Source organism: Zingiber officinale, chromosome 6B (assembly GCF_018446385.1).
Source record: "Zingiber officinale cultivar Zhangliang chromosome 6B, Zo_v1.1, whole genome shotgun sequence".
Taxonomy (NCBI): Eukaryota; Viridiplantae; Streptophyta; class Magnoliopsida; order Zingiberales; family Zingiberaceae; genus Zingiber; species Zingiber officinale.
The window spans coordinates 82,344,360-82,488,538 of NC_055996.1; the positions used below are offsets into that span (position 1 = coordinate 82,344,360).

At 38.8% G+C, this 144,179-nt stretch overlaps 2 protein-coding genes across 3 annotated transcripts; one reads left to right on the forward strand and one right to left on the reverse strand.

Annotated features, from left to right (window-relative positions):
- Positions 1 to 2,640: 2,640 nt before the first annotated feature.
- Positions 2,641 to 41,369, forward strand: LOC121992867. Of its 2 annotated transcripts, XM_042547474.1 has the most exons (18): positions 2,645 to 3,079; positions 3,149 to 3,207; positions 3,821 to 3,902; positions 20,044 to 20,111; positions 21,186 to 21,255; positions 22,529 to 22,610; positions 22,720 to 22,784; positions 26,500 to 27,537; positions 27,667 to 27,729; positions 27,839 to 27,885; positions 28,436 to 28,481; positions 28,589 to 28,668; positions 31,068 to 31,181; positions 31,708 to 31,789; positions 32,501 to 32,623; positions 33,611 to 33,691; positions 40,061 to 40,186; positions 40,998 to 41,369. In XM_042547474.1, exons 1-18 carry the CDS (start codon positions 2,780 to 2,782, stop codon positions 41,058 to 41,060), a joined length of 2,589 nt encoding a protein of 862 aa, XP_042403408.1. In that variant the 5' UTR covers positions 2,645 to 2,779; the 3' UTR covers positions 41,061 to 41,369. The 2 variants fall into 2 exon arrangements, with proteins under 2 accessions (XP_042403409.1, XP_042403408.1); XM_042547475.1 differs by lacking the exons at positions 33,611 to 33,691; positions 40,061 to 40,186; positions 40,998 to 41,369 and having other exon boundaries at positions 2,641 to 3,079; positions 31,068 to 31,185.
- An 815-nt stretch (positions 41,370 to 42,184) lies between these two features.
- On the reverse strand, positions 42,185 to 45,939 carry LOC121992868 (protein unc-13 homolog). The gene is made up of 5 exons (XM_042547476.1): positions 45,373 to 45,939; positions 44,272 to 45,159; positions 43,732 to 44,187; positions 43,462 to 43,648; positions 42,185 to 43,389 (listed from the first exon to the last, which is right to left on the reverse strand). Exons 1-5 carry the CDS (start codon positions 45,868 to 45,870, stop codon positions 42,416 to 42,418), a joined length of 3,003 nt encoding a protein of 1,000 aa, XP_042403410.1. The 5' UTR covers positions 45,871 to 45,939; the 3' UTR covers positions 42,185 to 42,415.
- Between the last annotated feature and the right edge of the window lie 98,240 nt (positions 45,940 to 144,179).

Sequence of the window (144,179 nt, forward strand, 5' to 3'; positions counted from 1 at the left end):
AAAATTCTATCATATTATTTTGAATTATTTTCTAGTGATTGAACTAGCAATGATTTCTTGGTTCGGAATTCAGATTATTTATAAATTTACAAGTTTCAAGTTGATTATCAATTATATCTTGTTTTGGTTATAAGTGAAATGATTTTCATAAATTATTAGGAGGTGCTTGATAGGCGGGTTTAGGATGCTGGAATGTGAATGAAATCTGTTTCATTCCCATTCTTGATGCTTGGTAGATGAGAATTGGAATCAAAATATGGATTTGATATCCCTAATTTCATAACCCACCCACCCGTAGGTTATCGTTAAACCCATTCTTCCCTATTCATTTGTTTTTTTTTTACGACCCAACCCCCCTCCTCCGAACATTTTCTTCTTCTTCTTTTTTTCTCTTTTGCTTTTCGCGTTTCATCTGAGCGCCTTTCTTCCTCGTTCGCCGCTACGTCTCTGCTTCCCCACTCGCCGACCCACCCGTGACTGCGTCGCCGGCTGCCCGACCGGTTACCGGTGTTTCTTCTTCCCTGACCCCACCCGTGATTCTTCTTCCCCGACCTCGCCGGTGGCTCTACTTCCCCGCCCGCCTGCCCACCCGAGCTTCTTCTTCGTCGACCCCCTCTCTTCTCCTCCTCCTCCCTGCTCGGCCGCCAACGCCTCTTCCTCTCAGCCATCCCTGGTAAGTTGTGGCAGGCGATTTCTTTATGTGTACACATCAATAAAATTAATTGTGTAACTTATCGTATGTAAAATGTGAATGCATTTTAATTCTATATGCATCAGTAAAATGTGAACACAATCAAATGTAACTTGTCATAGTAAATTGATTAACATGACATTAATTAACTGCTAAAGCATACACATTTTCTTTAATCATGTAAAAAATTAAAATGGAGAGGCTATGCGAAGTCTATTCATCAGGTTTTGTTTAGATCAAGAGTTTGCTACTACTACTACGACGATAAATCAATGTTTCACAGTACTTGCTTATTCCTAATGAACCAATGGGTAAGAAGGTCTCTTCTCTTTATTTGATTTCTAATTACCTTTGTGAAATAGATCATTCCAACTGAATTTCTAAGGCCCGATATTTAGGACAGTGGTGAACAAATTTAGACCAAGAATTATGAATACATAATCTAGTAATGGTTAAGCCCGGATCTGTAGTGCCCGAGAGAATAAGGGAGAGCACAAGATTTTTTCCTTACCTTAAAATAACTAAAGAAATTATTCTATTATTTTTATTACTACTATTGCTACTATTATTATTGTTATTATTTTATCATTGTTACAAGATTGCATTGAAGTTATTGATGACAGTTATTTTCAGCAACGATGTCTGGACATGATACTAATAGTTATCGTAATCATTATGGAATGATTTTTCAAAATATTTTGACAGCTTGTAACTTTGATTTAAAATTCATATACGTGCTCAATGGGTGGGAGGAATCTGTCCATGATTCAGATGTTTTGACAGATGTTTTATCAAGAAATAATAGACTTAAAGTTCCACAAGGTATATATATTTTATTTTATATGCTACTTGTTTATTTTATTTTGTAATTTTTTAAAATTACATATGTTATTTATATTTAGTCGTTTGATTCCACAAACATGGTTTGATAGGTAAATATTTTTTAGTGGATGGTGGATATCCGAATCACTATCACATTTTGGCTCCATTTCGAGGTGTGCTTTATCATCTCCATGAATTCACTAGCCAAGGTAGTCACCCAGAAAATGAAAAAAGAGTTGCCAATCTTCGTCATGCCTCCTTGAGGAACATCATTGAGAGGGTATTTGGAATATTTAAATCACAGTTTAAAATATTTAAAACAACTCATCCATTTTCATATATAACACAAGTCGAGTTTGTGCCAAATTGCATAATTTTCTTCGTAAGGAATGTTGTTCTAATGAATTTCCTATTAAACCAGATAATGAAACTTCATCATCCTTGTCAGAACAAGTTTATGATATTGATTGCTTTGATCAACTATTTGCTATTCAAAAATAACAACGAGCAAATGCCAATGCATGGAGAGATACAATAGCAAATCAAATATGGAGCGATGTTCATCATATTGACAATAACGAACCTTAGATTTTTTCTTTCTCATAAATCCATAAATTTTTATGAAAAAATTTATAAATGTATACAAAAGTCTTATAAAAAAATCTATAAAACTATAAAGAATTCTTTTCATAACTAATGGAATTAAATAAAAATCAATAAAAATCTATTAACTCTATAACAATCTATCATTAAAAAACAGTCAACAAAGTCATAAAATCTCTTAATTAAATACACCTCTTTATTATACTTTTTAATCACTAATATAAGGTTTGTATGATAATAATAAAATGTTAAGATAAAATTAAAGATTATAGAAAAAATAGTAATTTTTTTAAAATTATTCAGATTATTTAAATTATTCGGATGTTTAGAATTTTTGAATTATGTTCGAACGGATCCGATCGAATTGGATATTTTTTTTTATAAATCTCTACTCAATCCCTAAACTCATTTAATTCATTTGAATTGACATCCTAGATTTTGGTGCCGGAATCGATTGAATTTTGGACGATTTTTTTAACCATAATTAATTAATGTGGTTCAAGAAATACTAAGAAAATGATCACTCCGTGGTTGCTTCAGGAACATTCTCCGCTACGTCTCATTACCCATCCTCATCTCTCCCGCCTGCATCCTCCAGTATATTCTACTGTTTCCCTCAGGGGCTCAGGGTGCCTCGACGCCGTGCTGCATTCTTCCTAGCCGATGGGTTCTTTCAAGAGCTCGCAGGCCTCTCTTCTTCGCCTCTCCCCCGTCCACTTCGTCGCTTCCTTTCGCTCCCTAAGTCCTCGTCTCAAGAAACCTCAACTTTCTACCGTCTCTTGGTTCTTCCTCAAGAAAGCGAGGCTCGTTAGGTCAACCCGCAGACTGGATCGAAGTCACGTGGTTTCCGTCGACGAGAAAAACTCTGGGAACTTCATAATGGAAGAGGAGCGACCTTCTTTCGATCTCAATCTCGCCGTTATTCTTGCTGGGTTTGCTTTTGAGTCCTATAGAAACCCTCCGGTGTGTTCTTTAGTTTTATTCTTGTTGCTGCCTGATTTTTCTCTTTACTGTTGATTTCTTGGTGAATAGGATGATGTCGGATGGCGCGAGGTTGATGCTACTGATTGTCAAACGGTGTTCCTTTCTGAGTACGTATTCTATTCTCGCGATGTCCTTGATCGCGTGAATCTTTATTGATTTACCGTTTCTCCTTTCTATATACTTAAAGCTTACTCTATTGGTTTTTATCGTTTTCTCCTTTTGTTTCTCTTTTCTGTATACTCGAAGCTTCGTGACACCTGAGAGAATTTTACAAAGAAGCCATGCATTTTCCCCTTATTTTGTTTTCTTTAGCACTGATCCTTAGCTTATCCTTTTATTGCAATGGGCTTGCCCGTGTGAATCTTTGCTGGTTTAGTGTCTCTCCTCTTCATACTTCATCGATCATGAAAGCGGATGTAGCAACACTTGCCATCAAGTCGTTCTCATCTTGTTTAGTGTAGCCCTGATTCCTTTTTTTTTTTTAAAAAAATTTCGGAAATAAATGTCCATTGCTTCTTTAAATCGTTTGTGTTGGTAATCATGCCGTTTGGAAATGCTTTCATGGGTGTGATTTTGATATCACATCCATGGGCTTGTGTTGCTACTGGGTAAAAGGTTTCAAAGAATCTTTTCCTTGATGTAAGAACCTAATCAGTGTGTCATTTACTTGGTGTTGTCTCTTCTGAGTTGTATTACTATTGTTGTTATCGTATTTGGTAGGAAATTTGTTCGTGAAATATATGACGGGCAGCTTCAAGTTAAGTTAAAGAAAGGTGTAAACTTTCCCGCGATGGACCCATGGGTATGACACTTTCCTCATTCTTATGCAAAGGACTTTTGAATCGGTATTCAGCTTTTGTTGTGCAATACTTAATTTATATTAACCAGGTGATCACTGTATATCCATCTATAAAAGTTTGATTTTGGTGGGGTAAGTTATCTAGAGGACCATAGTTTTCTGAATTTACCCAGGTTTGTAGACAGGTCTCTCTTGGCTGATGTCCAAGAACTAGGACTTTGGTCTTATTCAGTTCTTTTCTTTTCTTTTTGAATGCTTTATTCTAATTAAACTCCTTTTATCTCTTTTGTACTCAAACAAACATTATATTCTCTGCACCTTAGGTAGGGAAATAGATTATGCATAGGATAATTTAAATTACCTAATAGAAGATTGAGAAAAGAACACTTAATTTTGCTAAACAACAACTAGATATTACTCAAACCTGGACAAAGGCATGAAGACAAAAGTTGTTGGGATCACAATTGCATCTGGATCCACTTGAAGTTGGAGATGGCTCTATTGTTGCTTGCTCGAAAATGCTATCTCAATCATAGCTAAATGACCATGATCGATTGAAAAATCAGAAGGGAAAAAGCCACATGATCATGCTCAAATGAGTTTTTCCATGAAAGATGTCAGTAGGTCTGCTTTGAGGATGCCCTAGAACTTGGTAGAAATTTTATGAAAAATTGTGTGGTCTAGGGTACTTGAGATTGAGTATGGTAAGGAAGTGTATAATCTCTTGGTAGTGACAAACTGATGCTGGGGAGGAGGGATATGATGATCATAGTTAATTTGAATGAAAAGGAAGTGAATAATCTCTTGGTGGTGACGAACTGATGGCATAGGATATTGGAATGACATTGGAGTAGGAAGAGTTGGTGTCTCCAAGTTTAAAGCATTTGAAATTGCAATGCTGTTTCCAGTTTGCACAATTTGAAATATGATGCATGCTGGGTCACAAAGACTTTGAGTTGCTTGACAATGGGAGGGATGGAACCAGATTATTCAAGGAATGAAAGAGGTAATAATTTGATGGAGATATTATGGTTGGTTGTCGGAAGATGTTTAATGACGGCTCAAAGAGAGGAGGTTACCATCCATTGATGCTCTTTTTATGACCATCTGACACTAGGAAAGGGAGAAAGGGAGAACTGGCACAATCATGCTTTTTCATAGCATGAACCATCCCTGAAGTTGGTAAATTTGTTTGAATGGAGCTTGAGGCAATTTTACAACTACAATGTATATGCGTGTGACATAGGGGTGAGAGCGATGATGGGAATAAGACCCTACTTGGTCGAGCTTGTTCTACTATACACAATGAAAATTTGTTGGAGATGATAATGAAAATTATAATTGTCTTGGTTTAACATGGAATATGGGTAACCATGAACTGATCGAGTATATTGGTAAGATGGTGAAAGGAGGAGCATACTTAATGTTCGAATTTAGTGATCTAGTTTTTTTGCAACAACAAAGTCTAGTTGCATCTAGGAGAGGGATAGAGGTGACAAATGAAATTAGTCTTTGCATAGGAGGGATTTTCTTGAATATGTCACTACATATATAGAATGCTACAAGAAGCAATGCTTGTATATGATGTATGACATTTATTTTTTATTAATGTGGTATGATAATAGTTGAGATTTTTTTTTATACAACTTATTTCATTATTTTTTTGTAACAAACAATAACAACAACAATTAAGCCTTATCTCACTAGCTGAGGTTGACTATATGGATCATTTTACCTATTCCCTATTATATCATCATCTATATGGATCCTTTTACGTCATTGAGTTATATCCCCTACTATATCATTATCTAAATTTAAATAAATTTTATTTTATTTTATTATTGCTAATCAAGTCTTTTTTTTTGTCTTCCTCTTTCTCATTTGATGTGTATATTTGTCATAATTTTACATCGCCTAACTAGAGCATTTATTGGTCATCTAAATACATGTCCATACCTTCTTAAACGTGTCTCTCGGAGTTTTCCATCTGATCTTGTCCAAAAGTCGATGAGATGGAAAGCTGGGGATGTGGAGGTCCCGCTGACCGCTCGTGGACCCCGCTTTGCCTTGTAAAACAGATGATGTCAGTGCTGAACCAGGGAAGAGGTCCCAACGTTGGCCCTCCGGCGCTCAAGTCAGTCACCGACGATGATGTAGAAGGCGGAGCAACAAGAATGAACACTGTAGCGCAAATAGTGTATATCGTATTCCTCTGCCGATGCTTGGACCTTCCTTTATATAGAGTTCTTGTAGCGCGCGTGCACGCTTCCCCAGGCGAGCACGCTTCTTGAAGTTTTTCCTGAAAAGACTCTGACACAATGCCTTAACAAGCCTAGCATTATGTGGAAACTTCCGTCGTACGATTTTCTTATTCACCATACCTGGAGTCAGCGGTACTAACTCCCAAAAGGATGCCGAGATATAACACAGTGGGTTCGTTGCTAGGCCGAGCAGAACTTCTGCTCCGCTGCGCCTGTGCCGTGTCTACTCGTCCGGAACTCCACTGCGCCTGTGCCGAGTCCTATTGCCGGGCCGAGCGGGGTAGCTGCTAGGCCAGAATTTCACTGCGCTCGTGCTGAGTCCTGTTGCCGGGCCAAGCGGGGTAGCTGCTCGGCCAGGATTCTGCATATCGTCCAACCGACCAATACAATTATCATCCATTTGGCTATATGATATCTGAACGTTGACCGCCCTAACTTTGACCTCCATCGTGGCAACTAGATCCCTCCTTATCGCCGCATCACATGCCTCCCTCACAAGTTTAGTTGAAGGAGGTTGCAAGCCCGACTGACTGGACAAATTGTCAATTACGCTTTTCACCCGATCGACTTATGATAATCCTTAGCTTCTGATCGGACTGACGTAGCTCGACGATCGGCTATGTGACCACTCCCTTGTAACTGAGCGAATGTGTTAGCAAGTTTCTTTTCCGATCGACCTGTTGAAGATTGTCGTTCAGCGATACGTCTACTTATGCCGATCAACACAAGCAAGATCCTTGCGCTTCCTTGGGTGGGCGCGATCTGGGTTTACGTCATCCGTATTTCTTGGAGATCGTACAAATCCCTGCTCATTATAGCTAGGCGCGCCTTCATGCCTCTTAATTATCTTTATTAAAGTGGCGCAACGCCACGTGTCCCTCCTGCTACCGCCACACGCTTGACGTGACAGGCGAATATCTTTTGGCGATGTGACTTTCAGCGCTTTGAATTCAACGACCAGATTTCTGCTTAGATCTCCGCGACCCTAGATTGGACGGTCTCGATCGACCGCCCCTGGGGTTTATAAACTCATGCTCACCGCTTTCTCCTTGTGCATATCTTCATCTTCAAGCTCTTTGGCGATACTCCACCTTTGTTTCTCGGCGATATCCTTCCTCTCTTGCTCCTCCGGCGACATTCCAGTAAGTGTTCCTTCCCTCCAATCATATCTTTTCGCTGCCTTCTTTGCTTTTTGCGATGGCGAGTTCTTCACAGCCTCCCGTCGCCGTTCCTGGGCCTTGGTACACCTCTACTGAGTCTAGGTTTGACGCTAGTGACGGTGAGAGCCTGACAGTCGCTTATGAGTTTTCTTCTGATTACCAGGTTCTTCTTCCTTCTCCTTCCGATCGACCAAATGCTCCACCACCCAGTTGTCTTTGTTTCTTTAGGGATAAGTTTACCGCCGGTTTGCGGTTTCCAATCCACCACTTCTTTCCTGCCGTATGTAAATATTTTCACATCTCTTCACCAACTAGTGTCAAACTCCTTTCGGCTGTTGTGCGGGTGGAGGTTCTGTTTCGCCTGCACGACATTCCTCTCACTTCCTGATTTTTTCATTATTTTTATTATCCCAAATTGTCCGAACCGGGGACTTTTCTTTTCCAAGCTCGAGTGGGCTTAGTTTTCTTCGATAAAATGCTAACCTCCAACAAGCATTGGAGGGAGTACTTCTTTTTTGTGCGCCTTCCCGAGCGGCCAGACTTCCCGACTGACTGGCAGTTCGAAGTGGTGAGTCAGCCTCCACAAAAAAAATACAAGAGCCGATCAGACTACCTCAACCCAACTTCAATGCTGGCCAGTCAGAAATATGACATCCACAAGTTGCTGCTGGAGGGTGTCCCCTACGTTTTCGGCTTGAGTCCGATCCGCACAAGGCTTCTGTCCAGCCTAGGTATGCAACTTCTTCACTTCTTCCTTTTATTCTAACTGATTTCTCTCCTTCTTTTGCAGCTGATATCATGTTGCGCGCGCGTCTGTCCGGAAAGGCCAAGCTTGCGGACGCTGAGATCAATGCGGTGGTTGTGGCCGAGCTGGAGAGCCACGGTCTTCGACTGATCGTCTCACAAGAAGACCCGCATGGCAGAGAGCGAGGGGGCTCTAGCCTTAGTGAGGGAAGGGATAGATAACCGAACGCCCAGTGGTGGAGCGGTTGGTGCATCGAACCCTCCTTCCGAGCAGCTGCCGGTGATTCCGGTTGAGAGGGCGTCGGAGTCGACCTCATCTGGGGAACCACTGATAAGGCGCAAGAGGCACCAGGCGGAGACTCCATCGCGATCCGCTTCCTCGGTGGTGCGGACCCCCACCAAAACTAGCTCGCGCCCTTCGGCCGAGCGGGTTGAAACATCGACCCCAGCTCTAGCTCCAACGGCTGTTCCCCCTACGTCGTCTGATCGGACACCATCCTTATCCGATCTGCCACAGGGAACCATTTGCCCGCCACCAGTTGCTTTCATGCCGCCGCCATCAAAGATTCGAAAGTCTAGCATCCGTTCGACGTCATCCACTCGGCCGTCTGGAAGAGCGACCTCAGCCCAATCAGCCCCGAGCAGTCAGCGCCACATAATGGCGATTCTCCATCGTCGAACTGAGGAATGGCGTGAGTCGGATGACGCTGAATCTTGAGCCCCCGAGCACCAGATAATCATTCAGGGGTCGCTCACACAGATATGGGCTAACGCCCGAGCCCGTGCAGTGGTCATGCCTCCGGGGGCGCTCGTGGGCAGCCATACCCAGATGTCCACTGGGGTAAGTATTGTATTTTCTTAATTTATCTCCGATCGACGCTTATATTCTCCTAGTTACTCGCAATATTGGGTAGAGAGTCTGACCATGTGCCAAAGACTTGCTTTTATGGAGCAAGAGGTTAAGCAACTGAAGGCGCTGAGGGGCCAATCATCTACTTCTCAGGAGCGGCTGGAGCAGATGAATATTGAGATGGCTCAGCTAAGTGCCGATGTGGCTTAAGAGTGCCGAGCTGCTGGAGGCGGAGAAAGGAAAAAACGCCAAGCAAGCCACCTAAATAGCTCGGCTTAATAAGCAGTCCAACACCTTTGAAGCCAAAATCCATTCGGCTAACACTAGGAAACTCCGGGCTATTGAAGATCTGGAGATTAAGAATAAAAAGTTTCGGGTGTTGGCTTAAAACTTGAAGGATGCTGAGGCCGCGCTGAAGGCCGAGAGGGATGGACGGTTGGCCAAGAAGACTTCAAAGAAGACCCAGCTCGACGCCAAGGACGAAGAGTTGGCCCGGTTGAAGGAAGAACTTGAGGCCTCCCGAGTGGCCCTAGAGACATATCAGAGAGCCGAGTTGAGTAGGTTCAAACTCATGAAGCAAGCTTATATTCGCTTGGATGTTTTTAATGACAAGGTCGCCGACCGGGCACTTCATCTGTTTGACCTGGCGATCGAAGGGACGTTCGACCAACTCAGGGAAGTGCTCGGTTGGCGACCTTGTCATTAAAAACATCCAAGCGGATGTAGTCTTGCTTCATGAGTTCGAACCTACTCGACTCGGCTCTCTGATATGTCTCTAGGGCCGCTCGAGAGGCCTCAAGTTCTTCCTTCAACCGGTCCAACTCTTCGTCCTTGGCGTCGAGCTGGGTCTTCGTTGAAGTCTGCTCGGCCAACCGTCCATCCCTCTCGGCCTTCAGCGCGGCCTCAACATCCTTCAAATTTTAAGCCAACACCCGAAACTCTTTATTCTTGATCTCCATATCTTCAATAACCCGGAGTTTCCTGGTGTTGGCTGAATGGATTTTGGCTTCAAAGGTGTTGACCTGCTTATTAAGCCGAGATATTTGGGTGGCCTACTTGGCGTTTTTTCCTTTCTCCACTTCCAGCAGCTCAGCGCTCTTAGTCAGATCGACTCTTAGCTGAGCCATCTCAGTTTTCATCTGCTCTAGCCGCTCCTGAGAAGCAGATGATTGACCGCTCGACGCTTTTAGTTGCTTAACCTCCTGCTCCAAAAAAGCAAGCCTTTGGCACATGACCAGACTCTTTACCTAATACTGCGAGTAACCAGGAGAATATAAGCGTCAATCGGAGATAAATTAAGAAAATACAACACTTATCCCAGTGGACATCTGGGTGTGGCTGCCTGTGAGCGCCCCCGGAGGCATGACCGCTGCACGAGCTCGGGCGTCAACCCATATCTGTGCGTCAACCCATCCGACTCACGCCATTCCTCAGTTGGAAGATGAAGAACCGCCGTTATGTGGCGCTGACTGCTCGGGGTTGATTAGGCCGAGGTCGCTCTTCTGAACGGCCGAGACGATGACGCCGGACGGATGCCAGACTTTCAAATCTTTGATAGCGGCGGCATGAAGGCAACTGGTGGCGCGCAGATGGTTCCCTCTGGCAGATCGGATAAGGATGGTGTCCGATCAGACGATGTAGGGGGAACAGTCGCCGGAGCTGGAGCTGGGGTCGATGTTTCAACTCGCTTGGCCGAAGGGCGCGTGCTAGTTCTGGTGGGGGTTCGCACCACTGAGGAAGCAGATCGCGATGAAGTCTCAGCCTGACGCCTCTTGCGCCTTATCAGTGGTTCCCCAGATGAGGCTGACTCCGACGCCCTCTCAACCGGAATCACCGGCAGTCGCTCAGAAAGAGGATTCGATGCACCAACCGCTCTACCACTGGGCGTTCGGCTGGCTATCCCTTTGCTCACTAAGACTGGAGCCCCCTCGCTCTCGCCATGCGGGTCTTCTTGTGAGACGATCGGCCGAAGATCGCGGCTCTCCAGCTCGGCCACGACCGCCGCATTGATCTCAGCGTCCGCAAGCTTGGCCTTTTCGGACAGACGCGCACGCAGCATGATGTCAACTGCAAAAGAAGGAGAGAAATCAGTTAGAATCAAAAGAAGAAGTGAAGAAGTTGCATACCTAGGCTGGACGGAAGCCTTGTATGGATTGGACTCAAGCCGAAAACGTAGAGGACACCCTTTAGCAGCAACTTGTGGTTGTCATATTTTTGACTGACCAATATTGAATCTGCATTGAGGTAGTCCGATCGGCTCTTGTACTTTTTTAGTGGAGGCTGACTCGCCACTTCGAGTTGCCAGTCGGTCAAGAAGTCTGGCCGTTCGGGAAAGCGCACAAAAAAGTACTTCCTCCAATGCTTGTTAGAGGTCATCATTTTATCAAATAAAACTAAGCCCACTCGGGCTTGGAAAAGAAAAGTCCTTGTCTCGGATAATTTGGGATAATAAAAATAATGAAAAAGCCGGGGAGTGAGAGGAATGCCATGCTGGCGGAATTGAACCATCACCCCGCACAACAATCGAAAGGAGTTCGACACTAGTTGGTGAAGAGAGATGCGAAAATATTTACATACGGCAGGAAAGAAGGAGTGGATTGGAAACCGCAGACCAGTGGTAAACTGATCCCTAAAGAAACAAAGACAGCCGGGCGGCTGAGCATTTGGTCGATCGGAAGGAGAAGGAAGAAAAACTTGGTAATCAGAAGGAAACTCATAGGTGACTGTCAAACTCTCACCGTCGCCGGCGTCAAACCTGAACTCAGTAGAGGTGTACCAAGGTCCGGGGACGGCGACGGGAGGCTGTGAAGAACTTGCCATCGCAAAAAGCAAAGAAGGCAGCGAAAAGATGCGATTGGAGGGAAGGAAAGCTTACTGGAATGTCGCCGGAGGAGCAAGAGAGGGAGGATATCGCAGAGAAACAAAGGTGGAGTATCACCAAAGAGCTCGAAGACGGAGATATACATAAGGAGAAGGCGGTGAACACGGGTTTATAAACCCTAGGGCCGGTTGATCGAGGCCGTCCGATCTAGAGTCGCGGAGACCTAAGCAGAAATCTGGCCGTTGAATTCAAAGCGCTAAAAGTCACATCGCCAGAGGATATCCGCCTGTCACGTCAAGCGTGCGGCGACAGGAGGGACACATGGCGTTGGGCCACGGGATGACATTTAATGAAGGTAATTAAGAGGCATAGAGGCACACTCAGCTATAATGAGCAGGGATTTGCACGATTTCCCAGAAATACAGATGTCGTAAACCTAGATCGCTCCCACCCAAGGAAGCACAAAGATCTTGCCTGTGTTGATCGGCGTAATGAAGCAAATGTATCGCCGAACGACAGTCTTCAATAGGTCGATCGACAAAAAAACTTGCTAACACATTCGCTCAGTTATAAGGGAGCGGTCACATAGCCGATCGTCGGGCTACGTCAATCCGATCAGAAGCTAAGGAGTGTCATAAGTCGATCGGGTGAAAAGCGTCATTGGCAATTTGTCTAGTCGGACTTGTAGCCTCCTGCGACTAGGCTTGAGGGGGAGGCATGTGATATGGTGATAAGGAGGGGCCTACCCTGCAGGGGTTAGTTGCCACGATGGAGGTCAAAGTTAGGGCGGTCAACGCTCAGGTATCATATGGCCAAACGGATGATAACTGTATTGGCCGGTCGGACGATATGTAGAATCTTGGCCGAGCAGCTACCCCGCTCGGCCTGGCAACAGGACTCTGCACAGGTGCAGTGAAGGTCTGGCCGAGCAGCTACCTCACTCAGCTCGGCAACAGGACTCGGCACAGGTGTAGCAGAGTTCCGACCGAGCGGACGCGGCACAGACGCAGCGAAGTTCCAGTCGAGTGGCTAATCCGCTCGGCTTAGCAACAGACTCATTGTGTTATCTCTTGACATCCTTTTGGGAGTTAGTGCCGTTGACACCAGGCATGGTTAACAAGAAAATCGTACGACGGAAGCTTCCACTGTCACATCAGAGATATGCTAGGCTTGTTAAGGTATTGTGTCAGAGACACTTTACTAACAAGTCTTTTCAGGGGAAACTTCGAGAAGAGTGCTCGCCTGGGGAAGCGTGCACGCGCGCTACACGAACTTTATATAAAGGGGGTCCAAGCATCAGTGGAGGGACGCGATATACCCTATTTGCGCTACAGTGCTCATTTTTGTTGCTCTGCCTTCTACATCATCGTCGGTGATTGACTTGAGCGTCGGAGGGCCAATGCCGGGACTCCCTCCCTGGTTCGGCACTGACGTCATCTGTTTTGCAGGGTGGAGCGGAGTCCATGTGTGGCCAGTGGGACCTCCACATCCCAGCTTTTCATCTCATCGACTTTTGGATACGACAATAGGACTCGACACAAGCGCAACGGAGTTCCGGCCTAGCGGACGCAGCACAGGCGCAGTGAAGTTCCGGCCGAGCGACTAATCCGCTCGGCCTAGCAACGGGCCCACTATGTTATCTCTCGACATCCTTTTGGGAGTTAGTGCCGCTGAACCAGACATGGTCAACAAGAAGATCGTACGACTGAAACTTCCACTGTCACATCAGAGATATGTTAGACTTGTTAAGGTATTGTGTCAGAGACACTTTACATGACAAGTCTTTTCAGGGGAAATTTCGAGAAGCGTGCTCGCCTGGGGTTCCCGTGCACGCGAGCTACAGGAACTCTATATAAAGGGAGGTCCAAGCATCGGTGGAGGTACGCGATATACACTATTTGTGCTACAGTGTTCATTCTTGTTGCTTCGCCTTCTACATCATCGCCGGTGACTGACTTGAGCGTCGGAGGGCCAATGCCGGGGACCCCTTCCCTAGCTCGGCACTGACGTCATTTGTTCTACAGGGTGGAGTGGAGTCCACGGGCGGTCAGCGGGACCTCCACATCCCCAGCTTTCCATCTCATCGACTTTTAGATAGGATCACCATCAATAAATGCAACCTTGATTTTCTCTTTAATGTCTTCATTTATTATCTTATCCATCCTCATATGCCCATATATCTACCTTAACATCGTCATCTCTGTAACTCTCATCTTCTGTTCATATGCTCGAGTCATAGCCCAACATTTAGCTTTATATAACCTAGCAGTTTAACCGTCGTTTCATAAAACTTCTCTTTAAGTTTTAAAGATACTTTACAATCACATAGAACACTCGATGTTCTCTATTTCAACCTTGTATTCTATGTAAGACATCTTTCTCAATTCCTCCATCCTTAAGCAAAAAAGATCCTAAATACTTAAAACTCATAACTTATCATCTCCCATCTTAACAATTGTCTTATTATATCTAATATTGCTAAACTTAAATTTTATATATTTTGTCTTTACTCTAAAAAAAAAAGGACAGCCCGTTACACGAAGCTCCCGCCATGCGGGGTCCCGGAAAAGGATCCATTGTACGCAGCCTTACCCTGCTTTTTGCAAGAGACTTTTCCAGGATTCGAACCCGTAACCTTTTGGTCACATGGCAACAACTTTACCGTTGCGCCAATGCTCCCCTTCATATTTTGTCTTTACTCTGCTAAGCCTAAAATCTTCACTCGTGTTTTTCGTCAAGATTCGAGTTTAGTATTTACTCTTTAACATGTGCTCCCTATCTTTATGGGAAATGCTTCGGTTAATTTGCTTGAAGTCTTCACTCTCATCGTTATATTTTTATACATTTCTTTAATTAGTTCAATATAGATTACGTTAATATTTTTTTTTTCTAAAATTTTCTGTATAATTTCTTTTGGAACTCTATTATAAGTTTTTCTAGGTCAATGAATACTGTGTAGATCGTATTTTTGTTCTTGACTTCTATGGTTGACCTTTTAACTTTGAATTCAAATTGATTTTTGGTCACTGTGATCTCCGTTCTTAATATTTTTTCTATTATTCTTTCTCAAAGTTTTATAGTATGACTCATTACTTTAATACTCTTATAGTTTGCATAATTTTGTACGTTCTCCGTTGTTCATATATAAGGGAACTAGAGTATTTACTCTTCATTGATTAGACAATTTTTCATTTTCAATACCAAGTTAAATAACTTTTTAAGTCATTCAATACCTTGTTTCCCTAGACACTTCCATATTTCTATTGGAATGTTGGTCCAATTATTTTTCCATTTTGTATCTCATTTAAAATTTGCTCTACTTCTAAAGTTTGAATTCTATGATAGAAATTTAAATTTCTATACTCATTTGACCTACTTAAGTTAGTAAGTTAAGTTGGTCACTTAAATCTTTATTAAAAAGTTGATGAAAATATCTCTTCCACCGCTCTTTTATTTCCTTATCATTTACTAATACACTATTATATTCATCTTTAATATATCTTATTTGGATAAGATCTCTTGTCTTTCTCTCTTTCGCTTTAACTATTCTATAAATATTCTTTTCCCCTTCTTTTATATCTAATTTTTGATATAAGCGTTTAAAAGTTTCATTTTTTGCTTCATTCACCGCTTTCTTAGCTTATTTTGTAGCTTCTTTCGTAGCTAGTGTATATTTTTTTAAGTTTCCTCATTTTTACAAGTATATAATGTCTTATAAACTATTTATTTTTCTTTCACTTTCTCCTGTATTTTCTCATTCCATCATCAAGATTTTTTACTGTACGTTTCTTGACTCATCGAGTATACTTTTGACTATTATTTTCAACTTTGATACCATCTTATCTCATGTCGTATTTGAGCTATCGTATATTTCTCCTAATAATTGTACTTCTACCCTATCCTTAAATATATTTTGCTTTTTATCCTTTTCTTTAACTTCCATTACTTAATTATGAGAGTCGTGCATATTTTTCTTTTATTGATACTATGTTTGAAGTACATATTCAACACTATTAATCTATGTTAAGTAGTTAAATTTTCTCTAGGGACCTTGCAATCTTTACAAATCTTTCTATCCTTATTCCTAAGTCAATTTATGATTTATTATTTCCACTTTTAAACGTGATTAAATGTTATTCTCTTTTCTTAAAAAATATATTAGCTAGTATAAGGTCATATACTATCGCAAAATCTAATATAATTTTTCCTTTTTCATTTCTTGTTTCAAACCCATAACCCCATGCACCATATCAATTATATAAATAAATTTAATATTAATAAAATAAAATACACTATGAATATATGTAATATGATCCATAATATAAGTAGTATTTATAACTCGACTAGCTAATTATTTTAATTATAAATAGTTTTACAAGTATATTCCTTGATACATTTCTTCAATATCAGCTTCAAAAGAGTTCCAAGTTGTATTTATTTTAGGAGTTTAATGGTTGGGAGTTTTTGGGAGTCTAAATTTGTTTTGCATTTTGCAAATTACTTTAGTTAATTTTCTTGCTATTTTTCATGAAGCAATATTTTTTTTAGGCTTCAAATCTTTCAATTTTATATAAAATACTAATTTCACTCTTAGGTAAATAACCTCCAATTAGCTTAGATATATTTGATCATTTATAACCTAAAATCAATTTACAAACGTTATAGCTCACTTGCATTTTTCCCCACTTATTTTATACATAATTTTAGCCATTTTTTGTTTTTTTTGCTATTTTTCCATATTTATAATACCATTTCTTTGCCCTTTCTCCTTAAGAGAATTTGGGTGTTGATATTGTATTTACTCTAAAAAATTCCCAACCATAAAATCATTTCTATCTTCTCATATTAAAATCATTTTGTTTGACGAAATATTTTGTAATATCTCATCTAGGTCATCACAAAATCTAGATTTGGTGTCTTCATTTAATTCTACTTGAGTGCATATATGCTAATTACATTAATAGTTTTTTTCGCCACTACTATTTTGAGAGTTATAATCCTATCCCTTTTTCTAATTATTCTTATAACTTTATCTTTTAACGAAACATTACCTACTTCATTTGTTGTTTTACTCCTTTGTATGTATCATAACTTAAAGTCCGAGTTTTCTATCATCTTTGTCTTCTCTCCTATCCATTTTATCTCTTGTATGCATAAGTATCTACTACCTCCATTTTACTGGCGAGCGTCCCTATGCTCCATGTTCCAAATCTTACCATTAGTTTTTCTATAATATTTGTTTTTATCCAACTTATGGTGTGAGAACTCTTGTATATTTAACACTACACCTAAGTTTTAAAGGAGATGTCGTGGTCTTTATTGATATGTTACTGCAACACGAACTCTTGCATATTTAACACTACACCCGAGTTCTCATGAAGATGTAGTGGTCCTTGCTGAGATGTTACAATTGGACCCTGCAACACATTCTTTCCGGAGAACAATCTAGCTTAGCACAATAGTTTGGTGGATCCATTCATTGAACCCTACCCCAATTCAACACTGGTTGACAACCTAACTATTAAACAAATAACAATTTTCATACCCTTTATTCAAGAGTGAGACATTTATATACACACTAGAAATCTATCTTAGGAAACTATAATTAGGATAATTGATAATTAGCCTAATTTGACAGATATATTAATCGATATATATAGATAATATGGTAACTAATATATACAGATAATACTCCCCCTCAAATTGGAGCATAGATATTAATCGTATCCAACTTATTACAAAGATAATCAACTTGAACCCCATTTAAAGCTTTTGTGAAAATGTTCCCGAGTTGTTCTTCAGTCTTCACATATCTTGTAGAAATCAAGTTTGTTGAATTTTCTCATGAACAAAATGACAATCAATTTCAATATATTTAGTCTGCTCATGAAACACAGGATTCAATGTAATACGAAGAGTTCTTAGTTATCACACCACAGTTTTTCTAATACTAAAATTTTAAATCTCACTTTAGTCAATAGTTGATATATTCACATTATCTCACACATAGACTTTGTCATAATCCTATATTCTGACTTTGCACTAAACCGTTACACAACATTTTGTTTCTTATTCTTCCATGAGACTAAATTTCCTCCCATAAAGATGCAATAACCTGAAGTAGATCTTCTATCAATTTTGGAACTTGCCCAATCTGCATCTGAAAAACATTCAATATGAGTGTGGCCATGATTTGCATATATGATACCCCGTTCGGGTGCTCCCTTCAAGTAACACAAAATTTGCTCTAACGCCTTCCAATGATGAAAAGTTGGAGATGACAAGAATTGACTGACAACATTAACCGAATATGCAATATTTGGACGAGTCATGGTAAAATAATTCAACTTCCCAACCAATCTTCGATATCTCTCAGGATGTTCAAATAGTTCTTCATCTCTTGTGAGGTGCATGTTCTGAGTCATTGGAGCATTATAAGATTTTGCCCCCAATTTCCCTATCTCATTTAATAGATCGAGGATATTTTTTGTCTGAGATAGAAATATATCTTTTTTACTCGTAACTTTAACACCTAAGAAATACTTTAGCACCCCAAGTCTTTTGTGTGAAACTGAGTCTGAATGCTAGATTTGAGAGATGAGATTCTCGTGGTATCACTACCAGTAATAACAATATCATCTATATATACAACAAATAGAATGATACCAGCTCTTGACTGCTTGTAGAGCACAGAATGATCAGACTTATTTTTCATCATATCGAATTTTTCAATAACCTGACTAAATTTTTCAAACCAAGGACGAGGACTCTGTTTCAAACCATACAAAGATTTTCGATGACGACAAACTTGCCTTGACTCTGTATCCAATAGCTCGTTTTCCTGAAGGTAGATCAACCAAATCCCAAGTGTTATTATCATCTAAAGCATTCATCTCCTCTATCATTGCATCTTTTCAACCAGGATGAGATATGACCTCATGAACAGTTTTAATAATAGAAATAGAGTTAAGTGAAGCAATAAAAGAACAAGAGGAAGACGACAAGCCATTATAAGAAACAAAAGAAGTAGGATAAGTACAAAATTTACCTTTGCATAATGCAGTAGGAAGATCATCACTCAGGACGGGATCGGATGACGAACTAGTAGGCGCATGACATGAATCAAGTGGTTGATGCCTAGAATAGACTTGAATAATAGGTGGTTTGACAAGAGGCAACTCCAAGAGAGATGTAGAGGATGTGATAGAATACACAAACAAATTATCCTCCTCCTTTTGACGAGTCGGAATAGGTGAGGATGAGAAATAAGGTGTGTCTTTTATAAAGGTAACATCAATTGAGACAAGATATTTGTTAATACTAGGACAATAACACCTATAACCTTTCTGAAGACGAGAATAACCAAGGAAGATACACTTCAAAAATTTGGGATCTAATTTAGTGGCATGCGAACGAATATCACGAACAAAACAAGTGCTACCAAAAATCCTAGGGTTAACAGGAAATAATGACTTATTGGGAAAAAGATTTGTAAGGGATCTGAGCGTGAAGAACTGTGGATGACATGCGATTAATGAGAAAAGGCGCGCTTGGACCATTGTTGCGCATGGGCGCATGATGAATGGTCTGCAGCAGAGCATAGCCGTGTGTGTATGGGGTAACTAATAAATACAGATAATATAATGCAACCATCATCCTTTCTCATCTGCACTTGGGACTGACTATGACAGACTTTTTTTTTTGTAACATGATTTATCAAAATTTTAATTCAATTGAATTTTGGGTATATGTTGATATTTGGAGATAAACCAGTTAAATGGAAGACATTATAGTAATAAAACTCATTTGAGGTGGAGCTTAGCACGCTTTAAAGCATGCCTGTTGTCGATTGTTGGCGAAAGATGGTGACAAAATTATATTGTTCTAACCGAAGTTTGAAGCTCCAACATGGAACAATAGTTAAACCTTGTTTTGAACCATTCTCAAGCTGGTTAATTGAGACAATGGTTTTCTCCCACTCATGAAAACAATATTTAGTGGTTGGTCAATTACATATGAATTTCTTTTGTTATGTAGCCATTTCTTTGTGACAAGTACATAGTAATGGTTAATAAATCAAAATTGTAGATAATGACTTGTAAAGTGCTACACAATAGTGTTAAGTATTAACTTATGCTAACTTTGTTGTCCTAACCTTTTTTAATAATTGAACTACAGATTGTTAAACCTTTGAATGGTTGGACATTCATGTGTTATTGTAGAACTCTACAAAATTAAAAGCTTATATTTTTGTTTTTTAGCACTCCAATGTCTCTTTATTATCTGTATGGAGGTTGTAATTTTTCAGGGAACAAGTGATCCTTATGTAGTATTACAACTTGATGGTCAGGTTGTCAAAAGCAAGGTGAAATGGGCGTAAGTACTTTTACACCAAATTAAGCAGTACATTTTCATATGACAATCCTCAGAATTTACATTAATACCAATCTATGAACATGACCTCATTGTTGGTATGATGTAGTTGCTTCAGGTTGGCTGTTTATATGTCCTCATTCTATCCTGTTAGCTTGCTTAGAATCTAAAGAAATTCAATTGAGATTACTGTCTCACAATGATCTCTTAGGATGGTGTTCCATATGTTAAGCATATGCTCCCTCCCTTTGTTTTTAAGCTAGAGATCATTGCAAATGCACAAATAAAACTTGTTACAAAGATTTAGACTTATATATGATTGCTGCCTTGTTCCTCTTCCTCCTCTTATGCTTCTTCCTCTTACCCTTGTTCCTCTTCCTTCTCTTCTTAATCCTTCTTGAAGAGGAGAATGCCAAAGCAGTGGAGGAAGAGTAGGAGGAAGAAGAACTAGAAGAAGAAGTGGAAAGAAAAAGAGAAGGAACATAAGAATCTAAAGGAGGATCTTCCTCCCAGTCTTTATCCTCCTTTTCTTCCTCTTCATATTCATCTTCTTCCTTCTCCTACTCTTCCTTTTTCTCTTCTTCCTCCTTGTACTCTTTCTCTTCCTCTTTGTCGTCTTCTTTTTTCTTCCTCTTTCTCTTCTTCTTTCTTGCCCTTTTTTTCTCTTCTTCATTCTTACCCTCTGTTCTCTTCATCCTCTATCTCTTTGTTGTCTTCTTTGATTACTTCTTTCTCTTCTTCCTATACTTCTTCAGAAAACGATGATGAAGAAGAGATTCTTGTTTTCCCTTCTTCCTCTTTCTCATCTTCCTCTTGGTCTTATTCTTCCTCTTCCTCCTCTTTTGCCTCTTCCTCCTTGGCTACTTCTCTTTGGAAAAAAAATGAAGAAAAGAAAAGGAAGAGGGTGACTTCTTCGGAAAGAGATGAAGAAGAAGAAGAGGCCTCCTCCTCTTCTTCTTTTTCTTTTTCTTCTTCCTCTTCCTCTTTCTTCTTACTCTTTAAATTACAGATAAAATTATTTATTAGCTTTTAACATATTATTTTTATGTGTTTGTTCACTTGTAGCCTTAATTGTAGGTCAAAGGACCCAATATGGAATGAGAACTTAACTTTAAATCTCAAGAAGGTATCAGGAAAAACTTTACAGGTACAAGTCGATTGGTAGCAGCTTTGTCTCATTTCAGGTTTATTTTGTCTTCCAAACTGGTGTTACAAAGTAGATATTCAATTATTCTTGTTGTGGGATGGTTTGATGTTGATGTTGTATAAGGTCATTGCTTTAATAGCTATTCTCAATCCAATAGTTTGATTGATCTCATACTTTATAGGGTGCATTACTAGAGTTATTTGCTTTGGTAGTCTCCTCTATCTATATTATTTCATTATCATTTTACATATACAACTCTGTGATTTGTGTATAGCCTCTAACTATTTACAATTACATACCTAACACTCCCCTTAAAATTGGTTCAAAATGCAATAAATTCTCATCTTGTTACAAATATTTCAATTTTAAGACATCCCAAACTTTAAATATGCTTACTGGTCATTAGAACTAATAAATGATTGCATTTTTATCTCTAAAAAGTAGTAATTGATCTCTGTATGATATGACTGTAAGTTACAATTACATACCTAACTCTCCCCTTAAAATTAGTTCAAAATGCAATAAATTCTCATCTTGTTACAGATATTTCAATTTTTAGACATCCCAAACTTTAAATATGCTTACCGGTCATTAGAACTAATAAATGATTGCATTTTTTTCTCTAAAAAGTTTTAATTGATCTCTGTATGATATGACTGTATCTGTAAGTTACAATTACATACCTAACACCCCCCTTAAAATTGGTTCAAAATGCAATAAATTCTCATCTTGTCACAAATATTTCAATTTTAAGACATCCCAAACTTTAAATATGCTTACTGGTCATTATAACTAATAAATGATTGCATTTTTTTTCTTTAAAAAGTAGTAATTCATCTCTGTACGATATGACTGTAAGTTACAATTGCATACCCAACACTCCCCTTAAAATTGGTTCAAATTATATGAGTGTTCTTGTCTATGTACAATGGCAAAATGCCAACATTAGATTAGATAATTTGTGCTTGAATATTTTACCCCTAATTATTTCATAAGTCAACACCTGTCAACACAATTCAAATTTTACACCTTGAAAAGATACAATTAGTTGAGGTGGTGTAATGGTCATCTGGTTGGTATAATACACCTCATCAGATTAGTGGATCCTTGTTTTGGATTTTGAATAGTATTTCCAAATTCTAATACCAATTTTACTTTATGCTACTACCAAAAAAAAAAAAAAACTTTGCTTGTCCCAGTTCATACATATCGCCTGGTGCTTTAGCCCTTTATGTTTTACCACATCAATTACCATATTACTTAACAATCAAAGGTTATGGCTTGGGATGCAAACCTTGTTGCTCCACACAAACGGATGGGAAATGCAGCAGTTAGCATTGAGTCTTTCTGCGATGGTAAGTCCTACATTTTGAAAGTAAATTATCCTGGCTATAATTGTATGGCTATACACTTAAAACACGATCTTTCTGCAGTAATCTAATGGAATAAACTTTCTTATTCTAGGCAATCTGCATGAGGTGGAAGTGGATTTGGAAGGGATTGGTGGTGGTGGAAAGATATATCTAGAGGCAAGCGCTTTTATTTATCTTCTCTAAAGTTCTTTCTAAGTAGTCCTTTATCTGAAATTTTATTATTATTATTATTTGCTTTCTGTAAGCAACTTTTCAAGGTATTCTTCAATATAATAAATGCAGACACTTGTTTTTGGAAAACTATTTTTTTCTGGTTCGTTTTTTATTTACATGTCTGTCTCCATGAATGATTTTTTTGAACCTATTGCATCATTAGTTCCTTTTTAGATTTAATATATACTAATTATCTCTTTCTTCACTAGAGTGTTCTGATATTTTCTGGTTCTCAACAGCATCATCAGATATTTCAAATGACAGCAATTTGGCTATGTTGTTGTAATGTGGTTACTAAATATCTTGATTACTTCATCTCCCAACTTTTGAAATGTCATGGACTAGGGGTATGCTTCCACATGTCAGGAGAGACCCTTCTTAGTGACAACTGCTGGGTAACAACAATCAAACCACGAGTAGGAAATATCACAGGATAAGCATTTTATTCATTCTTTTAAATAAAGGATTCAAATTCCAAATCCAAACATGTATATCTTGAGTATGGAAAGGAAATGTTATAAGGAATGCATCAACTATGGAAAAGTAAAGTACATCGAGCTGTAAATGCAAGAAGAAATGCAATGTGGGAAAAATAAATATGTGGTAAAATAAGTCTTCAACATGTCTAGATATTTCTGTGCAACTTCAACTCATTGAAACTGACAAGGATAACTACTACTTATCCTCTTGCAACAAACAAACACAAAGTAAGCACTATATTATGTGGGTAAGAAAAAGTGGGTAAATAGAAGAGAAGTGCATGGATCAATGGAATTTTCCTACTAGCATTGACATTTATCTAGCATATGCACATAGTAAATCTCTCACCTAGGTGCATTGTCAATGTAATTTTTGTCTAGTATCGACATTTATCTTTGCTTATACATATAGCAGATCTCTCAACTTAGTTTCATGGATAAAAAATTAAAAATACAACAACAACTAAACCTTTATCTGACTAAGTGGAGTCGGCTATATGAATCCCCTGTCATTGGGTTATTTTTACCATATCCTTATATATATATTTAGATGAATTTTATCTTATTTTGTTATTGTTAATTAAATCTTATTTGATCTATCTTTTTCTCGATTAATGTGTATTTGTCATGGTCTCACATCACCCAACTAGGGGATTTATTAGTCCTTTAAGTACATGTCTATACCATCTTAAACGCATCTCTCATAGTTTTTCCCTTAATAGGTGTCATCTTCACTTTCTCTCTAATGTTTTCAGTTCTATAGAAAAAGGTAGAAAGAGGAGCCAAAGCAATCTTTAAAAATGGCTGAATTGACACTTGTTTGTATGTCTTACCAGACTGATTAAAGTATTTAATTTGGTAAAAGGGTAACTTTCATTGCTAATTACTATTGTTTTTATAATGACATACTGAATAGTCATTAAAGGTAGTGAGTTGATAGGGGATCCTTTAGGAGACTTGATTAAAGGATCGTTGATCTTGAGTTGGGTAGCTAAGTGTGTTAAGAATTATACTAGATATATGGTTAGTGTCATATAACTGTTTTTTAAAGGTGGTGCGTTGTTAGGGTTCTTTAAGAGGCTTGATGAAAGGATGATCTACTTCAAGAGATGGGCTATTAGATGTGGTAAGGGTTTTACTAGATGTATTTGTAATGCCATAATGTATTCTTTTTAAAGGGATTGATATTCAAGTCAATTCTCCTTGATCTCGGATCATTTAGTATTTTTCAGGACACGTGCAACTAGCATCTATATCTCTCAAATATCTCACAATAATGGTGGCGTTTTATTTCATCATGTCAATATAATAAGTCATGGCGCTTATAAATTAAATAATATCATAATCTAAGTTGTGATAGAGAAAATATGATGGATGAATTTATTCTTCTGGTCTATATGATAAAGAAGTTATGCATGTGATGATATTTTTTACAAATAAGGTATGATGATATATGGAAGTACCCGGAGAAAAACTAATTAAATGCCAAAATTTAAATGAACTAATAAAGTAAACAAAAGTAATATTCAGAAAGAAAACCATGGGAGTAGTGGGAGTCAAATCTATGTTGAAGTTCCATTTGATTTGTGGCTTGATCAGTTGGCAGAGACCTCTCTCTTAAAGTTTCAATCCCTTGTAGCAGATCTATAGCAATTTTTGGACCAAATCGAAACTAGTTTCCACTGCGATGTGGGCTTGGACCAGATTGCAAGTTTGCTTTGTACCATATCCTATGAATGACATCTGATTGATTCAGTCTTGGTCTCATTTCGAATGGATACCAGATTAGCTCTTCCTTCTGTTTCTGTGTAGTCACAGAAGTTGAGAGGGTAGTAATATATTAGAAATCAAATTCTTCTTGGTAAAAGAGAATGAGGCAAACGATAATAAACTAATTAAAATAAACCAAATCATGGCCTATTTTTTCTTTTGATTCTATCTAAAATTATTATTTATTTAATCGTTTCTAGATAATTTAGTCAATTTTTTTTATCAAGTTTTGGAGACTGTTTTGTTAATCTCTATGAATGAAGCCTCCCTGTCAATGATTTAGATAATTCAATCAATAATTGTTCAAATTTTCCTTTGGGATTTTTTCACATTCATTTTTGTAAGACGCCAATTGAGGCAAGCAGTCATATTATTGCTGGTGGAGGTGTATGGACTTATCTTTTGCATCACATCATGTCTTGTTACATTGTCGGCTTAAGCAAAAAATCCTCACTTATGATACATCAGCATGGGTAGTAAGTGCATGCAAAAATCATTCGCAAACTGGTGTCTACTCATTTTAATGTTGAGGTTGATTTCTAAGTAAGGGTGTCAATTCGGGTGGGTCAGGTCTGGTTGGATTTTTTTTTTTAAATCCAACCCAAACCCAAACCCGAACCCGAATTCAACTTGAAAGCCTTAAACCCGAACCCGACCCGAAAACCCGATTCAAAATGATTTTTTTTCTTTTTTTGTTATTTTCTCTATAATTCTTCACTTTTATCTCAATACTCCATCATTATCATACTAACATGGATATTAATATACATAAAAACATCTTAATTTTCAAAATAAAATTTGATTTAACTCTCACAAATCCACTAAATCCTAAATTCGGTTCAACCTGAACCCGACCTGAAAACCCTTCAACCCAAACCCGAAAATGCCCAATCCGAACCTGATTTTTTTCGGGTCAACTCGAGTTGGGTTGTCGGGTCGGGTTTATTTTTGACAACCCTATTTCTAAGCCATGATTTATTAATTCTTGAGCCCCCGATTATTCATAGGGGTAGGAACAACTTCAATTGCCTAATTCTCGATTTCATGCCTGTAATCTTCATTCCTCATCCAGTTATTTCTAAAAAGATTTTCGATTCCTCATACTTTTATAGAAGAAAAATTTGTTCATAACTTCACCAAGTATTCATAACCTATTGGTTATTAGGTTTTTGGATAAGTTGGATATAATCCATATCTTTGCTCCAACTTGAGGGGTTCTGTTTTAGACTAATTTAAATTGTTCCTATCGGACATGTATCTTATCTTCTCTACTTATAGAGGAGTTTCTATTCTATAAAGCTAGGCCCTATCTTTCTGACACTTCTCATTTGTTATGGGTGTTTCTTGTGGATTATTGCTCATCTGTTATGTGTAGTTTTTATGGTTATCCAATTAATGCTTATTATCAGGTTATTTATAAGAGCTGTGATGAAATTGAAAAAGATAAACAATGGTGGAGAATATCTTTTTTGTCAGATATTCTTATGAAAAGCAGCTGTGGATCTGCACTGAAAATTTTCTTCGGTTCTGAGGGTATCAACGTTAGTCAGTTTGTAGACTCTGCCTTTGGGCAATTAAACACATTCAGATATACTTATCTTGAGAAACCTTCCTCGTCCAACAATGATAATGTTGGTTCAGAACACACTGAAACAAATAAGTTTCCTGGTTCATCCACATTTCTGCAGCAAGATAGCAGTCCACAATCTTCAGGTTGCTCCATAAATAACTCAAACTTTGAGAAAGAAGTCACCCCTGTTCCTCTCCAAAATGTTGAAGGAAGATGGTCCTTCGAAAAACAGGATGGTAGATCTGATCCACCAGATGAGTATTTCTGGAGAACTTTTGCAGATAGTATTAATCAGACTGTATGCCAGAAGCTAGGCTTTTCACTTCCTGAGATTAAGTTTTGGGACGGATTTGATATGTTAAACAAGGCCAGCTTACAATTGCGCACAATTGCAGAAAAAGAGTATGTAGAGTCTGGATTAGCAACACCTGAAGAAGTGGATGATGATGAGAAAAAGAATGACCAACCCTCAACTAATGGTTCCAAGTATTCAGTTTTGGACATAGATAAAATATCAAAAGATGTACTAAGTCAAACAGATACAATATTTGGCGCATTAATGATCCTCACTTCCGTACTCTCTAAACAAAGGAAGGATCTACTGTCATTACTTGATAGTAGCAATGCTAATAATAAAGACATCTCCAAGACTGATGATGAAAATGTGGAAGATTTTCAAAATGAAACAGGAAATGTAGCTACAGAAAGATTTGCATTGGGAACACAAAAAGCTGACGAGATGAGGGAACTTTTTTCGTGTGCTGAAAGTGCTCTGGAAGCCTGGGCAATGCTTGCCACTTCATTGGGACGTAGTAGTTTGATTAAGTCTGACTTTGAGAAGATCTGCTATCTTGATAACCCCTCCACCGATACACAGGTGCATTTGCAACTGCATAATTATATCATCTACTTATTCAAAGACATGATTATCATCTATTTTAGAGAAAAATGGATAGTAAATGTATCTTATTTTCGAGGATAAATTTTAACAAACAAGGATTTGTAGGTGGCCATATGGCGTGATTCATTGCGGAAAAGATTAGTTGTTGCCTTCCGGGGTACTGAGCAAGTATGTTGTTTTATTAATTAATGAAATCACCATTGTTTTCTCTTGCTAGATGGTTTTTGATGTTGACAAGTACTATGGAACTTGCATGTGAAATTGTGTTATTTGTCAGTCAAAATGGAAGGATCTACGAACGGACCTAATGCTACTTCCTGTTGGGTAAGAGCTTAAAATATTCTTAGTTTTCTATTTTTTTTATATATACAAGTGTAATTCTTGTCTAGGTTCTTACGTGTTTTTTTTTACAGAATTTTGATGGCTTATAGAATAGTTTTTGTATTAGTAGTTCATATACTATCCTAAAAACTCTGACGTAAGACATATTTTCTCTAGTATCATTTTTTCCCCAGATTCGTGAAGTAAATCACTTATAATAATGATTACGTTTGAGTTTTTTTTAATGCCCCATGACACAATACATGTAAGATAGTAAAGAAAGAAATGGGTATATAGAAAGAAAAAAATGGGTATATAGAGGGAAAAAATGGAAATAATGTTATCGATTCCTTTAAACCAAGGATACTACCACTAGAATTTTCTATATTGCAATTTAATTTAAATCAAAGGATTTGAGCTAATTTAAAATTAAAGGTTAATAAGTTTGTTCATATTAGCTATATTAGACATTTGAGCTTTGATAGAGTGAAGATATGAATAATTGTTACATGATTTAGTGCTCTGATTTTCCATTTTCCATCAAATCATATAGGCTCAATCCTGAGAGGCTAAGTGGTGACTTTAAGCAAGAAGTTCAGGTAATTGTGTAAGTTCAATCTTTTAAATTTTTGCTAGTCTTATATCAATTTATGAAATATGTTTATTCTATTTGTTTTGAAATCATTTTTTTTCTTCAATTTGCCAGGTTCATAGTGGCTTTCTCAGTGCTTATGATTCGGTGAAGAATAGGATAATGATGCTTATTAAGCTTTCTATTGATCCTGAGTAAGTCATTCTTTTTTGCAAGTATTATAATATTAGTTTAAAAAAGATCACTTTTGTAGAGTGCTAGCAAATATGCATTTTTACTGGTTTTTTTTTTTTATTTCTATTCAATATACTTGCATTATGGTGACATTAATTTCAGTAGATCTATTGTTCAAGGTCATTGTAATCTCCAAGACTAACATAATTACCGAATTTATTAGTTATTGTTTTGAACTCTTCTCTGTAATAAATATGGTTAATTTATTCATAAAATTTTCAAATTTCTATATGTGAAAAAACGAGGATTACTCAAGAAGGTTGTAATCTGAAATTGGAATATCCATATTTGTGTGTGGGTGGTCTATTTGTTCATAGTCATTGTAATCTCCGAGGCAAACATAACTACCTAATTCTGTATGTGAGAGAAATCTATTTATTGTTCATGGTCATTTTAATCTCCAAGTCAAATTTAACTACCTAATTGACAAGTTACCAATTACCATTATGGATCCTTCTTTGTAATAAATTTGGTGGTTAATTTTTCTATAAAATTTTCAGTTTTCTATATACCTGAAAATAAGAAAGATTCAATCAAGAAGGTTGTAACCTGTAAGTGATATATCTCTGAACTATTGTTCACAGTCATCATAATCTCCCAGGCAAACATGACTACACATTTATCTGTATGTATATATAAACTCACTTGTGTTCGTGCCCCCTAATGGTGAAGCTGTTGCAGCACTATTATGTGGGGAAGTTCTTTAGGAAAAATGAACTCACCTTTAATGATTAAGGAGATTAGTTCATTGCCAGGATTTTTCATGAGAAACACTCATGAAATGCCATTCTCTAAACATTTCTTTAGGTAATGCAGCCATTCCCCTCATCATATGTTCAGTGTTTACATTTTTGTGAAGATGCTATATGTTTTTGCTTGATCGTCATATTTATTTTGTTTGATTGTAGACCCAACACTCATTAGCTAAATCATCTTGCACATTGCAAATGCTAACCTTGTATCATTGGCTGCTCCACTTGATCCAACAATCCCTTCTTTTTTTTGTTGACCTTGTATCATGAGAATCAAATGCATCTAAATAAAATACAATAGTGTGTTTGACTAGGTTGCCACGGGCAAGTTTGTTATCTCTATATTTGAATTATAAGCATGGTTTAAAATTTTGATCCGTGTGGGAGTTAGGGTCCCGGATCGGAATGATATGTTTTCGGTATCATATTTTGCAATGACAATACAATTTTGATATTTTTAAAAACTTTTAAAGATAAGTATATATTAATTAAAAATTAATTTTATTAATATTTGATTATTAAATATGTTCACTATTAATGTTATATTTGGAAGTGTTGAATTCATTTTAGTATTTTTTTATTAATTTTTTATAAAAATTATTTAAAAAATAAATAATTTTTAAAATTTAAAATTATAAAATTATTTGAAAATTTAGATAATTATAAAATTATTTAAAGGTTCAATTATTTTTTAAATGTATTTGTAAATTTTATTTTTTAAAATTTATTTCAAATTTTTAAAAAATATATTTTAAAAATATATTACATTCATATTTAATTTTTAATATTTATTAAAAAATTTAATTTTTTTTTATTAATTTAAAATTTCAAAATAAATTTTAATATTTTATAAATATTATTAATAATATATTATATTTGTAATTATTATATACAATTAATTATTTATAATAAAAAATCTTTTTAAAAAATTTAAAAAAATTACAAAAAAGGCCTATGACCCCACAGCTGTCGTGGGGTCGCGTACCCTCTGGGACCTCATGATGGCTTCGCGGTCGCTGTGCTAGTAGGGTCCTAGTGCCACGTTGCGAGACAAGTAAATACCATTTTTGGGTGGCATGACTCGGTATTTTAATTCATAATTACAAGGGATATTTTTTTTATATAAACATATCTATATTGTATATGCTCGCCATTGGTTCACTCTACAACATGAATAAACAACTATAACTCATGCTGATTGCTGATCCACAGCATGTAACCAAGGTGGAGTATATTCAAAAGAAAAGCGATGTACAATATTTACTCTTGTTTATGATATCTTGGTGGAGTTGTCATATCAGTGAACTGTTCAATAATTAATTAAATTGTTTTTATTCTTCTTAGATTTGGTAATGGAACTTAGGAAGGTACTTGACCTGCCTCATATTTGCATGATAGTCCTTATCCCAAGCATATTATTCATAGAATTCATGTAGTAGAGTCGGTAAGTAAAGGCTATCGAATGGTATAGGAAGCAACTTAGACTGATATTCATGGCAGATAATAATAATCTTCAAAAACAAAGGAACTCAGTTTTTTTCTTTTAAAAAAATTTGCAGTATGTTGTCACTGCCTTATTATTATTGTTATTTTTTTCTTTGTGACAGGCCAGAAGATGATCTAAGCATACCCACATGGGAGGTTTATGTTACAGGACACAGTCTAGGTGGTGCACTTGCTACCCTGCTTGCCCTCGAACTTTCGTTGAGCCAAATGGCAAAGTTGGTAAACCTTGTTTCAGTATAATTGGAGTATTCACTCCCTACTGATACATTGCTTTCACATTTAAAGTCAACGTATCTTTACCTACTGGTAAAATGTTGTCACAAAAAGTGGAGACCTGATTAATTCAAAGTTATTTGACTTCTCTTATCAATTATTTAAAGTCTGAATAGATCTAAATATACCAAAATCGGAGGGAATGACTGATTCTACCTAAGACTTACTTGGATCAGACCATTGTATTCTTCTCTTAATCAACCAATAGAACTGCGTTCTTGCTTACTTGGCTGATTTCAGTGACACATGACAGTGGCTTTGCTTACCTAAGCCTTTTTTCAATTTAGGTTTGCTTAGTAGTTATGTTTTCTCATGATAATTCATTTGATAATGCTTAATTTTAGTTTGCCCTTTTCAATTTTATATTTCTGTTTCTCATGATAATCTTATGAAGCCATAATTTGGCCTACCTTTTTTGTGATATGTCCTCAGATCCAACTTATATGCATCTTAAGTGTTTATTTGTAGGCTTGGCAAACTATCTGTTACTATGTACAACTTTGGTTCTCCTCGAGTTGGTAATAGAAGGTTTGCTGAACTCTATAATGAGGTATGAAATTGGTTGTTACAACTCTAAAGAGAGGTAGATGATGAGATATATTGTTTGTGCCCTCCACTTCTACTTACTTGGATTAGCCTGTAGTTATTAATCCCATGGTCAAATGTTTAATTAATTCCAATATGATTCTGCACTACCAAATGAAATTCGTCCACTCTTTTATGTCCAGTATCACTATAACTGATATTTTATATGGATGTATAAGTACATAATAACTAGTAATAATTGAACTTTATTAGATCTATATCATTATATATTCTTTACACTCATCAATGATCCTACTGGCTGCAGGCAATAATAAAGATAAAAACACCTGACTAATGCCACACTACTAGGCAGTTTCTGGGACATTTAACTTCTGAGATGCAGAACCTAGAAAATATTTTAATCATATTTTAATTGATGCTTGATCTTTTTTGGTCAAAATATCAAATCATCAAGAATGTTGTCCCAACTATTTAAGGATAGCTACATCAATCTTATCCTTCGATTGAAAAAATAGGGTTGTGATTCATGCTCATAGGTTTACTTCTTGTCCTAATGCAACCATCAACCAACTGGCATGGGTGGTTTTAGTTGTGGATTAGTGCTAACTATAATTTCACTAGTAAATTTTTGAAGAGATCTACAGTTCAACTTTCATGTTCTTTTATAGTTCTGTGAATACTTCCTCAAGATATCTGTATACGTTTGCACGTGCAGAAAGTCAAAGATAGTTGGAGAGTTGTGAACCACAGAGACATTATTCCAACAGTGCCTCGTCTTATGGGTTACTGTCATGTTGCACACCCTGTTTATCTTGCAGCTGGAGAGTTGAAGGGATTGGTAAGTAACAGGTTATATGTATGAAGCCATGCAAGTTTCTTATAGAACTACTTTCTTTTTGGTCATGCTTTGTTATGGAATAGCCATTTATATGTGTGTCATAATTGTTAAGATATTTTGTTGTTAAATATTTGCCATTCAAAATTTTAGATTTTGTCTTGTTATAGCTATTACCAACTTAGTATCAAAAGCTATGAACCAAAAAAAACGTAGTATTAAAAGATGAATATGGGAAAATCTTCATTTATGACATTGTAGTGTTTGCTTTTGGTTATTTCTGTGGATACGGTTTCACCTGTAACATAACTGCATTTTAAACATAACTTGTTTCCATAGGGTTCAATGGCTGAATGTGTATCCAACTCATCCATAGCTCATGTTTCCAGTATGAACATGTCATCCACCAACTCTATATCTAGCATGCAACACATATCTTTACTCGACTCTGAGACTCTGCTACCATGTTATTAGTTAGGTCTTGTAATCTTGGCTCAAATTGTCATGATCTCTTTGCAGCTGACCCTTTACTCTTGGTAGGCTTGTGTCAACAGCACACATAACTTCTACTCTTGTTGATCACATGTTAATACTGCTTTCTTAGTTGGCTGAAATCTAATCTTGATCATTTCAGTTGAGGTCTCTTCATTGATACTCCTTTCCTCAATAGTCACAATTTAGGATCAACATAACACCTACCAATCATGATGTCGTCATAAAGAAGATGATGAAACTATCACCCACTATTCATGCGCAACATCATGAAGTTTGACGATGAGTCTTGGTGGAGACACAATTTCTTCAATTGACTTATGAGACATTGTGATCCCCTCGTAGCTTCTATACCTGTGGAGTAAATGAGAATTTTTGTAATATCTTAGGTTGCCTCTTCTACCTATCTAAATTAGAATAATATTTTCATTAGGATCCTCGTGTACCTGCATGTTTGTAAGTAGCATGTGATTTTGTTAACTAATGCTTTCTCTACAGGTAGATAGGGAGTTTCTTGGGGATGGTTACCAAGGAGATGTAATTGGAGAGGTCACCCCTGATAGCCTTGTAAATAAGTTTGTAAGTCTCATCCACACTCACCAATTTACTGTTTTTCTGCAGCTTTATACAAACAAATGCTTAGATTCAAGCCAATTTCATTTTGACTATCATGAGTCTTATATCCTTGCTGTAAATGCATCCTCTCTTCTTCATTCTCTTCTTGTATGGCTGACATTTCTACAATCATTACTTTGGATAAATGCATAAGAATATAATGGCTGTCATGGTCTAAGAGCGTATGACATTACTTGCTTCATATGTTTTGACTACCTATGACAGATGCAAAAATATCTGAATGTTTGACCTATTTAAGTGAGATTCTTAGGGGGCGTTTGGTTTGGGTGCAGGAATAGGAATGAGAATGGGTTTAGTCATTCCAACATTATTGTTTGGTTTATAAGCTTGGATTAGGTATCAATTCATTTTTCAAAACTTTTACCTATAATACATCAATATATAAAAAAAAGGCAGTGTCTGGTGTCTATTGATGCTTTCCCCATTTGACTCCCTCCTAATTGCCACACAACATTCCTTTGCATCAACCCTTTCCTTCTCTGCTCTCTGCCAACCCATCCCTCTCCTTCTCTGCCTTCGCTGCACCTTCCCTCTCCAATTCCATGTGAGAGAAGGCACCTTGGTCCTTTCCTGAACATGTTCTAAGTTCCTTCGAGCAAAGCATGCCAAAGTTTTGATTTTTTTTTTCGGTTATGTACTTCGACATTGATGCATTCCTAGTGCACGACGATGGAAGACGGGAAAGGGGGTTCGCTGCTGATGGGAAGGGATGGCGGACAAAACGAAGAGATGGCGGTGGCGGACAACTGTGAGCCACGAGCCTACGATGACTTGCGCTGGAGAGCCGATGGTGTTGTCGCACATGACGTGGTTGTTCATCCGTCGCGAGCGAAGAGGGGAAGGAGCGATGGCTTAGGGCAAAAAAAAAGAAAGTCTTTTATTGGACAAAAAAATGAAATAATATATATTTTTTTAAAACTCCGCCCGTGGTGTAAAGAATCGGGAATGAATTCTAAACCACCACTTTACTTGGGTTTTGTCCATTCCAAATTATTTAGGAATGATACCAAAATTTTTAATCCCAAATCCATTAACCAACCACCTTGTATTTCTATTATTCCATTCCCTCATTCCCAAATCCTTAAATCAAATGCCACCTTAGTATCTTTCTTTTCACATTATATGGAAGCTGCAATTGCCTTCTCATCATGCTAATAACGATTTAGTAGATTAGCCTTATGTTTAGTGTCACAAGGTACTCCATATCAAGGTTTCTTGTCCAACATGGACCGTGTCATATTTGTACAATTGATGAGGCAGTAAGTTGATTTTGCCATGAATAAAGTTGGTTTGAGCGGCCTATTACCTAGTGTCAGATCTCCAATGATGTGAAGATTCTATTGAATCCAATCAAACCGTCAAGAAGGGGAAAACTGGTATCTCCATTCTAGTAAGATGATTGTCTTATTGTTCCTTTTGAGGAACTTGCCCCTTGAATGACTTGGGCCATAACAACTCTTGGAATCGAATGGGGTCACCATTGTCAATGCAGTAAATCATATCAAGGAGCAATTTGAGTTCTTGATTCCATTGTCAACTCCACCCATGACGAATTAACCCATCATGGTCGGTCCCAAGTCTGGATAAAGGAGAAGGACTGCGTTAGGTTGTTAGTCAGTGTTAAACTATGACAAATATTCAACGAATGGATCCATTAAACTATTGTGTTATTGCTAGGTTGTTCTCTAGAAGAAACTCATTGCAAGGTTCGACTGTAACATCTCGGCAAGGACCGTTACATCTCTAGAACTCGGGTGTAGTGTTAAATATGTAAGAGTTCACGTTGCATGTCCTACTGTAATGTATCGACAAGGATTGTTACATCTCTATGAGAACTTGAGTGTAGTGTTAAATAGATAAGAATTCTCGTATCATAGGTTAGATTAGAATAACTATTATAAGAAAACTAATAGTTTAAGATTTGGAACATGGAACATAGGAATCCTCACTGGTAAAGCAATGGAGGTAGTAGATACGATGATTAGGAGAAAAATTAATATTTTGTGCATACAAGAGACAAAATGGGTAGGCGAAAAGGCAAAGATGATAGAGAACTCGGGTTTTAAGTTATGATACACAGTAAAAAGTAAAAAAAGAAATGGAGTGAGTATTATTATAGATAGTTCGTTAAAGAATGAAGTTGTAATAGTTAAAAAGGGAGATAGAATTATAGCTCTCAAGATAGTAGTGACGAACGAAACTATTAACGTAATTAGCATATATGCACCTCAAGTAGGATCAGATGAAGATACCAAATCAAGATTTTGGAATGATCTAGATAAAGTATTATAAAATATTTCACCAAATGAAATAATTTTAATAGGAGACGATCTAAATGAACATGTCAGAGTGAAAAATGAGGAATATGAGAGGGTGTATAGGCGTTATGAGTTTGGAATAAGAAATGAAAGGAAAACTATATTGGATTTTGTGATAACATATGACATTATACTAGCTAATACATTTTTTAAGAAAAAAGAAGTCAAAAGTAGGAATAATAAATCGCAAATTGACTTTCTTATAATTAGGAAGAGGGATAGAAAAATTGGTAAAAATTGTAAGGTCATCTTTAGAGAAAGCTTAACTACCCAACATACGTTAGTAGTGTAAGGAGATCGGTGGCCGGCTTGAAGGGGGGTTGGATAGACGACACCCCCAAATCGATTGCTTCCTACACTCGTTAGTATGCGCAACGGAAATACAAACTAACTACAAATATAAAAGCTAAACACTAAAGGAAAGAAAAACAAGCAAACCGCTAACACGTTCGTTTAACGTGGTTCGGAGATTAGGGCTCCTACTCCACGGTGTGTCCTTGAGATGGACGATCTCGATCTGTCGGTGGATTAGCCCCCGGCAAACTCCGGCTATCTCAAGTAGATCCTTGTGGGTGGAGAAACCTCACCACAACACTCATAAACACTTGAGAACAAGTAGACTACTAATTAGGGTTTATCACCACTAATTTCGTCAGCTATAACCAAGCTCCCAAGGCTTGGTTATATAGGTCACGGGTTGGAAACCCCGCCTACCAGTCGACTGCTAAAACTAGCAGTCGACTGCCCTTTGTGGAAATTCGACCGTTACATCCTAACGGCTCGATACCAGTCGACTGCCAAAACTAGCAATCGACTGATCCACACAAATCGAGCGAACAGAAATATTCTGTTCGCTGCCAGTCGACTGCACCAGTCGACTACACCAATCGATTGCTGTTTTCAGCAATCGACTGCTATAGTAATTGCTACAGTACTGCTATAGTAATTGGTACAGTAACCCCTAAACTTAGGATTTTACCCCGAGTACAATCTCTCAGCACTCGAACCCTCACCCTTATGACTCACTTGACGCTTCTTTGCAGCCTTGACCTCTTGCCTTCACGCCTATTTCCTTTGGCTCTTGTCCCTCGAATGCATTCAAGCCCGCAGCTCGTCTCCAATGCCATCCTTCGCGTATGCCTCGAAGTCGCTTCCCTCGGCCCTTGTCCTCGTTGCCTTGTCCAAGGTCCCTCGGATGCTCCATCCTTCACCGGATCCGAAGCCATCAACCTGAGTCATATGTGTATCCTGCAAACCTGCACAACTCAAATGCACATATCAAATACAAGGGTGAACCTAACTTAAACCCTTTGCCCAAACACCAAAACACATGGTCGCACGGACCATTGAGATTGCTCCAACAAGTAGTATTGCATATACGCCTCAATCATAGTAGTAATAGAAGAAAAATATACACGATTTCTAAAAATTAAGTGATGGAAGTTAAAGGATGGGAAACAAAATATATTTAAGGAGAATGTATGAGTACAAACATTAGGTGAAATATACGGTGATTTTAATACGACTTGGGATAAGATAGTATCAAAGTTGAAAATAATAACTAAGAGTGTACTTGGTGAGTCAAAGGGACATGCACCGCCAAATAAGGAATCTTGGTAGTGGAATGAGAAAGTACAGGAGAAAGTGAAGGAAAAACAAGCATCCTATAAGAAATTATATATTTGTAAGAATGAGGAAAACTTAAAAAAATAAATAATAGATAAGAAAGAGACTAAGAAAGTAATAAATGAAGTAAAAAAATGAAATTTTTGAATGATTATATTAGAAATTGAATACAAAAGAAAGAGAAAGAGACATTTCTAGAATAATTAAAGTGAGAGAGGAAGACGAGATTTTATGCAAATAACATATATTAAAGATGAATGCAATAGGGTACTAGTAAATGATGGAGAAATAAACGAGCGGTGGAAAATATATTTTCATCAACTTTTTAATGAAGATTTGGGTGACCAAATTAACTTAGATAATTTAAATAGGTGAGTATAGAAATTTAAACTTTTATCATAGAATTCAAATGTTATCGGTAGAACAAGCTTTAAATGAGATGAAAAATGGAAAAACCATTAAACCAGATTATATTCCAATAGAGGTATGGAAGTGTCTAGGGAAACAAGGTATTTAATGGCTTATAAAATTATTTAACATGATATTGAAAACGAAAAAAATATTTGATTAATGAAGGGTAAGTACTCTAGTTCCTTTATATAAGAACAAGGGAAACATACAAAATTGTACAACTTATAGGGGTATTAAACTAATAAGTCATACTATGAAACTTTGGGAAAAAGTAATAAAAATTACAGTGACCGAAAATCAATTTGGATTCATGATTAGAAGGTCAATAATAGAAACTATACATCTTTATAGACAACTAATTGAAAAGTACTGGGAGCAAAAGTAAGATCTTCACATGATATTCAAACTTAGAAAAAGCCTATGATGGAGTCCCAGTAGTAGCATATATTTAACTAATTAAAGATATATATGAGGATGTAACGATTAAAGTGAAGACTTTAGGTGGATTAACTAACTCATTTCCAGTATAGATACGGTTACTTCAAGGATCAGCTCTAAGCCCCTATCTTTTTACACTAATCATGGACGGACTCATTGGACACATTGAGTACCGTGGTGCATGATGTTTGCAGATGATATTGTTTTGATAGATGAGACACGTGAAGGAATAAATGCTAAACTAGAATTTTGGCGAAAAATACTAGAAGTGAAAGGTTTCAGATTTAGTAGAGTAAAGACAGAATATATAAAATTTAAGTTTAGCAATATTATACGTAATGAGACAATTGTTAAGATGGAGGATGATGACTTTTTTGTAATGAGAGCTTTAAGTATTTAGAATCACTTTTGCAAAACGATGGAGGAATTGAGAGAGATGTCTTAATAGAATATAAGCAGGATGATTGAAATGGAGGTTAGCATCGGTAATTTATGTGATTGTAAAGTACCTCTAAAATTTAAAGGGAAGTTCTACAAAACGGTGGTTAGACATGCTATATTATATGACGTTGAATGTTGAGCTATGACATGAGCACATGAGCAGAAGATGAAAGTTGTAGATATGAGGATGTTAAGATGGATGTGTGAACATACGAGGATCGACAAAATAAAAAATGAGAGCATTAGAGAGAAAATTAGAGTTGTATTTATTGAGGGAAAGCTCCGAGAGAGATATTTAATATGATACAAATATATACTTAGATGGTCAATAACTAAGGGCAATGTGAAACTATGATAATACGCACATCAAATGAGGAAGAAGACCAAAAAAGATTTGGTTAGCAATAATAAAATAAGATAAAATTTATTTAAATATAAATGATGATATAATAGGGGATAGAGCTCAATGAGTTAGAAGGATCCATATAGCCGACCTCACCTAGTGGAATAAGGCTTGTTGTTGATACCCTTATGAGCCAAAGAAAATTTGTCTGTGCAGGAGGTTAGAAACCAACCCAACGAGAAAATTAATAACAAGATAAGGCCTGGATACTTCTCTGCATGGTTTACTTCTCCACCCTTTCGAAAATGAGGCTGGTTTTTATAGTTGTCTATAACTATCCAAGGAAAACAAACATCCTGGGGTTAAATGTTATATGGATGACTCTGTAAATCTTAAGGGGAGCACTGCATTCCTACGTTTTTCATTCTCAATGTTACCTAACACTTTTCAAGAGGTCCATTTTTCCCTTTTTATTATTTTTTGTTCCTCCGGTGAATGTTGAATGATTTTGTTTATTTTAATCACTTAGATGGACATAACCAAATTATTTTTTCTTAAACAAATTGTTGTAGAATTCATCGTTGCTACTAAAGCATGATGCTTATTCTGTTTAAACAGTTATATTTGTGGCATATTTTCTATTAAATTCATGTGAAAAAACAAAATTATCTGGCATATGAAAAAGTGTCCTCATGATGTTGGTAAATCTGATTGAAAAAAAAAAAATCTGTGCAGATGAGAGGGGAGAAGCAACTTATTGAACAAATACTACAGACTGAAATTAATCTTTTCCGATCCATCAGAGATGGGACTGCCCTTATGCAGCACATGGAAGACTTCTACTACATCACTCTTTTGGAGGTTTTTTTGCCAATCTTTTCACTAATGCCCGATGACTTCAATTATGCTTCTGAATGATCTAACTGAGAATGCTTTACGTACATTTTCCAGGACTGTCAAATCAATTCTTCTTTTAGTAAACTATTGGACTTAATCTCATTTCCTAATTGTAATAGGATCCCATTTGGGTGCATCGTTAGTTTAAATGAGGGAAAGGTGTCCACTTGATTGAATCATTTAATATGAGAAATGTGATCCCATCATGATAAACAAAAGTGTAGCATTTTGTTATTGGTAGCTTCATATTTTCTTAAGATATGCTTGACATTGGCATATGAAGAAACTAAAAGTAGTGAATAGAAGATTGATAATATTATTGTTAATTAGAACTTTAATTTATAAAAAATATCAATCCCTTTCCTAGGATCTTGAGTTTTTTAGAAACATAGTTGACATGGTTAAGTTAATTATCTTGTCCACCCCGCTTGAAGTTAGGGTTGTATTGCACATATAAGTGGTAACAGTTAGCACTACTAACAAACATGTGGAGAAAGGAAGATCAGATCCTACTGCAAGAATGGCTCCATATTAGTTTGACCCAACTTTTGATCTTGCACAGTACATTCATCTCCGCAGGTAAATTGGTGATAGTTATGCTAGAACTAAAATCTTTTAGGCCCAATTCTTGTGTTAATATGTTTTACTATGTTGTACCAGGCATATAGAGAACTTCTGTATGCGTTTCCATTCATGTTTGCAAAATATTTAAAATATTTATTGCAAATTATTCTATGGGATTAAACTGAATCTGTTTAACATTCTCTTATCCCAGAGTGTCAGATTGAACTATCGGTGTCAACCAACTGACAAATCAAATCCAAGTGAGAGTTTGTGATTGAAGGCTTGCAAATGATCGGTCAAGGCATGTCTTCCGAAGTTCTGTATAATCGGCTCATCAACCAAGCTTTCTATTTGTATATTTCTTGCTTTACACTATTGTGATGCTTTGTTATGATTATTTTTCTTAAAGTAGCTTAGGAGTTTTGATGAGTTCCATCTCTTGTACAAGAATCTTGCGTATGGGGGTTAAGTTCTTTTAGGAGTATTAGCAGTATTGTTTACCTGTTTATTAGAGAATTTTTAAATTGATATCAAATTTGTCTAAATTGAGTTGAATGAATAAGTTTGGTATCAGTTTTGTTTCCTTTTCAGTTTTGTCATTTTTCAAATTAAAATTATTTTAAAATGCATTTTTTAAAAAAATAATCAAATAGTTTGGTTTATGGTTTTGGATGATTACCAATGATTCTATTTGTATATACTTGAGCACATGGAATGGATCAACTCAACTAGTACCTTTTTGATGGGTCTATGGGAATAAATAAACTTATTTACTAAGTAATTAGATAAATTTAAAATATAAAAATGTTAAATTATAAAATAAATTTGAATTAAGAGTTTAATAATATTTAAATGGATCATTCTGTCAAGCTCGAATCATGATTTTTAAAAAAGGAGATAAATTCAAAATTGGATGTTTCAATAGCTTGAATTTATTTTAACTTCAGGTTAGTTTGGCTTGATTATTTTATCAAACAAGACTGAATAGGACAAAGCTTGGTTTGGTTATGAAAGGGAATGAATTGAGGATATGAGAAAGACGATTTAATAAAAATTAATTAAATCGGTTCATTTTTTTTATCAAAATAAGTTTAGAGTAAAATTAATCGATAGATTAAATGATTTCAAATTGACATAAAGTTAGGTCTTATATGTTTGATTATTTTTTTTAATTATATTCATATTCTCATCAATTTGTTGAGAGGAAGGATTTTTTAAATTCATAATTTAATAATTTTAAAATTTACCTCCACGAGTTGATAATTTTAAAATTTATCAACGGGATTCGAGGAAAAAAAAAACACAAGTTATTTTTCTTATCGGTGGATGGCAACTTTTGAAGAAAAAAACTAACTCGAAGAGCTGAAGCAAAATCCATGTCGGATACGAAACTAATCAATCAATCAATCTCCTCTCGTCCTTTTATTTTGCCAAATAAATAATGTAAGTCGATGCCCATAATTTCACCACTCGGAAAGATTTAGATCAGATGACAAAATGAAGACAATGGAAATGCTCATGCAAGTTCTGATCACAACTGTATTGTACTGTACTGTACATTATGCCTGCCCCAGAGTTTCACCTCCCTTTCAAGTAAAGTTTCAGACCCTTCTGTCTTCCTCTTCTTCTTCATCTTCTCTTGGCCAGATCGAACGTCCGCTTCAAGAACTGGTTGGCCATGTCGTCGTCCCTGTAGCAGATCACCCGGAGCACCGTGTTTGGGTCGGCCCGATTCCACCTGCCCGTCGTCGGCGGCATCGGCAATTTCGACCCGGCTCCCTCGCCGACCAACCCGAGGCCGCTCGCCTCGTACGCCGCGATGCTGAAATCCTCGATCAGCCTCTCGGTGGGCAACCCCATGAGGGCCACGATTCCCTCCACCACCTCGGACTCCCGCCCCAGCACCTCCTCCGCCACCAGCCCCTCCCCGCAGGTGCAGAACGCCCGCTTCAAGCTCCGGAAGTCCTCCAGCACGGCCGCGTAGTCCTCCCGCTCGAAGGCGCGCTCCGGCCCCCCGGCCAAGAGGACCATCAAGAACGCCTCGAACGTCGCCCGCATCACCTCCTTCATCGCCGCCGGCTGCGCGCGGTCCGTCAAGATCGACACCAGCAGCGTCAGGTTCTGCTTCAGGGTGCGGAGCGCCGGGCGGATCCTCGCCCCGCCCACGCTCTCCACGTACAACCCTTCGTAGAGCGAGAAGCGGGAGTCGAGGAAGATGAGGCGGTACGCCGCGACCTCCGCCACGTGGCTGATAGCCGACTGGGCCGCCGACCGGGCGAGCTCGAAGTGGTGCGCCGACGCCAGGTGGCGCGGCCGGCCGGAGGGGGAGAGCCCGCTGCGCGCGAAGGTGAGCGACTTGTCCAGGGCGTGGATGTTGGCGAAGAGGTAGTGGAGGGAGTTGAGGCGGATGTAAAGCCGCTGTGTGCCACGGCTAGTGCACGGCCGCGGGTGGTCGGAGTTGTTGGCCCGGCCCTTCCTCCTCTTCTGCCGGCCGCCGGCGCCGGCCCTGCAATTGGCCGTCTTCTTCCATAGCTTCCTGAATTGGGAGTCCTGGTTGCACCTGGTGAGTGGAGGGAGGCTGGGCATGTAGCTTTGCTTCGTCCCTAAACAATCAATGAATTAATTGCTGACATTAAATTTCATGATCAAATCAAATTGCAATCGAAGACAAATACCACATGCAGAAACGAAGGCTATGTAGTCATGGAACAGCATGTCCAAGCCATCGGCAAGGTATTGAACCATGTGATCTTGGATTCCGACAGGGATCACGAAGAACTCGTCAAAAGTCACCTTCGCTAGCTTCATCAAATCCATGGAAGATCGAGCATACGGTTCGTTATTTGATACCGGCGTCCAGGTCTTCAAGACGAGAAAAAGTCTGTGAATCTTAAAGAGTCGATGCAACCAACGGCATCCAGTGGTGGATATCATTCATTTCTCACCTCAACTTCTTTGGCTCTATCAACGCAATCCTTTCCTCGCCGTAACCTCTCTTCTATCCATTTCCTGAGAAGGCTTCCGACGATCGAATCGACTTCGTAAGGCACCACGTCCCTCAGTGCTGCCTCCCCTCCGTCTTCGGAGTCGTCGACTGCCAGTTGCACCAGGAACTTCTCCAGCTTCCCTGAAGCTAGCAACACCTGGACTACCTCATTGGTTAGGATGGAGACCTTGGCCAAGAACTGCTTTAGCACAATCCCAAAGCAGCTGTGGATGGTCACCACCGCCACGGCAATTGGCATCGGGTGCCATTTCTTCAGCACGGGCCCAAATACTTCCTTCCCTAGCTTTGCCATTTCTTCCGTATCGTTAGCGAGATGGATCATAATGTTGCTCGGATCTTCGTCTACTTTGACAATCATGCTATCGTTTTGGGCGGCTGCTCCGTGTTCTAACATCTACCATGAAATTCTAATCAAACAGGAGCAATATTTTATGAGCCTCGAAGTCACACCAGAAAGAAAGAAAGAAAGAAAAAGTACCTTGGTGAATGCGTTTCTTATGGAAGACTTTATGAAGTAATCCACTTTCTTTGTCGATGTATTTGCCCCCGTTTCGACAGGATTGTTGTCTGCAAAGATCACTTCACTTGAAAGATCTTCACCGATTATCTTCGAGGTGGAGATCACCAGGGTAAGAACATGTTCCATGTTCGTGATGGTGTCCTTGTCGAAGTACTCTTGGTAATCCAACATCATCTTCTCTGCCCAACCATACATGGTACTGAGTGAACCGAACAAGAGCTTTGTGTAGTTAGCTTCGGGATTGGGCTTCTTCGCGTCATGAGCAACCTCGACTAGTATCGTCACCGCGGCTCCAAGTAGATCCGGCTCATTTTGCCTGGTCTCGACGTACTGTTGGAAGAAAACCCAAGCAAAGCAAACATTGTGGATCATCCTGTTTATTCCCAAGCTCGACCATGTCTTCTTCATCAGCTCAATCAGCTCGTCCACCTCGTCTAAGACCACGGTTTCTTCGCGGAGGTCGAAGATGGAACGGAGCAGGGCGAGGTAGAGGTGGATGTTCACCGGGTAGCCGTCCACCCAGTGGCAACTTTCTGAGGAGGAACCGGTGCCGGAGTTACGCCAAGCTAAGGCGATGACAGAGTTGCAGAGCATGCGCATGACCTCGGAGTTCTTGCTGGTGTCGATGGGTCTGTTCTCGGTGGCCTTGATGATGTCTAGCAGACGCACGGCGGCGGGATTTTGGCGGTCGACGGGCTGCGAAGGGTACAAGAGGAGGCCTGCCTCGAGGAGCTTGAGCTGCCGCCGCTGCCATTGATGGTATTCCTGTGCGTCGTAGAATTCCGAGGGCTTCAACTGGCGAAGGAGCTCCAGAGGAAGAATGATCGTCTCTGCCTTTCTACTCGTCTGCTAACACAAAAATTGGAAATAAACAACTTTTTTTTTTATATTTTTTGCAAATCTATTCATGCTTTTGGCTACATCAAAATCAAGTTTTGGAAGCTTACAACCAAAACAAACAAACAAAAAAAAATTGATCTTGAATGTTGGATGAATTTTCTATTACTGGGGAAAAAATGGGCAAGTTTGGGGGAAAAGATTGGAGATGCATGGCCTCACCTGTCCAACTAGGGTTCGCATGAGGGTCTTCCTTAGTCGGTGATCGCTATGCTCCGGGACGCACATTTGCAATCGCATGATCTCCGCCGACGTCATCGGCCGCTTCGCCTTCCCAGGCGAGTTAGAGACCCCATTCAGCATGCCTTTCCTCATCGGGGACGACCTCCGTGTCGAGAGCCCCAATGCCTTCTTGATCCTGCTGTTCGGCACCGTCATCCCTGAGCAGATCTTGGGGGATCCTGGTGGTTCCCCTCCCCCACCATTGCCGCCGCCGCCCTCCACCGCCGGGTGGTAGTTGATGGAGCTCTTGATGCCTCCGAAGCCCGGCGACGATCGGCACGACATGAAGAAGAGCTCGTACGCCGCCTCGCGGATGTCGGATCGCGTGAGGGAGTCGATCCGCCCGAAGGGGCTTTCGACGACGGCGTCGAAGTCCGCATCGGCGTTGGTGTCGGAGGCCGAGGCGGTGGAGAGGGAGGGGCTGTGGTGGCGGCCCATTGTCCGGTGGTGACGGGTCAGGCTGCGGCGAGTGAGGGGCGGAGAGACATGATGGGCTCCACCGTCGTCGTTGGGATTGGAGGGCGAAGAGGAAATGGAGGAGGGAAAAGGAAATCGTTGGCCCGTTGCGCGGAAATTGGAATATTTGTTTTTTTTTAAAAAATATATTTTTTAAAGAAAAAAAAATACCTTGTTTTTATCTTAATTTAGTTAAACTCAATCAAATATTTATTCTATTAATAATTGATGTGGTGATAAGGAGGGGTCCGTCTCGCGGAGAATAGCTATCACAGTGGATGTCAAAGTCAAGGCGGTCAACATTCAGATATGATCGGCCGGTCGGACGATCATGCCCCGACCGAGGGGAGAAGGTTCCGATCCGATCCCGCATTTGACACGGGGAAGTGTAAAATGACCGACGCTCAAGGGAGTAGCAGACGTTGGACGGAAGAGGAGACGATGTATGAAAGCCGGGCTGAGCAGCTACCTCGCTCGACCTTGCGATAGGACTCGATATTGGCACAGTGGAGCTCTAGCCAACCGGATGAGACGCAAGAACAACGGAGCTACGGCCGACCAGACGAGACACAAGAACAGTGGAGTTACGACCGAGCGGACACATGCACAGGAATAGTGAAGTTTCGGCCGAGCAGACGAGACATAGGAACAGCAAAGTTCTGGCCGAGTGGCCCACCTGCTCAGCATGACAGCATACTCTCTCTGTTATCCATCGACATTCTTTTGGGAGTTAGTGCCACTGACACCGGACATGAACAACTAGAAGATCGTACGGCGGAAGCTTCCACTGTTACTTCAGAGATATGCTCGGCCTGTTAAGGTACTATGTCAGGGACACTTTACTGACAAATCTTTTCAGGAAAAACTTTGAGAAGCGTGCTCGCCTTGGGGAGCGTGTATGCACACTACAGGAGTTCTATATAAAGGGGGTCCCGGCATCGACAGAGGTACGCAATATGCAATAGACACTATTCGTGCTACTGTTCATTCTTGTTATTGCTATGCCTTCTACTTCATCGTAGGTGATTGACTTGAGCATCGGAAGGCCAACGCAGGGGACCCTTTCCCTGGCTCGGCACTGACGTAATATATGTTGTAGGTCGAAGCGGAGTCTACATATGGTCAACGGGAGCGCCACGTCTCTAGCTTTCCATTGCATCGACTTTCGGGCATGATCATATTTGGCGTCGTCCCAAGGAGCTCCTTCGCCCGTTGAAGCCCTCGGAATATAGAGCTCCGAAACTTGATTTTGATGTAGCCAAAAGCATGAATAGATTTGCAAGGAGCTTCCAAGGAGCTGTACTAAGGAGTTGTTAGTCAGCACGATGATTGAGTATGCGAGGAAATATAGACGAAGCCTCCGAGCGACGAGAATCAAAGCATAAGCTAATTTTTCTAGACCGGTGTAGCGAAACTCTGCATCCTTTAATATATGGCTTAAAAAGTATATAGGATGTTGCTCTTTACCGTTCTGCGTAACTAGAGCCGATCCAACCGCATACTCGTTGGATGATAAATAGATTTAGAGTGGCTCACCAACAATTGGCTTAGCTAATACAGGCAAGGAGTTAAGATATTCCTTAAGCTCTTCCAATTCCCGATCTCACTCAACGTCCCACTGGAATTTTGTAGCTCGACGAAGCACTTTGAATAATGGTAGGTTCCGGTCGGACAACTTAGGTATGAATTTTGACAGTGCCGTGATCCCACTGGTCAGCCTTTGAGCTTCCTTCAAGTTCCGAGATGGCGGCATGTCTTGCAACGCTCTAACTTTACTTGCATTGGCTTTAATGCCCTGCTCGCTGACGATGTAACCTAGGAAGCGGCGAGAATCAAAGCATAAGCTAATTTTTCCAGACCGATGTAGTGAGAGTCAGCATCCTTTAATATATGACTTAAAAAATATACAGGCTATTGCTCTTGGCCATTCTACCTAACTAAAGCTGACCCAACTACATACTCGTTTGATGATAAAGAGATCCAGAGCAGCTTATCAACAATTGGCTTGGCTAATATAGGCAAAGAGTTAAGATATTCCTTAAGCTCTTCCAATGCCCGATCGCACTCGGCGCCCCACTGGAATTTTGTAGCTCGACGAAGTACTTTGAAGAATGGCAGGCTCTGATCGGACGACTTGGATATGAATCTGGACAGCGTCGTGATCCGACCGGTCAGCCTTTGAGCTTCCTTCAACTTCCGAGGCGGCAGCATGTCTTGCAACACTTTGACTTTGCTTGGATTGGCTTTAATGCCTTGCTTGGTGACGATGTAACCCAGGAAGCGGCCACTCTTCGCGTCGAACAGACACTTGCTCGGGTTCAGCTTTATTCCATAAGCCCTCAGCATTCGGCAGGTCTCCTCAATATCTGCGCATAGGTCAACAGCTCGGAAGGATTTTATTAATATGTTGTCGACGTATACCTCCATATTACAATCAATCTGTCATCGGAACACCATGTTCATCAACCTCTGGTAAGTGTCTCCGACGTTCTTGAGTCTGAACGACATGACGTTGTAGCAGTACATTCCGTCGGCCATAATGAAGCTGACTTTCTCCTGGTCTTCTCGAGCGAGCGGCACTTGGTGATACCCTCGTCTCCCCCAACAGTTGAGCGACGACCTTGGCTCGATGAATGGTTAAGCGACGATCTTATAACTCAAGAATGATGAACGACCGACCATGAACACGAACTACTCAAAAGGTCCAAGTCTTTAAAATACAGTGATCGTTCGAGACTATTCTTCAAAATACTGCCATCACCAATCGGAAGGTTGCAGAATCATAAACTCCGAAAATGAAATGGATCGATCGGCTAGGTAGACTAGTCGTTGCCGATCGGAGGAATCACATGACCACAAGTTTATTCAGTGTTTGAAAGACGAGTTGAAAAAATAAATACTAGAAGATGAAAAAGCTTAGCCGAACGGGCAAGCATTCATTGAAACTTCAAAATTTTACAAAGGTGGAACTATCAACCTCACTCAAGGTAATCTAAGGCATTATCGAGCAGTGATTCGGTCAGCTTTTCCCGACTGATGACCTTACTCGATAAAGCAGTAGAGGGGTAGCCGCCTGCCTAGAGTTGGCCGAACGTCCCTTCGATCGCCAGGTCGAACAGGCGAAGTGCTCGGTCGGCGACCTTGTCATTGAAAGTGTCCGAGCAGATGTAGTTCCTCCTCATAGCCTCAAACCGGCTAGGCTCGATATCTTGATAAGTTTTTAAGGCCGCTCGAAAGGCCTCCAACTCATCCTTTGCGGTGGCCAGCTCATCATTTTTTACGGAGAGTTGGCCTCGAAGGGCAGTTTCTTCGGTCGATCGGCTCTTCCGTTCGACGACCAAAAAATCTTCGGCTTCTTTAAGTTTCTTAGCGAGGGGCCGGGCTTCTTTATTCTTCAAGTCCAGGTCTTCGATGTCCCGGAGTTTCCTCGCATTGGTCGATTCGATCTTGGCGTCAAAGGTAATGACTTGCTTGTTAAGCCGAGCCAACAGAGAGGCCTATTTTGCACTCTTTTCCCGCTCGGCCTCGAGCAGCGCAGTGCTCTTCTCCAGATCAACACTCAGCTTAGCCACCTCAGCATTTGTCTGCTCCTGAGAGGCAGAGGATTGGCCGTTCGACGCCTTCATCTTCTTGACTTCCTCCTAAAAAAATGCGAGCCTCTGACATATGGCCAGACTCTCTACCAAATACTGCGAATAACCAAGAAAGTATAAGTGTCGACCGAGGATAAATGGAGAAAATACAATAAGACACAACACTTACCCCTGTGGACATCTGGGTGTGGCTGTCCACAAGCACTCCCGGAGGCATCATCGTTGCACGGGCTCGGCCGTTAGCCCATATCTGGGTGAGCGGCCCCTAGATAATTATTTGGTGCTCGGGGGCTCAGGATTCAGCGATAGTCGACTCGCGCCATTCTTCAACCGACAGATGGAGAATCGTCGTTATATGGCGCTGGCTGCTCAGGACTGACTGGGCCGAGGTCGCTCGTCCGGACGACCGAGACAAGGATACCGGACAGATGCTAGATTTTTTGACCTTTGATGGTGGTGGCATGAAGGCCACTAGCGGCGCAGAGAGTCCCTTGCGGAAGATCGGATAATGATGGCGTCCGATCAGACAATGTGGGGGCAGCAGTCTCTTGAACTGGAGCGGGGGGTTGAAGTTTCAACCTGTTCGACGGACTACACCACCGAGGATGCGGAGCGTGATGAGGGCTCCGCTCGGCACCTCTTACGCCTGATCAGCGGCTTTCCTGAGGAGGTCGAGCCTGACACCCCCTCAACTTGAATGGCCAGATGCCGTTCGGAGGGAGGTTGTGACCCACCAACCGCTCCACCACTAGGTGTCCGGCTGGCTGCCCCTCAGCTCATCAAGACTGGAGCTGCTTTGATCTTGTCTTGTGGGTCTTCATGAGAACCGACCGGCTGTAGACCGTGACTCTCCAACTCCTCCATAGCCGGCGCATAGATTGCAGCATCCGCAAGCTTAGCCTTACCGACCAAACGCGCACGTATCATAACTTCAGCTGCAAAAGAGGAAAAAAAATCAGTTAGAATCAAATGAAGAAGTGAAGAAGTTACATACCTAGGCTGGACGGAAGCCGGGTGTGGATCGGACTCAGGCCGAAAATGTAGAGGACACCCTCCAGCAGCAGCTTGTGGATGTCATATTTCTGACCGACCAACATTAAAGCTGCATTGAGATAGTCCGATTGACTCTTGTACTATTTCAAGGGAGGCTGACTCGCTATTTCGAGTTGTCAATGGATCGGGAAGTCTAGCCGATCGGGAAGACGTACAAAAAAGAAGTATTCCCTCCAATGCTTGTCAGAGGTCGGCATTTTGTCAAAGAAAACTAAACTCACTCGGGCTTGGAAAAGAAAAGTCCTCGGCTCGGACACTTTCGGGGAATAAAAATAGTGGAAAATCTAGGGAGTGAGAGGAATGCAGTGCAGGCGGAATAGAACAACTATCCCGCACAATAGCCGAAAGGAGTTCGACATTAATTGATGAAGGGAGATGCGAAAGTATTTATAAACGGCGGGAAAGAAGGGATGAATAGGAAACCGCAGATCGACGGTAAATTGATCCCTAAAGAAGGTAAGACAGCCGGGCGGCGGAGAGTTTGGTCGATCGGAAGGAGAAGGAAGAATAATTTTGTATCCAAAAGGAAACTCAAAGGTGGAGGTCAGACTCTCATCGCCCTCGACGTTAAACCTGGACTCAGTAAAGGTGTACCAAAGCCTAGGGATGTCGACATGCAGCTGTGGGAAACTCACCATTGTAAAAATAAAGGAGAATGAAAAGATGTGAGGGGAAGAAAGCCTACTGGAAAAATATCGTCGGAACATAGACGAAGAAACATCGAAAAACTCGAAGACGGGGAAGTACAGCGGAAGAAGGTGATAGGCGATGGGAAGGAAGCTTATTGGAAGGTCGCCGGAGGAGCAAGAAAGGAAGAATGTCGCCGGAGCATAGAAACTGAGTTATTGCCGAAGAGCTCGAAGACAGAGATGCAAAGGAGGAGAGGCCGATGCACACGGGCTTATAAGCCTCGAGGCCGACCGATCTAGGTTGCGGAAACCCAGGCAAAAAGCAGGCCATTGAATTTGAAGGGTCAAATGCCACATCGTCAGCGGATATCTACCTGTCATGTCAAGTGTGCGGCGGCAACGTGCAGGACGCGTGGCGCCTTACCACGGGTCGACATTTAAGGGAGGCAATTAAGGAGGCATGGGTCGTGCTCAGCCATCATGAGCCGGGATTTACACGGTCTCCCAGAAATATAACTGATGTCATCCCGGATCGCACCCACCCAAAGAAGCCCAAGAAAAGATTTCCAAGTATGAATGTTTGTTGGGCCGATCGGCTTAAGAAAGCAAACCTATGGCTGAACGACAATCTTCAACAGGCTGACCGACAAAGAGCGATCACATAGCCGACCGTGGGGCCACGTTAGCCCGATTAGAAACCAAGGAGTGTTAGAGCCGATCGGGTCGAAAGCTTCACAGACAATTTTGTCCACTCAGTCGGACTTACAACCTCCTTCGACTAGATTTGAGGGGGCGACATGTGATGCTGTGATAAGGAGGGGCCCCACCCTGCGGAGGATAGTTGCCACGGTAGAGATCAAAGTCAAGGTGGTCAACGCTCAGATATTATCGGCTGGTCGGATGATCATGCCCCGACCGGGGGGAGTAATGATAATAATGGAAATAATCTCTAATTGATTTCAATCAATTGAGATTTATTATATTTGGCACACAATCAAGATCGACATGAATCAAATAGTAAAAATAATATTTCCAAGTCTAGTCTATTACTATGTTTATAATTATTATAATTGTATGTCTTATTTAATCTTTCCATTATTGTTTTGGACAATTTGTATAAATAAGCTATTGACTTTAATGATAAGATTATCAAAAAATTTTATATTATTTCTTTCCTCTACTTATTGATTTCTACATGGTATCAGAGTCATGATCCCTTCCTTTTCTTTATCTTCCTTCAAAATTTAGCTTCTTCCTTCTTTAAATCCTTTTCCAGCACCTTAATTCCAACACTAGATTTCTACAGCATTAGTCAGAGACAATGTGAACATCTTGGAGCACTACAACAACTTGGATCAACCCAAAGATCAACGTGCTCCATCAACATCTTGTAGTCTCATCGTCAATGTCCTTTCTTACCAGTATGGTGCGGCAACCTCAGGAACTTTGATAACTACAATAACAATTTTTTTTTCTCTTCCCTCTACTAGTTCGGTTTTTTACTTTGTTTTTTTTCTTTTTCTTTTTTCCCTCCTCCTTCGTTTGGCTAAAATTGAGAGAAAAAAAGGAAACAAAAGCAGAGAAAAAAAACAAAGGAGAGAAAAAAAACACGGAAAAAAAACCGAGGGCAAAAAAAAAATCGTGAAAGAAAAAAAAAATCGAGAGAAAAAAAACAAAAAAAGAGAGAAAAAAAATATGTCTTCTCTCGAGTCCACTGAAATCTCTTCATCATCACAAAATATTTTTTTTTTCAATTCCTATAGTTCCTTCTTTCTCCGTTAAACTTGACCATGATAATTATTTAATATGGAAATTATAATTTCTTCATTTACTTTGTGTTCATGATTTACTTGGTCATGTTGATGGTAGTTTATTCTCACCTCAAAAAGATGATTCATCCTATAGTATTTGGTTTAAGAAGAATCAACTTGTCTTGACTTGGTTAATTTCATCAATTACTGAGTCTATACTTCCTATGCTCGTTGGACTCAACACTTCGCGCCAGGTTTGGGAAGCTCTTGATCATTCTTTTGCATCTCACTCTCAAGCACAAGTTCTCCAGCTTCGTCTACAATTAGAGTCTGTACAACGAGGAGAAGCCTCCATCAATGACTATATGCAATCAGTCAAGACCATTGCTAACAACCTAGCTGCAATTGGACATCCAGTCTCTGATCCAGAACTATTAACGCATGTTCTTGCATGTTTAGGTCTTCAATATGATATTTTTGTTCCTAGCGTGACAACTCGCATGGATCAAGTGTCACTTGAAACGTTTCATGGTATGTTATTCTCTCATGAAAGGCTTCTACAAATACAATCTCAAAGGATGTAAGATTTTCTATCTTTATCAGCACATATGCTTAGCAAGGCTCCACAACCTGATCAACATAATCAGCCTCCTCCCCAATATGGTCAACAAAATCAGCTTGGAGGTTTTCGAGGCCGGGGTCGAGGTCGAGGACGCTGTCAGATTTGCTTTAATTATGGTTATTATGCTCAAAATTATTATAAAAGATATGATTCAAATTTTTGAGGAGGACCTATATCATCAAGTTGATCCTCTCCCTCATCTTGGCAATCTAGTACTCAATTATCTAATTCTGGAGCATTTTCACTCTCTATCCCTCCTAATGCAACGACATCAGTTCCTGAAACCCCAGGATGACATTTGGATTATGGAACCACTCATCATGTTACACCAGAGTATAATATTTTTACAGAAGCTTCACCTTATCATGGACCCAACATGCTACAAATAGGCAATGGCTCAGGTTTGCAAATTGCTCACATTGGAAACACATCCTTTCATTCATATGGTCGTACTTTTCGCATGCGCAACACTCTTCATATTCCTTCTATTACTAAAAATTTGCTTTCTGTTCGTCAGTTTGCTCTTGATAATAAATTTCACCCTAATCATTATCTTGTGAAGGATCCTGCGACAGGAACTATTCTACTCCGAGGGGACGCTAAAAATGGTCTTTATCATCTTCAACCCACCTCTCTCAAAACCTTTGTTGGAGAACGCACGGATAAATTCTCATGGCATGCACGTCTTGGTCATCCCTCTCTACGTCTTGTTCAGAACATTATTAATCATTTTGGTTTACCAACTTCTTTAGCGTCATTATCTCATTTATGTGAAGATTGTATGAAAGCGAAATCTCATAAACTACCTTTTGTTTCCTCTACTCGCAACTGTAGTTTTCTTTTAGAAATTATTCACTCTGATGTATGGGGTCCTACTCCTATTCTTTCTAATCAAGGTTTTCTTTATTATGTTAAATTTATTGATAACTTTAACAAGTTCACTTGGATTTTGCCTATGAAAAAAAAATCTAATCTCTTTGATATTTTTTGTCATTTTCAAAAGCATGTTGAGAGATATTTTGATCGTAAAATACTCTCCCTTCATTCTGATTGGGGAGGAGAGTATCAAGCGCTTCATCGTCATCTTACTTCTTCTGGCATCCTCCACTGAGTCTCTTGTCCCCATACTCCTGATCAAAATGGATCCGCTGAAAGAAAATATTGTTGGGGATCGGTGGCCGGCTTGAAGGGGGGTTGGATAGACGGCGCCCCCAAATACTCGCTTCTCCTACGATGTTAGCTTGCGCAGCGGAAATACAAAACAAACAAGCTAAACTAAAGACAAGAATAAGAAAGAGCAAACAAACCAACACACGCCGATTTACGTGGTTCGGAGATAAAGCTCCTACTCCACGGCTGTCCGTAAGGTGGACGATCCCTCAATCCGTCGGTGGATTAATCCCCGGAAACTCCGGCTAGCACAATCCTCCTTGTCGGTGGAGAAACCTCGCCACAACTCGATCAAGAACACTTGGATTGCTAGGGCACTAGTTGACTACTAATTAGAGGTTACCCACCACTAATTTCGTCAACTCAAACCAAGCTCCCAAGCTTTGGTTTTATAGGCCACGGGTTGGAAAACCCCGCCTACCAGTCGACTGCTAAAACATGCAGTCGACTGCCCTCTGTGGAAATTCGACCGTTACATCCCAACGGCTCGATTCCACACATTCTGTTCGCTGCCAGTCGACTGCCCCAGTCGACTGCACCAGTCGACTGCACCAGTCGACTGCTAAAACATGCAGTCGACTGCTACAGTACTGCTACAGTAGCGCTACAGTAGCGCTACAGTACTGCTACAGTAAAACCCTAAAAACTAGGATTTTACTCCGAGTACAATCTCTCGTGCACTCGTACCCTCACCCTTATGACTCACTTGATGCTTCCTTTGCAGCTTTGACCTTTTACCTTCAAGCCTACTTCCTTTGGCTCTCGTCCCTCGGATGCATTCAAGCCCGCGGCTCGTCCCCAATGCCATCCTTCGCGTATGCCTCGAAGTCGCTTCCCTCGGCCCTTGTCCTCGCTGCCTTGTCCATGGTCCCTCAGATGCTCCATCCTTCACCAGACCCGAAGCCATCAACCTGAGTCACATGTGTATCCTGCAAACCTGCACAACTCAAATACACATATCAAATACAAGGGTGAACCTAACTTAAACCCTTTGCCCAAACACCAAAACACATGGTCCCGTGGACCATCGGGATTGCTCCAACAATCTCCCCCTTTTTGGTGTTTGGCAATACGTTTAAGTTAGGGAAAATAAATAGCAAATAAACATGCTAATACAATGGACTTACGATGCCAAGGCTACACACTTGGACTTATACCGCCGAATGGACTTACGTTGCCAAGGCTACACACTTGGCAACCGCCGAAACAATGCACAGGGCTTTTTAAGAACCTATCCCAAGGCTCCCCCTACACCTAAGCTCCCATTGAGCTAGGATTTTCCACATAAGGCTTTTGAAGGACCTATCCCAAGGCTCCCCCTTTACCTAAGCTCTCCATTGAGCTAGGATTTTTACAACGGGCTTTTTAAGAACCTATCCCAAGGCTCCCCCTACACAAAGGTACTTTCAAGTTTTCCTAACTAAACCTTACTTCTCCCCCTTTGCCTAACATCCAAAAAGTTCTTCAACAATATCCCAATTATTGAAAACTTGTCATTCAAATGACCCTAAACTCATGTATGTATCCCCCATGAATCTCATACATCTATATGAGCTGACCCGGTCAAAATCCAGTGCTAAAAACACTTTCAGACTGGTATCAGTCGACTGCAAGAAGTACCAGTCGACTGCCCCCATGAAAACGAGCTTACAGAGACATTCTGTGCTCGTGAACAGTGTTACCAGTCGACTGGTAACTGTACCAGTCGACTGGTACATTATTCATGAAAAAATCAACCTTTTCTGGCCAACTTCAGAAATGCGCCAGAAATTCCACAGACCTCCAAAAATCTCCAAATTTTGTGGAGAGGTCTATTATATCAATATCTACTTGGGAAAAATATATATAAAAATATATCTATCACCAATCCCAAGATTGACACAAAACACAAAACTAGCTAAAAAGTTCAATTGAACCTTGACCTAAAGTCCTAGTTTTGGCTTCCTCTTGATGTATTTGCCCATACCAACCCACAATGCATCCCTAGCATTGGTTTATATGGCATCTATACTTCCAAAACCAATTATCATGCAATATGACCCCAATTGTCATATTTCTTGCATGAAACATAAACCATGTGTGCCAATTCCCTAGGTTTGAGACTCAAGTCCGTCTCTAAACCACTTGGCACACTCCATGGCTCCTCTAGACCCCCAAGTAGAACCCACCTGAGATCCATTGGCCATGGGTCCCAAATTGACTCTTTGAGCTCCCCCTAGAGCTCTTAGCCTTAGCCACCTCCCTAGGTGACTCATCCACAATGGCTAGGCCACATCGGTCCACCCCCGGTGACACTTGGCCTACAAACGTAACTTTCTTAACCTTGGACACCTTATCCTTAGTTAATTTCTTCTTACCATTAAATGACTTTCCCTTGCCATTAATTGACTTCTCCTTGCTATAGTCATATGCAACCCTAGCATAAGACTTTCCCTTAGCCTTGGAGACCTCTCCCTTGCCATGATCATTTGCCACCCTAGCATATGAACTCTCATTGGCCTTGGAGGGACTAGATCGGTATCCCAAGCCCGATCTATCATTATTGGGTCTTTGGCTACCCAACATCATCCTTAATTCCTTAGATCCAACATTGAATCTCTTAAGGAATTGTTCCAACTTATCAAGCTTTCCCCTTAAAGCTTGATTCTCCTTCTCTAGGTTTCTAACCCTAGAGTTAATTTGTCCAAATTGGACATTCCTAGACCTACCCTTCCTAGGCATGTGTCTCCCCTTCTTGGGATTAATGCCTTGGGTCTCCCTAGGTCTATTGTTTCTAGATTTTTCATGCATAGATTTCCTAGGGTTTTGATCTACATTAACCCTATTCCTATCATGATATTTAAATCCAAAATTTTGCATGGGTAAATAATAACAATTATTCCTAGCATGCATGGAGGAATTTAAATTTGATTTCAAATTTAAATTTGGGTTTACCTTACCCTTTACCTTTGGAGCTCCCCCTTGACATGAGCCCCTCTTCTTCTTCTCCCACTTCTTTAGATGCTCCAACTTCTTGAACTCTCCCTTCCTTGAGCATCTTGTGTGGTAGTGTCCAAGTTCTCCACACGTGAAGCATCTAATGTGCTTCTTCTCCTTCTTCTTCCTACAACTCAAATTAGATTCTAAAGGAATTGAATTGAGTTTAGGAGATACCTTCTTCTTACTCATTGGACACCTACTCTTGTAGTGTCCCTTCTCATTACATCCGAAGCAAATTATGTTGTTCTTTGACTTCACTTCGATGGAGGTGCTTGCTATGTTTACTTCCAAGACTTCATCTTCTTCACTTGTCTTGGAATTTTCTTCAATTCTTGAGGATGTAGATGATACCTCATCTTCCTTCTCCTCCTCGGATATTGAGTGTGACTCAACTTCCGTTTGCTCCACCTCCTCTTCTTGAGCTACTAAACCCAACTCCTTGGGCTCCACATCCGATTGGTCCTTCTTCTCCTCTTGGACCACTTCATCACTTTCTTCGGATTTTTCTTCTTCTTCTTGTGTAGGCAAAAGTTCCTCCCATGGAAATTTCTTCACTTTACTCCACAATTCATGGGCGTTCTCATATTTACCTACACCACTTATCACATTAGGAGGCAATAAATCAATTAAAATTGCTATTACCTTTGAGTTTGCCTCCGATCGTGAGGTTTGCTCCTCCGTCCAATATCGTGTTCGGAGCTTCTTCCCTTTCTTGTCTTTAGGGACATCAAATGGCTCTTCCACCACCATCATTGTGTCCCAATCCGTCTCGAAGAAGTTCTTCATCTTCACCATCCAAAAGGTGATATCCCATAAGCTTCCTCCTTCGAACTTTGGCGGATCTATCAAGCCGGTCATCTTTGCTTCCTCGGCGGTTAGTCCGACGGAGAGCGGCCTTGCTCTGATACCACTTGTTGGGGATCGGTGGCCGGCTTGAAGGGGGGGTTGGATAGACGGCGCCCCCAAATACTCGCTTCTCCTACGATGTTAGCTTGCGCAGCGGAAATACAAAACAAACAAGCTAAACTAAAGACAAGAATAAGAAAGAGCAAACAAACCAACACACGCCGATTTACGTGGTTTGGAGATAAAGCTCCTACTCCACGGCTGTCCGTAAGGTGGACGATCCCTCAATCCGTCGGTGGATTAATCCCCGGAAACTCCGGCTAGCACAATCCTCCTTGTCGGTGGAGAAACCTCGCCACAACTCGATCAAGAACACTTGGATTGCTAGGGCACTAGTTGACTACTAATTAGAGGTTACCCACCACTAATTTCGTCAACTCAAACCAAGCTCCCAAGCTTTGGTTTTATAGGCCACGGGTTGGAAAACCCCGCCTATGCTAGTCGACTGCCCTCTGTGGAAATTCGACCGTTACATCCCAACGGCTCGATTCCACACATTCTGTTCGATGCCAGTCGACTGCCCCAGTCGACTGCACCAGTCGACTGCTAAAACATGCAGTCGACTGCTACAGTAGTGCTACAGTACTGCTACAGTAAACCCCTAAAAACTAGGATTTTACTCCGAGTACAATCTCTCGTGCACTCGTACCCTCACCCTTATGACTCACTTGATGCTTCCTTTGCAGCTTTGACCTTTTACCTTCAAGCCTACTTCCTTTGGCTCTCGTCCCTCGGATGCATTCAAGCCCGCGGCTCGTCCCCAATGCCATCCTTCGTGTATACCTCGAAGTCGCTTCCCTCGGCCCTTGTCCTTGCTGCCTTGTCCATGGTCCCTCAGATGCTCCATCCTTCACCAGACCCGAAGCCATCAACCTGAGTCACATGTGTATCCTGCAAACCTGCACAACTCAAATACATATATCAAATACAAGGGTGAACCTAACTTAAACCCTTTGCCCAAACACCAAAACACATGGTCCCGTGGACCATCGGGATTGCTCCAACAAATATCATCATGTGTGTTGACCTCCGCAAGTATACGGATATGTTGTAAGTAATAATAAAAGATATCGTATCCACAGGGACTGGAATAAACACTAAAGATGTCTCAACACGAATTAGCTAAAGAACTAATCAATTGATTTTCAAAAGCTAAATATGACTATGAAATGTAAACAAAGAAATGAAAGAATAAGAAACAAGAATAAGGGTGACGATAAAAGGTATGTTCTAGGAGTTTTGATTTCTTTGTAAGGATTGTTCAATGTAAATGATCTACCAAATCTTATTCCTCAATTGCCCATCATTTGTAGAAGGTTGCCGGTTCTCTCTTGCAATAGACAACCGGCCTAGGATTGAAATCTATACCTAAATGTGATCAATTAGGAATGGATCTATGTTGTCCTTACACGGGCTTGCCTGTCACGTGCGCCCCTCGGAAAATCAACATAGAGTTCATCTCTCCTCAACCGCATCAAGATATAATATACAAACTCATACAACCTATCCTACCCCATTGAATAACCCTATTTCACCCTCAAGATCATCCCTCAAACGTCCTTACACGGGCATGTTCCTGTCACGAACGTCCCTCGGAAAATCGAATGAGGTACAATCTCTACAAGATCCACAAGATATCCAAACATTCAATCAAGCATGGTAATTAGGTCCAAACACAACAATCCACACAAGATCAATTAGATACAAAACAAGGCAAAATCATAGAAATAGGAAATTGACAAATCCACAAGAGTTTACATCAAATCATCCTTACAATTACTCCCTCCATCCTAGAACAAGAAATCTATTCCATAAAACAAGGAAAGAAATCCCAAGAAAGGAAGATTACAAGCATTCTTATCCCTCAAATCCAAGAAAAGAGAGAAAGAAAACTTATCTACAAAGAAGAACGTCTTCGGATCCAATCCTTGCTTTCCCGGAGTCGATTCGGTGAAGATCCGCCCTTAGATCGCCAGAAATCCCTCCAAGAATGGTAAGGAACACCCCAAATCTTGTTTCCCCCCAAAAGGGGGAAGATCCCCTTTGAAATGAAGAAGAAACATTTATATAGAGGGGGAAATTCGGGCGCTACACAACCTTAGAACCTGGCCGTGTGTGGGACACGACTTGGCTCACTCCCCTCTCTGCTTATCTCACATGGTCGTGTGTGAGACACGGCTGTGGCTTGCTTCTGCCAATGCTCCCCTTGCACGGTCGTGTAGATCTACACGGCCCGCACTGCCTCCGCCTATGGAAACCTGGCACGACCGTGTGTTGTACACGGCCGGAGCCTTCTTGATCACTTGAAACCCTGCACGACCGTGTGGTGTACACGGCCAGGGCCTCCCTAGTCTCTAGAAATCTTACATGGTCGGGTGGTGTACACGACCTGGCTCCATTTGGCTTCAAATCTTGGCAGGGTCATGTGAGGTTTACACGGCCAAGCCATCTTCCTTTCCTGCTGCAGCTACACGGCTAAGGATCTCCACATGGCCTGGGCAACCCCCTATGACAGGGCCGTGTGAGGTACAAGAATGGTGCCTTCCTTCTTTGCTTCGCTTGCAGATTTGGCCTTGAACATGAAACCTTCACCAAATTCGACTCCTGTGTACAGAAAATGCACAAAAGAAGATCTTCGAACAGAAAGAGTAAATATGCTAAAAGGAAAGCTGGAAGTATGAAAATACGTAGACAAAGCATGTACAAAGTATGCGAATGTGCGTCAAAACATGCTAAACAAGTATATACAATCTATGCACATCACACCCCCAGACTTAAACCTTTGCTTGTCCTCAAGAAAAATGCTACAATCTAAATTCATATGTTCTACAATGCTCTCATATATCTAATGGCATTCTCCTAACTCTATCAAAAAGTTTCATTAACAAGCATGATCATGGAAACAAGTTAAGTATGGCTCAAGCATAAGTCTCTAGTGCATAGTGCAAACAAAACAACTCAAAACTCTTCATGTTTCAATCTATGTGCTAGTCAAGTCGTCATCAAGTTTAAATTCCTAATGTTTCCAGTGATAGACAAGTAACCAGTGATAGACACTTACTTGCCACACACTTGGTTCATATTTCTCAATCAACCCAAGGTCTCAAAGGCGTGCTCAATCTCAAGAGAAACTAAGCAGTCATTTCCCTAGTAACCTAACTCGGTCTCAAAGGGGTGACTTGCTAGATTTCACTCACGACAATTGTTTTTTATATCCCTTATTCACTTTTTTATGCTTTTTTCACACTTTTTTTTTCTCATAAGTATTTTCATTGTGCAAATCTTATTCACAAATGTACTTTTAGCACAAATATTGGGATATTTTGATTTTTCCAAATGAGCTTACATGAGTTGAGCCTCATCCAATAACTAAAATGAAGTTTGAGAAATCACCATGGAAACCAAGTACTAAACAAACAAGTTGAATCATGACTATTTCAATGAAATCAATCATTCAAGCATCAAGTATAGGTGTAGTGAAGATAAGATCCTTAAGGTCAAGCCAAAACTAAAACTGATCTCCATAAGATACTTAACTTATTTTATGCTACCCAAGATAGAGAAAAGAGGTACATTAAGCATACTACTAGCATCACTTAGAACATCTTGAATCTAGATAATAAACGTGCTAACATTTAATCTTGAAGACAAGAAAGCATATAAGTGAAGTTTTGATGTTCTCAAGATGTATGCCACAAAATTTTCAAAAGATAGTCAAGTGACTATCAAAACTCAAGCAATCAAAGCAAGACAAATCAAAATAAAATGCAGAAACAAAACTACACATGCAGAAAATAAGCAAAAATTGAAAACTAGAATGCAAAAAGAAAAATCAGGAAAAATCAGGTTCGACACCCCCCCCAGACTTAAACTTTTCATCGTCCCGATGAAATCAATATAGTGGAGGAGGTGGAGGTGGAGGTGGACGAGGGAAAGGATGCCTACGACGTGTTTGGCCAATGGGAAAACTAGGAAAACCTGGAGTTTCGCTCAGGATTATATGATACTCAAACAAAGCATCTACTTGTTAGCTAGTGACACTCATGCTTTGCATAAAATCTCTCATTCTAGCTTGATCCGTATCATAATCCTCGACAAATTCATCCACTTGACCTTGAAAATTCCTCGTGAACTGAAAGTGATTTTGTACCTCTCTAAACTGGTCATTTGATAAAGAGAAGCGACCCTCTAACATTTCTCGTTGGGCATCTTGCTTCTGATGAAGTGATTCTAGAGAAGTATGAAAATCAGAAAAATCAAATCTGGAGGGACCCGTACCATAGGCAAAAGAATGCCTAGCTGGATCCGGATGACCGGAAGGCCTTGGGTGTCTAGATGTCGAGGGCTCAATGTGTGGCTCTGTGTCTCCGGATATGGAAGGGACATATTCGGGGTCTAAATCAACGATTACCCAATTAGCTGGGTTGTGAATTGAAGTTCGAGAAGGACAAGGAAGAGGTAAAGGAAAACCATTCCTCCTAGGAAATGCAAAACCATTCTCATCCCGAACAATCATTTTCATAGCAAGACATGCATCCATGTCGATCATATCATTGCCATGTATAACTTCCAACCCATCTAAATCAAGTTCCAAGTTAATGGCTACTTGAGTAATCAAACTACCAAGAACTATTGATCCCGAAGATGCCCTCACAGCTCTCACTAAGGTTTGCAAAAAATGGAAGCCGGAATAAAAATCAACCTTATGTAACATAGCCCATAGAGAATAAAGTTATACTTTCTTAACGACTCCATCACTTTCCCCTCTACCAAAAATAGTTTAGCTCTAGTTAAATATCTAAAAATAGGATTTTGCATGTGAGAAGCCTTGGCTCTAGAGATAGGGATGATCTAATCTGGTGATAGAATTCCAAAAATTGTTCCAATTAAACCTAGAGTCAAACCTCCGAGAGCTACCGGAAGACAATCCAAAAAAAGTGTTGAAGTCACTAAATGTTCATTGAAATTCTTGATTCATTAATCTAAAGGTTATCTTGCCAACATAATCATCCTCATTGGCAAAATAGACATCTAGTGAACTTAGAAACTCCAAAACAAGGCGAGGATAAGTAGGTAGATGTGTGTACAACATATCACTCCAATCCAAGAACTCAATCATCCAATCTATATCATCCATAATTCCCATCATATCTAAAATGGTTGAGTCCATATACCTAGTACACATGATCTTTCTATTGACAAGAATTGCAAATCTAGTTATTTGATCATCATTTCTAAACATGATATTGAATTCGTTGTCATTGCTTTCGTCGCGTGAGGTCCTCCTTCCTTTGCCTTTCACTGGTTGTTTCCCTTTTGTTGAAGTGTATACTAAAAGCCTAGATTTTGTAAACATTTATTTTTGAAATAAAAGAATCACATTGGTCAATATCTATATTTATTTGTTAAATGTAATTGTTCATTTAATTTATATAGTAGATAACATGGAGTGTGGTGTCACACTCAGAAGATCATGTTGTCGGTTCTTTATAAATTATAAATAGTTGCTCACGACTAAGATGGAAAGGAACAAACCATCGGAATAGTCGTAGTGTAATTAAGTATTAGTTTATCTTGACTAATAAATTACACTGATACACTTTAAGTGTATTGAGTAGGACCATTTAGGTAAGTTCTTTTTGTACTGAATTAGTAAAAGAACTAGACCTTAGTTATTATGGAAGTGTGTGCTCTTAATCCTAATATAATAACAAGCACATATATTTAATATTTATTTCTTTGACTTATCAGAAGGTGAGATTTAGCTCGATAAATCAATATGTTCAATAAGTTGGGAAATAATATTACTTATAGTGTGTGTTGTTGATTATAGAAGGAATCTGTGTCCTAGTTATCTAGGTTGAGAATGTCCCCAAGAGGAGCTCATAAGGATTGATATGTTAAACCCTGCAGGTGGACTTAGTCCGACATGACAATGAAGTTGAGTGGTACTACTCTTGGAGCGAGATATTAATTAAGTTAGTTGTCAGTAACTTACTTAATTAATGGGCATTTGTAATCTTAAACATAGGGAGACTAACACACTCATGATGAGAAGGAGTCCATAATGTAATTTGGGATTGGTGCGGTAGTGCGATAATAACTCTCTAGTGGAATGAGTTATTATCGATGAACTTGAGTTGTGTGTTCGGGGCGAACACGGGATACTCAAGCTCATCGAAAGGCCAAAACCAATTTCTCCTCTAGGTCCCTGTCGTAGCCTCATTATAGCCTCAAGTTCATCCAAATGTAAGGCTCTTCTTGATGTCCAAGAAGGGGGCCGGACCATTGCTTGGTGACCAAGCAATGGCCGGCAACATCCTCTTATAGGGGCCGACCCTATTTCTTGGTGACCAAGCTTGTAGGGGCCGGCCCTATTGCTTGGTGACCAAGCTTGTAGGGGCCGACCAATATTAATTCAAATAGGAGGGTTGTTTTGAATTTTTAAAATCTTCTCTGTGTAGAAAACTATAAGTTTTAAAAGAGAGATTTTAATTTTTAAAACTATCTTATTTGAATTAGACCACATGTTTTAATAGAGAGTTTTAAAAGTTTTAAAACTTTCCTTTTTTAACCATCCTCATGGTTTAAGAAAAAAAAGGGAGATAAGTTTTAAAATTAAAATTTTCTATCATCATGTTAAAAAAGGAAATTTTGTTAGAGAAGTTTTAAATTTTAAAATATGGTTTTAATTTTTAGAACTTTCCTTTTTTAACTTTAGGAAAGAGAGCATGTAAAATTTTATAAGAGTTTTTTCTTCTTGTAAAATTTTATAAAAAATTATTTTTCTTTCCTAAATATGGTGGACAGCCACCTTGCTTGGTGCCCAAGCAAGGGGCCAGCCAAAACACAATCCTAAACCAAATAGGATTGATCACAACCATTGATTGGTGATTGATTCAATCAAGAGGAAAGAAAAGGAAAAATAAAAAGGGAAAAGGAAAACTCTTGGATGCTTTTATTTTTTTGTAAAAGGTTTTTCCTTATTTGCCTTGGGCAAGTAATAAAAAAGAATGGGTGAGGGGGCTTCATGAGACACAACTCTTATTCTCTTGCTTGGAGATCTCTAGGTGGTCGGCCCTCTCCCTTCTCCCTTTCCCTTTGCTCTCTTCTCCTTGGTGGTGGTGGTGGCCGGATTTTAGAAGAAGAGGAGGCGGCTTTTGGGTGGTGTTCATCTTGGAGGATCGTCACCCACACGACGTCCAAGGCGAGGCGAGGAATACGGCAAAAGATCTCGAGGTCATTAGCTTACAAAGAGAAGGTATAACTAGTAATTTTCTTCCACATCATACTAGTTATTTTCTTTGTAAGAATTCTAAATACAAGAGGCAATTAGATCTAGTTTTTCGAAATAATTTTTCAAGTTTGTGTTTTCTTCTTTTTCAAATTTGTGATTCGATTGTTCTTTTTTGTTAACCTAGAGTTATTTAAGGAAATAAATATTAGCTTTCCTTAAAAGGCTTTGCCTAGGCGGTGGTGGTTGCTCTCATATCCAAGAAGGTCATGTGCCTCGCCATGTAGTCCTAGAAGTCAATTTTGGAAATTAATATTTATGGAATTAATAACTTAGGTAGATTTGAATCAATAGTGTTAAGTTCCGCTTGCGATTCAAATCTAAACCATTAAGAACAGATAAGTTAAATTTGGAATCAATGATGTTAAGTTCCGTCTGTGATTCCTAATTTAACTTCTAAAGAACACAATAGGTTATTTAAGGAAAGGTTGGACACTTGTACAAAAATTTTTGTACAGTGGAACCGGTACGTTTTCCTAGGACTAACCAACAATTGGTATCAGAGCTAGGGTTTGCCTCTGTGTATTTTTAGAATTCAAATATGTTATGCACTTGTCATACATAATTTAGGCAGGATAATAGTAGGATGTGCTAACTTTTTGGTTGCAGGCTCCAACTATTATGACTTATATAGATATTGTGTGTGATTGGACCCTTGGACATGTCAAGGGAAATATTTTGTGTGTGCATGATTGTATGTAACTAATACAGCAGGAGCTGTATTAGCCCTAGGATTTTATAATTTTATTTTCGATCTAGATTACATGTACATTCCCTCGTGGAATATATGATCGATATATGTAAAATTCTATTTTTGTCGCGGATTGGATTCTTGCGAGGCGTGGTACTTATGGAGCACCAGAAGCGCAACGGAATAAGAGGCAAGATAGATGCGATAACTCGACCCGATGGCGGTGGCTAAAGATGGCAACAGCTAGGGTTGGAGCATACTGAAGACAGTGAAAGGAAAAGACCATAATAGTTGGAAAATTAATTTCCAAATTTATTACTTTTATTTACTGTGATGTCTATGTGCATGTGATGTATGCTAGGATAGGTTAAAAATCCTCATTTTTAAATAACTAAGTGGGAGAGGGATTTTAATAAATCTCATGGTCTCCATTACTGGTTTATAAGTGATGCAACAAGCTTGCGTGTTGGCTCTGAGTGCCTTCCTCCACAACGGATGGGTTTGTTGTGGATCACTAGATCAAACTTCCTTTTATGGATGATTATAGGAAATTATTTAGGAGCGTGTGATCTTCTCCAACTGAAGGGGCACAATCTTATTTAATGGACTTAGTATCAAGTAATGGTATATACTTAGACATATTCAATAGTATCCTCCCCAATGGAGTCACTGCTATTATATTGTGTGGCCAAAGTGAAACCAACTATTAATTTTATTTATCATAAAGTTAGGATGACAAGATAATAAAATTAATGGGTCACACCCTCCTCTTACAAATGTTGAATTTGTATACATCCACACTAACGTCGCATGCAATATTCACGGTGATTTGAGATGTTGGTTAATTTAAAATAGTATTGTTTGAGAAATCAATATTATTCTAAATTTAGAGTCTTGACCAAAGTTTAATTTTGTGATTCTTAGGATGACTTTCAACCCACTGGCCATTATACTGAAAGAGAGCAAACTTACTGGTCCCAACTATATTGATTGGAAAAGAAATCTAGACATTGTTCTTACTACTGAGAGCTATAAGTTTGTACTGACTGAGGCTTGCCCTGATGCACCTGACGGTGACTCTACCCCAGAGGAGATTGAGTATCATAAGAAATGGGTAAAAGCTGATGAGATGGTGCAGTGTTACATTTTGGCATCTATGTCAAATGTATTGCAACATCAATATCAAGATTTACCAACAGCTTATGATATAATGAACAATCTCAAAGAACTCTTTGAGCACCAGAGTCGGACTGCTAGACAAGAGGCAATGAGAAAGCTAATGACAACCACCATGTCTGATGGGACACCCGTAAGGGACCATATCCTCAAAATGATGGCTTATCTGAATGAAATACAAGTCCTTGGAGGAGAAATTGATGGGGAAACCCAGGTCGATATAATTCTCCAAACGCTACCCAGAAGTTTTGAGCAGTTCCGCCTGAACTATAACATGAACAAAAGAGAGTATACGTTGGCGGAACTTCTGACAGAACTACAGGCAACAGAAGGAATATTTCATCACAGTTCTCAAATTCACTATGCTGAAAATGGTTCTACTTCTAAGTCGAAAGACAAGAAGAAGAAGAAACAGGTCTTTTCAGCAAAGAAGGTGAATAAAACTCAGGGTACAGGACAGAAAGCTGGACTGAAGAAGCCGAATGGCAAGTGCTTCATCTGCAAGCAGTCTGGACATTGGAAAGCGGGTTGTCCTCGTAGGAACCAGAACAATAAAGGTATATCTCATGCTCTAGTAGTTGAAACATGTTTAACGGTGTTATCTACCAGTACCTGGTGTGTAGATACGGAAGCCACTGATCATGTCTGCAATTCTTTGCAGGGGTTCCAGGAAACCCGACGACTATTTGATGGAGAGATAACTATCTACATGGGCAATGCTACTAAGGTGGCGACTGTTGTAGTGGGAGACGTCTACTTATCATTTGATAGGAATAGGAAATTGGTTTTAAGAAATTATCTTTATGTACCCAATTTAGAAAGAATTTAATTTCAGTTTCTAAACTGTATTTAGATGGATATTCAGTTTCCTTTAGTAACAATGTCGTTATAAAGAGAAATAAGGTGATTATATGTTCTGGTGCATTGGTTGGCAATTTATACACTTTAAATCCAATTTCTCCCACAAAGTAAAATATGGAAATTAATAACACATCTTCTAACTCTAATAAGAGAAAAGAACCTTCGGAAATGAACCAAACATATCTTTGGCATCTAAGGCTTGGACATATTAACTTAAGTAGGATTCAAAGGCTTGTAGCCAATGGACTCATGGGTTCATTAGAGTTGGAAAACTTTCCAACATGTGAATCTTGCTTGGAAGGTAAAATGACCAAGAGACCTTTTAAGGCCAAGGGGTATAGAGCCAAAGATGCGTTAGAACTGGTTCATTCTGATTTGTGTGGTCCTATGTCTATCCAGGTAAGAGGTGGTTATGAATACTTTGTTTCCTTTATAGACGATTATTCAAGATACAGATATATTTACCTGATGCGCCGTAAGTCTGAATGCTTTGACAAGTTCAAAGAATATAGGGCTGATGTGGAGAAACGTCTTGGTAAAAGTATCAAGACACTACGGTCTGACCGTGGTGGCGAATACCTCTTTGGAGAGTTTAGGAATTACTTATCAGAAGTAGGGATTCAATCCCAATTGTCTGCACCTGGTACACCTCAGCAGAATGGTGTGGCAGAACGAAGGAATAGAACTCTTATGGAAATGGTTAGATCGATGATGAGTTATTCAGAATTACCAAATTCATTTTAGGGATATGCTTTAGAAACAGCAGTGTACATTCTGAATATGGTACCTTCTAAAACAGTTCCTTCTACTCCCATGGAATTATGGAATGGGCGTAAGCCTGGTCTGAATCATATCTGGATATGGGGTAGTCCAGCACATGTGCTGAAGGGAGATACTGACAAGTTGGAATCATGTACAGAAGTTTGTCTGTTTGTGGGATATCCTAAGGAAATGAAAGGTGGTTTGTTTTATAATCCTAAAAATTAGAAGATCATTGTTAGCACCAATGCTCGATATTTAGAAGAAGATTATGTAATGAACCATAAGTCCATGAGTGAAATAGTTCTAGAAGAAATTAGAGAGGACACATCTACTTTAGTACCAACAGTACAAGATGAAGTACCACAAGAAACTGCAACACGAGTCACACATGATACACAGCCAGAGACAGTGCCTCGTCGTAGTGGGAGGGTTGTGAGGCAACCTGAGAGATTCATGTTTTTGGGAGAGTCTTCAGACTTGATCCTAGGTAAACATGAACCTGATCCCCAAACATATGACGAAGCACTCCAAGATATAGATGCAGTATCTTGGTAAAAGGTAATGAATTCTGAAATAGAATCTATGTATTCTAATAAGGTCTGGGAGCTTGTAGAACCACCTGATGGTGTAAAAGCCATTGGATGCAAGTGGATCTACAAAAGGAAAAGAGGGATAGAAGGGAAGGTAGAAACCTTCAAAGCAAGGCTTGTTGCGAAAGGGTATACTCAGAAAGAGGGAATCAATTATGAGAAGACTTTTTCATTGGTAGTCATGCTTAAGTCTATCCGGATACTCTTATCCATTGCTGCTCATATGGATTATGAGATTTGGCAAATGGATGTCAAGACAACTTTCCTTAATGGAAGTCTTGAAGAAACCATCCATATGAAGCAACCAGAAGGGTTCATTGAAAAGGGCAAAGAGCATTTAGTGTGCAAGCTCAATCGGTCCATTTATGGACTAAAACAAGCTTCAAGGTCTTGGAACATCTGGTTTAATGAAGTAATCCAATCATATGGATTTATTCAGTGTCCGGATGAGTCTTGTGTATACAAGAAGTGTAACGGAAATGTGGTGGTATTTCTTGTACTATACGTAGATGATATTTTGTTAATTGGCAACAATGTCAAGGTATTATCGGACGTAAGGGTATGTTTGTCCAAATAATTTTATATGAAGGACTTAGGAGAATGTGCACACATTCTTGGGATCAAAGTTATAAGGGATCGCAAGAAAAGAATGTTGTGCCTATCCCAAGCTTTATATATAGATACAATCCTTGCTCGTTTTAGCATGCAAAACTCCAAGAAAGGTTTCTTACCTTTTAGGCATGAAGTAGCTTTATCTAAAGAGATGTCTCCGAAGACATCAAAGGAGATAGAGGACATGAAGGCAGTTTCTTATGCCTCGGCTGTAGGAAGCCTTATGTATGCAATGCTGTGTACGAGACCTGATATCTGTTTTGCCGTGGGCATGGTTAGCATATATCAGAGTAACCCTGGACAAGGACATTGGACTGCAGTAAAGCATATTAAAGTACCTGAGAAGGACTAGAGACTATATGCTAGTTTACCAGGCCGATAATTTGCTCCCTGTGGGTTACACGGATTCGGACTTCCAATCAGATAGGGACAATAGTAAGTCTACGTCAGGCTATGTGTTTACTCTAGGAGGTGGAGCCATTGCATGGAGGAGTGTTAAGCAGAAATGCGTCTCGGACTCAACTATGGAAGCTGAGTATGTGGCAGCCTCTAAGGCAGCCAAAGAAGCTGTATGGCTAAGGAACTTTCTAATGGACTTAGATGTGATTCCTGGTGTGCCCAAGATCATCACAATTTATTGTGATAATAGCGGTGCAGTTACAAACTCGAAGGAACCACGAGCCCATAAAGCAAGTAAACATATAGAGCGCAAGTACCACCTGATACGAGACATCGTTAAGCGAGGAGAAGTTGTCGTCACCAAGATTGCATCTGCAGATAACCTAGCGGATCCTTTCACTAAGGCCCTTCCGACGAAAGCTTTTGATCGGCATGTGGAGGGGATGAGAATCAGATGTATGGCAACAGATATGACAGTTTAGTCTTTTAGTATAAGTGGGAGATTGTTGGAGTGTATACTAAAAGCCTAGCTTTTGTAAACATTTATTTTTGAAATAAAAGAATCACATTGGTCAATATCTACATTTATTTGTTAAATATAATTGTTCATTTAATTTATATAGTAGATAACATGGAGTGTGGTGTCACACTCAGAAGATCATGTTGTCGGTTCTTTATAATTTATAAATAGTTGCTCACGACTAAGATGGAAAGGAACAAACCATCGGAATAGTCGTAGTGTAATTAAGTATTAGTTTATCTTGACTAATAAATTACACTGATACACTTTAAGTGTATTGAGTAGGATCATTTAGGTAAGTTCTTTTTGTACTGACTTAGTAAAAGAACTAGACCTTAGTTATTATGGAAGTGTGTGCTCTTAATCCTAATATAATAACAAGCACATATATTTAATATTTATTTCTTTGACTTATCAGAGGGTGAGATTTAGCTCGATAAATCAATATGCCCGATAAGTTGGGAAATGATATTACTTATAGTGTGTGTTGTTGATTATAGAAGGAATCTGTGTCATAGTTATCTAGGTTGAGAATGCCCCCAAGAGGAGCTCATAAGGATTGACATGTTAAACCCTGCAGGTGGATTTAGTCCGACATGACAATGAAGTTGAGTGGTACTACTCTTGGAGCGAGATATTAATTAAGTTAGTTGTCAGTAACTTACTTAATTAGTGGATATTTGTAATCTTAAACATAGGGAGACTAACACACTCATGATGAGAAGGAGCTCATAATGTAATTTGGGATTGGTGCGGTAGTGCGATAATAACTCTCTAGTGGAATGAGTTATTATCGATGAACTTGAGTTGTGTGTTCGGGGCGAACACGGGATACTCAAGCTCATCGAAAGGCCAAAACCAATTTCTCCTCTAGGTCTCTGTCGTAGCCTCATTATAGCCTCAAGTACATCCAAATGTAAGGCTCTTCTTGGTGTCCAAGAAGGGGGCCGGACCATTGCTTGGTGACCAAGCAATGGCCGGCCACATCCTCTTATAGGGGCCGACCCTATTGCTTGGTGATCAAGCTTGTAGGGGCCGACCAATATTAATTCAAATAGGAGGGTTGTTTTGAATTTTTAAAATCTTCTCTTTGTAGAAAACTATAAGTTTTAAAAGAGAGATTTTAATTTTTAAAACTATCCTTATTTGAATTAGGCCATATGTTTTAATAGAGAGTTTTAAAAGTTTTAAAACTTTTATTTTTTAACTATCCTCATGGTTTAAGAAAAAAAAGGGAGATAAGTTTTAAAATTAAAATTTTCTATCATCATGTTAAAAAAGGAAATTTTGTTAGAGAGGTTTTAAATTTTAAAACATGGTTTTAATTTTTAGAACTTTCCTTTTTTAACTCTAGGAAAGAGAGCATATAAAATTTTATAAGAGTTTTTTCTTCTTGTAAAATTTTATAAAAAATTATTTTTCTTTCCTAAATATGGTGGCCGACCACCTTGCTTGGTGCCCAAGCAAGGGGCCGGCCAAAACACAATCCTAAACCAAATATGATTGATCACAACCATTGATTGGTGATTGATTCAATCAAGAGGAAAGAAAAGGAAAAATAAAAAGGGAAAAGGAAAACTCTTGGATGTTTTTATTTTTTTGTAAAAGGGTTTTCCTTATTTGCCTTGGGCAAGTAATATAAAAGAAGGGGTGAGGGGGGCTTCATGAGACACAACTCTTATTCTCTTGCTTGGAGATCTCTAGGTGGTCGGCCCTCTCCCTTCTCCCTTTCCCTTTGCTCTCTTCTCCTTGGTGGTGGTGGTGGCCGGATTTTAAAAGAAGAGGAGGCAGCTTTTGGGTGGTGTTCATCTTGGAGGATCGTCGCCCACACGACGTCCAAGGCGAGGCGAGGAATACGGTAGAAGATCTCGAGGTCATTAGCTTACAAAGAGAAGGTATAACTAGTAATTTTCTTCCGCATCATACTAGTTATTTTCTTTGTAAGAATTCTAAATACAAGAGGCAATTAGATCTAGTTTTTCGAAATAATTTTTCAAGTTTGTGTTTTCTTCTTTTTCAAATTTGTGATTCGATTGTTCTTTTTGGTTAACCTAAAGTTATTTAAGGAAATAAATATTAGCTTTCCTTAAAAGGCTTTGCCTAGGCGGTGGTGGTTGCTCCCATATCCAAGAAGGCCATGTGCCTTGCCATGCAGTCCTGGAAGTCAATTTTGGAAATTAATATTTATGGAATTAATAACTTAGGTAAATTTGAATAAATAGTGTTAAGTTCCGCTTGCGATTCAAATCTAAACCATTAAGAACAGATAAGTTAATTTTGGAATCAATGATGTTAAGTTCTGTCTGCGATTCCTAATTTAACTTTTAAAGAACACAATAGATTATTTAAGGAAAGGTTCGACACTTGTACAAAAAATTTTGTACAGTGGAATTGGTATGTTTGCCTAGGACTAACCAACACCTTTGTCTTTAGTTGGCTCTTTCCCTTTGTCTCCACAACTAGATCCACCACCTCCCTTGCGAAGTCTCTTCAAAAGGTTGGACATTTTGTCAAGTTAGAGTAGGGAAGGGTATTGTTTGTGATTGGAGATACTAGATCTTGAAGAAATATATCGTAGGGTTATGAAAGTGGAGATCTTTGAGTCTAGGAGAAGAAAAAAAAATCTAGGTTTAGATTATGTTTATGGAAAAAGAAAGAATTTTAGACCTAGATCTGAGAAGATTTAGAAAGAAGGTTGAAGAAGAAGGGAGTTTTGGAGAGAAGAGGGTGTTGAGATGAGGAGGGTGTGTGGGGGGCACGGCTTGAATCTGGCCGTGTATGGGAGACACGGTATGATCAGATTTCTCCACACGGGTCGTGTAGATCTTCACGACCCCTGCCTTCTCCCTCTCGGGTTGACTCACACGGCCGTGCCAATCGGCACGGGCATATCCTTCTCCTCCTCGGCTATCCTTGCACGGCCGTGTCTGGGACACGGCCTCACCAGCTTCCTTCTCTGGATTCAGCACACGGCCGTGTCGGATGACACAGCCAGTGCATGCTTCTGCACTGGTTTCTTCACACGGTCGTGTGTGAGACACGACCAAGAAGCTCTCCTCCTCTGGATTCTTCACACGGCCGTGTCTGGGACATGACCATTCACTTTTCTTCTCTGGAGACTCTACATGGTCGTGCCATGTAGACATGGCCCAAGCGTCTCCCTTTTCTGCAGCATATGCCTGGTGGTGTATAGCACACGGTCATGCTCTGTTTTGCTCCAATTGATGATTCTTCTCTTTTCTTGCTTCTCCAATACTTCCATGCCCATGAAGAAATCATGGCCAGCTCATGGAAGTGAAATTTCAAGATGAAAACAAACAAAAACAAAGTAAAAACATTACTAATGAAAAATAGAAACATGGAATGAAACTAACAAAAAAGACCCCTTGGGTTGCCTCCCAAGAAGCGCTTGTTTATGGTCTTTAGCTCGACTAATCTAATCACTTCTCTTTTTTTCTAGCCCTTGGAGGGCAGACATATTTTTCATTCTTGTTGGGAGGCCTCCTCCCAACGTCTTCCACCACATTATTTTCTTCATTTGGTGGCCTCCCATGAGGATGGAAGTTCCATTCCTCAAGTTTATAAATGCTTGCCCTACTACAAGCATTCAAAAGAGAAGAGACATGGTTAGAGGCATTAGATAAATCACATTCCAACCGTTCTTTACCAATTACCAAAGAATGTTTATGATTTTTAACATCTATGATAGCTCCAGCTGTAGCAAGGAATGATCTTCCCAATATGATAGGAATTTTTGGATCCTCCTCCATATCTAATACCACAAAATTGGTGGGAATTATACTCCCATCTACTTCTACTGGCACATCTTCTACAATACCCATAGGGTACCTGCAGGAGTGATCAGTAAGTTGTAGTGCCATAGTAGTAAGTTTAAAGTTTTTGAGACATAATTTATTACAAATAGAATAAGGAATGAGGCTAACACTTGCCCCCAAATCACAAAAAGCTTTCTCAATAAATTCAGTTCCTATGTTGCAAGGAATATAGAAGCTTCCAGGATCTTTCAACTTTGGGGAAGTGTTCTTTTCCAAAAGAGCGCTGCATTCCTTTGTAAGTGCAATGGTCTCTATGTCTCCTTTCCTTCTTTTGTTTGACATGATGTCCTTCAAGAATTTGGCAAACTTGGGCATTTGAAGAATTACATCAATAAAAGGTACCTCAACACATATTTCTTTCACCTTCTCCAAGAATTTGTCAAATTCTTCATCCTTCTTTAACATAATAAGTCTTTGAGGAAAAGAGACTGCTATACTTTGATGGTTGAGTGGAAGAGTCTCTTCAACCTTAGTGGTACTCTCCTCATTATCTTGAATCTGATTTGGTGTTGGAGGAGAGAGCTCTTCTTCAGTGTGCATTTGGAGCAGTCACTTGGGGATCTCCCAAGGTCTGTCCGCTCCTAAGCTCAATTCTATTGCAGTGCTCCATAGAATTGACATCAGGCTTGCCAGGTAGTTGTCTTGGTGCTCTAGAAGATGAGGAAGCTAGTTAGGCAATTTGGCTATCCAGAATCTTTTGATGTTTATTAGAATTATCCATTCTCTGTGTAAGTTTCAAAATGTCCTGCTTCATTTCATTCTGATTGGAGATAATTTTTTCAAACATCTTTTCAATTTTAGACATAGGAAAACCTTGAGAAGATTGTTACTGAAAATTCTGTTGCCCGGACTGAAAATTAGGCCTTGCCCCCATGGATGGTCCTTGATCTTGGTTATTTCTGTAAGAGAAATTAGGATGACTCTTCCATCCAGGGTTGTAGGTATTTGAGTATGGGTTGTTCTGCCTTTGATTAAAACCCATGATTGCATCACATTGTTCCAATTGATTAATTTGTGCAATGATAGCTCCCAATAGACATGAATCATTTGAATGTTCAGAACTTCCACATACTTCAAAAGAAGAAACAATGACATTGACCGTACTTGAGCTAGCTCCCATATTCTCAAACCTTTTTGTGAGAGCATCCAGTTTTGCAGCCAATAAAGTAACTGCATCGACATCAAACTTCCCCGATGACTTTGTTGTTGGGTTCACACAAGAATAGCTACCACTTCTTTCATTAGCCCATTGATGGTGATTTTGTGCTACGCTTTCAATTATTTATTCGGCTTCATCTAAACTCTTATTCATAAGTGCCCCTCCAGCAGCTGAATCAAGGGACACCTTTGTATGATAATTGATGCCGTTATAAAATGTATGTAGCACTAACCACCTTTCCAAATCATGGTGTGGGCATTGTCTGAGCATACTATTGTATCTATCCCAAGCTTCAAATAAAGATTCAGAGTCCGCTTGCTTGAAGCTTGCAATGAGATTCTTCATATGAGTCGTTTTAATTGGAGGATAAAATTTGTCAAGAAATTGTTGCTCACATTGCTCCCATGTGGTGATGCTATTTGGAGCCAAAGAGTTTAACCATTGCTTGGCTCTATCTCTCAAAGAAAACCCAAATAGTAATAAGCGCACTGCCTCAGAAGGAACACCATTCATCTTCATTGTGCCGCATATCTCATAGAAGACCTCTAAATGTTGGTTGGGGTCTTCATGCGGTCTTCCACCAAACTGATTTTGCTGCACCATAGATATAATTGCAGGTTTGATCTCAAAGTTGTTTGCTTCAATTGAAGGTCTTGAAATACTAGATCGAAATCCTCAAGCGTAGGGTGCTGCATAATTCTTTAGTGATCTATTAGCCATGATAGAATGTTCTTGTTCTTCTTATTGTCTTTGCAGAATTTTTTTTCTATGAAATGTTCTGTCTATCTCAGGGTCTAGAGGAAGAAGTTCTCCTGCAAAGTTAGATCTTCGTATACATAAGAACAAGATAGCAAAATATGGTTACAAAAGAAAAAGAAGAAAGAAACTAAATCCAAAGAAAAACAGAGAAAAGTTAGACTAAAAATGTTAGAATAAAAAATGCAGAATTAGAATTACAATAAAAAGAATTGACAAGAATGTTATACAAGAAAAGAAAAACTTATGAAAATAGAATTCTAACAATTAGATTTAACTATGCAAATGAAAAGAAAAGTTATGTCTAGTCTAATTCAATTGATAATCTCTAATGTTATAGCGCAGTCCCCGACAATGACGTCAAAAACTTGTTGACCTCCGCAAGTGTATGGATATGTCGTAAGTAACAATAAAAGATATCGTATCCATAGGGACTGGAATAAGCACTAAAGATGTCTCAACGCGAATTAGCTAAACAACTAATTAATTGGTTTTCAAAAGCTAAGTATGACTATGAAATGTAAACAAAGAAATGAAAGAATAAGAAACAAGAATAAGGGTGATGATAAAGGGTATGTTTTAGGAGTTTTGGTTTCTTTGTAAGGATTGTTCAATGTAAATGATCTACCAAATCTTATTTCTCAATTGTCCATCATTTGTAGAAGGTTGTCGGTTCTCTCTTGCAATAGACAACCGACCTAGAATTGAAATATATACCTAAATGTGATCAATTAGGAATGGATCTATGTTGTTCTTACACGAGCTTGCCTGTCACGTGCGTCCCTCGAAAAATCAACATAGAGTTCATCTCTCCTCAACCGCATCAAGATATAATATACAAACTCATACAACCTATCCTACCCCCTTGAATAACCCTATTTCACCCTCAAGATCATCCCTCAAACGTCCTTACACGGGCATGTTCCTGTCACGAACATCCCTCGGAAAATCGAATGAGGTACAATCTCTATAAGATCCACAAGATATCCAAACATTCAATCAAGCATGGTAATTAGGTCCAAACACAACAATCCACACAAGATCAATTAGATACAAAACAAGGCAAAATCATAGAAATAGGAAATTGACAAATCCACAAGAGTTTTACATCAAATCATCCTTACAATTGTTGGTGCAGCGGAGACCGACAAGAGGGGGGTGAATTGTTGAAAACAAAAAGTAACTATACCCTCCTCATACTTTCAACTCAGTTAGTGCAATAGTTAACAAAATAATAAAACAGTAAAAGAAAGACACAGAAGAATTAACCTGGTTACAACCAAGGAGGTTGTTAATCCAGGGCAATAAAAGCGCACTAAAAGAAACTCTCCTTTACTGAAGGCGGAGAAGCCTTTTACACTTTCAAAAGCTCAGAACTATTTCTAGGAAACACTACAGATTGAATGCTTGAGTTGTACTTCAATTCCTAGCTCCAGGGGCCTTTAAATAGCCTCTGAAAATTCTATCTTGAGGGTCCAAGGCGCCTCCAACAAGGTTCAAGGCGCCTCCACAGCTCGGTCAGCGGATAGAACTCTATCCGAACGCAAACGGTCATTTTGACCTGTTGAAGGCGCCTCCAATCAGGCTGAAGGCGCCTCCAGCCTGGCTGAAGGCGCCTTCAACCTGGTTGAAGGCGCCTTCAAGCTGGAGGCGCCTCCAGTCAGGTTGGAGGCGCCTCCAAGCTGGCAGCTTAGCTTCTTTGACTTCGTTTCCAGCTTATTGCGACTTCCGATGCTCCGATCTTTTGAGTGATTGTGGCCAACCGAAATAGGGCTCACCCGAACCCAATTTCCGGCCTTCCTCGAGCAGCCTTCCATCCCGGCTTAACGTCCTTCGAACGTCGCGCACGCTCTTCACGCCCACCGGAGTACTCTTCCGCAGCTCTCTCGTCCTTCGGACGCACCGAGCCCGTCGGCTCCCTTTCCGTGCCGTCCTTCTCGCTAGCTGCGTCTTCCGCTCGACTTCCTGTGTTCCTAAGCTCCTGCACACTCAGACACAGGGATCAAATACAACGCAGGACCTAACTAACTTGGTTGATCACATCAAAACTACCACGGGGTCCAACAATCTCGCCCTTTTTGATGTGCATCAACCCAAGTTCAAGTTAGGGTTAACATAGACATTAACAGTAATTTTAAAGAAAAAAATTACTAAACTAACAAGTTAAACTTTTTATAAAATTTTTCTAACTCCCCCTAAACTTGTACTTTTCTCTCCCCCTTTGATCACAGTAAATATGGGGTCTTAAGTAAAATATTTTCAAGTAAGATTAAAGATTTTGAAAATATTCTAAGTTAAAAATGAATTTTTGGAAAAAATTGCTAAGTTAAAATCAATTTTTTAAAAAAATCTAAGTAAATAAAATCCTAAGTAAATGTTCAAATGTTCCAAAAAAAAAAAATTCTAAGTCAAGTGAATGATTTTTGAGAATATTCCAAAAAAAATCTCTAAGCCAAAAAAAAATTAAGTTAGAATTTTTTTTTTTTAAATTTCTAATAAATTTTAACAAATATTTGATAAACTTTCAAAGCATTATTTAATACTTGTATAATACTTTTTCAGAAAGTTAATTAAACATTTCCTTTCAATATTTTAGCTTCCAGGTCGTGGCGAGGCACTAGGCCTTCTTGGTTATTGGAGCAACAACCACTTCCTTAGACAAAGCTTCCATAAAGAATTTCAATGTTTAATTTTCTTACTGTAAGCTTTTAATTTTTGAAAAATTAATTAAGCACAGATTTTGGAACCCAATAGAGGTTCCTTCCTACAGGATTATTCAAAAATCTAGGGGGTACATAGTTTCTTGGTATTTTTCTAAGTTGACCTTGATGCTTCCTTATATACCAATTTAATTTACCATAAGTTCTAATTTTAGACTTTGGAAATTTCTTTAAGCATGCATCATTTTTCAATTTTTCAATTTCTAATTTTAAATTTTCATTTTCTGATTTTAGATGATCATACATTTCTAACGGGCATGCTCTTGCTAAGTTCAACTTTAGTTCAGCATTCTCTTTTTCTAATTGATCTAACTCTTTAGAAAGAGACTTGATGAATTTGAAAGATTGAGTTGGGGTTAGATTGCGTACCTTACTTACCTGGTCTGGTAACGCTCCCCCTTCACTGCTGCTTTCTTCTTCTGATGTTCCTCCCCCTTCATCGATGCTCATCTCTGAGCCTGAGTCTTCTTCCGGTTGATGGTTCGCCAATAGCGCTAACCCTGAGAATTCTTTGATGTCCGACTCAGAGGTTGACGAATCTGACCAAGTAGCCTTCAGATTCTTGTGCTTGGAGGGTTCTGGTTTCTTGTATTTTGGCTTTGCCCTTTCTTTCTCCTTTCTCTTTAGCTTCGGGCAATGATCTTTGATGTGTCCCTCTTCGTTGCAGTTGTAGCAGCGAACCGTCCTCTTCTTTCGATGATGCCTCTGCGATTTAAATTTGTTAGTACTAAAAAATTTATTGAAGCGTCTTACCAGTAGTGCCGCTTCCGATTCGTCGACTGAGGCTTCGGAGTCAGAACTATTCATCTTTGCCTTTAAGGCAATGTTCTGACTTGTCTTCTCTGCTCCGTTGGGCTCTGAAACTCGAGATTCGTGAAGTTCAAAAGTCGAAAATAATTGTTCTAACGTACTTACCTCGAGGTCCTTAGAGATGTAGTACGCATCTACTAAGGAGGCCCACTCTGGAGTTCTCGGGAAGGCATTGAGCGCGTATCGGATAGAATCCCGATTGGTTACCTCTTCTCCAAGGTTCGTTAGTTGCGTTATCAGCTCCTTGATTCTCGCCTGGAGTTGCGCTACCTTCTCACCTTGGTTCATCCGGAGGTTCGTTAACTGGTTCCGGAGGATGTCGCGCTTCGCTAGCTTCGCTTCGGAAGTACCTTCGTGAAGCTCCAGGAATTTCTCCCAGAGGTCTTTCGCTGAGTTGTAGCTTCGGATCCGATTTACCTCCTGCGGCGGCAGCACACTGAGCAGGTGGAACTCTGCCTTTCCGTTGGCGACGAAATCAACTTGCTCCTTCTTGCTCCATGTGTTTTCTTCTTTGTCTTTCGGCGCTGCAAAACCATATTTCATTGTAATAAGAATATCAAAATCCGTTTTAAAAAATACCTCCATTTTACGCTTCCATGTGGCAAAGTCTCCGTCGAACTTCGGGGGATGAATGTTAGCTCCGGCCATCGTCTTGATCGTAGTGCTTCAGTTGGCGGTTAGTCCTTCTGAGGCGATCAGACTCTGATACCACTTGTTGGTGCAGCGGAGACCGGCAAGAGGGGGGTGAATTGCTAAAAACAAAAAGTAACTATACCCTCCTCGTACTTTCAACTCAGTTAGTGCAATAGTTAACAAAATAATAAAACAGTAAAACAAAGACACAGAAGAATTAACCTAGTTACAACCAAGGAGGTTGTTAATCCAGGGCAATAGAAGCGCCCTAAAAGAAACTCTCCTTTGCTGAAGGCGGAGAAGCCTTTTACACTTTCAAAAGCTCAGAACTATTGCTAGGAAACACTACAGATTGAATGCTTGAGTTGTACTTCAATTCCTAGCTCCAGGGGCCTTTAAATAGCCTCTGGAAATTCTATCCCGAGGGTCCAAGGCGCCTCCAACAAGGTTCAAGGCGCCTCCACAGCTCGGTCAGCATATAGAACTCTATCCGAACGCAAACGGTCATTTTGACCTGTTGAAGGCGCCTCCAATCAGGCTAAAGGCGCCTCCAGCCTGGCTGAAGGCGCCTCCAGTCAGGTTGGAGGCGCCTCCAAGTTGGCAGCTCAGCTTCTTTGACTTCGTTTCCAGCTTGTTGCGACTTCCGATGCTCCGATCTTTTGGGTGATTGTGGCCAACCGAAATAGGGCTCACCCGAACCCAATTCCGGCTTTCCTCGAGCAGCCTTCCATCCTAGCTTAACGTCCCTCGAACGTCGCGCACGCTCTTCACGCCCACCGGAGTACTCTTCCGCAGCTCTCTCGTCCTTCGGACGCACCGAGCCCGTCGGCTCCCTTCCCGTGCCGTCCTTCTCGCTAGCTGCGTCTTCCGCTCGACTTCCTATGTTCCTAAGCTCCTGCACACTCAGACACAGGGATCAAATATAACGCAGGACCTAACTAACTTGGTTGATCACATCAAAACTACCACGGGGTCCAACAACAATTACTCTCTCCATCCTAGAACAAGAAATCTACTCCATAAAATAAGGAAAGAAACCCCAAGAAAGGAAGATTACAAGCATTCTTATCCCTCAAATCTAAGAAAAGAGAGAAAGAAAACTTATCTACAAAGAAGAACGTCTTCAGATCCAATCCTTGCTTTCCCGGAGTCGATTTGGTGAAGATCCGTCCTTAGATCGCCGAAAATCCCTCCAAGAATGATAAGGAACGCCCCAAATCTTGTTTCCCCCCAAAAGGGGAAAGATCCCCTTTGAAATGAAGAAGAAACCTTTATATAGAGGGGGAAATTCGGGCACCACACGGCCCGAGGACCTGGCCGTGTGTGGGGCACGGCCTGGCTCACTCCCCTCTCTGCATGTCTCACACGACCGTGTGTGAGACACGGCCGTGGCTTGCTTCTGCCAATGCTCCCCTTGCACAGCCGTGTAGATCTACATGGCCCGCACTCCCTCCGCCTCTGGAAACCTAGCACGGACGTGTGGTGTACACGGACAGAGCCTTCTTGCTCACTAAAAACCCTGCACGACCGTGTGGTGTACACGGCCAGGGCCTCCCTGGTCTCTGGAAATCTTACATAGTCGTGTGGTGTACACGACCTGGCTCCATTTGGCTTCAAATCTTGGCACGACCGTGTGAGGTTTACACAGCCAAGCCATCTTCCTTTCATGCTGCAGCTACACAACCAAGGATCTCCACACGGTCTGGGCAACCCCCCATGACAGGGCCGTGTGAGGTACAAGAATGGTGCCTTCCTCCTTTGCTTCTCTTGCAGATTTGGCCTTGAACACGAAACCTTCACCAAATTCAACTCCTGTGTACAGAAAATGCACAAAAGAAGATCTCCGAACAGAAAGAGTAAATATGCTAAAAGGAAAGCTGGAAGTATGAAAATACGTAGACAAAACATGTACAAAGTATGTGAATGTGCGTCAAAACATGCTAAACAAGTGTATACAATCTACGCACATCAATGTGGTTGAAACTACCTTAGCTCTTCTTAATCATACCTCAGTTCCACTTAAATTTTTGGATGACGCCGTCCAAACCATGGTCTACCTTATCAATCGTTTACCCACTACACTACTTCAAAACAAGTGTCCCTTGAAAATACTTTATAATTATTCTCCAGATTACTCCTTCCTCCATATCTTTGGTTGCACATGTTATCCTTGGCTACGACCTTACTCTAAACACAAGTTAAACGCTCGCTTTCAACAATGTGTTTTCCTTGGTTATAGTAATTTGCATCATGGGTATCGTTGCCTCCATGTTTCGACCGGACGGATATATATTTCTCGACATGTTACTTTTGATGAATCTCTTTTTCCATTTGTAGTTGCTACCTCTAATCCTCCTTCAGATAATAGAGGCACGTTTCTAATATCACCGAGCAATATACTAGAATCCCCACAGATTGCTCCATCTAGACATATTGAAAGAACAAGGGGGGATGATATCTTGGGTCCTCCTCCATCTCCACAAATTCCTGAAGACTCAGCGACTAGAGGAGATCCACTCTCTAGTTCTGATTCTCGTCCGTCTGACCACTCATCTCCGAGTAGCTCTAATGATGATATTCCTCAGCGGATGCTTCCTTTAAGCGATGTTTATGCACGATGTGAACCAGTTTCCACTCGTTATCCTCTTCCACGTGCTCTTCTTACTTCTTCAAATTTTGTTAAACTTTCTAGTTTTACACATGCAGTCAAAGATCCAAATTGGCGTGCTGTGATGGCTACAGAATTTGATGCTCTTCTTCGTAATGCAACCTGGAGCTTAGTCCCTCGTACTCCATCTATGAATATTGTGGGCTCTAAATGGGTTTACCAAATTAAGTATCATGCAGATGGTTCTATTGAACGCTACAAAGCTCGCCTTGTTACTAAACGCTTTAATCAACATCCGGGTATTGACTTTAATGATACTTTTAGTCTAGTCGTCAAAATTACAACTATCCGATTGCTTCTATCTATACCTATAAGCTCTAATTGGCCAATACGCCAATTAGATGTTTCCAATGCTTTCCTTCATGGACACCTTGAAGAAACTGTTTATATGGAGCAACCTCCTGGATTCATCCACCCGCAACTTTCAACTCATGTGTGTCAACTTCAGAAGTCTATAGATGGTCTTCGACAAGCACCTCGTGCATGGTTTCATCATCTATCTACCTGGCTTCATACTCAGGGATTTTCTGGCTCAAAAATAGACTCTTCCCTATTCTACAAATGTAATGAGAAATTTTCAATATTTGTTCTGATTTATGTGGATGATATATTAATAATTGGTAGTGATCAAAACGACATTACTACTTTACTACATCTTCTTCGTCAAGAGTTTCCTATTTGGGATCTTGGCAATGCTCGTTTTTTCCTTGGCATAGAGTTTCTCTCACATTCTGAAGGTTGTCTTCTCTCTCAGAGCAAATACATTACTGGGCTCCTACAACGAGCTAAAATGGATGTTGCATGCCCTATCTCAACACCAATCATTGAGGGTGGTTTCACTGCGCCTTCATCCTCCTCTTCGATGTCTGCCCCCCAGATCTACCGTAGTATTGTTGGTGCTCTACAATATGTCACAATTATACAACCCGATATTGCTTTCGCTGTGAATCGTGCCTATCAATTTATGCATGCTCCTACTGAACATCATTGGGAAGGTGTTAAGAGAATTATTCGATATCTTAAAGCCACTATTCTACATGGTCTTATTTTATATCGTCAATCTTCACGAGAGTTGATTGCCTACAGTGTTGCAGATTGGGCTGGATCTCCCGAAGATAAATGTTCTACTAGTGGATATGTTATATTTCTTGGGTGAAATCTTATTTCCTGATTTTCAAAGAAGCAACCTACAATCTCTCGCTCGAGTACTGAAGATGAATATAAAACTATCGCTAACGCAACGTCAGAAATTATTTGGAAACAATCTCTTCTTTCAGAATTACACTTTTTTCCAACTGCTACGCCTAAAATATGATGTGATAATATTGGAGCAACTTATCTTGCAGCAAATCCTATTTTTCATGCTCGTACCAATCATGTAGAGATTGATTTTCATTTTGTTCGCGAGCGTGTGGCGACTCGACAACTTTCAATTTCTTATATCTCTACGGAAGATCAAACTGCTGATATATTTACTAAGCCATTATCTAGACAACGTTTCACTAAGTTAGCACTCAAACTCAACGTTCAAACACTTCCGTTGAGTTTATCAGGGGTAATGACAATAATGGAAATAATCTTTAATTGATTTCACTCAATTGAGATTTATTATATTTGGCACACAATCAAGATCGACATGAATCAAATAGTAAAAATAATATTTCCAAGTTTATTCTATTACTATGTTTATAATTATTATGATTGTATGTCTTATTTAATCTTTCCATTATTATTTTGGACAATTTGTATAAATAAGCATTTTGGCTTTGGTAATAAGATTATCAAAAAGTTTATATTATTTCTTTCCTCTACTTATTGATTTCTACAGGGAGAAGGTTCCGATCCGATCTCGCCTTTGACACGGGGAAGTGTCAAATGACCGATGCTCAAGGGAGTAGCGGACGCCGGACAAAAGAGGAGATGATGTGCAGAAGTCGGGCCGAGCAGTTACCCCGCTCGACCTTGCGATAGGACTTGGTATTGAACAGTAGAGCTCTGACCGACCGGACGAGATGCAAGAACAACGGAGCTACGATCGACCGAACGAGATACAAGAACAGCGGAGTTACGGCCGAGCGGACACATGCACAAGAGTAGTGAAGTTCCGACCGAGCGGACGGGACACAGGAACAACAAAGTTCTAGTCGAGCGGTCCACCCGCTCGACCTAGCAGCATACTCCTTCTGTAATCCATCGATATCATTTTGAGAGTTAGTGTCGCTGACACCGGGCATGTACAACCAAAGGGTCGTTCGTGAAAATTTCCACTGTCACTTCAGAGATATGCTCGGCTTGTTAAGATACTGTGCCAGGGGCACTTTATTGACAAGTCTTTTCAGGAAAAATTTTGAGAAGCGTGCTCGCCTTGGGGAGTGTGCACTCGCGCTACAGGAGCTCTATATAAAGGGGGTCCAAGCATCGGCGGAGGTACGTAATATGCAATAGACACTATTCGTGCTATTGCTCATTCTTGTTATTACTCCGCCTTCTGCTTCATCGCTGGTGACTGATTTGAGCGTCGGAGGGCTAACGCCGGGGACCCCTTCTTTGACTCGGTACTTATGTAATCTGTATTACAGGTTGAAGCGGAGTCTACAGATAGTCAATAGGAACGTCATATCTTTAATTTTTCATCTCATCGACTTTTGAATAGGATGAATAATATTTATAATACTTTGGTATAATTTTCAGTACGGGAAAACTAAAGGTCGATGCGATTATCTCGTGTCTCCGGTCTAAAAGACTGTTTAATTAAAATTGAATAAGTCCTGTGGATTTTTTTTACAGTGTGAGGAATGGTTAAAGTGACAACTATATCTTTTATCATTCGAAAGATTAGTCATATTTTCATTAAAAAATTTTAAATATAATTGTACCCAGTCCAAATATATGATTATACACAGAATGAGTTAAATGATACAGTTCGCATCCGTTTTGGAGCAAAGGGATGAGAGCTGTTCTCATCCTAGCTCTCATCCCGAGTAGATGCATGGGATTAGGAGTGTAAATCAATTAAAATATTTATGAGTTATTTGAATTTTGATTTAATAAAAATTCGTCTGAACTCGTTTAATGAAATTCGTTAAAATAAATAAATCAAGCTTAGATTTCATAATACTCGGTTCGTTAGTTCGTGAACATGTTCATTAGTAAGCTTATGAATTAATTTTTTAATGAAAAATAATAATTTTGATATTGAATTTGTAGATTTTACATTCTACTTATAAAAAAATAGATAAATTTATTAAATTTATTTATTAGAATAAAATTATAAATTTTAATAAAGATATTATAATTTTCTCTAAATATATAATTTAATTTTTAATAAATATTTAAATTTATAATTTATATTTATTAAGTTCGTTTAGGTTCGATAAAAACTCGTAAGCCATGAATATATTCGTTAACTAAAGCTCAAACTTGACTTGATTATAAATGAGTCAAATTTAAATATCTAAGAGTTCGATTCAATTCGACTCAATTATACCCTAATAGAGACGTTGAAATGGCCCATAATTCATTGCCTCATGGTAGCTGCTCGATTAAATAAAAATTAAAAAATCATTTTTTTCTCTCCACCAAATAAATAAAATAATGGCATTCTAATTATTATTTTTAACAACAGATCATTTTAAATCGTTCCTTTTTAAAAAAACTATGGACCATTTAAACAGTCTAAACTATATATTAATTTTATTACATGAATAAAAAAACACAAATAGGATATATAAATTTGTTTTGTGAATCCGCGTTCAGAACCATAAGCTTCATAATTAATTAATTAATTAATTAATTATACCCATCCTCCATTCGTCTTTTTCTTCTGACCCGCTTATTCGTCTCCATGCCTTTTCACTTTCACTGCTCATAACAATGGTCACTCCTTCTATGGCCAAGCTCTCGCGATGGTCGCCCTCGGTAACCATTGCCACAGTCAGATTGACATGTTCTCTGGGCACGAAATACCCTTACGTCGATGCTAAAGACGAACCGCTGTGGATTGAGGTCTCACATAAAATGCTTGAACACAGTCTCACGTCACACTTGTTGATTGACTATCTCTATTTCATCATAGATGACACGCTCTTTAATGTCAGTATTAGTTGTAAAAGATAAAATCGTCACCCTAGCGGTCCCTGGGCTTGGCCCCTCAGGATTCCAGAGAAAATAAATCACGGTTAATGCTGGGCAAGAGAGATGACTAGGATCGCAAGAATTTTTGGCACAGTCGACCAGGATCTAATGTCAGTATTAGTGATCATACTTCACCGTGACTTCTAAATTTCCAACTTCCAAGAATTAAATAACATTATTAGTAAATTAACTTATAAAAATAAATAAAAAATTCATTCAATACAAATTTAAAATTTAATAAAATATAAGAAAATGTGAGATATAATGTGTTCGTGTGAAGTGAACTGAGACCTCTTTTACGAACATCCTTAACAAACTTAACCAATTCGAGATCATATCATCCCATCTCTAATTCCTTAATCAATCCCGTATATAAATACTAAAGATGAGTATTTATCCTTCATGAGTATACTGGCATAGTATAGGTTCAAATAAAATATAATATTTTATAATCTTGTCTGAAATCGATGGAGATGAAATACTTAGTACGTGGCTCTGATGTTGACCAAGCTAAGACTCCTTGCGCTCCCAAAAGTAACTCCGAAGTACTCTGGCTTGTCAAAAGGAGCGTTAGTGACCAGGCTAGGGAAGCGGTCCCTAGTGTAGACCCTCCGATGTTCAAGTCAGTAATCGGTGGAAGATGAGGAATAGTAGCAAGAATAGTGAATGCATAAAATTGTGTAGCTTTGTATCATGTGCGTGCGTACCTGCGCCTATAGCTGGAGACCCCTTTACTCACTACAAAAAAAATCAGCATTAGAGACGGAATTTTCCGTCTCTATTCCGTCGCTAAACTAGATTAGCGACTGATTAGCGACTGAATAACTGCGTCGACACGAGTTTTGTCGCTGACCGTATTTAGAGACGGATTTTTAAATTCCGTCGCTAATTAGAGACGGAATATATATTCCGTCTCTAAAATATAGCGACGAGAATTTAATAATCAGTCGCTAACCATAGAATCCGATCTCTAGTTTCTGTCTCTAATTAGAGACGGAATATTAAAATTCCGTCTCTAATTAGAGACGGAAGTTTAATGGTCCGTCTCTAATTAGAGACGGAATATTAAAATTCCGTCTCTAATTAGAGACGGATGTTTAATATTCCGTCTCTAATTAGAGACGGATGTTTAATATTCCGTCTCTAATTAGAGACGGATTTGTTATGTTCCGTCGTAAGTTATCGTCATTTCAGACAAATTCAGGTCACTCAGCGACGGAAAATTATAATTCCGTCGTAAGGTATCGTTATAACAGTAAATTCCAAAGTGAAATTAGAGACGGAATATTAAATTTCCGTCTCTAATTAGAGACGGAATTTTAATATTCCGTCTCTAATACCTGGAAATTTTAGCAGCACAATTTGATTTCTACAATTATCCTTGTTTACATTTCATATCAATCTAAACCATCACATACAATGGTTTCCAAATAACACAATACATACACAATTAGACAATGACAATACAAAATAATATATGAATGCAAATATCAAACCAAGTATCCAATCCAAGCACACTACATTCTTACAACATCTCCAATAATAATAATACAAACACAAAACTAAAACTAAATATCCAATTAAAAAACAAAGATAATTATCCAAACATCTCTAACCATAAACACCTGATTGTATAGTACTACAACATCTGAAATTAAAAAACATAATACAACACCTTCTAGCAAAGAAAATCCAATCCTAAGCTAGCGAGTAGTAATCAATCCTGCAAAAATGTTAATACGATAGATTAATAATAAAACAAAGAATAAACTAGTACACAATTATGTGTAACATATTAAATTTAATATTATGAATTTATTTTACATACTTGAGTGCTAGTTTGGATATACGATGATGGTGTCGTATAGATATCAATGTTCCTGAAAAGATATAATACAATGTTAGACATAGTTTCATTAGTGAACAAAAAAAAATTAAAAAGTTAAACATCAAGATACCTATGGCAATCTACGGATCAGGGGGATTATTAGGGTCTTGAGTCTCCTGAGAGGCAAAACGATGTGGCGTTGCACTCATTTGATCCAAGAAGGCTTGCATATCTCGCCCAATTTTCTCAAGATCCAATCGGGATTGTCGCTCTGCTCGAAAATCTGCCTCCAAGTTTGAGAGACGAGTCTTCAAATCTGCATTTTCTTGCTCTAAGACGTCTACTCTAGCAGATGATTCGGATGCACTCGATGATGTGCTGGGACGACCCCTGGCCCTAGGAGTCATCGCCTGATCATATACAACTCTCGCCTGGGCCCCAAGACCATAGAGGGTGGAGGTCTTTTTCCTTCCACCAACCACATCATAATAAATTTCATTTATCTGGTCAGTAGATAAAATCTGCTCCTCACCTCCCTCTAAACTAGGCTGAGACGCCTGTGCCACCCTAGCCGCAATTTCCTCCTATTTGCATAAAAAAAATATTATCAGATATTTACTGAAATGATAGATAATCATTGTTAATAGTTAAATATATTCAAGTATAGATTCTTACGTCTAATGCCGACGATCGACGATCTATAAAGTTGCCATCTTTTGACTTGTGTGTCTTCGTAAATATCTCCCAACAAGTAGGAGGTCGCTGTAGATCATGTTCCTGAATATTAAAAGATGTAAATATTTCCAGTGGTATGTTCTAGGTACAAAACTCTTATAGAATTTTAAAATTACTAACTCACCAAGTCTAAGGCATGCTCGACGATCGATCGGGATCCAGCGGTATGTTTTGTCGCTCCGGTACTAGGGCCAGCCAACTCACTCCTTCTATTGGCTCGAGCTATCATTGCATTTTCCTGCCATCTGTCTGCAGCCCAAATGGCTCTCCATGCATCCCAAATGTTCTCAGGTACATAGGATGGTTTTATTCCCTTTTGTCTTGCTTTGTATAACATGTCTTTGTATAGTTTGGCACAAGCTGCGTTCCAGGTAGCATAAAATTCTGCCTCGTGCTCTGTCTCCCAAGTATATCTTTTCTGCAATAATATGTTCACAAATTATTATAAAAATATAATAAAATCATGATAATTAAAATGACTTACCAAAAACTCATCGTAATAAAATTGCTTCATATCCGGGTCTACCCGCTTCCATGTAGTACCAGCGGGACTAAATCGCTCTTTAAATTTTGAGGTGATGTATGCAGCTACTCTATGACCATCTGGGGTAAAACTGCATTTAACAAATAAAATTAAATAAATATGTTAACAAAATAAATGCAGTGAATAAGACTAATAACACTAATACTTACCAACCCCCGATAATCCGTAGAACAATATTTACGATGATTATCAAACCAAGATATCTTCCCACTGCAGGGTAATGAAAATGCATCAGACTCTGTCATGCAGTATGGGCATGCTAATTTACCAGCCGTGCTCCATCCCGACAACATTGAGTATGCTGGAAAATCACTAATTGTCCATAATAATACAGCATGCAATCTAAAATTAGTTTTGCTTGCAACATCATAAGTCAGTGACCCTACATTCCATAATTCATTCAACTCGGCAATCAGAGGTTGCAAGAAAATATCAATCTTTTCTTTTGGATTAGTTGGCCCTGGAATAAGGACAGTAAGGAACATAAATTCATCTTTCATACACATCCAGGGCGGTAAGTTGTAAGGTGTTATTATAACTGGCCAAGATGAATATTGCTGTCCAGACTGACCAAATGGTTGAAATCCATCTGCAGAAAGTCCAAGTCTCACATTACGTGGTTCCATTGCAAATGAGAAAAATGTTATATCAAGATGTTTCCAAGCAGGCGAATCACAAGGATGACACATTATACCTTCTTCGTGCACATGCTCATGATGCCACCTCATGTAGCTTGCTGTTGCAGTAGATGCGTACAAGCGTTGGAGTCTAGCAGTTAACGGGAAATAATACATAACTTTCCATGCAATCTTTTTATTTTTCTTCCCTGGTATTCGACTACTATGCTTATAACGAGGGTGAGTACATATTCTGCATTCAATCAGTTCACTGTCTTCTTTCCAAAATATCATGCAGTTATTAATGCAACAATCAATCTTCTCTACCGGCAAACCTAAACCTCTCACCAATTTTTTTGTAGTATAGAAGCTATCAAGCATTATGTTATCAGTAGGAAGTAACTCAGACATCAATTGACAGATGTCATCGTAACATCTTTCTGAAAAATGATGCTCTGCCTTTATGTTCAATAATCTTGCAGTAGCTGATAATTGGGAATGACCAGATGGAATCCCTCCCCACACTTCTCTTTCACTAGCCTTTAACATGTCATACATTTGCTGAACTTCAAGTGTTGGTACATCATCTATATTTGAATGATCAACAGCGTTTATAGCGTCATAAATCATTGATTGCATTGCATTCTCATTAGATGATGATTCCCCTACAGGAGTTGTGTCTGATGAAGAAGCAACCGAAGTTCCAATACGGTGAGACAAATAAGGCTCTCCATGACAATACCAGTTGTAGTAATTTGGAACAAATCCTTTTTTACATAGATGTACTTTGACAGTATCCTCATCATGGAAAGCTTTATTTCTACATTTGGAATGATTACATGGACAACGTAACGTGACACCATCCATACATTCTGGATGACTCTTCGCAAAGTTCACAAACTCTTCAACTCCAGCAAAATATTCATCTCGGATAAATCCATTTTCTAATCGATTGTACATCCAATCTTTGTTCAAGTACATTGTATCCTAATAAACATAAGATTGATTACTTAGTAAGTATATAAGTAATATAATAGAGGTACTACACATATGATTCAATATATTCAAAAACCATACCATGAATACAAAATATTAAGTATATAATTAAGAAGTTGATATTTAAATTAAAAAAAATAAAATAAAAACACATTTAGATAATTTTAAATCAATTTCATAGGTGTTATCAAAATATCATATCATAATAGGTGGCAGTCGTATGGTGTTTTATTTTTTGGTCTCTAAATCATCATCAATCCTTTCTCTTTCTTGTTTTCTTAGTTATTCAAATTTCTTCATATTTCCTCTTGGTCCTTACCTTTTGATTTTTATCCATGGATTATTAGATTTGTTTGTATGCCTAGTTTTAATCTATCTTTAATATATTAGTTTGGCTTTAACTACTGGAAGCTTTAGAAGTTACTACAATATGAAATGTAAATCCTTCCATTGACTTTCTATATTCATATCCCTATACCAAGGCCATTTTGATCATCTTTGGTTAGGTTAAGGCTATATCTATGTCTCAGTCAATGATATTCTCATATGTATTTTGATTATCTTTTTTTAAATTTCAGTCTAACTTTACAAGAATGAAAATCAAATACAATCATGTTCTAATTTTCAAACAACTGAATATCTATAAATGAATGACTGCACAAGCAATAGACAATTACATGTATTTAACCATTTTTATTGAGGGATAACTTCTCCATTAGTCAAAATCATGACAAATCACTATCGATGATAAGGTGGAACTATTTTAGGATATTTGTGCATGGTTGATGAGAACTAATTATAAACCTACAAATGGACTTCTCTACTAAAATGCACAGGTTTCTTTCATTTTGGTTGACAATCAGAAGGGCAGCCAAATTCAAAGCAACAAGCAACCTTCTCAAAAGAAACATGAATTTCACAATTAGATTTTTTCTATAAAACAGAAGTTATACATGAGTTTGCAAGCAGCAGAATCAACAAAATGAAGCATGTATTTGAGGGAATGTATTCATATATTTGTACCAGAGACCGAATTAAAAGTTTGGCACTCATACAACTTGATGCAATACGAACAAATTGTGCCACCAAAACAACTCAACTCTCAACAAATGGGGAAGCAAATAATATTATTAACTCAAGATGTACAAGGGATCCAGCCCCTTTATGTTTTGAGGAGAAACAAGAAAGGAAAAGAGAGATTGAGGAGAAAAATGAAATCACCAGCGACGTGATGCTGCTTTGTGAAAGGGATGCTGCTGAGCTTCGATGACAGGACGGGGAAGTCGTGGCGCTTCCACTATTCCTACTGGAACAGCAGCCAGAGATTCGATGACTGGACGGGGAAGTCAAGAAAGGAACAGAGATTGAGGAGAAAAGAGAAATTACCAGCGATGGAGCACACTCTGCAAGGAAGAAGCTCGTTGGCAAGGATGACGAACAGACTGCGTTGAGCCGAGTCGGAGTCTGGCAGCGACAACTGTTCGAGCGTCGGAGGAGAGGACACCGGGGGAGACGGAAAGAAATGCAGGAGACGGAGCTCGAGTCGGAATCCAGTGCCGACAACTATTCGAGCGCCGGAGGAGAGGAAATGCAGGAAATGGAGAGGCCGAAGTGAAGAACCCGTGCCCTAAATCCCAATCATAGCGACGGAATTAATAATTCCGTCGCTAGTTAGAGACGGAATTAATAGTTCCGTCTCTAATTCGCCTAGGTGGGGCTTAATTCCCTGTTTGAATAGCGAAGGAATAAATATTTCATCCCTAATTAGAGACGGAAACAAAATATCCGTCTCTATTTAGAGACGGAATCAAAATATCCGTCACTAATTTTTACAGATTCACTCATTTAAAATTTTAAAACAGCGAAATTAGAGACGGAAGTATATTTCCGTCTCTAATTAGAGACGGAAGTATATTTCCGTCTCTAATTAGAGACGGAATTATATTTCCGTCTCTAAGTCCGTCGCTAAATGATAATTTTCTTGTTGTGACTGTGTGTCTGTGCATAAATCTTAAAGCATTTTCAAAAAAGGGCAGGTCATAAAGATGTTCCGATATCTTTCCCAAAATGGACCTGCAATTTTTGTGCATGACAAAGAGGAAGCGTCTAGCGTACAACTTGCATGCAGAATATTCTTTGTCCTCCGTGGCACAAGACACCAAAAAGGAATTTGAGGTTGTTGAGTTAAGGGGCCCATAATGTGCTTACATGAGTCGACCGAGCTCCTTCTATGACCCGCTCGACCATCGCTCAAGCCAATCGGACTTATAGGATGTTGTCAGGGACTCGTCCCATGCTCGACTTCGTAGAGTTCACTTGTGTTGGTTGGTCCTAGGAAGATCGTACCGGTTCCACTGTACAAAAATTTTGTACAAGTGTCGAACCTTTTCTAAACAACCTATTGTGTTCTTTAGAAGTTAAATTAGGAATCGCAAACGGAACTTAACATTATTGATTCCAAATTTAATTTATCTGTTCTTAATGGTTTAGACTTAGATCGCAAGCGGAACTTAACACTATTGATCCAAGTCCAACCTATGTTACAAAGTTAATTAAATATTTATTTCTAAAATCGGCTCCCAGGTCAAACATGGCGAGGCACAAGGCCTTTTTGGGTATGAGATCATCCACCACTGTCTCGACAAAGCCTTTAATATAAATTCAATATTTAATTTCCTAAAATAACATTAGGTTTAACCAAAAAGAACAATCGAATCACAAATTCGAAAAACAAAACAAAAATACAAACTCAAATAACAAATTCGAAACTATAGAATCATATGCCTCTTGTGTTTGGTATTTCCAAAAATAACTATACAAAGAAAACTAGTATGATGCGGAAAACAATTACTAGTTATACCTTTCTTTGTAAGCAAATAACCTCTTGATCTTCTATCGTATTCCTCTTCTTATCCCAGACGTTGTGTGGGCAACGATCTACCGAGATGAGAACCACCCAAGCCTTCACCTTTCTTCCAAGTTTCGGCCACCTTCTTTTCTTCAAGGGATGAAGAACTTAGACCACCAACCAATCTCCAAGGGATGCTAGGAAACAAAGCCTCCTTCTTCTTCTTCTTCCTCAAGTAAAATCCGGCCACCAAGCAAGCTCCAAGAGAAGTTGTCGCCGGCCAAAAGAAGAAGAGAAGAGGGAGAAGCTAGGGTCGGCCACCAAGGAGGAAAAGAGAGGAAGAATAGAATAGAGTCGTTACCCATGAAGGCACCTCTACCCCTTCTTTTATATTCCTTGGTCTTGGCAAATAAGAAAATTTAAATAAAAACTTCCTTAATTCTTTTGTCATGAAAAGGAAAATTTATTTAATTAAAAATAATTTCCTCTTATCATATTACATGGCCGACCACATCTATATATGCTATAAACAAGGAGAGTTTTAAAACTTCCTAATTTGTCTCCGGAAATTTATAAAAATTTCTCCAATAATTTTTCCCTTCATGGTGGTTTGTAAAAAGGAAATTTTATAAATTAAAATCTTTCTTTTAAACATGTGGATGATTTCTAAAAAGGAAAGTTATCTCTAAAAATTAAAATCTCCTTTCAATCTACAAATAAGGAAAGATATCAAATCTTTTCTTAATCTTTTGTAAAACTTATAAAGAGAATATTTAATTTTTAAACTCTCTTTTAAATCATGAACATGGTTAAAAAGGAAAGTTTTCTCAAAATTAAAATCTAGCTTTCAATCTACAAATAAGGAAAGATTTCAAATCTTTTCTTAACCTTTTGTAGAAAGCTATAAAAAGAAAGATTTAAATTTTAAACTCTCTTTTAAAACCATGATATCCACATAAGAAATAATTTTAATAAACTTCCCGTGTTTTGGGCTCTCTTTTTAATAAACTCTCTTTTAAACTCTCTTTTTATTTTCTAGTGGTCGACCACCTAAGCTTGAGACCCAAGCTTTGGTCGACCACCTAAATTTAGCTTCACCATTAGCTTTGGCTGGCCCTAGCTTGGGCTCCAAGCTAGCTTGGCCGGCCACCTTAAGGTGGGTAGAAAGGTGGGTATAGGTGGGTATAATTCTCTATATACAAGAGGCTACGATAGGGACTGAGAGGAGGAATTGGTTTTGGTCTCCCGATGAAATTAAGCTTCCCGTGTTCGCCCCGAACACACAACTTAACTTCATCAATAATAATTCATACCACTAAAGAATTATTATTGAACTACCGCACCAATCCCAAATTACATTTTGGGCTCCTTCTTATTATGAGTGTGTTAGTCTCCCTATGTTTAAGATGTCGGATGTCCACTAATTAATTGAGTTACTGACAACTCATTTTAATTAATATCTCAGTTCAAGAGTAGTACCACTCAACCTTATCGTCATATCGGACTAAGTCCACCTGCAGGGTTTAACATGACAATCTTTATGAGCTCCTCTTGGGGACATTATCAACCTAGATTTCTAGGACACAGTTTCCTTCTATAATCAACAAGACACACTATAAATAGCATCATTTCCCAACTTATCGGGCATTTTGATTTATCGAGCTAAATCTCACCCTTTGATAAGTCAAAGAAATAAATATCAAATATATGTGCTTGTTATTATATTAGTATTAAGAGCACACACTTCCATAATAATTAAGGACTTGTTCTTTTATTAAATTAGTATAAAAAGAACTTTCCTTAAATGGTCTTGCTCAATACACTTAGAGTGTACTAGTGTAATCTATTAGTCAAGATAAACTAATACCTAATTACACTACGACTATTCCAATGGTTTGCTCCTTTCCATCTTAGTCGTGAGCTACTGTTTATAATTTATAAAGAACCAATAACACGATCTTCTATGTGTGACACCACACACTATGTTATCTACAATATAAATTAATTGAACATCTACAATTGATATATATATAAATGTAGACACTTGACCAATGTGATCTTTATAAATGTTTATATAAAAGCTAGGCTTTTAGTATACACTCCAACAATCTTCCACTTATACTAAAAGACTATGCTGCCATAAATGCTGCTATACATCTGATTCCCATCCATTCAACATGTCCATCAAAAGCTCTTGCCTTAAGGACCTTAGTGAAAAGATCTACAGGTTATCACTTGATGCAATATAGACGACAACAACTTCTCCTCGTTATAGGATGTCTCGTATTGGGTGGTACTAGCGCTCTATTGTGTTTACTTGCCTTATGGACTCATGGTTTCTTCGAGTTTGCTACTGCACCACTATTATTACAATAAATTGTAATAATCTTTGGACAACCCAGAAATCATATCTAAGTCCATCTTGAGGTTACTGAGTCACTCAACTTCTATGGTTGCCTCTGAGGTTGCCACATACTCAACTTCCATAGTGGAATATGGAAAGCACCTATGCTTAACACTCCTCCATAGTTATGGCTTTACCTCCTAAAGTAAACACAAAACCCCGAGGTCGACTAACTATTGCCCCTATCTGATTGAAGGTCAAAATATGTGTAACCCACAGGGATCAAATCATCTGCTTAGTAATCTAGCATATAATCTCTAGTCCTTCTCAAGTACTTCAATATATGTTTTACGACAGTCTAGTGTCCCGGTCCTGGGTTACTTCGATATCTGCTAACTATGCACTGGGCAAAACAGATATCCGATCTCGTGCATAGCATACATTAGACTTTCCTGTAAGACCGTTGAATTCGATAGAGGGGGGGGTGAATATCGATTCGAAAATATCGAGTATAAGCGCAGCGGAAAAGTAAAGTAGACACAGTTGTTTTTACTTCGTTCGGAGCCTGTGACGACTCCTACTCGAAGGCCCGTGGTCCTTGACCACTTTCGTTGGGCAATCACTAGCAATTCGAATATAATTACAAAATGAATACAGGAAATGCTAATGAAACAAAGTAATACCGACAAGGAAATTAAGAAAAACGAAGAAGCACTTTGTCGGAGCTTTGTTAGCGTCGCAGGAACGTAGAGCAGCAGGACCAGCAGTCGAAAAGTTCTCAGTTGATGATTGATTCTGAAGCTCCTGCCTGGGGCTTCTTTTATATGCTGTCCCGGGCGCCTGGATCCCTTCCGGGCGCCTGGAATGTGACGTAGCTGCACAAACCATGATGCTCCACGTGGCGACGACTCGGCTGGATGAAATTTGCCTTCCGGGCGCCCGAATCCCTTCCGGGCGCCCGGATCCCCTCCGGGCGCCCGGACCCCTCTTCTCCAGAAAGTCCTTCTCCTGCAAGAAAAGGTTAGTCCGAGGCAAATGTACCCTGCAGCAAAGAGTGTTAGCACAGTTTTATAGATGAGCAAAGTATGACTTAGATTCCGTCTTTCCGAGACCGGAATCTAGTCACGATCTCGACTTAGATATCCGAAATGGATCTAAGCCGGATCGACGCCTAATGTTCCCTACCCGAACGCGTCCTCGCATCACTCCCTCCAGGACTTACCTCACTTACCGCCAGACGTCCGGCCGCGCCCGGTCCGCGACTTCTCGCCAAGCGTCCGGTCAGCCTGTCGACCCGCTTGGACTTCTCGCTATCCGGCCAGCCCGTCGACCTAGCCGGACTTCTCGCCAAGCGTCCGGCCACCCGTCGACCGCTTGGACTTCTCGCCAGCGGTCCGCCCGTCGACCTAGTCGGACTTTTCCTACACATAAAAGTGTCGACAACAACAAACCTAACTTAACCTGATTTGTCATTCATCAAAACCTGAGTTAGACCGTTAGTGCTAACCGCACCAACAATCTCCCCCTTTTTGATGGAATGACAACCTGGTTAAGTTAGTGATAAAAAGTATGCAAAAATCAAGCATGATTTTTGAGGTTTTTAAGGTTTAAGTTAGTTTTTTTAAGTTTGCATTTAGTTGCCCTAACTTAACCAACCTAACCCTCCCCCTTTGGCATTCATCAAAAAATAAGGGTAAACAATCATAGCGAGAAATACTGAAAACAGTAATACCTTGAACAATAACTGAGTTTTTAAATCCAAGAGAAGATCAAATTGACTTGGGGGGGTATAAAGTTTTGAAAATTTGTTTAAAGCATTAGCTTTTAGCTTTTAGAAAAAATGCTAAGTTTAGATAGGTTAATTTTCAAACATAAGTGTATAAGGTCTAAAAAAATTTTTTCAAAACAAGTTTCAACTTTGAAATGCTACTTAAACATAAGTTTTCAAAACCAAAATTCCAAAACTAAGTTTGAAAAGTCTATTTTTCAAAACTAATTGAATTTTATTTTTCAACACTAAGTGTATAAGATTCAATTTTCAAAACAAGGAAAATAATTTTGAGAAGCTTAGTTTGTAAACTAAATTTTGTAAAATTTATCCTTCAAATTAAATTGTCAAAATTAAGTAAAGTCAAATTTTTAAGAAGTAGACTCAGGACAATTTTCAAAGTAAAATTAAGTTTAAATCTTTACTTTTAGTTTTCAAAGGAGTTTTGATAAACGTAAGAAAAAAACTTTTGGAATGTTTTTGTAAAGTTTGCTTTTCAAAATCAAATTTTTCAAAAAAAAGTATTAGATTCAAAACCATGGTTTAAGATACTTGAAAAGTTCAGTTTTCAAAGAATAGGTAAAAAGGATAAAAAGTTTGTGAGTTTAAAATTTTCACAATTTTAAACAAATTATTTTTAAACTTTGATTTTCAAAATTAAGTTTAAAATTCAATTTGGAAAACTAAAGTAGTTTTATTTCTCCCCCTGAATTTGATATTTAACTTCAACCAGCTGTCTAACCAATTAGGTACTAACTAACTATTAGAAAATAGTAGCTTTCACTTGGTTAGTCAGATTAAGTTAATTATAATCAGTCAGTGTTTGACTCGACTGATGAACTTTAACCTGATTAATATTTGAATTGTATTTAACGTCCAGACTTATACTGATGCACTGAAATAAGCATCTTAAGTCCAGACAGATGGCCTATGCATCTCACCCCTTTCTATGTTTATCAACCACAAGCAAGGTAAACCTAAGGTGTTGGTGAGATGCTCAAGAACTAAACCTATGGGTACATGCTTTCTAAGGATGTAAGACTAGTCTAAGGCCAAAACTGTTTTTGAAAGTTTAAAAATGGAAATTTTGAAAACAAACAAGTTTAGCCTATAAGTTGATAAAATCAGTTTTGAAAGTATTTATGAAGGATCCTAGTCTATTGAGCACATCCCTAATTGTCGTCGTAAGTTGCTAAATTCACTCTCAGGGAGTGGTTTTGTAAAAATGTCAGCTAAATTTGATTTAGACTCAATGTACTTGAGTTCAATATCACCTTTAGTAACATGATCCCTGATGAAGTGATGCCTAACTTCAATATGTTTGGTTCTTGAATGATGTACAGGATTCTTGGTTAAGTTAATCGAACTTATATTATCAATTAATACTTTTACATTTGTGATATTTAAGTTGAAATCTTTTAGAGTATGCATCATCCATAATATTTGTGCAACACACTCGCCTATAGCTATGTATTCTGACTCAGTTGTAGATAGTGCAGCACTTTGTTGCTTTCTACTAAACCAGCTGACAAGGGATGGACCAAGTAGTTGGCATCCACCACTTGTGCTTTTGCGGTCTAATTTGCATCCGGCATAATCTGAATCAGAATATCCTATTAATTCAAAGTTGTTGGTCCTAGGATACCAAATACCTACATTTGTGGTTCCCTTGAGGTATCTAAAGATTCTTTTGACTTGAGTCAAATGAGATTCTTTAGCACAGGTTTGGTATCGAGCACACATACTAACTGCAAATAAAATGTCAGGTCGGCTTGCAGTTAAGTAAAGTAGACTACCTATCGCGCTCCGATAATGTTTTAAGTCTATTGATTTTCCATTAGGATCATCATCTAGGATTGTGTTTACGGCCATAGGTGTTTTTATTTCTTTAGTATTTTCCATTCCAAATTTTCTAAGTAACTCCTTAGTATATTTTTGTTGATAAATATAATTTCCTTCATTTGTTTGTTTGACTTGTAACCCTAGAAAATAAGTTAATTTTCCTACCAGACTCATTTCGAATTCGTGTTCCATTAGGTTTGTAAATTCGTTTAAAAATTCTGAGTTGGTTGAACCAAAGATGATATCATCTACATAAATTTGAGCTATAAAAATATCTTCTTTTATTGATTTCACAAATAGTGTTGGGTCAATTTGACCTTGATTGAACCCTTTAGAGGTTAAGTAAGAGGTTAGTCTTTCATACCATGCCCTAGGTGCCTGTTTAAGTCCATATAATGCCTTTTTTAATTTGTAGACATAATCAGGGTGTTCTAGGCTTTCAAAACCTGGCGGCTGACCTACATACACTTCTTCTTTTATCAATCCATTAAGAAAGGCAGACTTGACATCCATTTGGTATAGTTTGAATCCTTTATGGGCTGCATAGCTTAGTAACATTCTAATGGACTCTAGTCTAGCTACCGGGGCATAAGTTTCATCGTAGTCAAGTCCTTCAACTTGACTGAACCCTTTGGCAACTAACCTGGCCTTGTTCCTAGTAATTTCTCCAGTTTCACTTAATTTGTTTCGAAATACCCATTTGGTTTCTATTATTTTCTTATCGGTAGGTTGAGGTACTAGGTCCCAAACTTCATTGCGCTCAAATTGAGCTAATTCTTCTTGCATAGCTATGACCCAGTCTGGGTCAAGTAGAGATTCAGCTACAGTTTTGGGTTCAATATTTGAGATTAACGAGATTTGACTTAGGTTTCTGAAAGATGACCTAGTTTGAACCCTCAGGTCTGGGTCACCAATTATTTGATTAGTAGGATGGTTTGGGTTGACTCTTATGGTTTGAGGAGGTTGACTTTCTTGTAGTTGTTCTTCTTCTTCATTATTTTGGGTTTGGTTTGTTCCCTCATAATTGATATGTTCGTGAACAGAGTCAACTGGTTGAGGTTGGGCTTGTTCTAGGTTTTGATTGGATTCTTTGAATTTTACATTGGTGGTTTCTTCAATTCTTAAAGTGACTTTATTATAAATTCTGTAGCCTCTGCTATTCAGAGAGTAACCTAGAAAAATTCCATTTTCTATTTTGGAAGTGAATTTGCCTAAGTGTTCTCTAGTATTTAGGATAAAGGCTGGGCAACCAAATACCTTAAAGTATTTTATATTAGGTTGCTTGTTGTAAAATATTTCAAAAAATGTTTTATTGTGGTTTTTGTTTAGTGTTGTTCGGTTTTGTACATAGCAGGCTGTACTAATAGCTTCTGCCCAAAAATATTTAGGTAAGTTGTATTCATTTAGCATAGTTCTAGATGCTTCAAGTAAGGTTCTATTTTTCCTTTCTACAATTCCATTTTGTTGGGGAGTTTTAGGGCAAGAAAATTCATGATGGTAGCCATTTTCAAGGCAAAATTTATCAAAATTATGATTTTTAAATTCTCCTCCATTATCACTTCTGATTCTTTTAATTTTTATGCCTTTTTCATTTTCAATTTGTTTGCAGAAATTTGTAAAAATTTCAAAAGTTTCATCTTTATGTTTTAAGAATTTGACCCAAGTGAACCTAGAATAGTCGTCTATTATAACTAAACAGTATAGACTTCCATTTATTGATTTGACTCCATGGGAGTCAAATAAATCTAAGTGTAAAAGTTCTGGGACTTAGTTGGTTGCGGATTCATTTATTGGTTTGTAGGTAAATTTTGTTTGTTTGTTAAGTTGACAAGCATTACATATTGTTGAATCTAAGTTAGGTAATTTTGGTAAGCCTCTAACTAGACCGTTTAATTTACTTATGTTTCTGAAATGGGTGTGTGACATTCTTCTGTGCCATAACCAGGTTTCTTCTTTTTGCGTTAAATAACACTTGACTGAAGAAGTGGTTAAGTTGATGGCATAGATATTGTCTTTTCTAAAGCCTTTTAAGCTTATAGTTGGATTATCTAGATGTTTGATCAAACATTCTGTGGATAGAAATTTTACCTTATACCTAGTGTCACACAATTGACTTATGCTCAGAAGATTGTATTTAAAATTTTCAACAAGTAGAACATTTGAAATTATGAAATCTATTTTTAATTCAATATTACCTATACCAATTACCTTGAATTTACCGTTGTTTCCAAAGGCAACTGTTCCTAGGCTTTTGTAGGTTAATTGAGTGAACTTGGTGTGATCTCCAGTCATATGTTTGGAGCAACCACTGTCCAAAATCCACTTGGTTTCCTACAACAAGTAGGATTTTTATGTTAGTCTTAGTTTATCAATTTTTTAATCAATCATTATTTAAGTTAATTTTTTTTTTTTTTTAATTGAGATTAAAACTAATTTAGGTTTTAGAATTTTAAGTTTTAAGATTAAAATTGATTTAAGTTTTAAAATTTTGAAATTAATTTAAGTTTTAAAATTTTGAAAATAATTTTTTAAGTTTAAAATTAAAATTTTTGAAATTAATTTTTAAGTTTAAAATTAAAATTTTGAAAGTAATTTTTAAGTTTAAAATTAAATTTTTGAAATTAATTTTTAAGTTTAAAATTAAAATTTTTGAAATTAATTTTTAAGTTTAAAATTTTGAAAATAATTTTTTAAGTTTAAAATTAAAATTTTTGAAATTAATTTTTAAGTTTAAAATTAAAATTTTGAAAGTAATTTTTAAGTTTAAAATTAAATTTTTGAAATTAATTTTTAAGTTTAAAATTAAAATTTTGAAATTAATTTTTATGTTTAAAATTTTGAAAATAATTTTTTAAGTTTAAAATTAAAATTTTTGAAATTAATTTTTAAGTTTAAAATTAAAATTTTTGAAATTAATTTTTAAGTTTAAAATTAAAATTTTGAAATTAATTTTTATGTTTAAAATTTTGAAAATAATTTTTTTAAGTTTAAAATTAAAATTTTTGAAATTAATTTTTAAGTTTAAAATTAAAATTTTTGAAATTAATTTTTAAGTTTAAAATTAAAATTTTGAAATTAATTTTTATGTTTAAAATTTTGAAAATAAATTTTTTAAATTTAAAATTAAAATTTTTGAAATTAATTTTTAAGTTTAAAATTAAAATTTTGAAAGTAATTTTTTAAGTTTAAAGTTAAAATTTTTGAAATTAATTTTTAAGTTTAAAATTTTTGAAATAAATTTTTAAGTTTAAAATTAAATTTTTGAAATAAATTTTTAAGTTTAAAATTAAAATTTTTGAAATAAATTTTTAATAAGTTTAAAATTAAATTTTTGAAATAAATTTTTAAGTTTAAAATTAAAATTTTTGAAATAAATTTTTGAAATAAATTTTTAAGTTTAAAATTTTTGAAATTAATTTTTAAGTTTAAAATTAAAAGTTTTGAAATTAATTTTTAAGTTTAAAATTTTTGAAATTAATTTTTAAGTTTAAAATTAAATTAAGCCTTATTCATCTCACCCGATCTATATTATCAATCAGGGAATCCTATGATTTTGTGAGATGAAATTGGTTTGATTACAGACTTTTGGTTTAACTTGTGTTAGATTCAGATTTAGTTTTGGTTTCCACAAATAGGCATTCTTCGGATAAACTTCTAAGCTTGGTGAGTCACAGGGACATCATTGGAAGTAACCAACCTTTCGAAGTTTTCCGAATAGTCCTATCCACTGAACTTAGTACTAAATCTTGGTCTAACTGGTTAGGATTCGTTTAAGGGTAGCTTCGGTTCCACTTGGCCAAATGCACCGATCGAAGCCATATCTTTCTAGACATGCGATGCCCAAGCTTCCTAACGTACTATCATCCAAAACTTCACCAGCACCATGAGTCAAGTTAACCTCGGTCTCTTTTTAACTAATCCTGATTGGGTTAGTTTGTTTTGGGTTACCTTGTATGTTAGTTTTGGAGGTGCCATATATTCTTCCCCCTCAATTATTGGCCATTAATTTAGATTTTGGGTTTGTGTCGATTCTTTTATAGTTATAATCAACTTGGTGATAGTCTAAATTTTGTAGAGTTTTGATTTTTGATTTTAAGTTAAATTTATTTTTTAGTTTTTGATCTGATTTATTCAAGTTTATATAATGTATTTTATCTTTAGGTATATAGAATTGATTAAGTCCTACTTGCGTGGTTAAGCACGCTTTCGGGACCCAAGCTTGTTTAGTTGCTTTGTGTTGGGTTAATAATGATTTAAAGGTTTTGTTTGATTTTGACTTATATCCAAGTCCGGTTTTATTATAGCATGCCTTTTGGTTATTTAGAATTAAATCTAAATTTTTAGATCTTGTTGTGAATTTTTCCAACAATTCTTTTAACTTATTAATTTCACTTTTTAATGATAAATTCTCCTTGTAACACCCCAAATTTCATGATTTAGAGTTCTAGAAGACCTTATTAAAATTTTGAAATGTTTTAGAAAAATTCTAGAGATTTTTAGGAATTTATAGAGTATTTTTATGCAGTTTTTGGAGTTCGTTTGGTATTTTTACCAAGAGAAAGAAGTTTAAAAAAAAAAGAAGAAAGAAAAATGTTGAAGCTGGGTTTTGAACCCAAGACCTCGGGCTTGACCCGAGTCTTAACCGAACCCAGACAACCAGCTGATCCACAGCAGTTTTGTTATAATTTAAAGGAATTAAATATGATTAAACAGTGTTAAGAAACGAAATAAAAAATTCTGTTTAAAAAGAAGCCGAGGGCGGCTCGAACCCGAGACATTAGGGAATTCATCTTTCCAGCGGACCAAGCGCGCCGGCTGGTATTTTGTAAACAAATTTATAAGGAATTGGTCTTAAGTCATAACTGAATTAGAAAATTGCCTAAGTTAAAAGAACAGATTATTCCCTACCCCGTGACCTAACTTTCCCTTCTCCTCTCCTCGCGTCTCTTCTGCGCGCGCGACGGCCGTGCTCGGGCGGAAGGCAAGGAAGGCTAGGGCTTTACTCCGGCGGCCGATTGAGGGAGTTTTCCGAGAGCTCTCCACCTCCTCACGATCCTTTCGTCGAGGAGAGCTTGTGGGCACGAAGAGGAGCCGGATTGTCGAGTTTTCCGCGAGCCCTAGAAGCGTTAGAAGCCTTCTTCTCGGCTGTAAGTTCAAGAAAAGCCTAAGGTAAGTTGCTACTCACCTGTGGTAAGAGGAATTCCGACTTCGTTTCGATATTTCCTTGTTTGTTCGAGTTTTGCCGTGAAGTTTTCTTTGATTTTGTTGCTGCCGTGAGTTAAGGTTTCATATATGGTTTTCTTCCTTATCTAGTATGCTGTGAAGTTGCTTGTGTTTTCTGCCGTGCCACAGTTTCAGGAGGAATTTCATACATGGCTTTTGGATTTTACCGTGAAGAAATCTTGGTTTTGAGTTAGCCACAGAACCCTAGTTTTTCAGATTTAAAGCTTTGTATTCTGCTTAAGTCTTGTAGGGATTCGGGTTTACAAGTGGGGTTTGGTTCGTGATTTTCATGGCTTTCACATGGTTAAGAATGAATTTGAATTTGATTTCTTTCATGTTGTTGAGGCTGGGAGATTTCTGCATGATACCTGTTTGATCAAATGCCTGATCGAGAAGTTATTTGGAGGATTGAATGGTGTTTTGAGTTTAGTGGAGCTTTGAATCTTAAGGTTGATTTGCTTTCTTGGGGTTCCGGTTGGTTTTGTGTTCCTGAACTGTTATGGGACACGGGTTAGCACAAAAGTTGAGTTGATTTTTCTGGAGTGGCATAAATTTTGATTGAATTTGCTTTCTCTTGATGCAATAAGAGTTCGGACAGATTATGGTAGAGTTAAATCCTTGGTATCTCCGTATCACTAAATAGCTAAAGTTTTCTAAAGGTTTAGGATCAAATCTGTTTGGTTCATCTCTTTAGTTATTGCACAGTTTTGAAGTGTAAGTTTACTTGATGATCAAGGAATTCAATGAGATTGTCTTGTTATGTGGAAGATCCAATTAGATGTGTTACTTTCATTCAAGTATATAGATTTGAGGTTTAGATAATTTATTTATGTTTAATCTGAACATGAAGTTTAGATAATTTTCTTATGTTGCTCAGGTTTAGATAATTTGCTTATGTTTAATCTGAACATGAGGTTTAGATAAATTGCTTATGTAAAATCTGAGCTTGAGGTTTAGATAATTTTCTTATGTTAAATCTGAGCTAGAGGTTTAGATATGCAAGTAATAAGTTCATAATAGAAGCTTAGTTTAGAAAATGAGAAAAGAGATTTACATGTTGATCAATGTAAATTTTATAAAGTATTAGTATGCAGATTTTGTTAAGCTTAGTATGCAGATTTTAGATAAGCTTAATATGCAGATTTTAGTTAAGCTTAATATGCAGATTTCTGTTTAAACTTGTATGCAGATTTTGTTTAAGCATTGTAGTATTAGAATTGGTTTAAACATTTCAGTTTTGTAAGAAGCATAAGAAAGATAAAGAAAAGTATAAGAAAGATAAAGAAAAGAAAGAAAAGGCCGAGGCCTTAAGTAGATCCCAAAGTCGAGACTTTAGGGATTTTTGGCACACAAGGTGCCTATTAAAATGCCAAGGCATTTAAAGAAGAAGTAATTAAGATTATAAGTATTTTACTTTTAAGAAGAGGCTAGTACCCGACATCCAAGAGCTTGTCGTTAAACAAATCCAGGTGTCCAATTCCGAGGTCTTGGCCCTGGTAGACCGAGGTCTGCTCTTTTAGGATTGGTGGCTCGCTACCCCAACCTATTAGGGAACGCGCATAAGATGGTACTATGCCTGGGCCCAAGAAGAAGTTGATTATTATTTTGAAGTATTATAAGTATAAGCTTTTGAACTAATAAAACAATGTGTTTACAAAAGTTTACAAGTATTAAAGAATAAGTTTTAAATAAGTGAAATAAAAGAATAAGTTTTTAAGCAAGTTTAATAAGAATCAGAAAGTGTTTAGAATTCAGTGAGTTAAATTCTTTATGCTAGCATGATAGTATAGACTTGTCTTACATGTTTAGCCTTTCAGTATGATTCTTTACTATTAGAAGAGCATGAGTTAGCTTACTGTTATTTACTATTTATGAGCATGAGTAGCTTTTCATGTTAGCATTCAGTTTTAGCATGTTTTCATTTATATACATGCATATCGAGTTTTTGTGAGTTAGATAGCGCTTACTAAGCAAATTTTGCTTATAGACTACACTTCCTCTTACTGCAGATAAAGGAAAAGAGAAGATTTAGCAAGGAAGGCGACAAGGTGGCGCGGATGGTGTGTGATGCCAGGACTATGGAAGCCTTGGGACTTAGTTTAGGAATTTATTAAGATTGTCATTTATTAAGAATGTATTAGATGAGTCATTTAGTCTTCCGCTGTTAGTTAATTGTATGTTTTTATTTTGTTTCCTCTATTCATTGCTTGCATGATTTGATTAAACTGCGTGGTGATGTTATTCCTTTTGTGTGCTTGATATGTGTTCCAGCCGCCTGTGGCTGTGTATATTATGTTATGTATTAATGATTATGGTCACCGGTACAGGGGGGATTCTGCCGGAATTTTTCGGTAGGGTTTCCACGTGATTTTTAATCACACCGGTTAAGTAGAGTTAGTAGATAAGTAACGGTCATCCTTAGAGAGTAATAGTAGTAAGAAGGGTGGTCGTTACACTCCTCCTCAAGTGTTCGGTCTTGAGTTGGATTCGAATTTTTTAATTGTTCCTTCAGGTTTAGATTTTCCTCAAGAAGCGATTTATTTTCATTTTCCAATTTAACTAATTTTTTATTTAAACACGAGATAATTCTAAAGAATTTATGATTTAAGTTTAGGTATACCTCTTCGGAACCTTCGGAAACGAGTGCGGACTCGTGGCTCGATTCGGGTTCGGACCCGTCTTCCGATTCCTCTGATTCGTCTTCCGTTTCAGCTTCGCGAGCCATCAGCGCGAGGTGACTTTGGTGCTTTTGCCTTTCTCCCTCTGATTCGTCTGAGGAGGAATCGTCCCATGTTGCTTTGAGGGCTTTCTTCTTTGTTGACTTTGGTTTGTCAAGTTTCAATCTTGGGCATTCGTTCTTGTAGTGCCCCTTTTTGTTACATCCGAAACATGTGACATTTCTTGAGTCGGCTGGCGAACTGATCTTCTGAAGATCCTGTTTGCTGAAGCTTCTCTTTTTCCTGGTGAACATTTTCCTTACCAGGTTCACCAGGTGTTCTTCGTCTTCAGAGTCTTCTGATTCGGGTTTGTTCTTCTTTTCTTTAGAGGAACCTGCGAATAAAGCTACACCTTTCTCGACCCCGGCGTTAGTTTGCTCATGAAGTTCTAATTCACAGAAGAGTTCATCCAATTTTAATTTAGATAAATTTTTTGAAATTTTGTAGGCATCTACAATTGATGCCCATAAATTATTTCGCGGAAAAGCATTTAACGCGTACCTTATTAAGTCTCGGTTCTCCATTTGGTGTCCTATCGCGTGGAGACCGTTGAGGATATCTTTGATCCTCGCGTGGAGTTAAATTTTATTTAACAGCAAATCTCTTTTTGTTACCTTCGCGTCGCTTGTTCCTTCGTGCAGCTCGATCAGTTTATCCCAGAGCTCCTTAGCGTTTTCATGCGGTCCGACCCGGTTCAGTTCTTCTCGTGTTAGTCCGCAGTGTAGAGTGTTGATGGCTTTGTTTTCAATTGACGCCTTTTTCTTTAAATCATTTGTCCATTCTTCAGGGTCTATTATTTTTCCGGAGTTGTCTACTGGAATTTTATAAGCCTTTGTGACGCTCATCCATTGGTCGTAGTCTGTCTTCATGTAGACCTCCATTCTTCTTTTCCAGTACGAAAAGTCATCCCCGTTGAATAGGGGAGGACGAACTGTGCTGAAGCCTTCTTGTTGAGACATCTTATCCTGCACACACTAAATTAACTGGAAAAAATCCCAAGACTTCGTCTTGGATTAGCAGTGCAGGAAAAAATAGAAACTCTAAGTGTAACGGGAAAAAAATCTTCCAAAAAGATAATAATGCCTGAATTAAAAAATATTTCCCTTCCTCGATTGGTGGTTGCACCAAATCGAGGCACCTGCTCCGATACCACTTGTAAGACCGTTGAATTCGATGAGGGGGTGAATATCGATTCGAAAATATCGAGTATAAGCGCGGAAAAGTAAAGTAGACACGCTGTTTTTACTTCGTTCGAAGGACGACTCCTAGTTGAAGGCCCGTGGTCCTCGACCACTTTCGTTAGCAATCACTAGCAATTCGAATATAATTACAAAATGAATACAAGAAATGCTAATGAAACAAAGTAATACCGACAAGGAAATTAAGAAAACGAAGAAGCTAGCTTTAATCGACTAGCGGTGACAAGAGCCAGTAAGCTAAGGAGTCGTCAAGATTGATGATTGATTAAGCTCTCGGTGACTATATGGTATCCAATCGCCTGAAGACTGTGGAAACCATCATTGATAAGATGAGTTTGTAGCCAAGTTGCGTTCTAGTCGGCTCGTGCGATTTTCGTCGCCTAGAGTCGTTCCATGTTAGCTCGGAGGCAAATGTATATATCCTGCAAAAAAGAGTGTTAGCACAATTAAAGTTCAACAAATGAATAGCAAAGAGTATGACTTAGATTCCGTCTTTCCGAGACCGGAATCTAGTCACGATCTCGACTTAGATATCCGAAATGGATCTAAGCCGGATCGACGCCTAATGTTCCCTACCCGGGAACGCGTCCTCGCAGTCACTCCCCTCCAGTGACTTACCTCACTTACCTGCCAGACGTCCGGTCAGCCCGTCGACCCGTCTGGACTTCTCGCCAAGCGTCCGGTCAGCCCGTCGACCCGCTTGGACTTCTCGCCAGCTATCCGGTCAGCCCGTCGACCTAGCTGGACTTCTCGCCAAGCGTCCGGTCAGCCCGTCGACCCGCTTGGACTTCTCGCCAGCTATCCGGTCAGCCCGTCGACCTAGCTGGACTTTTCCTGCACACTTGATAAAAGTGTCAGACAACAACAAACCTAACTTAACCTGATTTGTCATTCATCAAAACCTGAGTTAGACCGTTAGTGCTAACCGCACCAACATTTCCAACAGCCGAAGCATAAGGAACTTGCTTTCATGTCCTTTATTTGCTTTGATGTCTTTGGAAACATCTCTTTTAGATAAAGTTACTCCATGCCTGAAAGGTAGAAACCCTTTCTTGGAGTCTTGCATGCTAAAACGAGCTAGGATAGTATGAAGCTTGGGATAAGTACAACATTCTTTTCTTGTGATCCCTTTGATCCCGAGAATATGTGCACACTCTCCCAAGTCCTTCATATTGAATTGTTTGGACAACCATACCTTTACTTCTGACAACACTTTGATATTTTTTCCAACTATCAAAAATATCATCTACGTATAGTACAAGAAATACCACCACGCTTCCATCACACTACTTGTATACACAAGACTCATCTGGACACTGAATAAATCCACAAGTCTGGATTACTTTATTAAACCAGATGAACCAAGACCTTGAAGCTTTTCTTCAGTCCATAAACTGATTGAACTTGCACACAAGATGCTCTTTGCCCTTTGCGATGAACCCTTATGGTTGCTTTATATGGATATTTTCTTCAAGACTTCCATTAAGGAAAGTTGTCTTGACATCCACTTACCAAATCTCATAGTCCATATAGATAAAAGAATCTGGATAGACTTAAGCATGGCTACCGGCGAAAAAGTTTCCTTTTTCAACAAGCCTTGCTTTGAAAGTTTCCACCTTCCTGTCTATCCCTCTTTCCTATTGTAGACCTATTTACACCCAATGACTTTTACACCATTTGGAGGTTCTACAAGCTCCTATACTTTATTAGAATACATATATTCTAATTCTATATTCATTGCTCTTTACAAAGATGTTGTATCTTTATCTTGGAGCGCTTCGTCATATATCTTGGAATCAGGTTCATGTTCACCAGGGATCAAGTCCAAAGACTCTCCCAAAACATGAATCTTTTAGGTTGCCTAACAACCCTCCCACTACGACGAGACACTTTCTGTAATTGTGTATCATTTGTGATACATGTTGCAGTTTCTTGTGATATTTCATCTTGTACAGTTGGTACTAGATTAGACGTGTCCTTTAATTTCCTTAAGAACAATTTTACTCATGGACTTGTGGTTAATAGTATAGTCCTTTTCTAAAATTGGGCATTGGTGCTAATAATGACCTTCCGATTTTAAGGTCTATAAACCTCTTTTCATTTTTCTAGGATAACTCACAAACAAGTGAACTCATGTCCAATCTTATCAGTGTCTCTCATGTGCTAGACCACCCAAATCCGAATATGCTTCAGACTAGGCTTACACCCATTCTGCAATTCTATGGGAGTAGAGAGTTCTGACTTAAAAGGTACTATGTTTACTTCCATTTTCAGTGTATATCCTTAAAAGGAATTTGGTAATTTTATGAATAACTCATCATTGATCTAATTATTCCATAAGAGCATTATACATTCTTTCTACTACACCATTCTGTTGGGTGTACCAGGTGCAGTTAGTTGGGATTGAATCTCGACTTCTGATAAGTAACTCCTAAACTCTTCTAAGAGGTACTTGTTACTACAATTTCACCGTAGTATCTTGATACTTTTACTTTGACGTTACTCCACATCAGCCTAGTATTCTTTGAACTAATCAAAGCACTTAGACTTGTGGCGAGTCAAGTAAATGTATCCTTATCTCGAATAGTTGTCTATAAAAGAGATGAAATATTTGAAACAACCTCTTGCTTGGATAGTCAAAGGTCTACACAAATCAGAATGAATCAATTCCAACATATCTTTGGCTCTATACCCCTTTAAAAGCTTCTTGGTTATTTTTCCTTCCAAGTAAGACTTACAGGTTGGAAAGATTTCCACTACCAATGAACCCAAGAGTTCATTGGTTATTATCCTTTGAATCCTACTCAAGTTAATATAACTAGCCTTAGATGCCAAAAATATGATTGGTTCATTTCCGAAGATTACTTTCTCTTATTAAAGTTAGAAAATGTGTTATTAATTTCCATTTATTGCATCGTGGGAGTTATTGGATTATAAATTGTCAACCAACGTACCAGAATAGATAACTTCCCTATTTTTCTTGATAACAAGTTTGTTATCAAAATAGACAGAATATCTATTCTTTAATAGTTTAGAAACCGAAATCAGGTTCTTTCTAAACTTAGTACGTAAAGACAATTTCTGAAAATCTATATTTTATTCCTATCAAAGAATAAACATCTCTCATTGCAATAGCTGCTACTTTTGTAGTAGTGCCCATGTAGACGGTGTTTTCCTTTTCATATCGTTGTCGGGTTTCCTGGAACCCTGCAATGAATTGCAAGCATGATCAGTAGTTCATGTATCTACACACCAGGTACCGGTAGATAACACCACTAAATATGTTTCAACAACTAATAAAATACACCGTTATTGTTCTCAGTTCTGAGAGGACAGTCTACCTTAATGTCCAATTTTTTCAATCATTACAATTGGGACTACTAAGTCTATTCTATAGTATAACAGTTAGGGGATTGACTAACATTTGAAAACCTAAGAATCACAAAATTATTTGGTCAAGACCAACATCTCAAAATCCCCATGAATTTTGTATGCCACATTAGTATGGACGTATACAAATTCTAAAAAGAGATTTTATCCATTAATTTTATTATCTTGTCAACCTATGATAAATAAAATTAATAGTTGGTCTGTCTTTGATCAAATATTTGGTCAAGACTCTAAATTTAAAATAATATTGATTCCTCTAACAATACTATTTAAATTTACCAACACCTCAAAACATCGTGAATTTTGCATGCCACGTTAGTGTGGACGTATACAAAATCAACATTTGTAAAAGGAGGGTTTTACCCATTAACTATCTTGTCAACCTAACTTTATGATAAATAAAATTATCTCAAACACCGTTAATTTTGTATGCCACGTTAGTGTCAACATATACAAAATAAATCATTTGTACGAGGGGTTTTAACTCATTAATTTAATTATCTTGTCACCCTAGTTTTATGACAAATTAATAGTTGGTTTCCCTTTGGTCACACAAGTAATAGTAGTGACTCCGTTGGGGAGGATACTATTAAATGTGTCTAAGTGTATACCATTACTTGATACTTAGTCCATTAAATAAGATTGTGCCCCTTCAGTTAGAGAAGATCACACACATCCTAAATAACTTCCTATAACCATCCATTAAGGAAGTTTGTGTTGGTGCGGGAAGCATCCGACGATCGAACCTTAGTTTTGATAATGGCAAAGGGATTCAAAGTTAAGTTTGATCGTTATCTAATGTGTATGACTGAGTGTTTCAGGAAAGTCCTAGCTGCGGTTAGGCAAGGTGAAAACCCTAGGGGGTGGTAACCTTAGGTCCTAGGGGGTGGTAACCCTAGGTGGAGAAAAGTCCTAGCTGCGGTTAGGCAAAAGGAAAACCCTAGGGGGAGGCAACCCTAGGTCATAGGGGGTGGTAACCCTATGCGGGAAGTCTTGGCGGGTCGGCGCTTCGGGCAAAAATCCTAGGGGGTGGTAACCCTAGGTTAAAATCCTGGTGTCGCGAACCGGGTAGAAGACTGGATGGGTCAAGGACCGGACATCCAGCATGAAGACCGGAAGCATCGGACGCTGAGCAAAAGTCCAGTTGATCTGGAAGATCGCACTGGCAAAAGGTAAAATCTCCTGAGTGGAGTAGGTGAGGACGCGTTCCCAGTAGAGGGAACAGTAGGCGTCGGGTCAACCTAGGGTTTCCGGTCGGAAACTTGAAATCAGACCCGGTCAGTCCGATGACTGACAATTTTATTTATCATGTTATCTTTTTGTGTTCTAACTCTGTTTTACAGGTAACTGACAGTTTTATGCAGGGTTAGAACTGACCAGGATCGGTCGACCGAACCTTGGGATCAGTCGACCGAACCTCCAAACTACCACATCAGATCTCCAGAAGCTGGACCGGGTTCGACCAGGGATCGGTCGACCGGACCTCGGGATCGGTCGACCAAACCTGGGATAGGTGTCGACTGGATCAAGCCGAGGTGTGCGGGTCAGAGGAGACTGATCGGTCAACCGAACCTTGGGATCGGTCGACCGAACGCAGGGATAAAGTTTGACCAGATCGAAGCGGAGCGACGGATGGACGGATCAGATGCAGTGGAGATCATCTGATCGGTCGACCGAACATGAGGATCGGTCGATCGATCCGCTTCGGATCAAATCTGATCCCGAGACTTGGGGATCTGGATCAGACCTTGCAGAGCTATAAAAAGGGGCCTCGAGGTGCAGCTCAGAACACAAAAACTCCGAACAGAAGTCTTGTGCTCTCGTGTGCTACGTACACTTCAACAACGCTCTGCTGCAACAACGAACTGAACCTCCAACGCTCTTCTACTTTCTTGTTCGTTAGTAAAACTTTCTTATTTGCTCTTAATTGTAATTGCTTCTAGCTTGTAATAGTTCGAATTTATAGTTGTTGCCCACCGAAAGCGGTCAAGGACCGCGGGCTTTCGAGTAGGAGTCGAGATAGGCTCCGAACGAAGTAAAACACTCGTATCTTGTGTGTTTTCATTTACTTTCCGTTGCGCTTATAATCTGTGTTTTAAATCGCTAAAAATAGCCACGAGCGCTATTCACCCCCCCCTCTAGCACTTTCGATCCATCAATTGGTATCAGAGCGGGGTCATTTTAAATCGGTGCAACCACCATTCAAAATAATTTATCGTGGTATTTTCAGTTTTTTTTTCGGAGTCAATTAGAATTTGGCTTTATAGCTATATTCTAATTATTTTCTCGATTCGGCTTTCTGCTCGAGGTTGGTGCAACACCACCCGAGTTCGTGGTCTATTTTTTATACCGCACTACTAAGCCAGGACCAAGTCCTGGAACTTCCTTGTTGTTTATTTTTTTTAGTTGATCTAAAATGGCCCTTCAAGAAGGCTACAGTACGACCCGTCCCCCGCTATTCACCGGAGACGACTTCGGGTACTGGAAGGGTCGGATGGAGGCATATCTCCAGACTCATTTTGAAGTTTGGATGATTGTCAAAACTAGACTCCAACTACCAACTGATAGCACTGGCAAACCACTACCATACGAGGACTGGGACGCATCTCTGATTAAGAAAATGGAAGCTAATGCCAAGGCGACCTGCACCCTCCAGTGTGGTCTATCAAAAGAAGAACTCAACCGTGTCGGCCCCTTCAACAGTGCCAAGGAGCTATGGGAGAAGCTCATTGAACTTCACGAAGGGACGTCCGACACCAAAGTAAGTAAAAGAGACTTAATTTTCAATAAATTTTTTAACATCAAACTGCAGGAAGGTGAGACGGCTGCCCAACTCCATGCCCGGATTCAAGATCTGCTCAACGGTCTTCATGCAATTGGACAGAAGGTAGATAACCGGGACATCATAAGGTATTCTTTAAACGCATTTCCGAGGAACACCTTGTGGGCATCCATGGTAGATGGCTACAAGGTTTCTAAGGATTTATCTACTATTAAGTTAGATGAACTCTTTTCGGAATTAGAATTACATGAACAGACTAATGCACGCCCGGTCGAGAAAGGTGTTGCTTTGGTTGCAGGTACCAGCAGAACGCATGAACCAATATCAAAGCATAAAACTAAGCCCAAGTCCAAAGATGAATCAGATACAGAGGATGATGACGAAGTTGTTTCCGAACTGATAAAGCTCATACGGAGAATATGCAAGTCGAAAAAGGCGAATCAAAAAAATACGAAGGACAAGTCCGAAGTCACATGTTACGGTTGTAACCAAAAGGGGCACTACAAGCCAGACTGTCCAAACAAGAAGAAAAGAAGGAAGGTATTAAAGGCGACCTGGTCTGAATCATCAGATGAATCTGATTCCGACGTAGAAGAACCAACAAGCTTCCTCGCGCTGCCAGTACAAGTAAATATTGATGAAACCGAGTCAGAATTCGAGTCCGAAACCGAGAGTGAGTCGGAAACTGAGTCCGAGTGAAGCCACGGATCCGCATCCGTTTCCGAAGGACCGAACCCCACTGTAAGTGCTTTAATGTCTAGTATTAACTTAGATGATGTTGAGAATTTAATTCCTTACTTGCTTAAAAAGTTGGCTAAATCTAACGTCCGGGTTAAGTCGCTCCAAAAGAAGGTAACAACCCTTAAGGGAGCGACTGACTCAAGTTCTTTAGCTGAGTCAGTTCAAATTGGAAGTTCAACTCAAGTCCAACAACTTGAGGAAGAAAATGTTAGGATCCTTTCGTACGGCTAGAGAGGGGGGTGTGAATAGCCGACCCCAATTCGTTCGATTCTTTCTACAATGTCGAGTTAGCGCAGCGGAAATAAAACAATAGAAGCGACAAGGAAAGAAATCAAACCTCAAACTCGATGGATGTAACGAGGTTCGGAGATTAGGGCTCCTACTCCTCGGCGTGTCCGTAAGGTGGACGAGTCCGGTCAATCCGTCGGTGGATGAGTCCCCGGAGAACCGGCTAATAATATACTCCTTGTGGGTGGAGAAACCTCACCACAATCTTTGCAACAGCAATAGAAGTACAAATAGGAACAAGAAAACAAGAACAGAAATGTAAACAACACTTGCTTGCCTTCTTGAAGTCAGCAGGAACCCTGGTGAAGCAGCAGCTTCTCGGATCCAAGCCTAGCTAGAAAACCAAAGAAGGAAGAAGCTCACGCAAAGCTTTAGCACCCAACGAGCTCAACAAAGCTCAAGAGGAAGAAGAAGCAAAAGCTTGAGGAATACTTCGAAAGAAGAAGAAGAAGCCTGAAGCCCTCAGCCTTTATACCGCGAAGAAGAAACAATGAAGAAACTAGCCGCTTGCATCGCAACGAGAACATCGATCGGCCGATCGCCTAAGCGTGAAGCTTTTGTCACCGATCGGTCCCGCATCCGATCGGTGTCGCGATCAAGCCCGATCGGTCGTGGACCGATCAGGAACCTCTGACGGTCCATAGGCCGATCGGCCTTCGCTCTCGCCATCGATCTTCCGATCGGTCCGCCGACCGATCAATGAGCAGGTGGATCGTGACCGATCCACGGTTTCTTCTCGCAAGGTTGCGTTGCCTCGATCGGTCTCCCGATCGATTCTGTCGATGAGCCATCGATCTACGATCGGTCACCGACCGATCGTGGCAAACGCAGATATCCGGATCGGTCCACGGCCGATCCAACTCCTCTTTAGAGTGCCCTCTCTAACCTAGTTCGAGAACGAGCCACCGAGCCCTCTCCGACTCCATATGCCAAGCTTCACTCACTTGGACTTCTCAACACCGTATGTCCGATCACCCTTGATCCATCTGGATTTTCCCTGCCCGCTTCACTCACGGGACTTTCCACCGGCTTCACTCACCAGGATTTCACACCGCCTAACATCCGCTAGGACTTTCTCATTCACCTAGCTTCACTCACTAGGATTTTCACCGGCTTCACTCACGAGGATTTCCAATCACTGCTGCTTCACTCACCGGACTTTTCTGCTCGGCTTCACTCACGGACTTTCCCTTGCGCTTCACTCACCGGACTTCCCAACCGCCTAACATCCCGTTAGGACTTTCCCATGGCTTCACTCACCAGACTTTCCAACCGCCTAACATCCCAGTTAGGACTTTCCACCGCCTGGCTTCACTCGGACTTCTCCGTGCCAAGTCTTCATACTTGGACTTTTCCGTGCCAAGTCTCCATACTTGGACTTTTCCGTGCCAAGCTCCTGCTTGGACTTTTCCGGCCAAGTCTCCATACTTGGACTTTTCCGTCGTCACTCCTGTTGTCCCAGGTCAATCTTGACCATTGCACGCACAATCCCGCAAGCTCCTTTTTCGAGTGCCAAGTCTCCATACTTGGACTTTTCCAGTGCCAAGCTCCCTGCTTGGACTTTTCCGTTGCCAAGTCTCCATACTTGGACTTTTTCCCGAATCAGGTCAACCAGGTCAACCTTGACCTACGGTTGCACCAATAATCTCCCAAACATCTATTCTTGTCCCATATCAAGAATAGAACTCTCTCACGAGTGTCAAACATCAACATGCAACACAACTAGGTCAACCTTGACCTAAGGTTGCACCGACAATCTTCCCAAGTCAAACATCAAAATACAACTCGAGTCAAGTCAACTCGAGTCGGGTCAACCAGGTCAACCTTGACCTAAGGTTGCACCAACAATCTCCCCCTTTTTGATGTTTGACAAAACCATAATCAAGTTAGGTTAACCCGATAACCTAACTTAGGTTTTCCAACCATCTTCCAATGTCCAATGTTCTTTCCTTGAACATTCTCTAGACATTCTCCCCTTAGGTTAACCTGATAACCTAACTTGGGTTCTCTAATAATTCTCCCCCTTTTTGACACACATCAAAAAGTATTCCAATGTTCTTCCTCGAACATTCCTTGACAATCTTCCCCTAGCTTAGGTTAAACCGATAACCTAACTTGGGTTCTCCAATAATTCTCCAATGAACACTCTCCCCTTTTTGACACACATCAAAAAGAATAAGGAGGGTATCAAGGTCAAGAGTTTCTTCCTAATGAAAGTCCCATACCTTTCATTGAAACTCTTATTTTCCCCTTGATACTCAACAATCCACTTAGTGATAATCCCATATCACTAATCCTCAAGGAGTAAAACTCCCCTAAAAGTCAACTCCCTTGACTAATAGTTAAAACTCCCCTAAAGGCCAACTCCCCTTGACCATTGCACCAACAATGTCTTGAGAGTTTCAAACCTTTAGAAATCTAAAACCAACTTTCGTAGAAATTTCGGACATGCGAATTTCAAAGACATCACGCTTATCGAGACCTCACCGGATCGGTCACCGGACCGATCCACAGACTGGATCGGTCCAGGACCGATCACTCCCTCTGGATCGGTCCAATGACCGATCCAGGACATCGATCACGAGGATTTCGATTTTCCTATCCCAAATTGAAACCCTAATAAATTCCAGAAAATTCGAAAAATTGTGAAATTTTGAGAATACATTCCTCATATCATACACTACCATGGAAAAATAATTTTCTATGAAAATAGTTTCCATTTTCAAATCTTGATACAAAGTTCAAAAACTTTGAAATAGTTCAAGTTTTAACTCAACTTTGTATCACAATGTTCAATGATGAATGCTATCACTAGGAAAGCTTCATCAAGGTTTTCAAATCAATTTTAAAATGCTTTTAAAACCATTTGAATTTAGGACCATAATCTTAGGGCTAAATGTACATGACTTGTACACAAGCTTTCCCTATGATCCTCCTTTTCTTGAATTAGGCTCATCTAGGTACAAAAACTATGCACCTTGATCCTAACTCATGATCCTAATATCTCACACACATCTAAGGTGTATCAAACCACATTCAAGTCAATTTGATGTGAGATATGGGTTAAGGTCAACTTAGGCTAAGTTCTCATGCATTTTCTAAACTACACTTTGATCTCAATATCAAAATGTGTTTTCATCCTTAAACCAATTCAATTGATTATTAATGCAAGAGATGATGACATGGCATAAATGATATCATAAGTAAAAACATGTGCCAATGTCATGATGTCATGGCATAAAGCTTGAAAACTTAAATAAAGCATGACATATAATAACCTAAGCATTATCATGACATTTCAAGTGATCATAACTTAAATATGATGTCATGACATGGCATATGGCAACCAATCATGGCAAGTTAGCACAAATAAAATACCTAAATCTCTATCTAAGTATCCTTAGCCTTAGCTAACTTAAAATCTAACCCTAGATTGCCCATATATCCCTAAGAGAAAACCAAAATCCCAATTATGGTATTTCTCTAGGTTTTCCTCAAATTGTGCCACTTAAGATTAAAAATGATATTTCCACCATTAGGCACATTTAGCTCTTCAAGGGAGTAAATGATAATTCCATTTCATTTTCAAAAGTTCTCAAAACCTTGAAAATGCTCCTTGAGTGTCAATTTCCTCAAAGTTGGGTTAACTACCCTTCTTATTGGAGTTGACACTCTCTAACCCATTTATGGGGTAGAGAAGATGCTCCTAGGAACCCAATACCTATTTGAGCTCATTGGGTTCACTAAATATTCACTAGGATAACTTCCTAGCAACCTCCTAATGACCCTCTTAGGCTTTAAAGCCTTGGTCATTTGGGTCTCATCAAGGTCAACTATAGGGGTGACTCCCCTTGTGACCTTGGTAATGGTCTTCCTAGCCCTAGGTTTTGTTCCATAATCAAATGGAACATTGTGGTAAGTGGGCTTGACCATTTGGGACTTAGGTTTGTGACCCAAACCTTTCTTGTCCTTGGGCTTTGGTTTTTGACCCTTAAACCCTAGAGATGACTTCTCCATGTTTTTAAGAGCCTTTTCTAAATTATCAAGTCTTGACCTCAAGACTTGATTTTCCCTCTCTAATACCTCAAGTTTTAATTTGTCATTTTCTCTTGAGATATTCCTAGGCATGTGTCTAGTCTTTTTGGGATTTCTACCTAGGTTTTCCTTAACTTTAGAAGCGTTAATCCTAGGGTTGGTATTTCTAGTGTTATCCTTACCTAGGCTAACATGTTTAGCTCCTAAGCACATGTATTGGTTCCTAAAGTTAACATGCTTATCATTATTAACAATTGCAACAAAACTACTAGCATGAGTTTTATTAGAATTGCAATAATGAACCTTAGAAGTTACCTTAGGGTTTGCCTTAGCTCCCCCTATCGTTGTGCCCGGTCTCTTGCCCTTGTGAGGTTGCCTCCCCCTCGGACAATGGCTCCTATAGTGTCCCCTTTGCTTGCATTGGAAGCACACGATGTGCTCCTTGCCCTTGCGTTTCGGGACTCCGGCTTCCTTGACCTTTGGCGCCGGTGGAGTCTTTCTTACCCTCTTTGCACACACACCCTTGTAGTGCCCAAATTCCCTACACTCAAAACACATTATATGCAATTTACTTGAACTTAAAGTGTTTGAGTTACCTAGGATTGAGGATGAATGGATGTTCTCTTCTTCATCCCTCCCGGAGGTAGAAGCTTCTTCTTCGTGCTCCGATCTTGAAGAAGAACTCACTTCCTCTTCTTCCTTGGATGTTGAGTAGCCCTCAACTCCCAACTCGCTCCCTCCATGATGTGAGCTACTTGGCTCACTAGGCTCCTCTTCATGGCTTGAAGTGGAACTCTCCTCATGGTACTTGGCCAAGTTATCCCACAACTCCTTGGCATTGTTGTATTCACCTATCTTACGCAAAATATTAGTAGGTAATGAAAATTCAATTGTTTTAGTTACCTCATTGTTGATCGTTGATTGATGGACTTGTTCCTTTGTCCACTTGTTCTTCTCTAGAGGCTCTCCTTCTTTATCCATTGGAGGAGTAAACCCTTCTTGTACACAAAACCAATTCCACATATTAGTCCTAAGAAAATACATCATCCTTACCTTCCAATATGCGAAGTTGTCGTTGTAGAAGGGTGGAATGGTGATGTCTTCTCCGAATTGATCCATCTCTAGCGCTTGTGCTCCCACGGGTGTGAATCCGATGAAGAGCGACCTCGCTCTGATACCACTTGTTAGGATCCTTTCGTACGGCTAGAGAGGGGGGTGTGAATAGCCGACCCCAATTCGTTCGATTCTTTCTACAATGTCGAGTTAGCGCAGCGGAAATAAAACAATAGAAGCGACAAGGAAAGAAATCAAACCTCAAACTCGATGGATGTAACGAGGTTCGGAGATTAGGGCTCCTACTCCTCGGCGTGTCCGTAAGGTGGACGAGTCCGGTCAATCCGTCGGTGGATGAGTCCCCGGAGAACCGGCTAATAATATACTCCTTGTGGGTGGAGAAACCTCACCACAATCTTTGCAACAGCAATAGAAGTACAAATAGGAACAAGAAAACAAGAACAGAAATGTAAACAACACTTGCTTGCCTTCTTGAAGTCAGCAGGAACCCTGGTGAAGCAGCAGCTTCTCGGATCCAAGCCTAGCTAGAAAACCAGCAACGGGAAGAAGCTCACGCAAAGCTTTAGCACCCAACGAGCTCAACAAAGCTCAGCAGGAAGAAGAAGCAAAAGCTTCAGGCAGAAGAGTACTTCCAGAAAGAAGAAGAAGAAGCCCTGTAGAAGCCCTCAGCCCCTTTATACCTGCGAAGAAGAAACAGCGAAGAAACTAGCCGTTGCATCGCAACGTTAGAACACCGATCGGCCCGCATCGATCAGCCCAAGCGCGAAGCTTGTTTGTCACCGATCGGTCCCAGATCGGTGTCGCGATCAAGCCTGATCGGTGCGGACCGATCAGGAACCTCCGATCGGTCCATAGACCGATCGGCTTCGACTCCTCGCCATCGATCTCTTCGATCGGTCCGCCGACCGATCAATGAGCGGGTGGACCGACCGATCCACGGTTTCTTCTCGCAAGGTTGCGTTGCCTCGATCGGTCTCCCGATCGATTGCAATCCGTGAGCCATCGATCTAATTCGATCGGTCACCGCACCGATCGTGGCAAACGCAGATCATCCGGATCGGTCACGCACCGATCCAACTCCTCGCTTAGAGTGCCCTCTCTAACCTAGTTCGGAGAACGAGCCACCGAGCCCTCTCCGACTCCATATGCCAAGCTTCACTCACTTGGACTTCTCAACACCGATGTCCGATCACCCTTGATCCATCTGGATTTTCCCTTGCCCGGCTCACCAGGACTTTCCACCGGCTTCACTCACCAGGATTTCACACCGCCTAACATCCCAGTTAGGACTTTCTCATTCACCTAGCTTCACTCACTAGGATTTTCACCGCTTCACTCACCAGGATTTCCAATCTGGCTTCACTCACCGGACTTTCCACCTGGCTTCACTCACCAGACTTTCCTTGCCTGGCTTCACTCACCAGGACTTCCCAACCGCCTAACATCCCAGTTAGGACTTTCCCGGCTTCACTCACCGGACTTTCCAACCGCCTAACATCCCAGTTAGGACTTTCCACCGCCTGGCTTCACTCACCAGGACTTCTCCGTGCCAAGTCTTCATACTTGGACTTTTCCTGCCAAGTCTCCATACTTGGACTTTTCCGTGCCAAGCTCCTCGCTTGGACTTTTCCCAAGTCTCCATACTTGGACTTTTCCTGCCAAGCTCCTGCTTGGACTTTTCCCAAGTCTCCATACTTGACTTTTCGCGTGCCAAGCTCCTGCTTGGACTTTTCCAGCCAAGTCTCCATACTTGGACTTTTCCCAAGCTCCTGCTTGGACTTTTCCGTTGCCAAGTCTCCATACTTGGACTTTTTCCCGAATCAGGTCAACCAGGTCAACCTTGACCTACGGTTGCACCAATAATCTCCCAAACATCTATTCTTGTCCCATATCAAGAATAGAACTCTCTCACGAGTGTCAAACATCAACATGCAACACAACTAGGTCAACCTTGACCTAAGGTTGCACCGACAATCTTCCCAAGTCAAACATCAAAATACAACTCGAGTCAAGTCAACTCGAGTCGGGTCAACCAGGTCAACCTTGACCTAAGGTTGCACCAACAGAAAATTCCAATTTGAAAACTCAAATTAAGGAATTCAAGGACACGTTGGAACGGTTCACTATGGGTTCCAAGAATTTGGATCCGATTCTTGGAAAACAGCGAGTCGTTTACAACAAATCCGGACTTGGATTTAAGACCAAAACAAAGTTTAAATCATACTTGTCGTTAGTAAATAGAAATATTAGAAACATAATTCAAGCATGGGCCCCCAAGTCAAACTTGGTTAATCAAGTTGGACTTGGTAACTATTGGATCCCTAAGGATCAGATCCATTTCCTTGATAGACCATATCGAGGCTATGATCCAGGGGGAGCAAATAGAAAAACTATCTCAATAAATAGATAAAATGCTTGTTTACTTATTTTCCTTGCAATATACATGCTTAGACTAGGATAGCTTAAGGATCCAGGCATAAGTTACACTTGCTAGTTAAATCTAGGAGTTTCAAAAAGAAAATTAAATATATATTTCTTTGAGCGATTCTGTCTAGGAAGGGGTATATGATCTCATACCCAAGAAGGCCTAGAGCCTCGCCCTAACCTGGGAATCAATCTTTGAAATACTTATTTAATTGACTAATTGGAAAACTTATTTTTAAATCAAATGTAAATTAATCCTTAGAAACTATTTAAATCAAAGATAATCATCTCACAAAAATACGTAAGATTACCTGATTGATAACTTAGAATCGGGTGAGATAGATCTAGGTTAAACTTAGTCTTAAATAAATTCAATTTAATCAAATGAAACGAGTTAATTAACTTAAATCAAATGGTTAAATTAATTTCAAAATTACTTTAAAAATTATTTGAAAATCATTTTTCAAAATTACTTTAAAAATTATTTGAAAATCATTTTAAAAATCTTTGAAAAATTTCAAAATTACTTTAAAAATTATTTGAAAATCATTTTAAAAAATCTTTGAAAAATTAATTTCAAAATTACTCTAAAAATTATTTGAAAATCATTTTAAAAATTTTTGAAAAAATTAATTTCAAAATTACTTTAAAAAATTATTTGAAAATCATTTTTAAAATCTTTGAAAAATTAATTTCAAAATTACTTTGAAAAATCCTTTCAAAATTATTTTCAAAATCCTTTGAAAATTTATTTCAAAAATCATTTGTAAAATACATTGAAAATTATTTCAAAATAAATTAAATCATTTCTTATACTTAGAATTTAGAAGAAATTTTGTTAAATATTTTACAAGAAACACTTAGTCTTTAATGAAAAGGTAAGTGTTTACTTCAGTACTCATTTTTTTTCTTCCCTCTTTGTTTCGATATATGGCAAAGGGGGAGAATATAAGGAAATTCAAAGATAAAGAAAAGGGAATTCAAAACTAAAAGAAATCAGCTTAAGGGGGAGCTTCCATTAAGGGGGAGCTTTAATGTGCTTAGATTTTATTTACCGTTATTGCATTTTTACTTAACTTTGAATTTATCAGCTTAAGGGGGAGCTTCCATTAAGGGGGAGCTTTAATGTGCTTAGATGTTATTTACCGTTATTGCATTTTTACTTAATTTTGAATTTCGGTTGTCATAATAAAAAAGGGGGAGATTGTTGGTGCGGGAAGCATCCGACGATCAAACCTTAGTTTTGATAATGGCAAAGGGATTCAAAGTTAAGTTTGATCGTTATCTAATGTGTATGACTGAGTGTTTCAGGAAAGTCCTAGCTGCGTTTAGGCAAGGTGAAAACCCTAGGTGGGTGGTAACCCAAGGTCCTAGGGGGTGGTAACCCTAGGTGGAGAAAAGTCCTAACTGCGGTTAGGCAAAAGGAAAACCCTAGGGGGCGACAACCCTAGGTCATAGGGGGTGGTAACCCTATGCGGGAAGTCTTGGCGGGTCGGCGCTTCGGGCAAAAATCATAGGGGGTGGTAACCCTAGGTTAAAATCCTGGTGTCGCGAACCGGGTAGAAGACTGGATGGGTCAAGGACCGGACATCCAGCATGAAGACCGGAAGCATCGGACGCTGAGCAAAAGTCTAGTCGATCTGGAGGATCGCACTGGCAAAAGGTAAAATCTCCTGAGTGGAGTAGGTGAGGACGCGTTCCCCGTAGAGGGAACAGTAGGCGTCGGGTCGACCTAGGGTTTCCGTTTGGAAACTTGAAGTCAGACCCGGCCAGTCCGATGACTGACAATTTTATTTATCATGTTATCTTTTTGTGTTCTAACTCTATTTTGCAGGTAACTAACAGTTTTATGCAGGGTTAGAACTGACCAGGATCGGTCGACCAAACCTCCAAGCTACCACATCAGATCTCCAGAAGTTGGACCGGGTTCGACCAGGGATCGGTCGACCGGACCTCGGGATCGGTCGACCGAACCTGGGATATGTGTCGACTGGATCAAGCCGAGGTGTGTGGGTAAGAGGAGACTGATCGGTCGACCGAACGCAGGGATAAAGTTTGACCAGATCGAAGCGGAGCGACGGATGGACGGATTAGATGCAGTGGAGATCATCTGATCGGTCGACCGAACATGAGGATCGGTCGACCGATCCGCTTCGGGTCAAATCTGATCCCGAGACTTGGGGATCTGGATCATACCTTGCAGAGCTATAAAAAGGGGCCTCGAGGTGCAGCTCAGAACACAAAAACTCCGAACAGAAGTCTTGTGCTTTCGTGTGCTACGTACGCTTCAACAACGCTCTGCTGCAACAACGAACTGAACCTCCAACGCTCTTCTACTTTCTTGTTCGTTGGTAAAACTTTCTTATTTGCTCTTAATTGTAATTGCTTCTAGCTTGCAATAGTTTGAATTTATAGTTGTTGCCCACCGAAAGCGGTCAAGGACCGTGGGCCTTCGAGTAGGAATCGAGATAGGCTCCGAACGAAGTAAAACACTCGTGTCTTGTGTGTTTTCATTTACTTTCCGCTGCGCTTATAATCTGTGTTTTAAATCGCTAAAAATAGCCACGAGCGCTATTCACCCCCCCCTCTAGCGCTTTCGATCCATCAGTTTGATCTAGTGATTCGCAAACAAACTCATCCGTTGTGGAGGGAGGCACTAAGAGCCAACATGCAAGCTTGTTGCATCACTTACAAACCAGTAATGGAGACCGTGGGATTTATATACTAATCCCTCTCCCACTTAGTTATTTAAGGTGAGAAATTTTAACCTATGCTAGCATACATCAGATGCACACACACATCATAGTAAATAAAAGCAATAAATATGGAAATTAATTTTCCAACTATTATGGCTTCTTCCATCACTGTCCTCCGTGTGCTCCAACCCTAGCTGCTGCCATCTTTAGCCACCGCCACCGGGTCCATGTTATCGGGTCCATCGAGCTTCCTTTTCTGCTGCACCTATGGTCCTCCAAAAACACCACGCTTCGCAAGGATACGATCCGCGACAAAAATAGAATTTTACATATATCGATCCTATATTCCACAAAGGAATGTACATATATTCTAGATCGAACAAAAAAGTAAAATTCTAAAACTAATATAGCTCCTGCTATATTTGATACATACAATCATGCATACACAAAATAATGCCCTTGACATGTCCAAGGGTCCAATCACACACAATATCTATATGCCATAATAGTTGGAGCCTGCAACCATAAAGTTAGAACATTCTACTATTATCCTGCCTAAATTATGTATGACATGTGCATAATCTATTTGAAAACCAAACACACAGAGGCAAACCCTAGCTCTGATACCAATTGTTGGTTGGTCCTAGGAAGATCGTACCGGTTCCACTGTACAAAAATTTTATACAAGTGTCGAACCTTTCCTAAACAACCTATTGTGTTCTTTAGAAGTTAAATTAGGCATCACAAACGGAACTTAACATTATTGATTCCAAATTTAACTTATTTGTTCTTAATGGTTTAGACTTAGATCCCAAGCGGAACTTAACACTATTGATCCAAATCCAACCTATGTTACAAAGTTAATTAAATATTTATTTCTAAAATTGGCTCCCAGGTCAAACATGGCGAGGCACAAGACCTTCTTGGGTATGAGATCATCCACCACTGTCTCGACAAAGCCTTTAATATAAATTCAATATTTAATTTCCTAAAATAACATTAGGTTTAACCAAAAAGAACAATCGAATCACAAATTCGAAAAACAAAATAAAAATACAAACTCGAATAACAAATTCAAAACTATAGAATCATATGCCTCTTGTGTTTGGTATTTTCAAAAATAACTATACAAAGAAAACTAGTATGATGCGGAAAACAATTACTAGTTTTACATTTCTTTGTAAGCAAATAACCTCTTGATCTTCTACCGTATTCCCCTTCTTATCTCGGACGTTGTGTGGGCAACGATCTACTGAGATGAGAACCACCCAAGCCTTCACCTTTCTTCCAAGTTTCGGCCACCTTCTTTTCTTCAAGGGATGAAGAACTTAGACCACCAACCAATCTCCAAGGGATGCTAGGAAACAAAGCCTCCTTCTTCTTCTTCTTCCTCAAGTAAAATCCGGCCACCAACCAAGCTCTTAGAGAAGTTGCCGCCGGCCAAAAGAAGAAGAGAAGAGGGAGAAGCTAGGGCCGGCCACCAAGGAGGAAAAGAGAGGAAGAATAGAATAGAGTCGTTACCCATGAAGGCACCTCTACCCCCTCTTTTATATTCCTTGGTCTTGGCAAATAAGGAAATTTAAATAAAAACTTCCTTAATTCTTTTACCATGAAAAGGAAAATTTATTTAATTAAAAATAATTTCCTCTTCTCATATTACATGGCCGGCCACATCTATATATGCTATAAACAAGGAGAGTTTTAAAACTTCCTAATTTGTCGCCGGAAATTTATAAAAATTTCTCCAATAATTTTTCCCTTCATGGTGGTTTGTAAAAAGGAAATTTTATAAATTAAAATCTTTCTTTTAAACATGTGGATGATTTCCAAAAAGGAAAGTTATCTCTAAAAATTAAAATCTCCTTTCAATCTACAAATAAGGAAAGATATCAAATCTTTTCTTAATCTTTTGTAGAAACTTATAAAAGAGAATATTTAATTTTTAAACTCTCTTTTAAATCATGAACATGGTTAAAAAAGGAAAGTTTTCTCAAAATTAAAATCTACCTTTCAATCTACAATAAGGAAAGATTTCAAATCTTTTCTTAATCTTTTGTAGAAAGTTATAAAAGGAAAGATTTAAATTTTAAACTCTCTTTTAAAACCATGATATCCACATAAGAAATAATTTTAATAAAAATACCTTTTTATTTTCTAGTGGCCGACCACCTAAGCTTGGGACCCAAGCTTTGGCCGACCACCTAAATTTAGCTTCACCATTAGCTTTGGTCGGCCCTAGCTTGGGCTCCAAGCTAGCTTGGTCGGCCACCTTAAGGTGGGTAGAAAGGTTGGTATAATTCTTTATATACAAGAGGCTACGATATGGACCGAGAGGAGGAATTGATTTTGGTATCCCGATGAAATTAAGCTTCTCGTGTTCGCCCCGAACACACAACTTAACTTCATCAATAATAATTCATACCACTAAAGAATTATTATTGAACTACCGCACCAATCCCAAATTATATTTTGGGCTCCTTCTTATTATGAGTGTGTTAGTCTCCCTGTGTTTAAGATGTCGGATGCCCACTAATTAATTGAGTTACTGACAACTCATTTTAATTAATATCTCAGTCTTTTTCAGCACTCACCTTATCGTCATATCGGACTAAGTCCACCTGCAGGGTTTAACATGACAATCTTTATGAGCTCCTCTTGGGGACATTATCAACCTAGATTTCTAGGGCACAGTTTCCTTCTATAATCAACAAGACACACTATAAGTAATATCATTTCCCAACTTATCGGGCATTTTGATTTATCGAGCTAAATCTCACCCTTTGATAAGTCAAAGAAATAAATATTAAATATATGTGCTTGTTATTATATTAGGATTAAGAGCACACACTTCCATAATAACTAAGGACTTGTTCTTTTATTAAATCAGTATAAAAAGAACTTTCCTTAAATGGTCCTGCTCAATACACTTAGAGTGTACTAGTGTAATCTATTAGTCAAGATAAACTAATACCTAATTACACTACAATTATTCCAATGGTTTGTTCCTTTTCATCTTAGTCGTGAGCTACTATTTATAATTTATAAATAACCAATAACACGATCTTCTTTGTGTGACACCACACACTATGTTATCTACAATATAAATTAATTGAACATCTACAATTGGTATATATAAATGTAGACACTTGACCAATATGATCTTTATAAATGTTTATACAAAAGCTAGGCTTTTAGTATACACTCCAACAACTCGGACCTGGTGTCTAGTCTGTCTGATAGGACATCAGTTCTGATCGGTTGGACTTTTCGACTGAGCTCTTTAACATTGCGATCTTCACATGGCGAAGAAGTCTTGGCTCTGGAGAGTACTAACTTTTCTTGAGCTATTCATCAATAATGAAAGGCCTGACATCCAACCGACCCAATAGCTCGGATGGATAACCTCTTGGCCTAATGGTCCAACCAGCCCGATCGACCACGTGGACGGGTTGAATAACCTCTTGGCCATGGCAATTGACTGTGCTGGCTTCCAGGGCTGAACCTTCCTTGACTTTGACTGCTATGTCAACCGACCTCTTAGACTTTGGCCTGACTCAGGGGTCTCACCTCAATCGTCGTATCACAAGCCTCTCCTCCAAGTCTAGTCAAAGAAGGATGTAGTCCCACTAACTGGACATTTGCGTTGTTTGTTTGTGCTCTTTGTCCTCCAATTGGACTATCACTTGGTTCACTCGGTTCAAACTAGCATCATACTTAGCTACTTGCGCTTATGAGCTTGCATGTTTCCTAATTGGTCACTCTAGATTCTTTGCATTGTCGCCTGCTTGGCTTGAGCTGATGTCACTTTAATACCTTGGAAATAGGGCATATCACTCATCATTAATGAAAAATATGATAAGCATGTCTTTTTATCATAGGTCAAATTATTGCCGCTCCTCTCTCATAAATGTTGTCGGTATTTTGTTGCCACATGTCAAACACTAGTGGAGAGAATATCTGATGTGACAGGAATCCATTGAGGTTTTGATGTGACAAATGTCTGTTCAAATTTGACGATCCAGATTAAATCTCACTTTTCTATGCCCTTGATCGAACGACTCTCATAGATCCTCATTAGGGTTTTTAAGGTTGGTGCTTTAATGATACTTTATCGTTTTCACATCTTCGTTCCATCTTCTTCTTCTCTACTCCCTGCTTGCTTTCGCCGATGATCCATCAAGCTTCCATTTCCATCTTAAGTTCATTTTCCTTCGACCTCCCTTCAACTTTCCTCCTTTCCCATGGCTTCTGGTCCACCCGTCGCTGTCCATGGGCTCTGGTACACTTTCACCGCCTCTGTTTTCAATGGCGGGGAGGTGGACGAGATGCGCCTTAATTAGTACATTCCTCCCAGCTATCGTATTGTAATTCCCTAGGGCTATCATCACCCCAATCTTCCTCCGATTGGCTTTCTCACTTTCTTTAAGGGCTAGTTCCTAGTCGGTCTGCATTTTCCTTTGCACCCTTTTCTTTCTAGAGAGTACTCTTATTTCCATATCCCTCTACAACAGCTAGCACCTAATTCCATTAGGTTGATGTGTAAGGTTGTAATTTTGTTTCACCTATACCGAGTCTCTTTGCATCCCCGAGTCTTCCACCATTTCTACAACCTTAAGAAATTTGAGTCGGGCATTTTTTCTTCCAAGCTAGAATGGGTGCAATGTTTTTCAACAAAATGCCCTCATCTAACAAAGGCTAGAAGTTCCATTACTTCTTTGTCCGATCGGCTCGACCATTTACCTTCCCGACCGGGTGGCAGATGGAGTTGCCTAACCCTTCCGAGTTAACCAAATTCAATGAGAGCCAGTCTACCTTGAAGCCTCCACTCAGCTGTTCGGTCTAAAGTACCACATTCACAACTACTGACTGAGGGAGTGTTGTATATGTTCAGATTGAGTCCCATCCGAACCTGACTGCCTGATAGCTTCAATGAGACCTTCATCCTCTTATTTCTGTTGGATCTAACTGATTTTCTTTTCTTTTTTATAGCTAAAATCATGTGGAAGGGTTTGTTTGTGTTGGTGCAGGAAGCACCAGATGATCGAACCTAAGTTTTGATTATGATAAAGAGTTCAAAGTTAAGGTTTATTGTTGTCTAACAAGTTAAACTGAATATATAGGAAAGTTTTAAGTGATCTTAGGCAAAGGGAAGGTTCTAAATGCGGTTAAGCAACAAAATCCTAGTCCAGGGGTCCAGGTAATGTCTTGGCAGGTCGAGAACATTGGGTGAATTCCTAGAGTCGAGGATGCTAGGTGAAAGTCTTGGGGGATTACAGTGTTAGTATTAGCCCTAGTGCCAATTATGAGATGATTATAAAGGGCTCCTTTTGTATCATATTTCATTATTAATAAAGGTAAAATTGGTTATTATATTTACTTCAATTCAGCACCGAATGAATAAGTATAATAATCTCCTAGAGTAGGAGGTTATAATCTACAACATATCAATTAGTTGAATTGATAGTGAGATATTATATATATACATAGAACACTACTCTTAATTATTCATAGTCAAACATTAATATGCAAGGATAATATTAATACATTGAGATTAGCATGTAGGTCAACAGATGACTTAATCTCACAAGTCATGAATATGAGATATCAGGTTGACACATGGGTATATAGTAGATAATATATACTGAATGACCTACCATGAGAATGTTTCATGGATCATTATATGAGTGTCATAAACATTCTCATGTGACTATTGGTATAAATAGTCCTTAGACCTGAAGTCACTACAGTTCTCTACATAAGACATTGTATACTTTGGTATTCGCAAACGTCACCTGTAACAAGGTGGACTATAAAGTCAATCACTGGGTATGCAATGAGTTATGAGGAGGGATGTGAGTGATGTAGATGGAATCTATCCCTTCCGTATGATGGAAGCGATATCTGTGGGTCCCTTAATTAATAGGACACAAGAATGCATGACTATGCTCAAATGAGTCAATATGTGATATTGAATTTATTTGTTTTAGTGTGTTTACTTAGAGATCAAAAAACTCAAAGATTGATAAGAGAATGACACGATCTATGCCTCATTGATCAATCTAGATATCAAGGATAGAAGGACCAAGTCATACAAGATAAATAACCACGGAAAAGTTAAGTCGGATCTTGATATTCTCATCACTTGGTAGCAATGATGTCTTGCTAGATGTCACTCATTGCTTATGTATCTAATGTTGATTTGAATACATTGCTAACGTTACGAAAACCTATTGGGTCATACATAAAGAACAAGTTGATTTGGAGATGAGTTCATATGATGGATCATTGGATTAAATCTAATATGAATTAGACTCATTGAGTTAGATTTAATTGGATCTAATTATTGGATTGAGTCTAATTCGAATTAGATTTATGAAGCTAATTTGGATTGATGTTCATGGAGCTAATTTGGATTGATATGGTTTAATGAGTTAGACTTATTGGGTGATGGTTCAATGAGTTAGACTCATTGGGTGAATTTGAATTCAACTAGGAAGATGAATGGACAATTTTGAACCATTGGATTGAATGGTCAATTTTAAACTATTGGATTGGAAGACCAAAGGGAAAAACCCTTTGGTATTCATGAGATGGATATAAATATAATTTATGGATAAATTTTTCATTTTGATGAAAAAAATTTAGTCTTCTTCTCCCACCTTCTTCCTTCTCTTGGCCGAAACCTCCTATCTTGGTTACTAGCACAACCTTAGGTGGTTGCCTTCTCCACTTTGTGAGTTCGTGAGATAAACGAAAGCTTGTTCGTGTAGATACCGTTAGAGACACGGATGTGTGATCGTGCTGAGATTCTAACTGTCGAGAAATCGTGTGCACGCAACAAAGGTATAACTCCCTACTTCATGTAGAAAATTAGTATATTGTTTCCTTTCGCATGAATCATCTGGAGAGGAACTAGATGTTTTCTGCTGTGCTTTCGCGTCTTTAGCACCCTAGTTCCCTGCATGCGGACACCAGGTGAAAAACTGGATGGATCGGGGATCAGACTCCAACATGAAGTCCTGATGTATTAGACGTTAAGCAAAAATTCAAACAGTCTGAAGGACTATTTTAGAAAAAGGCAATCTCTCTTGAGAGGAGTAGGTGAGGATGCGTTCCCCGAAGAGGGAACAGTAGGCGCTAGTCAAACCTAGAGTTTTAGTAAAATTCAAAGTCAGGATCGGACAGTCCAGAGGATGCCAAAATTATACTTTGTATATTGTTTATTGCCTGGACTAACTCTTTTTTGTAGAAAGATAAGTGCTGAAAAAGGTGGTTCGGGCGCTCGGAAGGGATGCGGGCGGTCAGAGTCTGGGCACCCGGAATTACATAGGGAGCCCGGGAAGGCTTCAGCCAAGCAGCAACCCGGGCGGATGCTTGTCTAGGCACCCTGGTGGTCGGGGTGCCGAGAGGTGCTCCAAGCGTCCAGACGACCAAAATTTGATTGACACACTGAGCTGGAGCGCCATGACTGGCCGACCCACGTGAGCGATCCAAGCGCCTAGAGGGGGTCCGAGCATCCGGACATGGATAAATTGTTAGAGTGTATACTAAAAACCTAGCTTTTGTAAATATTTATATTTGAAATAAAAAGAATCACATTGGTTAATATCTACATTTATATGCTAAGTATAGTTGTTCAATTGATTTATATTGTAGATAACATGGTGTGTGGTGTCACACACAGAAAATCATGTTATCAATTCCTTATAAATTATAAACAGTAGCTCACGACTAAAATGGAAAGGAACAAACCATTGGAATAGTCGTAGTGTAATTAGGTATTAGTTTATTTTGACTAATATATTACACTAGTACACTCAGAGTGTATTGAGTAGGATCATTTAGGTAAGTTCTTTTTATACTGACTTAATAAAAGAACTAGACCTTAGTTATTATGGAAGTGTGTGCTCTTAATCCTAATATAATAACAAACATATATATTTAGTAATTATTTCTTTAACTTATCAAAGGGTGAGATTTAGCTCGATAAATCAATAGGCCCGATAAGTTGGGAAATGATATTACTTATAATGTGTGTTGTTGATTATAGAAGGAAACTGTGTCCTAGTTATCTAGGTTGAGAATGTCCCCAAGAGGAGCTCATAAGGATTGTCATGTTAAACCTTGCAGGTGGACTTAGTCTGACATGACAATGAGGTTGAGTGGTACTACTCTTGGAGCGAGATATTAATTAAGTGAGTTGTCAGTAACTTACTTAATTAGTGGGCATTTGTTATCTTAAACACAGGGAGACTAACACACACATGATAAGAAAGAGCCCATAATGTAATTTGGGATTAGTGCAGTAGTGCAATAATAACTCTCTAGTGGAATGAGTTATTATTGATGAACTTGAGTTGTGTGTTCGGGGCGAACACAGGATACTCAAGCTCGTCGGAAGGTCAAAATCAATTTCTCCTCTAGGTCCCTGTCGTAGCCTCATTAAAGCCTCAAGTCCATCCAATGAAAGCTCATCTTGGTGTCCAAGAGGGGCCGGCCCAAGGCTTGGTGACCAAGCCAAGGGTCGGCCATGAATTCCTTCAAGGTGGCCGACCCTTGCTTTGTGCAAGGGGGTCGGCAACATAATTCAAAGTTAATGGGTGTTTTTTAATTTTTAAAAATCTTCTCTTTGTAGAAAACTACAAGTTTTAAAAGAGAGGTTTTAAAATATAAAACTTTCCTTATTTGAATTAGGCCACATGGTTTAAAAGAAAGTTTAAAAGTTTTAAAACTTTCCTTTTTTTAACCATCCTCATGGTTTTAGAAAAAAGGAAGAGAAGTTTTAAATCTTAAATCTTTTAATTTTGTAACCATGTTTAAAAAGAAAATTTTAGAAGAGAAGTTTTAAATTTTAAAACTTGGTTTTAATTTTTAAAACTTTCCTTTTTTAACATCCACATTAGGAAATTAAAAAGAGAGCTTGTAAAATTTTATAAGAGTTTTCCTTCTTTGCTTAGAAAATTTTACAAAAGATTTTGTTTCTTTCCTCTTAGGGCCGGCCACCCTTGCTTGGTGCCCAAGCAAGGGGCCGGCCAATCATCAATTAAATCAATCATTGATTGGATGATTGAATCAATCAAGAGGAAAGGAAAGGAAAAAATTAAAAGGGAAAAGGAAAAACGAGAGGAAGATTTTATTTTTGTAAAAAGTCTTTCCTTATTTGCCTTGGGCAAATAATATAAAAGAAGAGGAGGAGAGGCCTCATGAATAATTTGATTTTATTTTCTCTCTTCTCTCTAGTCTTCTCCAAAGGGTCGACCCTTGCTTCTCTTCATGCTAGGGCCGACCACCTCTTGTGGATACTTGGTGTGGCCGGATACAAAGAGAAGGAGAAGAAGAGAAGAGGTAGGGATTGCATCATCTCTTGTTCGCTCGCTTGTACTCTCTCTTTTATGGTCGGATCTCTCTCCTTCCCTTCCTTTTGCTCTCTTTGTTCCTTGATGGTGGTGGTGGTCGGATTTTAGAGAAGGAGGAAGAAGTCTTTGGGTGGTGTTCATCTTGGAGGATCGTCGCCCACACGACGTCCAAGAGGAGGCAAGGAATACGGCAGAAGATCTCGAGGTTATTAGCTTACAAAGAAGAGGTATAACTAGTAGTTTTCTTCCGCATCATGCTAGTTATTTTTCTTTGTATGAATTCCAAACACAAGAGACATTAGATTCTAGTTTTTCGGATTTGTTTCGAAGTTGTGTTTTTTTTGTTTTTCAAATTTGTGATTCGATTGTTCCTTTTGGTTAAACCTAGAGTTATATAAGGAAATTAAATATTAGCTTCCCTTAAAAGGCTTTGTCTAGGCGGTGGTGGATGCTCTCATACCCAAGAAGGCCTTGTGCCTCACCATGTAGTCCTGGAAGTCAATTTTGAAAATTAATATTTAATTGAATTTATAACATAGGTTGATTTGGATCAATAGTGTTAAGTTCCGCTTGCGATCCAAATCTAAACCATTAAGAATAGATAAGTTAAATTTGGAATCAATAATGTTAAGTTTCGTTTGTGATTCCTAATTTAACTTCTAAATAACACAATAGGTTGTTTAGAAAAGGTTCGACACTTGTACAAAATTTTTGTACAGTGGAACCGATACGATCCTCCTAGGACCAACCAACATAAATTTCAAGAATAAAGTTTTGACAAGAGCTCACCATGTCAGCACAATTTAAGTGTTTGGGAGGAGATCCAGGTGCCCGGACGGGGCTATAAAAGGAGGTTTCGACCGATATCTTGAAGACATCAATTCAAAAAAGTTTCTCTCTTGCGTGTTGCTCAGAAAATGCTTCTACGATGCCCAAACATTGCTCCGACGATTGAAGGCTCCATTCTTCAAATATGTAGATTGTCGGTACATTTAAATTATTGCAATTGTAAATTTCAACCTGTACTCTTTCAAACTGATAGTGATTGCCCATTGAAAGTACTCAACGAGTGCAGGTCTTGGAGTAGGAATCATCATAGTCTCTGAACCAAGTAAAACTCGGGTGTGTTAGCATTGATTTTATTTTCCTTTATTCCACTGCGTTTGCCTTTCGAAAGTTGTTAAGCAAACATAAAAGCCACGAGTGCTATTCACCCCCCTCTAGCACAACGATCCTACAACTAGTATCAGAGCAGGGTCACTTTGAATTGATGAAACCATCGTTCGGGCAAAATTTTTATTTTTTTCCTAAGCCTTTTTCTTGATTTTTGCATCTTAAGATTTTTGGAGTCAATCGGAATCGGTGCTATCACCCCTTCTGATAATTTTTCTCAATCAAGTTTTTTGTTTCTCAAAGTTAGTGTAACACCACTTGAGTTCTTTTAGTTTCTCATAAGTTCTTTATACCACACTACTAATCCAAGACCAAGTCTTGGGATACGTCTCCTTGTTTTATTGTGTGCAAGATTTTTTTGAAATGGCATACCAAGAAGGGTACAACACTACACGCCCACCACTATTCTCCAGCAAAGATTTTGTCTACTAAAAGGGACAAATAGAGTACCATCTCGAAACACAAGTTGAAATGTGACTCATCATCCAAACCGTCTTCTCATTTCCACTCAATGACACTAGAAAACCAATATCATGTGAAAACTGGGACCAAAGCATAATGAATAAGATCGAAACCAATGCAAAGGCAACCCAGACCCTCTAATGTGGCTTAACCAAAGAAGAGTTGAACCAGATTGATCCCTTCAATAGCGCCAAAGAATTATGGAAAAAACTAATCGAGTTGCACGAGGGCACCTCCGACACTAAGGTAAGTAATAGAGACCTAATTCTAAATAAATTATATAATATAAAAATACATGAGGGTGAGATGACATGCCAACTACACTCACACATCCAAGACCTTTTCAATGGTCTCCACGCAATTGGTCAAAAGGTGGAAAATTGCAATGTTATAAGGTATGCTCTTAATGCTTTTCCAAGTAACACTTTGTGGACATACATGGTGGATGCTTACAAAGTTTCTAAGGATCTCTCTTTAATTAAGTTAAATGAATTATTTTTTGAATTTAAACTTCATGAATATACTAATGCACTTTTGATCGAGAAAGGTATTGCGTTGGTTACATGTACAAGCAAGATAAAGGAGTCTAGGAAGAAGTACCAAATTGAACACAAGTCTAAAGGCAAATTCAACTTGGAAGAAGATGAAGAAATCACCACCAAACTGGTCAAACTAGTTCAAAAAATCCTTAAGAAGAGAGAGGTGATCAAATAAAAGAGCAAGAGCAAGCAGCTGAGTGCGGATCAAACTATGAAGCCAAAGTCAGAAGTGACCTGCTACGGGTGTAACCAGAAGGGGCGCTACAAGCCGTAATGTCCAAACCAAAAGCAAAGAAGAAGGAAGACTTTAAAACAACATGGTACGAATCCTCAGAAGACTTCGACAAAGAACACGAGCAAGTGAGCTTCCTTGCTCTACCAGTACAAGTTTTCGTTGTCGAAATCGAGTTTGAATATGGAATTGAAGCTAAATCTGACTATGAATTTGACTCAAAAGATGATTCCACTATAAGTCCGTCAATAATTAGATTATAGAATTTAGTTTCTTACTTGTCTAGAAAACTGACAAAATCTAACATCTAGGTTAAGTCACTCTAAAATGAGGTAACAACCCCTAAGCAAATGACTAACCCAAGTCCCCTGACCGAGTCTGTTCAAGCTGCAACTTCAACTAAGTCCAACAACTTGAGGAAGAAAATTTCAACTTAAAAAAGTTAAGTCATGGAACTTAGGGGCTCGTTGGAATGGTTCACTTTGGGTTCCAATAATCTTAAGATGATCCTTGGAAAACAAAGAGTCGTATATAATAGATCCGGACATAGATATAAGGTCAAATACAAATTTAAATCTTACTTGTCCTTAGTTAATCAAACAAATTAAAAAATGGTCCAGACATGGGTCCCCATGTCTAACTTGAGAAATCAAGCTGGACCCAATCAATATTGGATTCTCAAAGATTAAATTCACTACCTTGATAGACCTTATCGAGGTTATGATCCAGGGGGAGCCAATAAAAAAATTATTTTTGTTATTAAATAGAATTGCTTGATACTTGATTTATCACTTTCCTTATACATGATTAGATTAGGGTAGATAAGGACTTAATCTTGATCGACACTTGACTAGTTAGACTTAGGATTTTCAGAAAGAAATTAAATATTCAATTTCTTTAAAGGGCTTTGTCTAGAAGTGGTTGTTGCTCAAATATCCAAGAAGGCTTAGTACCTCACCACAACCTAGAAACTAATTATTGAAATAGATGTTTAATTGATTAACTATTAAATTTTAGTCTAACTCAAATATAGTTCAATCCTTAGAATTTAATCTGAATTGAAGATAAAATTAATCATCTCACAAAACTCATAAGGTTCCCTAAAATCTAGAAAAGGGTGAGATAGATTTAGATTAAAAATAAAAATTAGTCAAATTGAGTCAGACCAAACTTAATTAAAACCCTACTTAAAACTTATATTTTTAAAATTCAAATTTAATTATTCAAACTTAAATTTTTAAAATTTAAATTTAATTATTCAAACTTATATTTTCAAAATTCAAATTTAAACTTAAATTCAAATTTAATTATTCAAACTTATTTTTCTAAAATTTAAATTTAATTATTCAAACTTAAATTCAGATTTAATTATTCAAATTTAAATATTTTAAAATTCAAACTTAATTATTTTGAAATTTAAACTTAAATATTTTTAAAATTCAAACCTAGATATTTTTAAAATTCAAACTCAAATATTCTGAAACTCAAAACTTAAATATTTCCTAAAATTTAGTATAACATAAAATTCATCTCACATAAACTCATAAGCTTAACATGTTTGATAATTTAGAAAGGGTGAAAGGGAAAATTAGGAAAATAGATAATTACTTTTATATTTTTTAAACTTATGTTTTACATACTTAGGGTTATGGTCATTACTTAAGCTCACAGTCCCCTACAAATTAGTTAAACTTTCTTAAGAGGGAGAAAAATAGTTAAAAAAATTTCAAAATTAAGATTTTTTTTGTTTTATTTCAAATGAAGGTTTTATAAGTTAAGTTTTTTCAAAATCAATTATTTTTTCAGAATTTTAAAGAAATCCCTTTCGAAGCCAAGTATTTACCTAAGTGTTTTTTTAGAAAATTCTTTTAAAGGTATGTATTTAACTAAGTATTTTTAATGATTTTATTTTAAAAAAACTAAGTAAGACAATGCTTTTAAAGCTATGTCTTTAGCTAAGTATTTTTGCAAGAAAAATCTATTTTAAAAACTTAGTAAGAAATCCTTTTCAAAAGCTATGAATTTAGCTAAGTATTTTTACAAGGGAATTCTATTAAAGCTAAGTATTTTTCGAAGAAAACTCTTTTTGAAAGCTAAGTTTTTTTAAAAGAAAGTTAAAGTGTTAGTTTTAAGGGAACTTAAAGTTAAAAAGATTAAAAGTTAGTTTTTTAAAACTAACTACTATCTTTACAAGTTAAACAATTATCTCCCTACTTAGTATTCTTTTTTATTTATGTCAAAGGGGAAGAAAAAGGTTAACGGTTAAGTCACAAGTTAAATCACAAATAACTTAATATGTTTTTTCTCAAAAGATTAAGGGGGAGCATAAGAGGGAGAATTTTTTAAAATTATCAAATTGCTTTACTTATGCTCAAACTCCTTATGTTACACTATTTTTTTATTATGCTTTACTTAATTTTGAATTATGTTTCCATAATCAAAGAGGGGGAGATTGTTGGTGCAGGAAGCACCAGATGATCGAACATAAGTTTTGATTATGACAAAGGATTCAAAGTTAAGGTTTATTGTTGTCTAACAAGTTAAATTGAGTGTGTAGAAAAGTCCTAAGTGATCTTAGGCAAAGGAAAAATCCTAGCTACGGTTAAGCATTGAAGTCCTAGTCTGGGGGATTGGGCAAAGTGTTGGAACCCTGTGGGAGTTTTGATGTGATCAACCAGTTTAAGTTAGGTCCTATTGTATTTGACCCTTATGTTTAAGTGTACAGGATCTTATGAACACAAGAGGTTGAGAGGAAGATGCAGCTAGTGAGAAGGATGACACGGAAAGGGAGCCGACGGACTCGATTCATCAGAGGGACAAAGTGCTACGGAAGAGTACACTGGTGGATGAAAAGGACGTGTGCGATGTTCCGAGAGATGAGAAGTCGGAGCGAAAGCCTGCTCGAGAAGAAAGTCGAAAAATGAGTCAGGGTGAGCCCTATTTCAGATGGTCGCGATCACCGAGGAGATCGGAGCAGCAGAAGAGTGAAAGAAGGTTGGAATTGCTGCTGGAGTTGCCTTCAAAGTGAATTGAAGGTGCCTCACTTTGAAGGCGCCTCCGCACCTTCACTGTGGAGGTTCCTTCCATGAATGGAAGGCACCTTTGATGAATAATACAAAGGTGCCTTCCAGTCCTATGGAAGGCGCCTTCGACCAGGTTGATTTTAGTTGTTGCCAAAGGATAAAGCTTTATCCTTTGGAGCCTCGCTGGAGGTGCCTTCCAGCCCTATGGAAGGTGCCTTCAAGCCACGAATAAGATTTTTTAGGGACTATAAAAAGACCCCTAGACCTAATAAATAGACAACAACTCCTGTATTCTTTTTCTAGCAATAGTCTGAGAAATTAACGAGTGTAAGAGACTTCTCCGCCTTCACCGAAGGAGATTTTTAGAGCTTTCATTGTCGTTGGATTAACAACCACCTATGTTGTAACCAAGTAAACCCTGCGCCTCTTCCTTCAGTTTCTTGTTGTTTATGTTAATTATACTATTGCTGCTAATCTGAGTTGAACGGTTGAGAAAGATGTTTGTTTTACTTTTTAACAAATAAATTTAACCCCCTCTTGACAGCCCTAACTGGTCCAACAAGTGGTATCAGAGTTAGACCACCTCAGAAGAACTAACCATCGACTGAAGCAACAAGACGATGGTCGATGCAAGCATCCACCCACCAAAATTCGAGGGAGATTTTGCACAATGGAAACGCCAGATGAAGGTATTCTTTAAAATAAATTTTGAGATTTTGTTAATTATGAAATATGGTTTTATAGTTTCGAATGACAAAGAAGAATACCAGTATACGAAGAAGGAGCAAGCCAATTTCTTGGCAAATGGTAAAGTAGAATTCCATATGCTTAGCGTCCTTCCGCCCCAAGAAGTCAATTGAATCGATAGTTATGACTCCACCAAAGAGCTTTGGGAAAAGTTCTTAAAACTCCATGAAGGCACTTCGGAAACAAAGTTAGCAAGGTGAGACATCCTCCAAACCTAGCTAACAAACCTATGGATGAACAATGGATAAAAGGTAGTTCAACTCCAGGCGCGAATCAAAGAACTCATCACACAGCTCAACAATCTCGGAGAATTAGTAACGAATTGAGATTCAATCTGGTATGCG

Excerpts from the sequence above, each read along its gene's own strand:
- LOC121992868 (XM_042547476.1), bottom strand. The coding sequence starts at position 45,870 with ATGGGCCGCCACCACAGCCCCTCCCTCTCCACCGCCTCGGCCTCCGAC. Across the intron at positions 45,160-45,372 it reads TGCGAACCCTAGTTGGACAG|ACGAGTAGAAAGGCAGAGAC; the intron begins GTGAGGCCATGC and ends TTGTGTTAGCAG. Across the intron at positions 43,649-43,731 it reads ATAGAGCCAAAGAAGTTGAG|ACCTGGACGCCGGTATCAAA; the intron begins GTGAGAAATGAA and ends CTCGTCTTGAAG.
- LOC121992867 (XM_042547474.1), top strand. The coding sequence starts at position 2,780 with ATGGGTTCTTTCAAGAGCTCGCAGGCCTCTCTTCTTCGCCTCTCCCCC. Across the intron at positions 3,208-3,820 it reads CAAACGGTGTTCCTTTCTGA|GAAATTTGTTCGTGAAATAT; the intron begins GTACGTATTCTA and ends CGTATTTGGTAG. Across the intron at positions 22,785-26,499 it reads GTGGAAAGATATATCTAGAG|GTTATTTATAAGAGCTGTGA; the intron begins GCAAGCGCTTTT and ends GCTTATTATCAG.